This window comes from Vipera berus (assembly GCF_964194415.1).
Source record: "Vipera berus genome assembly, chromosome: Z".
NCBI classification, from domain to species: Eukaryota; Metazoa; Chordata; class Lepidosauria; order Squamata; family Viperidae; genus Vipera; species Vipera berus.
The window spans coordinates 35,573,261-35,717,439 of record NC_138205.1 but is presented as its reverse complement, the minus strand read 5'-3'; the positions used below and the strand labels follow the sequence as shown (position 1 = coordinate 35,717,439).

The 144,179-nt window shown below is 39.3% G+C and overlaps 4 protein-coding genes across 7 annotated transcripts in view; 2 read left to right on the top strand and 2 right to left on the bottom strand.

Annotated features, from left to right (window-relative positions):
- Window positions 1–23,230: 23,230 nt before the first annotated feature.
- TBX21 (T-box transcription factor 21) lies at window positions 23,231–69,785 on the top strand (the record flags this gene model as incomplete). The annotated part of the gene is made up of 6 exons (XM_081343713.1): window positions 23,231–23,844; window positions 61,524–61,678; window positions 65,836–65,957; window positions 66,100–66,258; window positions 68,539–68,600; window positions 69,116–69,785. The coding sequence occupies 6 exons, from the start codon at window positions 23,231–23,233 to the stop codon at window positions 69,783–69,785; spliced, it is 1,782 nt and encodes a 593-aa protein (XP_081199839.1).
- On the bottom strand, window positions 41,157–127,091 carry OSBPL7 (oxysterol binding protein like 7). Of its 3 annotated transcripts, XM_081343711.1 has the most exons (25): window positions 127,024–127,091; window positions 114,112–114,315; window positions 113,387–113,509; window positions 111,655–111,708; window positions 111,370–111,483; window positions 110,075–110,200; window positions 106,252–106,378; window positions 105,448–105,551; window positions 105,110–105,202; window positions 104,645–104,774; window positions 103,543–103,691; window positions 102,822–102,929; window positions 99,663–99,794; window positions 96,442–96,535; window positions 93,043–93,356; window positions 92,375–92,512; window positions 90,107–90,170; window positions 87,093–87,171; window positions 86,830–86,974; window positions 85,509–85,653; window positions 81,018–81,144; window positions 80,247–80,369; window positions 78,587–78,620; window positions 46,739–46,824; window positions 41,157–41,595 (listed from the first exon to the last, which is right to left on the bottom strand). In XM_081343711.1, the coding sequence occupies exons 2-24, from the start codon at window positions 114,226–114,228 to the stop codon at window positions 46,759–46,761; spliced, it is 2,706 nt and encodes a 901-aa protein (XP_081199837.1). In that variant the 5' UTR covers window positions 114,229–114,315; window positions 127,024–127,091; the 3' UTR covers window positions 41,157–41,595; window positions 46,739–46,758. The 3 variants fall into 3 exon arrangements, with proteins under 3 accessions (XP_081199837.1, XP_081199838.1, XP_081199836.1); XM_081343712.1 differs by lacking the exons at window positions 41,157–41,595; window positions 46,739–46,824; window positions 105,110–105,202 and adding an exon at window positions 69,960–70,229; XM_081343710.1 differs by lacking the exons at window positions 41,157–41,595; window positions 46,739–46,824 and having other exon boundaries at window positions 76,196–78,620.
- A 5,273-nt stretch (window positions 127,092–132,364) lies between these two features.
- On the bottom strand, window positions 132,365–140,247 carry MRPL10 (mitochondrial ribosomal protein L10). The gene is made up of 5 exons (XM_081345441.1): window positions 140,197–140,247; window positions 137,896–138,065; window positions 136,170–136,334; window positions 135,287–135,431; window positions 132,365–133,969 (listed from the first exon to the last, which is right to left on the bottom strand). The coding sequence occupies exons 1-5, from the start codon at window positions 140,237–140,239 to the stop codon at window positions 133,740–133,742; spliced, it is 753 nt and encodes a 250-aa protein (XP_081201567.1). The 5' UTR covers window positions 140,240–140,247; the 3' UTR covers window positions 132,365–133,739.
- A 92-nt stretch (window positions 140,248–140,339) lies between these two features.
- The window catches only part of LRRC46 (leucine rich repeat containing 46), a 10,229-nt gene continuing 6,389 nt past the window's right edge, over window positions 140,340–144,179 (top strand). The window contains exons 1-4 of one of the 2 annotated variants that reach the window (XM_081346436.1): window positions 140,340–140,445; window positions 141,031–141,083; window positions 143,874–143,915; window positions 144,048–144,156. In XM_081346436.1, coding sequence (XP_081202562.1) covers window positions 143,878–143,915; window positions 144,048–144,156 — 147 coding nt within the window. In that variant the 5' untranslated portion in view covers window positions 140,340–140,445; window positions 141,031–141,083; window positions 143,874–143,877. Of the gene's footprint in view, window positions 140,446–140,846; window positions 141,084–143,815; window positions 143,916–144,047; window positions 144,157–144,179 lie in introns of those variants that run through there. The other variant, XM_081346435.1, reaches the window with a different exon arrangement.

Sequence of the window (144,179 nt, the reverse complement as noted above, 5' to 3'; positions counted from 1 at the left end):
GGACAGCCTGTGCAGGCATGTCACAAGGGATATCTGCATGCATCTGCCCCATCCCCAAAACCACACTAATAAATTTTATGGTAAGTTGCTACATAGTAGTGGTGCTGATGATTTCCTGCAGATAATTTTCTCCTCTTCTACCCCAGTTCCTCAAATGACGTTTGGAGAAAATGCACAATCGACTCCAAAAATTTGGAAATGCTCTTCTTTCTTTTCTGAGAACAAGCATCAGAATTATCTGCTACAGCCCTCCTCACTTGCAGTCCACACAAAAGTGAAATAAAATAAATTGCTTGCACTGTTGCAGTTCTCTCCCCACCCCCCACCCCACCCCCATCCTTATTTATTACTATATTTGAATGTATAAAAAATATCTCAGTGCTTCTTATGATGAGTCTTGAAGAGGCATCAGATACCCCCTTCCCTTTCCCTTTGAAAGCCCCTGAATGTCCACAACCAAAAGACACAGTGAGACAGGAATTCTTGCAAATGAGGAAATGGACTGACCACAAATTCCACAGAATCACAACTTTAAAAAAAAATGCTACTCTCACTGTGGTTTTAAACGTTTGAACTGCTTAGCCAGAAATTAATGGGTTCAGCTGTCAAAGAGAAGTGAGATCACTGGGTCGTAGACCATTGGAACTATTTTTGAACTTTCTCACCCAAAGAAATAAAATGTATTAAACTTTGTCAGGGTAACTTGGAAATAATAATTGTGTGTGTATGCCTGCATTTTATGCTATAAAAATTTTGTGTATGTCTTTACATGCATTAATTTATAGTTATCCATAGCCCTTTGGATCTCACTCTGGTTTTGAATAAATATTGAGAGCTATGTGAGCCAAACCAAACCAAAATAGGTGTCTCATATGTACCTACAACCTGGAGGGGGTGGACATTAAAGGCTACACTGGAAGTACTGATGCACAACCCCTGGTCTGGAGATTGTGCACCCATGATGTAATGGATTAGTAGTCTGTTTCCTGCTTCTGATGCACGTGTAATCTGGATTGTGTGGTTTGAGGGTGAGTAATCAGTGAGTCGTACATTCTTGGCAAGAGTACAAGTCAAGTGCTGATAGCCCTTTTGCCGATTCCTACTTCCTCTTTTAATGATCTGGGTGAAATTTTACTTGGCAAGAGCTCCTGATTGGCAAACAGCCTCTTCCTCTGTCTCTCTGAGTGGCCCTTTCTGATGAGATGTGACAACTGTATCAAAAGCAGGAACACAGCCAATATCTTGGGGCAAGTGTCTTGCAGGAAATGGTATTCATACACAGACAAACAGGCACTCCACCAAAATTGAATCAAGACATCAGGCCTGGAAAGAAACAGTTTGTCATTCCCTTAACCTTCTAATTAATGGGTGAGACTTCTAAATGGAGCTGTGTGTATGTGTGTATTGCATGTTATGCAGATAAGACAGAGGGAGGCATGTGCAGATAGGAGGTTACGTTGAGTTTGCTTGCAGGAGAACAGCTGCCTCGCTTAGGGATATATTGCACTGCATGTACAATGACTCTTCACAGGCAGAAATGCAAGTCCATGGGGGGATTGCAGTGAAAAAAGGAACATGATGCTACAGCAGATGGGAATGGAAATGGATTGTGGAGGGGAGAAATTAACACTTCCTGTAGATCTGTTCACATGCTATCTCATGTGTAACATGTAACACACAAACCAACTGGAAAGCTATCTGTAGAGAGATGGAAATTAAAAATATTTCAGATTATTAACTTCCATGCTGATAATATACTCACCCAAGAGGGAAATTTTTATCCATCATATCTAGTGATGAGATAGTACAGGCACCACGTTAGTCATAAACCATTGGACAACCACCTTTTTGTACTGAGCAAGCTATAGTCAGAAAGTTATCTTTGGGACTGTAACTGATTGCAAAAAAGCTGAGTGTGTCTAATAGTTTTATGTTTTGAACTCTAATTAATATCTATATGTTTTAATGCCATCTTTTGAGTCATCTGTATATGTATTGAAAAGGCCACTGGCTAAAAGCAAGTAAACTTTATTATCAAAGAACTTGGCTCTTTCACTCAATCCAGATTTAATGTCTCACCAAGAGATACTTCATTTTTCTGCTTTTTGTGACAGTGTTCCTGGAAAGCACTGCTCCCTACATGATTCCAGTCCCTTCAAGACTGTCAGCAAAGCTATAGCCAGCACCACAGAATAGAGAAATCAAGCCTACAGAGAATTGTTCTGAGCAGCAACATGGAAGAAGTTCCTAATAGAGAAAATCTATCTAGGCAGACTTCTTTTTGCCTCTGGCAAGCTTTTTGAGGCAGGCATCCTACAATTGGGCTAGAAGCTGGGCACCCAATTTCATTCAGAATAGAGCTGGAAGGGACCTTGGAGGTCTTCTAGTCCAACCCCCTGCTCAAGTAGGAGACCCTATACCATTTCAGAGAAGTAGTTGTCCAGTCTCTTCTTAAAAATCTCCAGTGATGGAGCACCCACAACTTCTGAAGGCAGTTAAGTTTCTCATTAAGTTAGGTTTCTCATTAATTTAAGGTTGCTTCTCTCCTTGATTAGTTTCCATCCATTGTTTCTTGTCTTGCCTTCTCGTGCTTTGGAAAATAAGTTGACCCTCTCTTCTTAGTAGCAGCCCCTCAAATACTGCAATACTACCATCATGTCACCCTCTAGTCCTTTTTTTCTCTAGACTAGCCATACCCAGTTCCTGCAACTGTTCTTCATATATGTTTTTAGTCTCCAGGCCTTTAAGCACCTTAGTTGCTCTTCTCTGTGCTTTTTCCAAAGTCTCAACATCTTTTTTGTAATGTGGTGACCAAAACTGAAGAAGATATAGATATAGAAAAGATATAGAAAATAAGTTAATGTCTCAATAAACATCTTAAAAGGTAAAGGTTCCCCCGCACATGCGTGCTAGTCGTTTCCAACTCTAGGGGCCAGTGCTCATCCGTTTCAAAGCCGAAGAGCCAGCGTTTGTCCGAGGACGTCTCCGTGGTCATGTGGCCGGCATGACTAGACGCCAAAGGCGCACGGAACGCTGTTACCTTCCCACTGTAGTGGTCCCTATTTTTCTACTTGCATTTTTACGTGCTTTCGAACTGCTAGGTTGCCAGAAGCTGGGACAAGTGACAGGCGCTCACTCTGCTATGTGGCACTCGGGATTCGACCTGCCAAACTGCTGACCTTCTGATCGACAAGCTCAGCGTCCTAACCCACTGAGCCACCACGTCCCTTATACATCTTATTCAACAGTAAATTAGTTGTATATTCCAAGTAGCAGATTAAGAGAGAGGAAGTCAAAATAATTTTATAAAAATATGGATACATAATCCAATAGCTATAAAGTTCTTCAATATTATTTCAAAACAGTCCTCCACAATCTAATAACCTTCAGATGTATTGGATTTCATCTTCCATAATTCTCTTTTTATATATATCCAATACCTATGCACTCTGAATATTATAAGACTGAAGGTGCTGCCTGAGAGATGATAATAAAATAGACAGAAATCCAATAGTTATCTACATATTTGCACACAGTTGCCTTCAGTTTGCAAGTGTTTATATTTGAAATTTTTGCACTTTGCACTTTCAGTTGCCTTATAAGATAACTAATCCAAATTTATATATGTTGGGACAAGGATACTGAAAACTCTTAGTCCTGTTCCCTTGCCTCTGAAAAATCAAAGATTGACAACTAAGTTTATAGATATGGTTTCAAAATAAATGGCAGCTAGAACTCTTGTAGAGCAGTCTAATCTCAAGCTAGTGATGGTGGATGCAAATGCTAATGCACACCTGGGCAATGATTCAACATCTCTTTGAGGTGACCAATGAGTTGGTTATTCCCGAGGGGGTTGCCAGCTTGTTCAGATATAAAGTTTTATCAGTGAACAGTGTCTGGTTTCACTCCCCTCTATGCTTAGAAAAGTTGGGTAAAATTTGATGCAACTGTTCCCATGTGGGTTGATTCTTCCCCCTGTTGACTTTAAGACACAGCTTAGTCATAGTTTGTTTGGTATTTTTAATAATGAAACAACTTAATTAAGAACTTCTTCTAAAAATAAAAAGAGAAACGCCCCACAGTTTCCTTCACTTTCCTTCACTTTAGCTTACATCCCAATCTTTATGCTAATATTAAAATATGATTGAAAGAACTTCTCAAGCCTGTTTCTTTACTTATTTATTTACTTATCTCAACTAATTCCTCAAAGCTGCTTAGATAATTGTAACTGCATCCTGAAGGTATCCCAGAACAGAAGTAAACTATGCTGTATGAATAATCCCTTCCCCATCTTCAAATCATCTCCCCTCATTATTTTCTACAGGGGAAAAAATAGGACAACTATTTTTCTCCAAAACTGACAAGATAATAAAATATTAAAATATGCAAGAGTTATTATATTTTGATTAAAACTTATTTTTAAAAATGGCAAAAATATTTCCTTTAAAATCACACATAGTATTTTCCAATGTTACATTTCTATAGCAGTAAAATTGGTATCGCTGATAGTAGGTAGGTGGGTAATTTAGTAGGTAGGTTTTTTTTACAGATAGGAAGCAACAGATGAGGCTAGGGAAAATTACATTTAATTCCTGGCAATGAGCACAGGTGTCCCTCAGGGCGGTGTGCATTCTCCATTGCTCTCTTCTCTTTATACCAATGACTGCACCTCAAAGAAACCTTCTGTTAAAGTTCTGAAGTTTGCAGACACTGCAATGGTCATGGGGCTCATTCAAGACAGTGATGAGTCTGCATATAGATGGGAGGTTGAACAACTGACCCTTTGCTTCAGCTATAACAATATGGAGCTTAATTCACTCTAGTTTTGAGATGAGAATGGATTTTAGGAGAACCCATCCTATTCTACCACCTCTTATTAAATTGGACAGCACAGCTCAACAGTAGAATTGTTCAAGTTTTGGGAGTTCTTTAATCTCCCAGGGTTTGGAATGGGCATCTAACATTGGAACCATCATTAAAAAGGCACAATAGGGAATATTCTTCCTATGACAACTCAAGAAGTTCAGACAGGAGCTGTTCTAGAGGGGAATTATTGAGTCTCTTATATGTACTTCTGTCACTGTCTGATTTGGTATAGAGTCCAATGGATAGTTAAGACTATAGAAAGAATACCGGTAATTGCAACCAGCCTGCTTTCCACAGAAGACCTGTATACAGTTCAAAAGGAGAGCTATCACCTCCTGGACATAAACTTCTTCAATTCCTCTCTTTAGGGCAGAGCTACAGGGCACTGTGTGCAAAACAACTAAACACAGGGACAATTTTTTTTCCCCTTGTGCCATCACTCTGCTGAGTACTTAATTCTCACAGTGCTTTCTAATGTCTATGTGTATTTACCCAAGTAGTATGGCTTGGGTATTATTTATTATTTATCCTTATTAGCCTTCTTATTCTGCCCTCTTATTAGTACAGTTATTATGATGATTATTTTGTTGCTTTGTATGTACACTGAGAGCATCTACCTCAAAGACAAATTCCTTCTGTATCTAATCACACTTGGCCAAATAAAGTATTCAATTCAGTTCAATTCAATTCACCTAAAAAAAACCACAAGTTGGCTTTTTCCCCCTCATCAAGCCTATTGATGATTATATCTCCTTGTGGCACCCAGACTCCTTTTCGCAAGATGTGATGCTTCTAGAGCAGAGTTCCCCAACTTTTCTGGCTTTGTGGACCATCAAGGAGGGAGAAGGGATGGTTCTGTGTGAGCAGCCAACAAGCATGCACACTTGCCACTCACGCAAATGAGGATGCATGTGCAAATGCATCACTGTCCCACCACTTCTGCAGCCTAGTTCCGAATGGCTCACCACCCAATAGTCCAGCTTTGCTGGAGCTAATCTGGAGAACCCCAATTGGCTTAAAAAACATAACTAAACCTGAATATGGAAATTTCGCCTCTGATTCAGATGCTGCCTTCCCTAAAGAGTCCCTGCTTCAATAACTAGAGGCTTAGTGGGCTGTTAGACATACACGTATTTGTTAGACTAGAGGGCTTGAAGCAGGATGTCTTGTGAGTAAAGGCCTACTTTGTCACGGAACATTTAACAGTCCGACCAGAGGTGGATGGACCGTGGTTCATTTGCATGGTCAATATCAAAGAAAAGAAATCCAAAACATGTTTCTAATAGTAAAAGTTGTTTAATGAGAAAACAAAAAACCTAGACTGACTACATTCTCTCATCAGGCAGAAGGAGAAAGTGAAACTGAAACTGTGAGAACGTTTTCAGGCCTGCGCACAAAACAGTTTAAAACCAAAACATTGGCTGGACATAGCTGGAGTCACTATGGTTACAAGATAAGATAATACACAGTGCAGAGCAGAAAGAGATGTACAATTAGAAATGAGTGAAGCTGGCAAAACTAAAAAAACACGCAGTGACATACTTATGACATGAGATCAGCCTAGACCAGTTAAGTGCTCCCCCACCACCCAACCTAGCTAAGTAGGAATAGTGGAAAACCCTCCCTGTTCTTTCTGTGAAGTTTAATAATAATATTGGGAACTGAATTTAAAGATCATCGGTTCTAGGATAGAGGATGATTACAGTAGAGTTACCAAATCTGGTTTGTAAAATCTGGATTACCACTAGATGGCAGCAAAGAAACAAACCCTATCTCTTTGCTATCTATTGGTCTTTGGCTTTTTGCAACTCAGATGCAGTAGCTTACAATGAGGGAATAACATTTATTTGTCAATCTAACGTCTGTGTCAGATCTTGTATGTTTGGCTGTAGGACATCATTGGATATTTCTGTTCCAGCCTAAATTGATTTTAAGTTAGCTTAAATTCTGCTGCTAACAGTGCTGGCAATTTGTAATACCCAAAGGCTCTGTGGGACTAAGGTTGGTATGCCTTTTTTATTTCAGAAAAAGGCAGATTAATACAAATAGTGGCTGATATTATCAAATTGGGTTAGAGAACAGGGGGAATAGTCCAGTGATACCCCAAAGTGTAGGCCAATGGTGGCGAAACTTTTAGAGACTGAGTGCCCAAACTGCAACCCAAAACCCACTTATGCATCGCCAGGTGCCAGGTGGGTGTGGCTATGGTAGTCATGGCAGCATGGGTGGGCGTGGCCACCTCGATGTTGCTCCTGAGGAGGGATGCCTGTGTGGGCCGGGCAAGGTTGGGGGAGATCCAGGGGGTCTCTGGCGGATGGGACAGTGGGCAGGAGACTCCTCATCTTGTTTTGGCAATAAGCCAATCAGATCACAGTAGGATTCAATTATTGTCATGTATGGAACCTGAGAGGAGGACATTTGTCAGTGTGTTATGTGATCTCTATCAAGTTGGTTGTGTTTTTTGTGTTCTTTCATTGAGTTTGTAAAATGTAATACAATTAAAGTAATGGTGCAAAGAGTTGCCTGGTTGCCCAGAAAACGATGTAAAATAGTATTATTAAGTGAACAAGGCTACAGTTATAAAGAAATTACAAGAAAAATTGGTGGAAACTTAACCAAAGGTGACATTTCTACTGTACACTTTTCCCAAAAGGTTTCCACAATTTTTGCCACTACTGTATGAGGGGGGAATTAAACAACGAAAGCACAGTGTTTTGGATTTTACAGGTTGTTGGAAAAGTACACATTCATTTTACCAGATGCTGAAAATAACAGAAATCTGAAGCATAATGCCTCTACTAGCAGATGCAACTGATATAAAATCTGGACAAAGAATGGTCAATAAAGCATTCTTGGTTGTCTATTTTATCTTTCCTAATAAGTTGTAACCAAGTTCCTCATTTAACTTTGCAAAACCTGTGGGTCCCATGCCATTCCACATACCTGCAAGAAAGCAGCTGCAATCTGAGTACTCTAACTCAGGGCTTTTCCAGTCACCTAGCAAGGTGTCAAAAACTTGATGACCCCCCCAAAAGGAAAAAAAGTGATAAAAGTACAGTAGTCCCTGACTTACAACAGTGACTGTTTGAAGTTACAAAGGCACTGAATAAAGTGGCTTATGACCATTTTTCACTTATGACCATTGCAGCATCCCCAGGGGTCATGTGCCTCTCTCCTTCTCATTCCCATCTCCTTCCTTCCTTCCCCTCCCCTCCTTCCTTGCCTGCCACCCTTTCTCATTCCCATCTCCTTTCTTCCTTCTCATTGTCTCTTCCTTCCTCCCTCCCTCCCATTGTCCCTTCCTTTCTTCCTTCCTCCCTCTCATTCTTTCTTTTTCTTCCTTCCTTCCTTCCTTCCTTCCTTCCTTCCTTCCTTCCTTCCTTCCTTCCTTCCTTCCTTCCTTCCTCCCTCCCTCCCTCCCTCCCTCCCACTCTGTGCCCAGGAAGTGTGAATGAAGGGAGCAGAAAGAGCTTGGAGCAAAGGGGGGTAGGGGCGGAAAGTGTGAATGAATACTTTCTGATGTGTACATCTCCCCCCCCCCATTAGCTCCAAGCTCTTCCGTTCCCTCCAGGCTCTTTCTCCTCCGTACATTCGCACATTCCCCCGTTCACTCCAAGCTCTCTCTTCTGTTCCCTCCAGGCTCTTTCTCCTCCATACATTTGCACATTTCCCCCCCGTTTGCTCCAAGCTCTCTCTTCTGTTCCCTCCAGGCTCTTTCTCCTATTGGGGGGGGGGGATGGTGAGCTCTGGGCCACAGAGCCCAGATGGCCAGCAGCGACGAGGGGAAGCCGGGCCATCTCCTTGCCACCACGGTGGCCGTCCGGGGGTTCCAGGCATGGCCCACAGCACGGTGAGTAGCTGCCTGCCATGGCAGGGGGAGGGAAGATTGTTGCCCCAAGCTGCCTCACAGATCGCCGTGCCGCCGTTGTTCCCCCCACCTGCCACACAGATCTCCTTTCCCCTGCTGCCATTTCCCCACACACACACATGAATCGCCGTGCCACCGCTGCTGTTCTCCCCCACCGCATGGATCTCCTTGCTGCTGCTGCCACCACCATTTCTTTTCCCTGCACAGATTGCTGTGCCACCACTGCCATTTTCTCACCCCCACCCCATGCATGGATCATCCTGCCTTCCTTCCCGAACTTGAATCCATGGCCACAGGGCAATTTTGCAACACCCCAGCAACCTGATCTGAGCTCCAGAGGCTTGTAAAAAGCCTCTGCCACCCAGATTGACCATGCCCCCCCCCCGCAAAATCGCTCTGCAGGCTTACCTGGACTCACGCTGGCAGCTGCTTCCACCATCCAGCCCTGATCCACCCAGTTCTTGCACCTGCTCCGACTCAAGAGTGCAGAGAGAGAGAAAGAGAGCGCAGGCGCACATGGAGAAGCAGAGGGGAGGAGCCTGGCCCCACCTCCTTCCGGGGTGATGGCGTGCATGTGCACAGGGAGGGCTCCACGTGCCACCTGTGGCACACGTGCCGTAGGTTCGCCATGCCTGGCGTAGGCTGTGACTCTCAGAGCTCCTCCCAAAATAGTTATCAAATTGAAAATCTTAATACAGAAGGAACCAAAAATAATGAAATATTTGTTGACTGTACTGTATGTATTGAATACCATTTAATTAAATCCAAATATACTTACATTTAGTTTTCTGTTTAGCCCCCCCCCTTTTTTTTTTTGCAGTTCCCTCCCATCTTTAGAGTGGTCCCTGGCATGCCATTCAAAAATTAAATGCACACTTTGGCCTGAACAAGGTTGCATGTCTTTGCTCTAAAAATTGGGTGTTTACCTTTTTTTTTAAAAAAGAAAAATATAGTGCTGTAAATAAAGAGCATTCCACTTTGAATTTATCAGCATTTGCGAAGGAGGCAGCTGACTTTTAAAAGGTTCTATTAAAGAGTGATGGTATTTTTTTTCTTTTCTTTTTTAAGGCACAAAGCCAGCTGAGGGACCTTGCTCAGCCCTAGGCAGTAGACAGTATCAAACCACTTCTAAAAAAAAAACCTTGCCAAGAAAACTGCAGGGAGTAATCTAGACAGTCCTCAGGGTCAACACTGATTTAAAGGCACCACATCTCTCTTTCCCTCCTTATCAGCTGAGTATTTTCATGAGTACTAGAGCCCTAGTTGGTTAATCTAATTGTTTAAATCATTGCTCAGATAGCACTGACTGACTTGGAATCACAATAAAAAATTCCTTAACACAGGGCAATTTGGTCGGGAGTTACATGGTACCTTTCAAGGCCAGAAGAGAATGAATCTTGCCTTTACAATATGGTTCAAATAAGATCTTGTGAATGATTGAAATAATGTAGTTAAAGGAGAAATAAATCGCTTTTATGAATCCCAATGCATTATCTGATGAAGTAGTCTGCAACCCACAAGAACTTGTGCAATCATAAATTTGCTTTTTATGGGCCTTGAATCTTTGATAGCTTTGCTACAAAGAAAGCTAACATGGAATTGAAGCTGGAGACGGGAGAAAAGAAGTTGTGTGCTTAGCAATCCACAGAATCAGTTGAGAAGAAAAGACACTGGAGTAGAATATCCAAAATTTTCAATGCCCACATGGGCACCTATGTGCAAAATATGAGTAATAAACAAAATGAGGTCAAATTTCAAATAGACAGATATATATATAACTTGATGGAGATACTAGTCATGGTGGCATGAATTTTATGAATGGAACAAAGCTGTTGAAAAAAATGACTTGTTCAGAGTAAAATATGCAATAAAATATTTGTATAGAAATCTGGGACAGTGAACATAGTTGCAAAATAAATGGACAGAAAAACCCCTTGTGGTTGGAGATGATTATAGATTCTTAAACCAAAAAGAGGATGTGGACAATGCTTTCCTCAGACTAATTAAACATTTCAGAGAAGCAAAGATTGTAATCTTTCATGTCTCTCCCTCTCTCTCTCTTTCACACACACACACACACACACACACATTCCAGAAAAATCCTAATGTGCCTAGCTGACAATTTTCTATTTCAGAGAGGAAGGAAGAAAAGAGATAGTTATCCTTGCTTTGATTAATGAGATAAAATAACCATTGCTGGGATCAATGAGCTTGTGAAAATCCATAATTCTGGCATATAATACTTTAAATTTTGATTTTCCAGGAAAAATATGAGAATATCAAATTTAGATTAATATGATATGGAATTTTTGGGAACAGCAAATGATAATATCATGGGGAAAAAATCTATGTGATCGCTAGGAATTGAAAAGAACGTGATGGTGCATAATCAATCAAATGACAATTTGGATCGTATCTATAACAACACTCTATGTACAGGAAAAGATGGAAGTGAAGAATCAAGATAATTTTAAAGTGGCAAAAATTGTAACACTTTGGAATTCTATATTTCCAGTGGTTTAAAATAAGTAATGCATAAGTTTGCAAAACATATGTGCCTAGGTTTACAACAACTGTGCTGTTCACGGGATATTACAGAATACCAAGATGTTACAAAACATCTTGTTCATTTGTTAAGATATAACAAAAGAAAAAAAATTGTGGTGCAAAGTAACAGAAAATTAAAATTCTGCTTTTTTTTGAACTGTGAAATGTTTTCCCCAGCCTGCCTTGCCTAGCTCATAGATCTGGAAATTTGAAAAGTTTGCAAACTTTTTCTTCCAATTAGTTGACAGTATATTATTACCTTAAATTAGATTTTAGCACTTTTCTTATGACCAATATGGGCTTCTCCTCCTCCTTAGTTCATCAGAGAGAATATGATTAGGAGAAATAAACTTTGAAGCAGAGGATAAAGGATAATTAGCATTAGGTGGATCTAGGCAAAGTAAATTACAGATGGTCCTTGCTTATTGACCAATCATTCAGTGACCATTCAAAGTTACAATGGCACGCAAAAAGTGATACTTACAACTGATCCTAGAAGTCTGGCCACTGCACTGTGCTTGTGAACACGTGGCTGCAATCTGGGCCCTTGGCAACTGGCTCATATTTATGCCATTCACAACTTTCCCTGCCAGCTTCTCACAAGCAAAGTCAATGGAGGCAGAGAAGGTCAAAAGTCACTCCAGTAAGCCTCCCCTGCTCAATAGTAGTCATTTCCAGACCCAAAACCACTTGCAAGTGCTGCTGCAGCTGTGCATTCACCAAGCTACACCCAGCAGCAGCCAATCCAGGCCAAAAATCACTACTGCATGACACCTAGCTGCATATGGGCCTGCTTGCAAGTTGTAAGTTGCAACTTCTTGTCCATTTCCCTATTGATTTTAGTTGTTGGAAGGAAGCAGGATGTTGTGATGAGGTTCTCACTTAACAACCCATAATCCTCGCTTAATGATGGCAACAGGGAATACTGGGATTGCCAACATTAAGGGGCATCGCACTTTACAAACACATCATCTAGTGATGGAAATTCTAGTCCCAATTACCATTGTTAAGCACGCCAACTCACTATCTCTTTTCCATAGGAAAGATTGCTCTCGCCCACTGTCATCCTCTTCTTTCAGTAAATATAAAAACGTAGCATTGAGCATCCTTTTGAGTTAGAAGAAGTGAAAATCATGGAAAGTGTACTTCGTTGCTCCTTTTACAGCAGGGGTATCAAACTGCCGGCCCGCGGCCAGATGCCTCATGAGGAAACCGCGCCCACCCCATTGCCGACAATGGGGAAAAAGCTCCGATACATTGCACGACATCACATGACATCGCGAGTTTGACATGTCTGTTTTACAGAGACGTTCAAACAGATTTATCCTGCCTTGAGTAAGTGGCTCTCTGGATCTCTCAGATTTGGACCATGCCCAGATACTATTAATGGATGAATTGCCATTTATTACATGCACGCTGCTAGATTTTTACCCTGTAGCATTTAAGATTAAGATCCACTGGCTTGACAATTGAAACTCCCACTATATATTAGAATTTAGATATGAGTAATCCAGAGTTAATCGTGGTAAATGGGATTGGGAATGCTAGGTAATGCAGTTGTAATGTGTGACTTTGTAAAACATGATGTTGTGGGAAGTCACCCCCCCCCCCCGAGAAAGAAATATTTGTGGAAATATTTAAAAGGCAGAATATATTTACCTAAAGGATTTTAAAAGCAGAAACCAACCTTGGGACACAATAGGATTAACCCATCACCCTCAGAATACCAGAAAGGCACACCCAGACTCAGGTCAAAATACATAACACAGGAAATACAAAGCCTCAAACAGGAACAGGAAACAACCTCAAGAGCCCCAGAGGGTATAAAAACCCACTCCCTACATGTGCTCACTCTTTTTCCCCCAGAGCCATCTTTCTGTCTGGCTCTCCTCTTCAATAAACTGCAACCTTCTTCCTAAAGCAGTCGCCATGTTGTTTATTCCCGGCTTGGACTTAATCATGATGAAGACTTTTCCTTCAACAATGTCATGTGACTGCACCAACTTACAATGCAATTTCTGCAGCTCCAATCACTATTGTTAGGAAAATACCACAAGGTCATTATCTGTGACGTCATGTGATTACCATTTGCAGCCTCCTGAGTCGCCTTTTTGGAAGCCAGCAATGAAGGTTGCAAATGGCAGTCACATGACCACAGGATGCTAAGCAGTGACACAATTGCAAGCCAAGTGCCAAGTGCCTGAATCATGATCATGTGACTACAGGGACACTAGGACAGCCAAAACTACAAGGACTGGTTTTAAACCTCTCCTTGTTCAGCCCAATCATATCTTTGAAGATTCACTGAACAAGTGGTCACTGAATGATGGTTATTGTATTGCCATATTTTATGTAATCTTAGATATGATCACATTTACAGAGACTGAGATTACCCTTGTTTGACTTTACTTATGAGTCTTAAGGCTGCTTCCTAAGTATATTTCAACTGCTGCCGGCGTCAACTTCCCTCCGCCCTGTGCGTTCCCACAGAGAGGGCCTCCTCAGGGTGCCTCCGGTCAGAGAATGTCGGCTGGTGGCCCCCAGGGGGAGGGCCTTCTCTGTGGGCGCTCCGGCTTTATGGAATCAGCTGCCAGTCGAGCTCCGGATGGCACCTGACCTTTGCTCCTTCCGACGTGGTCTGAAGACCCATCTATTTGTACAAGCCGGCCTGGCCTGATGGGGATATGTTGGGGTTTTAATGGGGATTTTTAATGGGGATTTTTATATTGTATATTGTTACCGACTGTTTTAACTGGGCTATTATTTAATTCTTTTTTAATTTTTGTATCTCGTATTTTTTATGTATGCCCTGTTCACCGCCCTGAGTCCTTCGGGAGAAGGGCGGTATACAAATACAATAAAACTATAAACAACTAAACTAAACTCTGGGGATGAATTTTTTATCTACTAGTTTCTTAAGCTAGGTCATTATAGGAGAATATCAACCACTTATGAAAATATTTCTTGTATTGTTCTGAGACCACAATCATGACTAACTGACTAAAATGGTTACCTTTTCTGTATATGAGGCTTTATTTTTAAAATGGATTTTTTAAAATATGAAGATGGAAGACTATAAGAATCTATAGGAAATGCATCTGAAGACACACACACAAACCTTCCCTGAAATTCTGGGATGGAGATGGAGATAAATCCATGTCTGTTTTAAAAGTTGTGCAAACAATAGTAAAGCAATTATTCCTTGTTAGTACCTATAGAATTATGAGTGCTGTTTTGCTTTGCTTATATGAACATGTCCAGACCAGATTACCTTAAACCAGCTGGATCAGGGAGAGGAGAATTCTAACTCTGAGATTTTTTTGTGGTTTACTTTCTTTCCTTCCTGGCTGGAAGGCTTGATTACACGAGGTATTAATTACATTTATTTTTATTTTCCTTTGCCGAGGAGAAAGTAAGACTAGAATGAATTAACACATTCTTACATGAAGGAACTTTGTGCTATCGCACTTTCCCCCTCTTCTTAATGAGTTCTCACGAACAATTTCTTCCCAAATAGGGCAGGAAATTTATGGATCATATGTTATCTCCTAACACTAAACAAAATGAGAGAGAGAGAGAGAGAGAGAGAGAGAGAGAGAGAGAGAGAGAGAGAGAGAGAGAGAGAGAGAGAGAGAGAGAGAGAGAGAGAGAGAGAGAGATCTCCAGTCTTTTTATAGAGTTTGAGGTTCAGACATTTTCTGAAAGACCCAGCGTGGTATCAAGAGGAGAGTTCAAGATGACTCAGTATTCTGCTCTCAGCCACAAAGCTTATAGAGAACAGTAACTGTGTACCCACTACTTAATCTACTTGATAAGAATATTATGACGGATTATAAAGGCAGAAGAGACATGAACAGCATTCTGCATTCTTCCAGCAAGGACACAAAGCAACAACATAGAAAATATAAAAATAACTCATCCTTTCTATATCTTAGGACCATCAGTTTCAACTCTCATTTTCCCCAAAAGGGGGATAGAATTGCCACAAGAGATAGATCAACAATATCATGAATTCAAAGTCAGAAAAAGCTAAATGACCATTTTACTGTAGACTGAGGAGGAACAAGAGTTCTGCTATTCCTAAAGCTAACTCATTATGTATGAAAACACTGACACATTTTGAGATGCAACAGGCACCTACCTAGGGGACTGAGCTTTCCTTTTTGGTTCTTTTTGCTGGTGTGTACCATGGAATAACTTAGTAGAAAAATGCATCAGAAAATCTTATTTTATCAATTCACAAGACTCTCTTAGGATGTTGCAGGAAATTCTTTGGTGTCTTTTTTATTCTTGCAATACGCAGCTTGAGATTTATTATGCAAGTATGACTCAATCTCTGAAATTTGTTATTTTCTCCTGCAGAATAGATTATGGGTCTAGCCAACCATAAAATTTGTATGTGTATGTGTATGTTTAATTCCAGGTACATCGGATTTTCCAGAAATCCTTTAAAAGAGAAAAAAAGTTGATGTTGATTTCAACTGAGTAGCATCACCTTCTTTTGCTTGTAGCTCTCATAAAGGCCACTGTAGTTTCATCTTAACACAGAAAAATACCCACTGATTTTCAATGCAGATTAGAGACTGAAGATTTGTTAGAATTCTGCATTTTTTCTACCAGAAATCAGAAACTTGGAGGGAATAGCAGATTGGGAGAATTTTGTTTTTCATCTTACACTAGAGGAGAACATTAATGAGACAGTGTGGGAATGCATGCAGTCAAGAAGAACATAAGATTCTGCATTTTTTCTACCAGAAATCAGAAACTTGGAGGGAATAGCAGATTGGGAGAATTTTGTTTTTCATCTTACACTAGAGGAGAACATTAATGAGACAGTGTGGGAATGCATGCAGTCAAGAAGAACATAAGATTGCTACTTGAATCACCTTTATTGTCCGGAGAATAGCACAGCACCACAGCTACGCCTTCAGTGACAATTTGTTAGAAAATAGCATTCTAGATTGTCTCTGTGAAGTGAAGTGACATGAGGAAGTAATAATAATAATAATAATAATTTTATTTGTATACCGCCCTTCTCCCGAAGGACTCAGGGCGGTGAACAGGGCAAACATATAAAAATACAAGAATACAAACATTAAAAGAGATTAAACAGGTGCCCAGAAACTAAGAACAATGAATTAAAATACATTAAAACAATATTAAAATCTAAACCCATCACCCATCAGGCCAGGCCGGCTTGTTCAAACAAGTAGGTCTTCAGATCGTGTCGGAAGGAGCGAAGGTCGGGCGCCGTCCAGAGCTCAACCGGCAAACGGTTCCACAATTCTGGCGCGCCCACAGAGAAGGACCTCCCCCTGGGGGCCACCAGGCAACATTCTCTGACCGGTGGCACCCTGAGGAGGACTAGGAGGAGCTATGTTGCTTCTCATTAAAGGGTGTCCCAGCAGTCATTGACCAACAGGAGTTCACAAAAGCTAAAAAGGAAGAGCAACACTCATAGTGATGAAAAGACTGCAGCATCTAATAGAATCCTAATGATTAAGACATTTATTATCAAAAACTTTTAGAGTCCACTCTCTGGGTCATTAAAGTTTAGTTAGCAAGTTCACATGGATCAGAGGTGGGGGAAAATGCAAGTTATGGGATAATCTAGCAAAGAAAGGCAAAAGATAGAGTCTGCAACCATTTGATTAAAGCAGAAGGAATGAGACTGATTATGATAGTTGTGAAAAGAGTTGTGTTTTCTGATAGTGAAATGCAGTTTTATACAGTTTTATACATCTCAATGAAATGAGTGAAAAAAATGTGTAGGGGATTATATCTATTATATCTAAGATTAGGCATCTGAGTTTGTATAATAGTAATAATAATAATATGAAAGTCAGTTTGGTGTAATGATTAAAGGCAATTGGCTACCAATCAGGAGACTGTGTATTCTAGTCATGCCTCAGGCCTGAAGTCCTCTGGTGAACTTCGGCCAGTCCTCCCTCTCTCCCCCTCCCTCTCTCGCTCTCTCCCCCTCCCTCTCTCCCTCCCTCTCTTTTTCTTAATCTAAGAACAAAGACCTGATTAAACAAACTTCCTGTAGTCATCAAAAGTCAAGACTTAAAATCATCATCATCATCATCATCATCTAACCTGGAGATTATGTCAGATTAAAATTAGAGAAACATTATTTCCAGAGAAGGATGTAAAATGCACTTGGTCCCAAACATCTATACCTTAATAGTTTTATTATTATTATTTTTCATGAAATTCTACCATAATAGGGAACTTTGGCAGCCTTAATCTGCAGCAAGGGTAATCAAATGCCCTTTATTTTTGATGTTTCCTGTTGTGACAGATTAAGAGAATAGGCCAAGTATCCAGTGAGATGGGGAAAGGTTTGAGTCTTTTTCCCAGAAGAAATGAAAGGCAACAGTTTCTCTCTGGTTGGAAAGAAGTTATGTCCGTCTTAAATGCTGGCCTTGTGTTGACAACTTTCAGTGCCTTTCTGCATGGGTTTTGAAAAAAAATAAGAGCAAGTTTATAAAAGCTCTATGCCAAAAGCATGGAAATACATGGTCCCACTGATGCCAGTACCCTAGTTACGTTGGACTTGGAGTATGAAACCCTGTGCTTTAAAAAGGATATGGAGAGGTTGGAGCAGGTGTAGAGAAGAACTACAAAGGTGATAAAGAGTGTAGAAATTAAGTCCTAGTGAGGAACAGTTAAACGAGCTGAGCAAACTTAGTCTGCAAAAAAGAAGACTGAGGAAAGATTGATCTATATAAAAGAGGGTCATGAAGAAGAGCAACAAAGATGATTGGGGGACTGGAGGCTAAAACATATAGGGAACGGTTGTTGGAATTGGGTATGTGTAGTTTAATGAAGAGAAGGGTGAGGGGTGACATGATAGCAGTGTTCCAATATCTCAGGGATTGCCACAAAGAAGAGGGAGTCAAGCTATTCTCCAAAGCACCTGAAAGCAGGACAAGAAGCCACGGATGGAAACTAGTCAAGGAGAGAAGCATCCTAGAACTAAGGAGAAACTTCCTGACAGTTAGAACAACTAACCAGTGGAACAACCTGCCTCCAGAAGTGGTGAATGCTCCAACACTGGAAGTTTTTAAGAAGAGACTGGACAGCCATTTGCCTGAAATGGTATAGGGTTTCCTGCCTTAGCAGGGGGTTGGACTAGATGACCTCCAAGGTCCCTTCCAACTTATGATGATGATGATGATGATGATGATGATGTATGGACCCATTCACTGGTAAAACTGAAGATAAAACAGGAACAAAGGATGACAAGAAGGAGAGATAGAGAGTTACTCTTGGGAGGAATCTCCTGATGGTAAGAACTGCTAAGCAGTAGAAAAGTTTGCCTAGATGTGGGGTGTGTGTGTGTGTGTGCGTGTGTGTGTGATCTCCATTGTTGGGAAACAACTGAAAGAGTAGGTTTGGGGATGGCCTAGCTAGCAGATTCCTCTACTGAGCAGGTGGTGGATTAGATGATCTTTAAGCCCAATTCATGCATTTTTTATTCCATGATTTAAAAAGCAACTATTCACTTCTGGCTGGTAATGTGTGGGTAATGTGTGGGTGTGCATGCATGTGTATGTATGTGTATACACAGACACAGACACACACACACACACAAGGCATTCACCTTATTGTATTTAAATAGATTTGGATTTCATTTTAAAATCCTGCAGCATTTGTTTGATAGGAAATGCCAGCCAGATAAAATAAAACATGGTGCCTTGAGATGCATTGGACTACAATATTTTTCTCTCTCTAGCCACCATGGATTTCTATGGAGTGATGGGACTTGTAATCTAGTGCCTTTGGAAGGCAGCAGGTTGGAAGAACCAGTATCTGTAGCTTCCGTATACACTTCTGACACCCTGAAATATCACTTATCTCTCCATTTAATGGTTCAAATTTCATTGCTGCTTTGAAGTTGGTTTGGAAGGAGGGAGGGGGGAGGGTTGGTTGTTTTGTGTTTTGCTGGTTTTCTACTTGACTTCTCCTTAAGGTCTGAGAATGAAACATTTGCTTTAATGTTTCCTATATCGCTTTGGTTTACTTTTCCAGATGCAAGATTCTTATGGAGCACAGCTGAGGTTGCAGGATACCGGAAAGGAAGATTTTGCATTGGGGAGCTAAAGGGAGAAGAAACAACTCCAAACAATTGAAGCTGTGAATGGTCTGAGATGGCTGCTAAACTCTGTCTGATGAGACAATACACAGCTTCCCTGGGGGGACAACTTGGCCCATCAAGTCCGCTCTATTTGCAGTTTTATGGGCGGGGCATCACTCCCTTTACATCGGTCCAGACAGACCTTCCTGCTGGTGATTGGGATGTCTGCAAGGATTTCCTGACCTAACCTCCAAAACAAATTGGTCATGAAAACAAACAGGTGATTCTGAAATCTACTGTAGACCAAATCTGCAGGAATATCTTTGACTGCCAGGGCATTCTCCCAAGCTCTTCTTATATGACAGGTAGTAGGTGCAGCTTTGTTAACTGTGGTACTTAATAACCCTTGAAATAATACATTTAAGCAAAAAAAGAGAATATTTCATTTGGACAATTTCTGCTTGATATGTAGGTCTCTGCATCATCCTCTGGTGTGTGTGTGGGTGTGGGTGGGTGTGAATGCACGTGTACACACACACATTTGTTTCTGTGTGTAGATGCTTCCCAAGTGTGTTTTGATCTCAGAAGGAAACTGGGCATATCAAATTCCAAGAAACATTAATAACCTTTTAAACAGAAAAAAGATTGGGGGGCATTGTTACATATGACTAAGAAATTATTATTCAAAATGTTTAAAAACAAGGATGATCTCTTTACTGGTTTACCAATGTGATTTATAAAAATATGCCTTTTTAATGAACAAGGTACCATACTGTAAAAATGTTTCAAAATCCTTACCAGTTTATCAGAGTCACACAACACATACACACACAACAGAAATGACATTCTTTCCCCATTGCTTTCGGTCAAGCCCACTCAATCCCTCTGAAACCTTGGATGTCCTCCCCCTGAAAATTGTAAAGGAAATGAAATGTAATTTTTATCCTGGCTACATCTATAATATGTCAGAATATAGATCCAGCATACTCCTCAAAGGGCAAGGTCATCCTAGAACAAACAAATAAACATATCAGAGCAGCTCGGTATTCTTTGGAAATGAGGATTTTTCAGAATTAATGCAGGAGTGAAAGGAGAAAAGATATATATTTCTTTTAAGCTACAAAAAGTCACATTACCCTAGATGTAAACATTCCCTTCCTCTGGTTGGTAAATATGTATGTATGTATGCATGTATGCATGTATATATGTATAGGCATGTATGTATGTATGTGTGTATGTATGTATACACACACAAGAAAACAATAGGATACTTTGGTTTTCTGGAGATCAGTAAAAAAATATACCGGTAGTAAAGAGTTATTTAGATAATCTCATTTATTTCTGCTGAAATTGAATGCTATTAATACAGGCTTCAATACCATGCTTCTTTTTTAAATAAAAATGAAATTATTACTGAGAATTATTGAATGGAAGAAAAAATATTTTACTGAACTGACTTTAGCTTGGAAATGAATTTTGCAATGTTATAGACCAATCTAGAAGAAAGAAAAAAGAAAACAGTATATGTACAGAGTAGTTTTATCATATTTCTGATAAAGTCATCAGTCATCTATTTAGATTTGTTTTGTGAGATTTTGAGTGTAAGGCTTCTCACCTAAATATATTCCAAACTTTAAAGAAAGTGTTTTGAAATTCTTTACAGCTACATAAATTGACTTGATCTGAAATAAGTTTTGCAACTTGGGACTGAGGCACATCTAACCAAATCTTTGGCAATATATAATGTATCTGCAATAAGTTGTTTTGCATCTCTCCTTCCCCCAAACACCTGAATCCACCTTCTGTAATTGTGATTTTTGATAAAAAATAAAGTGGCATGGACACTGAAAATGTTCATTTAAAAAGTACTTATCACCACTTATTGCTTCAACTACTTCTAGACTGACTATTTTAAAATGTGCAAAAGCAAGATCCTCAAAAAGAGATGTTTTTTTAAAAAAGATCCATATCCTTCACATTAAAACACTGAATTCTTTTTAAATGGGACCAATCCAGGCATTATCAAATTAATCTTTTTAGTATGTATTTGATCTGACTTCCTTCAGAAGTGATGGAAAATATCAAGTGGATTTCCTGGTTAGTCTTAACCCCCTCCCCCTCCTTTTAAATGGAAAGATAATTGGTAGCAATCTACTTGATTATTACTTGATTTTAGGCAAGGAAAAAACCTGAACAAGCCATTATATGAGTTGAAAGCTGGTCTGTAGCTTCTTGTGTTGGATTTCTTGAGGAAAGGCAATAGACACTAAATGTCAGAACAATCTTGCACCCAGGCCATGCTCTCTCTGTACACATTTGTGCCCAGGCCAGGCTATCATTATTGAGCATATATATGCTTACATACTACAAGTATGCAACAGTTTCAGGATAAGGACCCATTTGGCCTTTAAATGTTATTCTGAAGGCTGCATTTTAACATTTGGAGAGGGTAAACCGAAATTTAAATGTACTTATTAAAGTGATTGATAGCCACATGTTTAATCCTTTTTCCTTCCATCCTTCTAAGAGTACAGTTCAGAAACAGTGTCTGGATAGGTTCTGTGAAAGGGTAGAACATACAGCTGTGGGCTTCCCATAGATAGAATCTCCTTTATGAGCATTGTACTGTGTGTCCCTTTCTTTCCATCCACTTGAGAGCTTTCATTTTAGAATAATATAAGACTGAATGAGAAAACAGTGTGGAAAGTTTGTGGATTCTGACTTTTGAATAGGAGTGTAGTGTGAAGGCCTGTCCAGGTTCTTGAGGACAGGTGGCAACTGTTGTGAAAGAAGGGAATGTGTGGGGATTAGACAGAGCAGGGACAAGGAAAATTCAGGTTCAAATCCTCATTCAGCAAGCAAACCAATCAAGGACAACAAGGTCTTTCCAATCTGCCAAGCTTGATGTTGATGTTGACATGGAGATTGAGGAGAAATCATCTCAGGTGGTGGAAGTCTCATGCTGGTTGGGGAATTCTAGAAGTTGGAAGTCCACAGTCTTAAGGATGCCAAAACTAAGAAATCTCTATTTCCTTACTGCTCTTCTTTAAGGTATTAGAGAAAAACGTGAACTACAAATGTAATAAATAAACACATTCAGTTTGCATTATATTATTTTTTGATTGCAGAGGCAATCCACAGCAGGACTGTGGAAACAAGCAAAGCGGACCCCGCTCCCGGTTGGTCGGAAGGTGCAGATCAATTTTCTGCCGCTCACGGTGGAAACGGAGACCGGCGGGCTGAGGAGACCCGATCACATCCATTCAAGTAATAGCGCCGCTCGTCGTTGGAGGAGGAAGGTAGAGCCGGAGGGGCGGGACTTAAAAACTCTCCCCAGCCAATGGAAGAGAAGCCGTTTGTCTTTCTTTTAATAGGAGGCAGATCGAGAGCGCAGTTTTCGGAGGCAAAGAGGATGGATTGGCGAAGTAGCGAAGAAGTGATTAGTGCAGGAAAAGCTCCGCCGAGTCTTCAGAAAAGTCCTAAGGAAGAAATCCGGCGAGACCAACTGTGATCTTGACTCTGCCGTTGCCATCAACCGGATCTTGACATACACGCAGCAAAGTCGCGAAAGTTTTCTCGCTCTCTCCACACTCCGTTAATGATAACGGAGCAAGTCGGGATTTTAAGAAGACGCAGCCGTGAAATTGACTAACTGGCCTCTTTGACCAGGAAAGTGTTTAGGCGTGCGCTGACGCGTCTTTTCCAGTCTGGATGAAACTCTAAGCGCTCCAGCGCTTCCTCAGGAGTTTCTACTTTCCGTCCTCTCCATCTCAAAACTTTGTTTTGCTCTCCGCTCCCCCTTCTTTCCGCCGCTCTACCTGCCGCCGCTCCGAGCCGCGAATCTGTCCCGTGAGTCTTTTTCTTCAATGGGCGCCTTGGATTCAATCACCGGAGGACCTGCCAATCCGACCGCCGCTGCCCTTACGATGCTGAACGGGGCAGAGAGCCAAAACTTTGCCAAGGAGCCTCCGGACCTCCAGGGAACCACGACCAAAGACTCGGGCGGTGGGGGCGAGCTGAAAATGGGAGCCCCCCAGGACCGCTTCTACTACCCCGATGCCCCCTTGCAGGAAGGCAGCTGTAACTTAGGGCTGACCTACGGAGGCCCAATGGTGCAAAGCGCTTTTGCGGGGAGCGACCCGGCCTCTTCGGGAAGGTTTTTGGGGCCGGCAGCGAACAACTGCTCTTCCTACCGAGGTCAGCCTCCCGCGCCTATCCCAGCGTCAACTGGCCACGCCGGGAATCCTAGCTTCGTCTCAGCTGGCGAGCTCTATCCCAGCGCCGGAGATCTGTATGCTAGCTCACCCGCCGGAGAAGGCTGCTACTCGACGGCGATCCAGCACGTGTTCCCGCGGGCTCCTCTCTATCCCGTGCCGGGCTATCAGGTCTCCGGAAAGATCCAGGTGGTCCTCAACAACTATTCACTCTGGGCCAAGTTCCACAAGCATCAGACGGAAATGATCATTACCAAGCAGGGCAGGTGAGCCATGCGAGGAGACGCCACGACAACACGGCTGGCTGGCTGCGGCTGGGCCGCGGGGAACGGAGGAGAAAGGGGGAGGGGGGTTACCTGGGGCTTCGGGCAAGTGGGGCTCCCTCCGCGAAGGAGGAGAAGGGGGGTGGGGAAGGACCCGTGTTCTTCTTTCCTCGTTTGCTGAGAACTCCAGACCGAAGAGGAGCCGGGATGGGGCAAATCTTGTCTCTTACAGGCACCAGCTGTCTGTGCGTATGCTTGGCTGCAAAAAACAGGTGGTTGGCTTGGCAATTTCTCTGTAGGGCTCACCGGGCAGGGACCCCAAGGACGAGGCTGACGATCCTGATAATCTGTCCAGAGTTTGGTAGCCGAGGGAGGACCAATCAGACAGTCCAGCTGGCTTATTTCAAAGAAGGAGAAAGGAAGATAACATTAAGATAAACATTTAAATATTTCACGGGTGAATTCCCTTCCCATTTGCAGGTTGGGATGCTTATCATTCTGGAAGAATCTGTGCCTCCTGTAGAAACTTTTCCTAAACCTTGGTAATAATAGGAAAGTTATTTTCCAGTAACCTGATGGCTTCCAGGTGGATGATCAGCAACTTCATATATATTCTTCAACCACTACCCCCATGAAACATATATATATATACATATATACATATATACATATACATATATACATACATACATATACATACATACTTACATACATACATACATACATACATACATACATACATACATACAGGATTAATTTGCAATATTTTATTATAAACATTGCTAACAAGTTTTAGGAAGGCAAATCTGATGTGTTCTCATCCACTGTCTAGCACTATGCAGGAAAGGTTAAAAGATGTGACTGCTCTCCTGGGACCCCAAATAGTTTTGTAGCCCCAACTAGTAACTTAAACTGGTTTGTTATTATTTAATAATAGAGTAACTAAGGCAAGAAAGCTTGTAACTTTTATTTATTTATTTTTATTTTAAGAAGCAATAGTACAATGGAAATTGAAAAGGGGGACAGAAAAAACATTTTGGTGCTTAGGAGAATATGGTTTTTTATTTTTATAAGCAGCATGAGATGAATTTCAATATTTTTCCCTCATCAGAACTTCCCAAAGTGAAAAATAGTATAAAAACTATGTTATTTTAAAAAAGCATGTAGGCTATGCCTGAACAATGTATCTCTCTCTCTCTCTCTCTCTCTCTCTCTCTCTCTCTCTCTCTCTCTCTCTCTCTCTCTCTCTCTCTCTCTCTCTCTCTCTCTCTCTCTCTCTCTCTCTCTCTCTCTGTGTGTGTGTGTGTGTGTGTGTGTGTGTGTTTAAACAGTTCTCTTTTGCTTTCTATGGGATATAATTTTTAAAATCAATTTCGACTAGTACTTTAATCGACTGAAGGTTTAATTAAATATTCTTGATAGTTTAATTCCTAGTTACAGATTCCTTTCTCTCCATTTCAGGGTATTTATATGCTAGTTAAAAAAAGAAAGCTTTAGCTGATTAATCAGTGAGACCAATTTTAATGAGTGTCACTAAGAGTTAGAGGCACATCTGTTTATGTTTGTTTTCATGAGGCTATTTTAATTCTGGTATGCTACTGTAAGAGGGAATTAAAATGAGATTTAAAATGAAATGTGGTTTTATAGAGATATTATTAAAGATGCCCTTATCTTACAGATCCACTTATTTTAATTGGTGCTCTTATTTCTTAATTTGAGAATTACCTTATACTTCCTTCAATAACCAAAATGTGCATTAAAAAAGAAATAACATTACTTTTGTATTCCATTATTATAACTAATTGAAATTGTTTCACTGTATCTAATTATCTGGGAAGGAACACAACTTAATTAAATAAGGTAACTTCTGAACAGAAATGTATAGGACCATTTTGTAAATGAACTAACAATGGTCAGATAATAAAAACAAATATTAACTGGATTAGTCACATAGTCTAGAAAAATGTTCCTGATACCAGCAATGAAATTTCATTAAACCAGAAAATTTCGGCGTATTGAGTACTGGATTCTCCACATAAGTATAAGGAAAAAGAAGAAATATCTTAGAAGTTTCTAACATGTAGCAGAAAGGACACCATAATTATGGAATCACTCATATCAGACATAGCATTGCAAACACAGAGAAAAATCAAAGAACAAATGTCACAAAATGCAAAGAATATATGTCACAATACATTTCTTATAGTTGAGAAGCATTCTATTTTACATGTAGAATCTTAATTAAATTTTGACAGTCATTTCTCTATGGACCACCTTTTTTGAAATATTACTCAGTTGTCCACAGTTGGATGCAATTATTTATAAGTTGCTTTAAACTACTTTGACCTTAGTAGCTTACAGTTCTTCTGAAAAGCTCAGAATAAGTGATGCAACTTATACTGTGGCTACTCAAAAAAACAACAACAACACTTCAAAGTGATAGAGAAAGGTAGTCTATGAACTGACCAAAAGTTCTTAAATCATCAAATCCTAATTTACACAATTCTAGTTTCTACATTTTCCCACTTGTCATAAAAAGTGCTACAGTTGCTTTCTTGTGGTGTTTGTGGGCACATATTTGTCAAAACACCTCTATAAATCGTGGTTAAACATGCAACTAACCAATGATCTCCCAGCACAGAACTAGGAAAAATATATACTTTTTTTCTCATGTGAATATGTCAGCTGGCTTTTCAGTTGAGTCAGAAGAGAGATCAATTTTTTATTCTTAAGGTATAGGTTGATTCTACAGAGAGCAAGGGCACATGACAATTTTTAGATTTTATTAGATTTATATACTGCCCTTTCCCGAAGGACTCAGGGCGGTTTACAGGGCATTTTAAAATCACATCAATATAAAATACAAAGTTAAAAGAGAATTAAAAGATTAAATTATCCCTGAAAATAAAACCCCACTTAAAATTCTCAGCCTGGGTCATAGAGCTCAAAGAGCCAAGTCTTCAGGTCCCGGCGGAATGAGCGTAGGTCAGGGGCAGTCCTGAGCTCCATGGGCAGCTGGTTCCAGAGGGCAGGTGCACCCACGGAAAAGGCCCTCTCCCTGAGTGTTATCCGCTGGCAATATAGACAATAAAAAAGCCAAGTATATAGATTTACTTTATTTGAACTTGATTATGGAGAGACAAAGTTAGTTCAGCCTTCTGATCTGTTCTCTAACAGGTCATAATCTTCGGAATGTTTGAAGTAAGTGCCACATGCCTCGGAGAAGTTGTAGAATATATTTCTTTTATCCTGAGGAACTACAGAGGGGAATGAAGGATGTACTGCCAGAAATCTTTCTCTAGAAATGAAGCTCTGAACATATTAACACTTGCACATGAGCCTACCTATCTCACACCAGTCCTCCTAGTTTCTCCAGGCAATTCATGTCAGACTAGGAAATCTTTATAAAGGTCACCATTGCCATTTTCTTTTCTTTTTTGCCTTCTTCTCTCTCCTCTCTGCTCATTTCTGCTCAAATTCCTCTCAACCAAGCTGCAGATCCCAAGGATCTAGCAGAGACAGAGGAAAGGGGGGAAAGGTATCTCAATACACAGCCTAAAGAAGAATATCCTGCCAACGAGATCTCTCCAGTTTCTTCCTCTTCTCTTCTGAGCAGGTATGAAAATAGAGAGTACAGTTATGGATTTCCATGCTTATTTCTATACTTTTTCTTCCCCTACATACCAACTTACGCCAGAGTTTGCCTTAAGTTGCATAGTGATCAATCCTAAAGGGAGAGAGGAAATTAGGAGGAAAAAAAATGACATGGAAAGATACCAAGATTCATAGACCAAGGAGGTCCCCATTGTCAGGCACATTATGCCACAAAGCCACAAAGGCTACAACAGAAGTGGAAGATGATGTTGTCTCTTCCAGCCATGGAAAAGAGAACCAGGTCTTTTAAAAGTATTGTTTTTCTGTATCTGAACAGATTTTTAATTCTTAAATGAAGAGCTAACAAGTTTCAATTATATTTCTAACTGAGGACAAATTCTCACCTCAGATTCACATGCAAAGACGAGTCTGCCTTTAGATCCAGAACCTTTTACCCACTTGCTCTCAAATTGTATACAAACATGTCTTGGCATCATTATTTACAGAATGGCAGGGTTGGAAGTGAGACCCTAAACCATTCCAGACAAATGGATCCCCAATCTTTTCTTAAAAACTTCCAGTGTTGGAGTACCCACAGCTATTGGAGGCAAGCCACCCCACTGATTAATTGTTGTCACTGTCTCTGTTGTACTTTGACTTCATCTCATCCAATCCCATTATTGAGGCAGACTTAAGTCATCCTAAGTAGTCTCTCCCAGCCTGTTGAAGGTTTGTCTGCCAAATGGCTTGGGTCCAGGATATCTGAGGGAACACCTGCTGCCGGCATCAAGTTCCCTTCGTCCTGTGTGCTCCCACAGGGAGGGCCTTCTCAGGGTGCCGCCGGCAAAGGATTGCTGGAGGGCGACACCCAGGGGGAGGGCCTTCTCTGTGGGTGTGCCTGCCCTTTGGAACCAGCTACCTGTAGAGCTCAGGACTGCCCCTGATTTTCGTTCATTCTGCCGGGACCTGAAGACCTGGCTCTTTGAGCTTTCTGGCCAGGACTGAGAATTTTTATTTTTTAACTTATTGTAATTGGGTTTTTTAATCAGAGTTATAGGGGTTTTAGATTTTCAATCAAGGATAATTTAATCTATTTTAATTGTTATTAACTTTTGTATTGTAATATTGTTTTAATTGTCTTGTGAACCACCCTGGGTCCTACGGGAGAAGGGGGGTATATAAGTTCAATTAATAATAATAATAATAATAATAATAATAATAATAATAATAATAATAATAATAATAATAACTTCATTGTATAGAAGTTAGGCGATTGTACTGACTTGAAACAGACACACTATAAACAGGGTAAGATTGGAAATGAAATGAAGTCAGCAAATTTTATGCTCCTTGCTAATTCAAATGTGGCTAAATTCTAACAGGAACAGTGAAAGGTCTATACTGTACTGTACTGTACTGTACTGTACTATACTATACTATACTATACTATACTATACTATACTATACTATACTATACTATACTATAGTGGTTGCCTTAGGCAGTAATTTTGGGGTGCAGCAGCAAACTCATCCTGTCTATTTATTTATATAATTTTAATATTTAAAATATCAATTTGTATGTATTGTTTTTTAACTTTGTTGTATGCCGCCCAGAGTCTTTTGACTGTGAAATGGACAACTATAAAAACATGACAAAGTTGTTTGTTTGTCAAATTTAGGTAGTTGTCTGTATAATCAGGAAAACTCTGGGCTGTGAACAAAAAAACATGGATCTACTGCAAGGAGATTATTTTCAAGATATATATTTTTTCTTCTCAGTTATATAAGGCTACCAGATCAGAGCAGCAAAACTCTGACAGACCATTAGAGGGCAGCAAAGAGTTGCCATATTCTGTACTTTCCTCTGGCCACTGGATGAGGCTTATTCATTTCATTAGTGGAATATTATTTGTCCTTAAAACAGAATTCCAATCAGAAGATAATTTAGGTGAAATTCTCTCAATTAGTGTCTTGCATTTATTTAGTTAAGAGTTGGCAATGGGTATGTCTGAATGGCTTTTCTTGCATTGTCACCCTACTTTTCATAAGACAATAAATTCCAAGGTAAAGTGCGATTGCGGAGGTTCCTCCCATTGGTTTTTAATTCAAATTGGATATATGGGCTCTTGGGGCAGTGGACGTCAGTGAAAAAATATGTGCAATAGCAAATAATTATAGCCAACAGAAGTTTCTTCTGCTGACTCCAAGAAGGGAAATTCAGAACAAACTTTAAGGACCAGAAACAAACAAGTTAAATAAGTAATGCACAGGAAGTGGTGGAAAAAATGGTCAGGCTAAAACATCTGGAATAAGTGCAGATTTTACTGCACTTCTATCTGTCAAAGTGCACAGTACTTAAGGACTATCTAGTAATTCTGGTTTCTGAGAAAGGAGCATCTTTTCATAGACCAAAACTTTCTGATAACTGCCATCACCATCGTACCTACTGGTTACCCTTTCATGACATTGTGTTTAAATTTTAGAAATTGGAGGTGGAAGAGGGAGGCATTTCCTATGCACAAATTCAGTTTCTGCCTGTGTATAAGTCAAAGATTACACAGAAGAAAGGCTCTGTATTCTGAATAAACCAGAAAAAAAGATGTCCCTTTTGAAGCACAGATTTGAGAAGATGTTGGGGAGGAGAAATATAAGGTGGAACATACCAGAATTGTATTATTATAGTTCCATATTCAGTCAGATATTTGGGCCCTTTTATTCACCTTTCCAGTTGTTCTCAAGGACCTGGGAAAGGTAGGTGCCGTTCTTTGATGATGTTTAAAGTACTGTAGCATGATGTAAGCTGTTCCAAGTAAATCTGCCTTTTGCAAATGACTGATGGTGATTTTATCAATGCTGATGGTGTCCAAGCAATATTCCATACATTTTAGAATTGCACCCTATGTGACTATTGCTATTGGTATGATCGGTGCCATATTTGTCATAATTATTCTATTTCTATTTATAACTCTTTGTATTTTGTGATTTTCTGCAATTCTTTTGCTTCCATTCTGCTATCTTCAAATATTGCACTTTCCATTTTTTGTCTTTCTCATCAACAGTTGTTAACTCTTGGATGTTGTGTGGCTGTTGCTTGTCTGTTTGAATTCTGAAGTCCAGAATTCGCTGGACTTTAGGACTTTTGTGCAATCAAAAATAGTCTCTCTGTCCCTTTAGTCAACTTTCCTGCTATTAGCCATCACTAGCTATTTATTTGTCTGTTTGTTTATTAATTACATTTATACGGCACCCATCTCACAGAAAGTGCTCTTATCTGCTTTGCTTGGTGTATTGGCCATATGATAATTTGCCTTGCCATCCTCTTTTCCGTTCTTCATTTGGTTTTTCTTGTAGGCCAGTTGGCCTCTTTGGTATTCATGGTATTCTTTGTACTGTAAATTCAGTGCATCTTGTTCACTGTTAGATATTCTTCCAATGCCCTTTTTCTTCTTCAGCTGTTTGGTGTACTTCCCCACCTTGGCTCCTTGGTAAGTAGAATAATGTCACTGTGGGGATGAAGGGCACAATTCATTGTCCCTATTTTTAGTGTGTATAATTATTATATTATTATGTAATAGTGTATTATTATTTCATTTCATGAATGGCATCAGTAAGTAAAGAAGCAAAAAAAAAATTTCCTGACTTTTCTGTGTTTCAGTTCTACTTTTGTTTTAAGGAAATTTTCTTTGCACATCAACAAAGAACATGCTCTGGATATTCCTAGTGTACTTATTCAGAATGGGCTGTTAGAAATGATCGGGCCAACAGAATGTAGGTTGTTCAGATTTCCTCAATCTGGCACTATCTGAATGGGTTACTACTTTCAGAATTCCTAGAAGCACATTAGTCTGGAAGAGCATCTGACTGGAAGGTTTTGAGATTGGTTATTGATTAGGATAATGTTTTGCTGGGTTTTTTATGTCTTCACTAGACGAAAGGCCATTTCTGAGCATAATTCAATGAATTGCTACCCACTTTAAAAGTACTGCATAGTTTGGACATACTACCTTCTTCCACACGTATTTGCTCATTCAGTAAAATAATTTTCTGAGAGTCTATGATGACTACTTCCTTTAGAAATAGCAACAAGAGAAAGATTTGTTAGTAATAAGCACTCTGCATTCTCTCCTAGATATTATTTTTTCTTTTCACTTACTGCTTGTCCATTATTATTTTATTATTATTATTACTCTGGGTTGATTGTTTTACTTTTCTGAATTTTTGATATACAGTATTACCGTGGGATTTTAGTCATTTATAAATCTACATGTAATTATTCATTATTATTTTTATGATTATTAATTTGGATTTATTATTTTACTTTTCTGAGTTTTTACTAAGCAGTATACCTTGCGTTTCCAGTCACCTATAAATCCACATATAATTATTTCATGATGTTATTTCATGTTTAGAAAGCAAATTGTTACGACTTTTGGGAAATGATGTTACTTTCTCATTTTTAAATCTACCAGTACGAAGAGTTTTCTGGATAGATAAGCTTATAATAAGGCCTGAACTAATCAAGAATGAGAATGTCTAATTGGGGTTTCTTATTTTCTTAGAAAATAGCTAACTACTAAATAAAATTCTTTGAAAAATATTCAGGATTCATTTTTCTCACTCATAAATAACAACTGTTCAGCTTTTCCCATGCATACTGTGCAAGTGTTTGGATGGTATGCTATCACACACAAGGGCTTTCTGGAAGTAATTGGTCCCAACATCATTTTTTTAAAATTGCCACTGATTTGGGGGCAAACGTATCATTCAACAAAGTGTATAAAAGCATTCATTTATATTGCAACATTAACTCAATTAATTGTGCATTCTTTTTTGTAAATAAATGATAAAGAATTCTGGATGTATTGTTTTATGTAGCAAAATTAATTAGACTATTTTTAATAGCAATACTTTAAAAAATCTACAAGCATGGATTTTAAATCACCTCTGAAAAAGTGCTCAAATAGTTTTAACTGTGACCTGTCTGAAAAGTTTGAAACAGCATATAGTATGGTTTTTTCTGCTTTCTATATATGCAAACTAATACTTTTAATTAAACTAATACTTTTTAATTAAATAAATACATAAATTAATAAATCAAATAAATTAATTAATAAATACATAATAAACAATTGAAATTTAATAATAATTAATTGACCGATAATGACTTTTTGAACATGGGATAGTGCTTTAACTGTTAGCATACTATACCTATACATGTTATTTTATTTATTGCCATATTTTTTAAATATATAAATTTGTAAGATTTGAATAGTAAAAAACACTTCTGAAACTTTCTCATATTTTCCTGAAGCTAATATTTTATGCTGGGTAAGGAAATGAAACTCATGATACCACGTTGTGGATTTTATTATTAAGCATTGTAAAATCTACTGATTTTTTTCCGTTCATTAGGATTTTCCATGACATCATGAAATATTCCTTTTCAGATTAAAAAATAAGCTACATTTTGCACACATATAAGAGATAGCAGAAAAAATAAAGATAAGTGATACCGACTGGAGTTAAATAGCTGTAATATTGAGTATTAGCAGATTGTAATTCTAAATACTTCACTGTTTTAAAAAACATATATGCATGTTAAAAGATAGCATTTCAGGGAGAGGGTTCATCTATGTCTCTCTAATGTACTACATGTAGTCCTCGACTTAAAAACATTTATTTAATGATATGAAAAAAGTGACTTATGACTTGTTTTCACACTTACGACTCTTGCAGCTTTCCCACTGTCACGATACAACTTTGGCCACTTGGCAACTGGCATATATTTATGACAGAACCAAATGACCTCCATTTGTAACTTTTCCTGCCATTTTCCATAAAGCAAAGTCAATGCAGGAAGCCAGATTTGCTTAACGACCTCATGATTCACTTAACAACTGCAGCGATTATCTTAATAATTGTGGCAAAAAATGGTGTAAAATAAAGCACGAGTCACTTAACAACTGCCTCGCTTAGCAACAGAAATTTGGGGCTCAGTTGTGGCCATAAGTTGAGGACTACCGGTATGTTTTTAGCATAGGATGAGTTCCTTTGCTTATCCCCATTAAAAATTCAAATCTACCAACTTTTATCCTTGACTGCAAGAATAGCTGCATTTATACATGACTATGAATGGGTAGGCATTAGATTCTGGAAAATTGTCCCTTTGTAGAAAACAAACTAAATAAGTGGCTACCACCTCCCAATTATTTATGTAAAAGTGTTACTCCTTTACGAGAGGAAGTAAAAATGTGTAAATACAGCCATCTCTATATTTTTCCTGTTTGGCATCAATTGAAATAGGTCCACCTACAACTTCTGAAAGAAAATTTATTTATTTATTTATTATATTCACATACTGCTGTTATTTCAATTGGCTCCTGATCCAATCTTGGAACTCATTAAAGGTTACAAAGAAGAAGAGCATAGAAATCTGTAATGATGATGTAAGGTCAAGTGTGGGGACAGGATCTTGGAGAAAGGGAATAAGAAATGATGAAAGCCTGAAAAATCAATGGTCCTATACACTTAATGAAGCCTGTTAGAACGTAATCAAAATATAACAATGCTTAATTGTAAGAATTCCACAAAATATTAATATCCATTTAAGATCCTTTTAAATAACTGTGTAATAGCTTGATGGATAGAAGATTTAATTAGGGTGTGGCATAAAATGTCCCCCAGAATGTCCCTTTGCTGGTAGTTCATGTATCAAGAAAAATCTTGAGAGCCAAGTGGTGTAGTGATTAAAGTACTAGACTATTTTATTTTTTATTTTAATTTTAATCCCATTTATATCCCGCCCTTCTCCGAAGACTCAGGGCGGCTTACACTCTAAGCACAAATCAATGTGCTTAGCAATAGCCTTCATTCTATGTATATGCCTGCTTATTAGGGCTTTTGCCCCCCCCCAAGCGGCATTATTACAAAGTCAGCTTAATTGCCCCCAACAATCTGGGTCCTCATTTTACCTACCTCGGAAGGATGGAAGGCTGAGTCAACCTTGAGCCTGGTGGGATGCGAACCTGCACTAATTGCAGGCAGCTGGTGTTACTTAAGGAGGCATTAGCCCACTGCTCCACCAAGGCTCTGAATTTTCTTTGTTTTTTTCCCTTGAAGACATGTTGTGTTTTCAGTTCTGAAGAAATGAAGCTTCTTGGATGAGAAGCCGAAACATCTTCAAGGGAAAAACAACGAAAGTCCAGTTGTCTTTTGAAAAGCACTTGTAGGGCATACCTTTGTAATCCAATATAGACTCAGTCAACCAGCTCCTCTGTCATCATTGTCATCATCATCATTGGTAGCTAGCATGATGCTGATGTTGGACCTGTTCTGCCCTCCTCACTTGCATCTCTCTGGATGAATATTTGGGCTTTGTGGATCCTACCTACTCCTTCATTTTCACAGGGGGATACCATTCAATTCCTCCTCCAATACCATCCTAGTTTCCAACCTTGCCCTAGGATGGAAGGAAAGTGATTTGCAAATAGGACTGTTCCATTGTCTTTCTCTTCTTATTGTTGGCTGATGGGACTGAGATGGTCAGTTGCATTTTGTGGTTGTTAAAAGGAATACTTCAAAGCCTGATTTCCATGCCTCCATGCTTATGTGAATAAGAAGAAATGCAAGAGAAAAGAAGAAATGCTTAAGGCAGTGGTGAGAAAGAGACAAAGGGAGGAAAATTGGGAAAAGGGTAAGCAATATCAGGCTATTAGTCGAGACAACATTTTTCATCACTGTCAGAGAAGTGCCTTGGCCTGAGAATCATCTATTTAAACAGTGTTTCGTTTGCATTGCAATAGTTTATATACAGTATTTCTTTTAATCTGCAAGGTAATGTAAGACTAATAGGACTCCCTCTTTTCTGCCATATTATAGTTTTGCAAGGAAGTCTATTGTTGTAGGGTACTAATTTTCAGTGATCTCCCAAATGTTTTTTGGGGTTCTGAACCTATAATGCCTATTATACATACTCCTTTATGTTAAATGGGAACTTTTAAGATGTTTGTTATAATATCAGAATTGTTTTCTGATAGACTCAATAGAACAACTATTTTTTTTCAGAATGATGGAAACTGACATAGCAGCTTGATCTCAGAATTTTTGAGGGCTTTTCTACATTATGGTCTTAAGCTGTAGGGCAGGGGTGTCAAACTGTTGGCCTGCGGGCCGGATGCGTCATGACGAAACCACGCCCACCCCATTACCAGCAATGGGAAAAAAGTTCCGATACGTTGTGCGATGTCACATGACATCATGAGTTTGACATGTCTGCTGTAGGGGTTAGATGTATAAACCATCTGGAAATAAAGCCAAGAAAGTCCTTTCTGGATTTCAACCTCCATTTTGGTCACATTATGACCTGATGTTCTATGTTGTTCTATGCCTTTGATAATGAGATACTGATAATGACATACTCTTCATTATTTCTCCTGGACTGATTGGTAGCTTGGAAGGCAGGCAGGCAAGAAGGAGGGAAGGAAAGCCACAGTTTTAACTTGTTTCTTTGACTGGAAGATGAAAGTGGCAGAACTCTTTTTTTCACCTGGTCAAAATGAAAAAAAGGAAGTTCCCATCACAAAATAGGTTTTTATAAAGGGTTGTGGAATGCATGAACCAAAATGTAGAGGGATGGGGCACTCCTGCCATGGTGCACAGGGGCTAATTTGGGTGCAGATGTTTGCCTATAATGAAATGAAGCCCTGTCTGAGCTAGCACAAGTAAGACAAAAAAGATAGGTGGAGGCTGCCTGCCCAATGGATTGGCCATGGTTAAGGGAAGACCTTGTGGGTTCCTGTCTTTAAGAAGAAGAGAATAGCCTGGACTTGCATTAGGATAAGCTGGTCCTGTGGATCAACCCATAATGAATACCATTAAGACCCACCCAGAAAATAAGCCCTAGCCTGATTTTTTTGGCGTCTGTCTAATATACGCCCTACCCCCAAACAAGCCCTGGTTAAGAGCCCACTCACTCCGTTCCACCGTCTGGTTGCTCCCTGCCACAATGGACAGGAGAGCATGCATTGTACCAGTGCCGACACCATGAGGTGAGGAGAGGCAGATGGGGGGGTCGAGATGCCAATGACCTGGCTGCCCACCCGCCTCTTTCCTTTCATTCCCCTCCCAAGCCAGACTGCCATGCTACGGAGGATGGGTGGAGAGGCTCAGTTGCCTTACCTGGTCCCCCTCTGCCATTTCGGAGCCAGGGGGAAGTGATAGCAAAAGGCTCTTCCACCACTGCACAACAGCTTCGTCCTCTGCTGGAGGGACTTTCTTCAATCTGGGCCGCCCCCGCTTCACCCCGCAGATGATCTGCCCAGTGGCAGCCACCGCCTCCTTCTCTGCCAACTCTCTCATAGCTTGCACTGTGCCTGGGCAGCACAAGCCTCCCCAGCCACCTCCCTCCACCTGAAGCCACCTGCCTGCTCCCTCCCATAGTCTGCTTGCCCATGGACACAACTGCTTACAGGGCTTCCCAGGGCAGACTCTTGGGAGGCGAGGGCAGTGCCAGTGGAACACACCTTCAGGAGGTGAGGAGGAGAGTGGTGCGGACAGGCAGGGGAAGCTGAAGCACCAGGTGGCACAAGTCTTACCTGCCGCCTCCCTCCACCTACCATATTCTTTCATTTTGCAAGCAGACAAAGGCTTCCAGTCTCCATCAGTTCCCTATCTGGGTGAAAAGTGTTTGGGTGCCTATGGGGCACTTGGAAACAGAGCAAATTGTTCCTTTTCCCAGTGCCCCATTTAAAGCAGACGAAGCTGCCAGTCTTTCTCTGGACGAAAAGTGATTGGGTACCTATGGGGCACAAAATGCTCTGTTTCCAAGTACCCCATTTGCTAGCAGATGAAGCTTCCATTCTCCATCAATTCTCCCTCTGGGCGAAAAGCGTTTGGGCGCTCCTGACAGGTAGAAATTTTGTCAATGCATAGATTGTCTAAGAGCCACCAGAGATTTTTTGGTACCCACCCAGTGTGCCGATAACCATTGGGACCACCAGTTTATTCCATAATCTTTCAATTTCAATTTTCAGATTTTTGTACTTTGTGGCCTTCTCTGATTCATCATCATTATTATTCAATGCATTGCAGGTTCATATATGACTATTCTACACTGGTCTATAACTAATATTAAATATTATTTAAAAGAAACAGACCAAACAAAAGAGGAGGTGGAGTTGCTCTATATATAAGAAATAACTTTATCTCTACAGAAATAGAGCACAACAATGATGAAAACTGTAAACTTGAATGCATTTGGGTCAATATAAAAGGTGAAAAAAAATGACATTGCCATAGGTGCATACTATAAGCCGCCCAACCAAGCAGAGGAAATAGATGAACTTTTTGCTAGTCAGCTAACTAAGGTATGTAGGAAGCACATCACAATAGTAATGGGGGACTTTAATTACCCTGATATCAACTGGGAGACAAACTCTGCACTAAGTGGAAGATCAAACAGATTCCTGACAAACCTAGCAGACAATTTCCTCTCCCAAAAAGTAGAGAAGGGAACTAGGGGATTAGTCATATTGGATTTAATTCTTACTAACAGAGATGAAATGATAGAAAGTGTTGAAGCCACAGGAACCTTGGGGGGAAGTGATCATGCAATATTGGAATTCAACTTTCTGGAAGCAGAAGCAATAGAACACAGCCAAACTAGAGTCTTGGACTATAAAAGAGCTAATTTCAATAAACTTAGAGAGACCTTGGGAAGAATTCCATGGATGAGAATCCTAAAGGGGAAAACAACTCAAGAAGCTTGGGAAATTTTGAAAAGTGAGATAATAAAGGCCCAGTCTAGCACAATACCAACAAAGAAGAAAAACACCAGCTCTCAAAAGAAACCAGCATGGCTACATAAAGAACTCTCTGACAAATGGAAAGATAAAAAGGACAAGTATAAGAAGTGGAAAGAGGGGCACATAACTAAGGCAGAATATCAGCAAATAGCCCGTGCCTGCAAAGATGAAGTGAGGGAAGCTAAGGCTCAAAATGAACTAAGGCTTGCGACCAAAGTAAAAAATAACAAAAGCTTCTTTCAACATATAAAAAACAAGAAAAAAAGTTAAGGAAATGATAGGTCCATTAGTGGGGGAAAATGGCAAGAAGGTGACAAGCAACAGGGAGAAAGCAGAACTATTTAACTCATTTTTTGCATCTGTCTTTACACAAAGGGAAAAAAACAGTACAACCTACCAAAACCAGTGCCATAAAAAACAGAACAGAAATGCAAGTTAAGATAGGCAAGAAAATGGTAAGTGAGCACCTGTCCAGCCTAGACGGGTTCAAATCACGAGGACCAGATGGATTACACCCCAATGTTCTCAAGGAACTGGCAGACGTGATCTCAGAACCACTGAACTATATTTTTCAAAGATCCTGGAGCACTGGGGAACTACCAGAGGATTGGAAGAGAGCTGATGTAGTTCCCATCTTCAAAAAAGGGAAAAAATACATCCAGGAAACTAGAGACCTATCAGCCTGACCTCAATACCTGGGAAGATTCTGGAAAAGATAATCAAACAACAAATCAGCAAACACCTTGATGCAAACAAAGTCATCACTAAACGTCAACATGGGTTTGTCAAAAACAGATCGTGCCAGACAAATCTTATTACATTCTTTGACCAAGTGACAAAATTAGTGGACCAGAGGAAAGCTGTAGATATAATTTACTTCAGTAAGGCATTTGATAAAAGTAGATCACAACCTACTACTTGATAAGATAGAAAAATGTGGATGGATTCGTAGCTGGCTGACAGGCCGTACTCAGCATGTGGTCCTCAATGGAACTGCATCTACATGGAAGGAAGTGTGTAGTGGGGTGCCCCAGGGCTCTGTTCTGGGCCCAGTGCTCTTCAAAATCTTCATCAACAATTTGGACGAGGGGATAGATGGGGAACTCATCAAATTTGCAGATGACACCAAGCTGGCAGGAATAGCCAATACTCCAGAAGATAGGCTTAAAATACAGGAGGATCTGGACAGACTCGAACACTGGGCACTATCTAACAAAATGAAATTCGATGGTGAAAAAAGTAAGGTTCTACATTTAGGCAGGGAAAATCAAATGCACAGATATAGTATAGGTGGTACGTTGCTCAATAGTAGTAACTGTGAAAGGGATCTCTGAGTCCTAGTAGACAATCACTTCAATATGAGCCAGCAGTGTGCTGCGGCTGCCAAAATAGCCAACACAGTGCTAGGCTGCATTAATAGAGGGATAGAATCAAGATCACATGAAGTACTAATACCACTTTAAAATGCCTTGGTAAGGCCACACCTGGAATATTGTATCCAGTTTTGGTCACCATGATGTAAAAAAGATGTTGAGACTCTAGAAAGGGTACAGAGAAGGGCAACAAAGATGATTGGGGGACTGGAGGCTAAAACATATAGGGAACAGTTGTTGGAATTGGGTATGTGTAGTTTAATGAAGAGAATGGTGAGGGGTGACATGATAGCAGTGTTCCAATATCTTAGGGGCTACCACAAAGAAGAAGAAGTCAAGCTATTCTCCAAAGCACCTGAAAGCAAGACAAGAAGCAACTGATGGAAACTAGTCAAGGAGAGAAGCAACCTAGAACTAAGGAGAAACTTCCTGACAGTTAGAACAATTAACCAGTGGAACAACCTGCCTCCAAAAGTGGTGAATGCTCCAACACTGGAAGTTTTTAAGAAGAGACTGGACAGCCATTTGCCTGAAATAGTATAGGGTTTCCTGCCTGAACAGAGGGTTGGACTAGATGACCTCCAAGGTCCCTTCCAACTTACTTGTTATTATTATTTGATTTGACTGATTTTATGACTATTTAAATATATACATGGAAATTTAGACAGAATCAGTATAATTTAGACTGAAGCTCAAGACTTCTCACCACCATCAATATCCATTTTTATTAAGATAAATATGCAAATAGAATGAATAATAGGAGAGCTGCTAGCTAGACAAAAAGTTTCTCTTTTCTTATATCTTATTCTCTTTAAACCAAGTATTAACAGGGCCACATTTCAAATATAGGATTTTCATGGAAAAGGCAGGCTCATGACTACTTTTCTTCTGCTGGACTATAATTCATTCATTCATTCATTCTTTGATTAGGTCTGTATAAGAGGGAGAGAGACAGGTACCTCAGTCTATATATCAAGCAGATGACCCATTGGGATCCCCACATCAAAACAACTTACCTTATGTGCGGCCAGAATCTGAAAATAACATTTAACACAGCACAGTACTTAACCAAATGGTTCAGTTGAGATCTGCATATGTGGGACTGATTGGGATAGATTGCAGGAGTGATACTGATTTTATCATATTTTATCTATATCTTAAATTATTGTATTCTATTCCAATTTCATTTTAGGCTGTATTTTATCCCAATTGCATTTTATTTTATTCCAATTTCATTTTAAATTGTATTTTATCTAATTCCATTTTAAATTGCTTTTATCAAATTTTAGTAATTGTCTCTGGAACTTTGCACTTTGATATGGTCCAAGGGCTAATCAATCAATCAATAATTAGGTCTATATAAATTTGTCATGAATTTATCTTTTTCACTTTTACTCTATTCACTTTCTCATCACAGCATCTGTAAGGAACATCTTGCAGAGAGTCTTGAGGTTTTTTTCATGTTAGCATATTTCAACTATCAACAAAGAAGCATCTTCTATGTTTGAATGCAATTCTTTGTGTTTATTTGGGAGTAACTTCTTTTGATCTCTGTGACTTAAGTTTTGAAGCAACATATAATGATCAGTGTAATTTTTGCCCTCTTCTCTTTCTTTTTCATCATCTTTTTCCTTTTCTTGCCTCTAAATCACTTACTATTTTTCTGCTTGTTCACTTTGATGTTTTTATTTTGTTTTCTTACTGGATAATTGGTAACTGGCTTTAATGCCAAAAGGATAAATTTCAGTGTATGTTATCCAGTTAGAACCTTCATAATCAGATGAAATATCCTGCTGAATCTTGGCTGTTGTTCCTTCATGGCATGCTTAATAGTAACTGTTCTAGGAAACAGAATGATGGACTAGTTTAGGATTTTTAGTATCATGCAGAAGGCTGTTTTTAACATCAATTGTGTTCTTGATGACATTCTTTTCCTTCTTCAGTTGCAACCCATCCTCTCATCTTTCCTTCCTTACTGAATGCACCTAGAGTCACAAAATTGGAAGGAACCTCAATGTCATCTAAGTTGACATAGAAACAAAGTATGCATATAACACTTCTAATATTGTGAATGAAAACCTATTCTCAATTCAAAACTGATCTGGATATTATTGGCAACTTCTGTTTGCAAAATATACTAGATGTGATAACCCTGATATCTTTCATTCTTAGTTGTTTTTATCCTACTTTCTATAAGATTATTTTTCTCTCATCCTCTCATTATCTTCTTTTCTTAAGCCACAGAAAGAACGTCTCACTTTAATACTGTAACCAACCTGTTCCAAATGTGTCAAAAGTCTAAATGCATTAAAGTCACTGCATTTCCTGTGCACTCTTCAAGATTGTTGCAGTTGGAGAAAAGTCCTTCCCCCACCCTTTGCTTCAAGCTCTGGGTGGTTCACCAACATTAGAAGAAACAAGATGCCATTTTAAGAGAACTGGATCCCAAAACACAACAAAAGGTCCATATTTAAAGCTGAAACATTTTGCAATCTTCTCTAGCTAGGGATCCTATTCCTTTTGTACCACAGTGAATGCATTGACTATTCCAGGGCCAGCTTCAGTTCTAAAATGGTGGAACGAACTGTTCTATGCTATTATTTTTCTGAGCAAGAATTAGACAATCAAAACTCTGAGGGCTATGTGCAGCTCCACCCCTTCTTTTTGCTTCTTCCAGTGCCTCCCCTCACTTTTATAAAATTACAAGAGTTTCTTACCATTTTAGGATGGGAAATTCAGAAAACACTACAGTGTGTGCACTAAATTGATCTGTCTATGGAGATACTCAATCAGCCAGGTCACAGTTGTCCAAAAGGTGCTTTTTCAAAAAGGCAACTGGACTTTGTTTTTTTTTCTCATCCAAGCTTTTTCAGTTCAGTTCTTCAGAAGAAGTTTCTTGGATGAGAAGTGAAACATCATCAAGGGAAAAAAATCCAGTAGCCATTTGAAAAGGTACCTTTGGAACAATAAATTGTCTTGTTCCTCCCTGTATCCCGTGTTTTTAACCATGACAAAGTAAACTCCTTATACTATAGATTTTAAAACAGAATATTCTGGCTCTGTATGTGATGTAGCTTTACGAGCTATCCATCTTAGCCCCATGCATTGCAGCTCTCAGATTCCATCTTCAAGTGCCATAGCTTTTTATGACTGTTGTCCATGTGTCTTTTCAGGGTGGAATGTGGATCCTTTTAAAAAATTAATCCTTTTGCTCATTATGTGATCAAAGATTCTTTGAGTAGTATCTTTCCAATTTCTATCTATTTCTCTCTGTCTGTCTGTCTCTCTGTCTCTCTCTCTCTCTCTCTGTGTGTGTGTGTGTGTGTGTGTGTGTATGTGTGTATATATGATAGAAATATTAGTTAAGCAATGTCTGTTTTTCAATCAGCCTGTTTAAAGAGGCTTTCAGTGGATTCAGCCAAGGTCTTATCTGCTTCTTGTAACTGGGATCTTGAAAATCCCCTCTAGGGAGCCTCTCCTTGTGTGTTTATCTTGGATGCAGAGATAAGGGAAATGAACTTAACAGAATCATATAAGAAGCCTTACCTAGGCAGAGTAATGAGACATTCCAAGTCCAAGGAAGCAAGATAACATTTGAAAGCAAAATCAACATTCAGACAAAATGATTCAATGGGATATGAGGAGGGAAGGTCAAGCACTTGCAAGTTTTTGTTATTATAGCCTATGTCTGTGACCTTTGAACTGTGTATCCTGGCATTAGGTCGCTACACCAGGCTCACAGGATGTAGTGGGATATTTTACACTTTTTAAAATCTGGATGGGGAGGAACTGTATCTGATTCAATCCTTTCAAGACTGAGTGGTGTAAATGTTAGTGCCATTTGAACCATGGATAAAGTAGTACTTTCCCATTTAAGAATGGTGGACAATTTGTGGGTTTTCCTGGACTCATGGCTCTTCACAATGAGCAGGTGGAAGCTGTTGCCAGGAAAGCCTCTGCACAGACTCATCTGGTACATCAGATTTACCCAGATAGGGAAGTCCTCCAGATAGTCACTCATACCCTAGTCACCTCCCAGCTTACTGTAACACAGGATTGCTCTTGAAGATCATTCGAGAGCTTCCACTGATTCAGAATGCCTGGATAGCAATGGGCATGCCGAGATATGCCCATGTAATACCCTTGCTTTGAAAACTGCACTGGTTGCTGTTTGCTTCTGGGTATAATTCAAGTTATTGGGTATGACAGGTATTTGCTTAACTCATCCCATATAACACCATGTCATTTAGCTAGGATTATAACAGTCCCACATATCTGGAAAGTACCTGCTTGGGGAAAGCTACCTAAAGATACAAACTTTCCCCATAACCAAAGTAAAGCAAAACCATCCATCTTGTCTGTAGTTTCTCTTTAAATGAAATTTCTATCCAGAATTTCTACCCAATGTCTTTTTCTTCTCTTTTAATCACCTTTCTGATAAAGTAATTCCTGATATCTGAGAAGGCTGATATCTCTCCACCTGTAGGCATCTTCTACTCCTCCAACAGTTGGAAATTTAATTTGAGTCATTTCTCAATGAAAAAAATAAGCAGGTAATCCTCAATTTATAACTACTCATTCAGCAACCATTCAAAATTATGACTAAAAATTTTGGTTTTACAACTTGTGCCTGAAGTTTTATTTATTTATTCATTAGATTTTTATCCCATCCTTATTACTTTACAAGTAATTCAAGGTGATGAACATACATAACATACTCAGCCTTCCATCCTTCCGAGGTAGGTAAAATGAGGACCCAGACTGTTGGGGGCAATTAAGCTGACTTTGTAATAATGCCGCTTGGGGTGTGTGTGAAAGCCCTAATAAGCAGGCATATACATAGAATGAAGGCTACTGCTAAGCTTGTAAGCCGCCCTGAGTCTTCGGAGAAGGGCGGGATATAAATGGAATTAAAATAAAATAAAAAATAAAATAATATCCCTCTTCCTCCTACTAACCATGTAAGGTGGGTTAGGCCAGGGGAGAGTGATACGCCAAAGTCACCCAGTTGACTTTCATGACTAACATGGAACTAGACTTCATGATCTGCTGTTTTTTCCTAGGCTAACACCTTAACCACTATACCAAACTATCTCTTAGTTATGGCAATTGCAGCATCCTTTCAGTTACATGACCAAAATTTTGCAAATAAAACTATTTGGGTTCTGACCTAATTCAAATGTATTTTTCTGTATACCAATGTTGTACATTTTGAAATGAAACATGTTAGAGGAGCATTCAGATATGTGGACTGCGGCATGAAGTCTGACAGAGAAGATCCCACCAACAAAGAACTCCAGAAGTCCATTAAGGCCTGTTTAGTGTTCTTGCAAGGCTCCAAAATTCCAAGATTTGCAAAGCCCCTTTGTAGTCTGTAGCTAATATAAATTTGTTCTGCCCACTTGTGATACTTCAGAAATGAAATGCTTACAAAAAGAGGAGTGGTCAAAAATCTGCTCCTTTCCTTCTGCTTCAGCCATTAAAAGGCAGTAATACATAGATCTAAGCCTTGTAACTTGAAGTTATGTGGACATCAACCCTAACAATTTCCCAGCCAGAATCAAATAATCAATATGGACACTCCAACCATTGTTTTTTAGCAATTGCTTTGATTTTTTTGTGTTCCCTCCATAGATGTGTTTGCTATTTCTAACCATGCAGCTCACTGCAGTGAGTTATTTATTTATTTATTTATTTATTTATTATTTATTTATTTATTTATTTATTTTTGTCATATTTATGTAGTGTATATAGGAGGTGGTGACCCTTTGAGAGCAGTATGCAATAAAATTTCATTTTAATGTATGCCAATTAGTGTACATTCAAAGTGACATAAAGTTTTTATTCTATTCTATACATTAGCTATTAGATATATCTTGTTCTATTACAGACATGTCAAACACAAGGCCCGGGGGCCGGATCCGGCCCGCAAAGTGGTTTCATGCGGCCCACGAAGCCATCCTGGAAACAGTGAGGGAACGGCCCCCACTGTCTTGGCCCTGGCCCAGAGACCCTCCTTCTGCCAGAGACCCTCAGATCTGTCCCACTCCTGCACAGGCCCCCATAGGCACCCTTGATGCGAACGATGTAGAGCTGGCCACGCCCACCCAGTAGGCCACACCCACCCAGGCCATACCCACCCGGCCCCCTGAGGGCAACTGCAATGCTGATGCGGCGCTCAATGAAATTGAGTTTGACACCCCTGTTCTATTATATAGGAAGATCACAAGTAATTAGAACTAAAATTGTATAAAGATCTGAAAAAACAGATATTAGATATTAGAATATTTGTAACTAGTGAAATAAGGGATGCGGTGGCTCAGTGGGTTAGGACACTGAGCTTGTTGATCAGAAGGTCGGCAGTTTGGTGGATCGAATCCCGAGTGCCACGTAGCAGAGTGAGCGCCTGTTACTCGTCCCAGCTTCTGCCCACCTAGCAGTTCGAAAGCACGTAAAAATGCAAGTAGAAAAATAGGGACCACTACAGTGGGAAGGTAACAGCTTTCCGTGCTAGTCATGCCGGCCACATGACCACGGAGATGTCCTCGGACAAGCGCTGGCTCTTCGGCTTTGAAATGGAGATGAGCACCGGCCCCTAGAGTCGGAAACGACTAGCACGCATGTGCGGGGGAACCTTTACCTTTACCTAACTAGTGAAATGTTGAAAACATCCTCATTTATTTTTTGTTATTGCTTTTTGAAATATTACTGGTAGGATGATGGGGCAGTTGTAGAAACAGTTTCTGGACTTTGGTTTTCTGCTTCACCCCCTCTCCCCATTTTGAAGTCAATGACCAATGATGCAGACCCTCCTTTCCAGGATACATAATTTTGCTCCTTTAAACTCAAAGGTTTAATGAGGTTGGTGAGTGGTAGTGTGCTTATTGTGATAGAATCTGGGTCTGAATTACGAGAGGAAGGAATAAAGAGAAACACCAGCTTTGAAACATTGCTATGCAAGAACCAGTGGAGGAGGGATCCTCCCTAATTGCTTATCAGCATTTATCTAGATAGTTATGCAGAATATGCTTTAGTTTGACAAGATTTGTCTGTGAGCTAATATGCAATAAAGAAACTTCTTTGAGCTTTTACTCATATCATTCTTGGCTTTGCAGACCTGACACTTACAGATTTAATGAAGGATTGTTTTAGGGAAAGTGATTGAGGGATATCCTGAATTCCTTTCCCTCCTTGGCCTCCCAGTACAGTATTACCTGTGAATGGGAAAATAAACCAAAGATTATTCTCTCTAATGCATGGTGGAGGGAAAGTGAAAGACTTTGCTGAAGTTATGATCTTGATATTAGAGAAACTTGAATCAGTAATGTGATTACACATATGCACAAAACATACAGAGGGAGGGAGGGGGGGAGGGAGGGAGAGAGAGATGCATACTTATTCAGGGAGCATCAAAATTCCCATGTTCAAAAATATCCTAGCTGACAAGTTGGGATGCAGGATGGGACCGAAGTTGTAGGCAATCAACAGAATTTCCTCTTCTACTTCACCTGTCCAGACTGTCCACCCTCTGAAATATCCCTCCAGAGATCCGATTGGCACCATCCCATTGGCCTTTTGCAAGACCTTGAAGGTGTGGTTCTTTGCTTCAATCTGGAGCCCAAGATGTGTGAGGGAGCTTATCTTCTGCTTATGTTGTTTGTTGTTTATGATTCCTGCTATGCTATGGTTATGTTATGGTTTCATAGTTGTTTTTATTATCTAAATATTGTAATCCACCCAGAGTAATTTATTTGAGATGATTATATAAATCTAATAATAAACAATATTCATAAAAAGCCCCACAGGAAAACAGAAATTGGCAGAATTATTGACAATTATTTGAGATGATTATGTAAATCTAATAATAAACAATATTCATAAAAAGCCCCAAAGGAAAACAGAAATTGGCAGAATTATTGACAATTTCACATCTTTCTTACTATTTCCTCAAAAGTAAAAACTGCACAAAAATTATAATGCTAGAAGTAAATGATTGTGACTAGCAAGACTGAGAAATAAAATGGTGCTGGAGTAAGTAAACTGGTGCCTCTCCCAAAAGTCTTGAAAACAGTGGAAAGTACAGTCATATGAAATCCCTTCTCAGCAAAAGCAGCTGAAACACCTGTTCTTTGAGAATAAAAGCAGAAGAAACTACTGTACTGTCAGAACCTGTCTCTCTTTTCTAGAAAATATCAACAGGAGTGCCAGACGTTTTTTGTTTTTAAAAAAATAGGTTCCATTTTTTTCACAGAACTGCTAAGCACTTGTTCAACAAAAAGGTTCACTGCTCTTCTAGAAAAATGTGAAAATAAGAAACCCGGATAAAGCATAGCAGGCGTTTTCTGAAATACGGATTTACTGTCTAATTAAGCTCACAACCCAAGCCAAAATGGCCATGGAGGGCAATGCCCTGAGAACATGGCTGCAGGGTCTTTAAGAAGTCTAATAGGTGCTGAGCAATGCCCATTACTATCACTTCATTGGCAACTCTGTCACCAAGTGTTGTAAACTGTCCATATGGCAAAGTTTATGTTCAGAAAAGAGGAAAACAACTTTAACAGTGGGACAACTAAAGATGACTTTAGGACTAATGAGGGCTGGAGGTGAGATGGAATTTATCATGAAGGCATATCCCTTAAAAACATTGAAGTGCCTTTGAAGTTAGTGGGATGGGAGGATGAAGCGCTAGTATTCTTACAGATTAATAAAAGAGAATGTCTCTGCCCTAAGTCTTATAGGATGAATCATCAACAAGAGAAAGGGGTTGGGTGGAGAAATAAAAATCATTAGCCTGCTAATTTCCTTATATACAAACATAGACACAAACCCATGGAAAAGCTAAAATTTGTAACCTGTGTCATTCTGTATATATGCCTATTTGTATGTTGCCGAAAGCTGAAGAACAGAATTTTTTTTAAAATGATTTCATCTCTTTGTTGTAAGACAATGTTTGATTTTCATCATGAGGTTTCTGTTTGAGGTTTGTGACACAAACACAGCAACAAAAGACAACACTGAGAGTTAAAACTCTATAGTATTATATCTCAAACAGAAAAATCTTTTTCAGATTGTAAATGGGAATACCGTCTTTGGCACTGTTTAAGAGCCTGGTTGTCAGGAAAATTTAGATGGAATTCTCATATCTTTGTAATAGGAATGGGTGGGCCTCTTTTTCCTGTCAAAGGCTGCATTCATTTTGTGATCAGAGATTGGAAACCTTGTGGTAGGCAGGGTTGAAACAAACAAACAAAGTTAGGACCATAAAATGTGGAGATGTGACTGTCCCGGTGAGATGCAGATAGAGTGGGCATGTCAAACTGCCAACTCACAGGCCAGATGTGTCATGCCGAAACTGCGTCTACCCCATTGCCGGCAATGGGGGAAAAGTCCCGATATGTTGCGTGACATCACGCAATATCGCGAGTTTGACATGCCTGAGATAGAGGGTGATATTATGCTATTTTCATTTCATCATCCAATTTTCTTTTTGAAAATAGGAGCCAAAACTGATCCTTAAAGAAATATTTGTACATATCATAATAACAGACAGAAGATTAACTTTGCTATCTCTACTCTACTCTACTATCTCTACTCTAAACAACTATTCTAAAAAAATGCAAATTCTTTATTACTAAGATTAAATAAAAACCCATCTCTTTAAGGAAGCGGGCCTAGCCTGATGGGATGGGGTGGGATTGTTATTATGACTTTAATTTTAAATTTGTATTATGGGCACTGTTTAATCATGTTTTTAATAATTTTAATTTTTTTGTATCTGTTTTTATGTATTGCCCTGTTAACCGCCCTGAGTCTCTTGAGAGAAGGGCGGTATATAAATTAAATAAATAAATAAATAAATAAATAAATAAATAAATAAATAAATAAATAAATAAATAAATAAATAAATAAATAAATAAAATCTGCAAAACAGAGCAGTTACAGGGTAATAATAAAGAATAAAATACAGGTAGCCCTTGTTTAGCCAATTAGCAAAAATTCAGAATTATGGCAGTGATGAAAAAGTAATATTATGATCAATCTTTGCACTTACAACCTTCATAGGTCTGTAAATCAAAGAAAAGCTGAAGTAAGATCCTAACTAAGCGCAGGCAAAGTTTCACTTAGTGTCTGCTTTACTTAATGACCAAATTGCCAGTCTCAATTGTGGTTGCTAAATGAGGCCTATCTATAAAACATATCCGATAAAATATCTACAGTCATACTTGCACTATCTTACAATCAGCAAAATATGAACCGCAAGCTATTTTCAATGGAACATGGAAGTTTTTCTGCTAAAAATATTAAGAAGTAGGACAATTAACCAGCAGCCTCCATCAATACAATTAATAACAAATTACAGTAAACCCATTGAAGCAGCTGGGACTGGATGAAAAAGTCCCGAGGAAGGAAGCAATGGGTTTAGTGTAAACACCTGGACAATCAGGAACACTGTAGTGCTTATTAGGATTGACATTTCACCGTCCTTTACTCTTGGTTTCCAGTGGACATCAGAAGAGATTCATTTCTATATTAATCTAAGACCATATCTGGAATGTCCCTAGTTTACACATTCCTAAATTAACTTTCAACTGCAGCCTATAGAGCTATAAGACTTGAGAATTTTTAAATATATACCGGTATATATATTCTTCCCTTCTAAATCTCCTGTCTGTAGTATTTGTACTCAAGGAAGATTTATGGAGAACTTTAAAAAAAGTCTTACACATATTTTTCTGTTATTTCAGTTGATCACAATAAATCTACTATTCAATATAGTTGTTTGTTTAGAAACAGTTGTAAAACATGGAATAGTGGTGAAATGTAGAAGAGAAGATTCACAATTGCTAATAATATATCATAGTCAACTACAGGATGGGAGGCATAAGGTGATTAACCTTAGAACATAAATTACCTAGCCTCTCTAAAGGTAGAAACTGAAACCAAAAAAATTCGTTTTGGTCATTAACCAGCAAAATAGAAAATGATTTCTCTTGTTTGCTGTGACAGTATAAATTTTATCAGATCCATGGTTCTGAAAAGGAAAAATAAAAGGGGGCATTATAGAGGGCTGAATTAACAGAATGAATGCCATCTGTGAAAACAAGTTTCAGTTTAGCAAAGTTTTGGAGTAGACATTGAATGTCTCTCAATCTCAGTTCTCTCACTTTTACGTTAGACATAAGAAAAATCAGTTGTATAAAATTGTGTAAAATTTAAATCCACAGAATGTGTTATCATTTTGAGCAGTGGTTACAACACCTGCAGAGTTTTGCATTTGCAACTGGGAGGAAGATGGGATTGAAGATAAGAGGAATTGTACTCACTGTCTCTTGAGTGGTTAATGTGGGCCATGTAACCTTCTCCCAGCAACGTTAGCTCAGGAAGTAAGCAGCCCACCACACAATCCGCTCAATTGTTTTGGTTGTTTTGTCAAGGTGGAGAGAACGAGTTTCAGCTCCCCTTCTAAAAGTCAATCAGGGCACACTGAATCCCCATCACAGGTATGGGTCCATCAAAGTGTTGTAGATTGTGGCAAGAATCAGAAAAGGCAAATAACTTAAGTGACAAAGAAGACAAAAATTATGATCTATTTACATAGGAAAGGCCTTTCCAAGATCCTCCTTCCCATAATGTTTCTTCATAATTGTTTGCTAGAGGAAAATAACCCTACTTATTATAAACAAAGTGATATCCCCACCAAAGATTTTTTAAAAATCCAGTATCTGTGTTTATTTACATACACACACACACACACACACACACACACACACACACACAATTCCAAGAACTCAGGTTGACTTATATGATTCTTAACCTTCCTAATTCATCTTTACAATTATCCTGTGATAAAAATTAGGTGAAGCCAGCTGGATGAATTTCAAGCAGTTATATTCTCTCAGCTCTAGAAAGGAAACAATGGCAAGTCACTTTTGAAATATTGCAAATAAAATTGTAAAGATTAATCCAGGAAGTCTCCAGGAGTCAACAATGACTTGAAGGTACTAAAAATAGTTGAGTTCAGTCAATACAATTCAACTAGTTATACATATTTTTCATATTTTCTTGGCTCTAGTTGGATTCTATATTGCATAATAGATATATCACAAATGGGATCCATAGCCCAATGTATTCCATTGGGCTATAATCTACTAATTAATCAACAGCCATTCTAACACAGAAACAAAATTAACAAGACTGGGTGTGTTATGTGAAAGCTGCCCCAAAGTCTTTATCTTACCTTATGAAGCATGTTATGTGAATCCAGCTTTTGCCTAACCCAAAGATTCATGACTTGAATCTGTGTCTTCCTACTGTCAATCCAAAATAATATGACTTTGCCGAGATCCCTAATAGTGCAGAAATTCTCCCAAAACTGGCATTTACAGGCTGACAGTTCAAATGCAAATGGAAAAGAGGGTGCTTGGAGTGAAATATTTTATTTCAATAGATCTGCAATAGCCCATTCACACTTCAAATTGAGTACGTCTGCCAAATAATTTCTTAGACTCAAATTGCTCCAATATGTTGTAATTGTAACTCTTTTTGACCATGAGAATTGTACACCCAACACATCTAGGGATCCCAAGTGAAGGAAGCCTACTTTTACCTTGTTACACTTTGTGACAAGGGAGCAGCAATCTTTGAAATAGAAAGATGAGAGAGCGAGAGAGCGCTTCCATATTATTATTGTTTTCTCAAATTCTCACAAAAGGTCATCTACTATGTCACAATCTGCAATCTTTTCACTTCTGCCAACCAGAAATGCTGAGAAAAAGGAATGAAAATCATGGCTGCATCCTGAGCTGCTATACGTTTCACAGCAGCTTTCCACACTATACCACCCTATATCTCCTTTATCATGCTTCACTTGAAAATGAAAGAGAAAACGAGATGAAAACACAACTATAAATAAGTAGCTTGGCCTTTTTGTCATGGTTCGCCAAAGTCAAAAGAATCTGAAATAGAGAAATCTTATCAAGTCTGGCTAGATTGCTGAGGTGGAGTCATTCAGCCAGTATTCAGCCAGAATTTTCCTTGTAGGGACTCTTCTACCTTCCATCAATTTAGCTTTGAACATAATTTACTATATTTATTGATAGCGACATTATCAGCAGTTCAGCATGCAGTAGGTTGGTGGCCCTTTATAGGAATATTTGCAGATTTATGGTTATTTATCAAGTTTGTATGCCCATTGACCTCCATTGACCCAAGTGCAAGGTTGCAGTCTTGACAAGATCTCTTGTGTCCTTTCATGGACTTGCAACATATTTTAAGATAGTTGGATGTGGCTCCCAAATTTAACAGGGGATGAGAAAACTGACTTCTAAATATTTTCTTTCTTTTGAATTGAAGCAAAATTTCCAATTATGTATATCAACTTCAAATTCAATAATACCAAACTATGACTTGCAACTATGGTTAAATATCAGAATGCAATTTTCATATATAGTATTAGAAATGTTATAAGTGGGGCATGTGTTTCTTTCACCTTTACCTTATTTGTATGATATTTAGATACTCTTAATATACTCTTTGCAATAACTTCAAAAATTCTGCACAATCATTCTAGCTATATGACTCCTTTGGATCGATTGTAGGGGGGAATGACTTGACATATTTGTGAGTTCATACCCCAACAACATTTTAAAAAAACAATTGCTAAGAGTTTAGTTGGAGTCAATGGGAATGTAAAACTCTTCCCATGTTTCTTTGGTGTCCTTCCACTACTTTGAAGATTCTACAGGTATAATTGTGCAGGTTGACAGATCTTTCACTTGTAAGTATTGTTGCCCATTTAATGGCTTAAGAGGAAAGAGACAAGTTAGTAAAACACTCCCACTATAGAGTAATGCTTGTGAAGTTGACAGATTTTGCTGAAATAGATAAATTAACTTCTTTGACTAGAGATAAGATATTATCTTTATTTCTTGCTGACTTCTTTCAGATTTGTGATTTATGGTTTTGATTATTAGACAGGAAAAGATATAGAAAGAACAGTAATGTGATGTAACTTTAGAGAGATAAAAACATATTCATATTTACAACTGTCATGGAAAATATCGGAAACCATTTTTTTATGTTTTCCTTTTCCTCCTTTTCTATTTTTCTTTAACTTTTATTCCTTTAATTTTTATTTTTTTTCCTTATGGAATACTAGTTTGTGTTAGATTTTATCTTCTAATTCAGGGGTGTCAAACTCAATTTCGTTAAGGGCTGCATCAACATTGTGGTTGCCCTCAGGGGGGCCAGATGAGTGTGGCTGGGATGGGTGTGGCCTACTGGGTGGGCGTGGCCATCTTGACATCACTCGCTTCAGGGGTGCCTGGGCAGGAGTGGGGCAGATCTGAGGGTCTCTGGTGAAGAAGGGTGGGACCAGGGCGAGCGCCGGGACATGGTCTCTCCCACCCTCCCTCCCTCTGTTCCTTCCTTCCTCCCTCTCACCCTCCATTCCTTCCTCCCTGTTCCTTCCTCTCTCCCTTTCCCTCCCTCCCACGCTCCTTTCCTTCCTCCATTCCTTCCTTCCTTCTTCTCACCCTCCATTCCTTCCTCCCTGTTCCTTTCTTCCTCTCCCTTTTTACCTCCTCCCACCCTCCGTTCCTTCCTCCCACCCTCCGTTCCTCCTACCCTCTGTTCCTCCCTCCCTCCCTCCATTCCTTCCTTCACCTTCTCATCTCTTTCCTTCCCCCATGCTCAGGAAGGGGTGATGGGAGGGGGAGAGATTGCCAGCACTAACGTGCTGCTGCCTATACCATGTGTGTGGGCAGGGGTGGTCCCGTTGAAAGGGATGCCTCGTGGAGGTGCTGGTGGGGAGGGGGGTGGCACTGATCTACAACCTGGTTGCATCCATCAAAGCCAGAACACGTTCAGCCTAAGATCCACTGGAACCAGCAAGGAGCTGCCCTGCTGCCTCTGTCCTGCACCCCGGGTATGCACACAGGAGATGGCCAGCACTGGCATCCTGGGTGAAGTCAGCCTGCAAGGCAAGACAGCCAGCAGGGATGCCGGACTCCACTTGCACGCACACCAGGGGGCAGGGCAGAGCTACCCAGTGGATTTAAGGCTGAGCGTGTTCTGGCTTTGATGGACGCAACCAGGTCTGCCAGCACTGCCACCAGAGGAGGGAGAACAAGGTAGGAAGTTGGCAAAAAGGCTTTTTATTCTCTCTCCAGAGAATAAACTTCCTACCTCGCTCTACCTCCTCTTGGCTTGTCTCTCCAGAAAAGAGAAAATAAAACCTTCTTCCCCTAGTCAATCTCTTCTTCACTTTAAAAATCCCTCCCCAAGAGCCCTCCCCTCCCCAAGAGCCCTGCCCTGCCACCAGAGCTCCTGACCTGTCTGCCGAATCTGCAAAGCTCTGGCAAAGCCTCCCAGCCAGGGCCGATCCCCCTCCCAACTTCCCTCTCTGCTACCCTTCCTTCCTTCCTTCTCTCCTTCTCACTTCTTTCCTTCCTCCACTCTCAGGAGGGGGTGATGGGAGGGGGAGAGATTGTCAGCGCTGCCATGTTGCCACTGGTGTTGATGAACACAACCAGGTTGTTGATCAGCACCCAGTCGGCCTGGGCTGAGCTGAGGTGCAGCAGGCTGGTCCTTCGCTCTTTCCAGAGCAGTTCCCCAGGCCAGACGGGACCACATATCAGGCCAGATTCGCCCCATGGGCCTTGTGTTTGACATGTCTGTTCTTGTTGAAAAGATTTTAATAAAAATGATATATAACAAAGTATATTCTTAAAAAAACATCTGTCTGGCTTTTGGGAAACATTTAGTGAAGAGGAACCAGTACCTCCTATGGCAGGGGTGTCAAATTGGTGGCTCGTGGGCTGGATGCATCACATGCAGACCATGGCCACTACAGCTACACAAAGGCAAAAAACATTGCAATACATCACGATACATCACATGACACGATTGAGTTCGACACCCATGTCCTATAGTAATGTTTTTACCATTAAGTCTCTTTCTCATTAACATTCAATCAAAATCTGTTTTCCTGTAATTTCAGGCTACCATTCCATGACCTTCTGGTTTCCTTAAGAGACTTGATCAGGGTTAATTGTTTTCCCCCTGAGTCTTCTCTTACTGGGTTCACTGAATCACCAGTCATAGGTCTTAGTTTCCAATATCTTGATTATTCCCATTGCCTTTCTTTATACCTGTTCCAGTTTGTCTGATTTGCTCTTCAAGTGTGGTTGCCCAGAACTAGTGTGGGGCTTGATTGGCATTTAGATCAAAATACTAAGCAAGCTCTAATAGCTGGTTTGTTTTCTTTTATTAATTGTAAACTGATTTTTTTTATTTTACAGCTTGGACTTTTGTATTAGGTGTATTGGTTTGAGTTCTTTATGTTATTGCGTTTGTCTTGTTTTTTGGTTTTAATTCTTTGTCATCCAGATGCACTACTGTGAGATGAGCTGCCATATAAATTGTTCAAATAATTAACAAAAAACAAACTTAAGGTAGATTCTGACATATAATATAAATGGCACTACCAGAAAGTAAGAAGGTATGCACTATAAAATTCTTTATCAGCACAACAGTTCTAAATATTAGAGCACCAATTGGTTTAATCAGTTAAAACTGGTTGATTTCTGACAGATATAGAATAAAGAAACTTTGCTTTAAGAGGGCACAAATAGGTATTTTAAGTTATCTGCAATATTTTGATTACCTGCAGATGCAATCCATTTATCTTTCTTTTTAAATGATTATACATTTGCTTTGAGAGTCTATGCCAGGGGTCAGCAACCTGAAACAGTGAAAGAGCCACTCGGAACCGGTTCCCTCACAAAAGGAAAAACTGGGAGCCGCAAAAGATGTGTGCACATGTGCGCATGCGCAGAACAGGGTTTGACTGAAGAGTGGAGCCAAGGTGAGATATGCACCTACCCTGCATATTTGAATTGATTGGTTGAACTTTTTTAGTCCCACTTTTTTCTTTTTTCTTTTGGACTGCACATGGCAAAGGACTGGGAGCCGTAGGAGACAAGTCATGTCCTTCTAACACCAAAAGCATTTTGTTTCTCAGCTGTACCCAATCTTCCATGCAAACCAAACAGCAAGCTGCAAAATACAATTTCAAATCAAGTAGGCTCCACTTTTCTTTTCATCTTGTAACCCCTTATACAGGTAATCCTCAATTTACTACCTTTGTTTAGTGACCATTCAAAGTTGCAACAACACTGAAAAAAGTGACTTATGATTGTTTTTTACACTCACAACCATTGCAGCATGTGATCAAAATTCAGGCACTTGGCAACTGGCATAAATTTATGACAGTTGCAGTATCCTAGGGTCATGTGATCACCTTTTATGACCTTCTGACAAGCAAAGTCAAAGGGGAAGCCAGATTAACTTAACAATCATGTTACTAACTTAAGAACTACAATGATTCAATTCACAATTGTGGGAAGAAAGGTCATAAAACGTGGCAAAACTCAATTAACAACTGTCTTGCTTAGCAATGGAAATGTTGAGCTCAATTGTGGTCATAAATCAATGACTACCAGTATTTAACTAGTGGCTTTTTGTCATACATATTTAGATAAGTCTTTCTGCCATTGTTTAAATGATTAATCAGTTGTTAAAACAGGTATTCTCTGCAACAAAAACATCCTTGTAGGCAATACACTGGTTTTTATTGCCGAAATTCTCCCCAGCAATGACAGTTGTAGTTTCTCCCATCTTAACATTTATCTTTAACTTCATTCTATGTATTAACATAGTTATTTTGAAATAACATGTAATTCATAACATAGAAATAACATATAGTCAGTGATACCAGATAATTTATCTTCTTCTGAATCTTAAAACCCAGCATATTCAATTCTATTTGATTGTCTATCTTCATATTATTTGTTAATTTTGAACCCTGTTAATGTACTAAATTATTTTAATTTGTCCCTTAGTGTCCTTTTAAATGATCTTCCAAAATCAATATCAAGTTACTTACAAAAGCCCTTAACCTATAAGTTTCTTTTTTAATCTTTATTCCCACAATCATCTCATCTTATATCTCTAGTCCAGACATGTCAAACTCATGACGTCACGTGATGTTGCACAACATATCGGGACTGTTTTGCCATTGCCGGCAATGGGGTGGGCACGGCTTCTGCATGATGCGTCTGCCCCATAGGCCGGCAGTTTGACACCCCTGCTCTAGTCAGTATTTCAAGAATAAAATAAAGAGAGGAGACATTGAGTATCCATATTGTTCCTTTTTGTATTTCACTGGGTTTGTTAGATCACCATTAACTTTTAGCGAGGATTCATAGTGAACTAGACATCCCTGAAAAAAAATGGAGGCATTGAGATTGACAGCCAGACAATAACTTCTTTCTGCCATTACTATTGGTGTATCACTGATGCTATGAACCACATTTAAAATTTATCTTTTATACCAGAGGTACGCAACCTTTTGGACACCAGGGACCAGTTCCGTGGAGAGAGGTTTCTCTGTGGACCGGAGGGTGTGTGGTTTTGTGTGTTGCCTGCATCTTGCGTATGGGGCTTTGCTTGTTTGTGCAGACCGGTTGCTGGCATGCCGCGGCCCAGTACAGGTCCACGGACCGGAGGTTAGGGACCCCTGTTTTATACTACAGTTTTAGGTTATTTATCTTACATAGTCATTGGCCATCAATTAAACTAAATTGAACTTGTGCCCTATATAAATTGATATCCAGAGAGGCATTAACTCTGACATATTTAATTCTATCAGGAAGATGAAAAATTCACTTTTAACTTCAATGCTTCTAGAATGGTATTATTTGTGGGAATCTATAAAGGATGTTTATTAATTTTCTAATCATGCCTTTTTCCTTATGTAATGCTTTGTGCTAGTGAGAGATCTATGTTAAATGTACATAGACTTCACAAGATCTTTTGTTTTGATTTGGACTTCTTCAAGATAATGAAGAAGTCCAAATCTGATTAGCTTGAATTGCTGAGTCACATGTGCATCTCTTAGTTTTCAAATATTTGACAACTCAGGAATGTAAGAGTTTGCTGACAATATATACATTAGTCATATATGAGGGGATGTTATTATATTTTAGTATAACGCATGTATCTACATTTTACATCATTTGCCATGTTGAGAAAGAGAAGCTTCCTTCTATCTGTGACAATCATCAAGTCCTTAAAAAATAATGAACAGAAAATAATATTTATGTTCACTTTACTTCTCAGCCTCCTCTTTACCCTATTCAAGATGCTCCTGTAGTTTAATAGATTAAAAGGGAAAAGATAATGAATCATGATGGGTTGGATCAATCCTATATATACACTTACTTAGTATTAAAATCTGTTGAGCCTACTTCTAAAAATATGTATGGACTTGCATTGTAGAGAAATTAATGGAACAAAACTAAGTCCGATTTAAACTTCTATAATCTCAAAAAAAACTATGTGCTATAAATTTAGAATAAATATTTGGTTCTATTTTGCCCAATCCCAACTCTACCAACATTCCTTTTAGAACTGTAACAAGTATGTCTCCTGTAAGGTTGCTGACAGTCCTTTCTGCACAATCAGAGTAAAAGAATCTGATTGTGACACATTTTGAATATAAAGCTGTGAGTTTAGATTCTGATTTTTCTTCTTTAACTTTCTCCTCATCCCTCAGTTATATCAGCATATGTGTGGAGATATGGGAAAAGATTCCTAACAAAATTGTATCTGGCTTGGCACAATCATAATCCATTTTATTAGGACTGATATTGCAGAATGTGTTTTAAAAGGTTGATGGCTAAATTTGATACTTGCTATACCAGAGGTAGGTAACCTTGGCTCTTTTATGACTTGTGGACTTCAACTACCAGAATTCCTGAGTCAGCATGGCTGGTTCAGGAATTCTGGGTATTGAAGTCCACAAGTCATGAAAGAGCCAAGGTTGCTACCCCTGTGCTATACAATGATTGAATGAGAAATTATTTTGCATAGGTCCCATTCAAATTAATGGGAACTGTTCAGACAGGAGTTGTTTATTTCAATTATGCAGAAAAACTCTTTTGTAAGCAAGCCCCAGATTATTCAGTGTGTGTATATTTGTGATTTGGATTCTCCATTCTCAAATATCAAACAATTTGCCCTGGGAATAGACTCATACTATCTGACATTTTGTCCATCTGTTTTGAGGGGTTTTCTCTCTCTCTTTCTTCTCTTCTCACTTTCTCTGAAAATAGCAGTGTCTATTTCTGAACCGGAAATGTGGCAGAAGGGGAACGAAAGAGGGAGGGAGGAAGGGAGGAGCAAGAGGGAAATGGTAAGGTAAAGAATTTGCTTAAGGTCAGAGGGGGTAAAAAAGAAACAGAGCTGTTCTTACATCTGTTGCAGTCAATTCAACAGTTCTTCAGGAAAGAAAATACAGAACTTGTTCTATTCTGTTTGAGCTGCCCTTTTGGAATTAGGTGAAGCAATTGTGAATGGCTGGAAATTGTCCATTGGGAAGTAATTAACCTTCTTAGGGCTAAATGCAGCCATTGAAGAAGCTGAAGGATGTATTGCACATTCAGCTACACCAGCAAGAACAGATGGGAAGCAAAAGATTATTTTGATACACAATGAAAATTCATCTCTTTCCTCTCTTCCTTTCTTTCTTTGGAAGAAATACTCCCACTTTTGATGTGTCAAAAGTGACATGCCACAATGTTTCAGAAGACTCATCAGCATTCAACAATACCTGACAACAACTATTCTTGAAAATACATCCCGTTCTCAAATAATTTTTGGAGGCTGTGCAAGAATGGGTATGTTCCTGCAGGGCGTCCAGAGTCTTCAAAAATCACATGAGAATGGCGCATATTTTGGGGTGGTTTGCAGAGCGTGTAGAGGTTGAAGAAAAGCATTCTCCAAAGCTTCTTCAAGAACGAAGGCCTCGTGCAACTCAGAGCAGCCTTTGATAGACCATAGGGGCCTGTCACACCTTGGACAGTGACACAGAGTAGCATTTTTGAGGGCCAGTAGTAGTGCTAGGGCTGAGGTTTGAGGCCCAAGGCCTCTATTTCAGGCCTACTTTCAACATTGCTGCCACTGCTGTTCAGGAGGGTACATGGGGGTGGGTGACATGCCAGCACAGTCAAGTTAGATATTTTCTTAATTTTTGATATGCCAAGCTCAACAGATTTGCCCTTACTGTCCTAACTAATCAATGAAAGATAATTTTATATTTAAGCACTGAGCCATAAACATTTCTGTTGTTGAATGGTGAGACAAGATATTTTGTTTATCAGCTGGGTTGTGACAGAATCTAATGTTGATTGGGATGAAAGGAAGTGATTATCCAAGATCACCCATTTAGTTTCCATGCTCCAGGGAGGACTAAAAGCTGGGTCTTCCCACTCCTGGTCAGACTCCTTAACTATTGTCATACTGATTTTCTTGTGTTTTTTTCCAGTATATTGGAGTATATCTGAATGAGTATTAATAAATTAATATGTGTTCTGCAATGAGGTCAGCTTTTTCCAACAAAGACACAAACACATAAATCAGGACAAATACAGATACCAAGTAATAAGAAACTTTAAAATGCAAAAATATGCAACATTTTATATATACGTGTGTGTATGTGTAATATGTAGTCAATATGTAGACTACATGTGGGCTATATAGTTGGAAAGTAAGAATTTGGTAGGAATGCATATGACATGAGTTATTTTGCACAATTAAGATTTCAAATGGCAATAGGGACAAGCAAGGATTGTGTCACCTTGCAATTACTTTCCAATAATAAGTAATACATATAGAAAACAGAAGGGTGAACAGTTGCCATAACATTTTCTTAAAAAATGTGCTTTACTTCACTACAGGCATGTCTCAGCCTAAAAGCAGAGAACAAACTGAGTTTCTGGGAAATATGTAATGTGATAGCCTACCTTTCTTTTCTCTCTTCCCCAATCCTTCTTTCTACCTCACCAATTAGGAGGATGTTTCCATTTCTGAGTTTCAACATCTCCGGGCTGGATCCTGTGGCTCATTATAGCATCTATGTGGATGTTGTGTTAGTGGATCAGCACCACTGGCGATACCAAGGCGGGAAATGGGTTCAATGCGGCAAGGCCGAGGGAAATATGCCAGGTATAAATAGAGAAATCCTCTCTTTTTTCATTGTCTCTTCTCTTTTCAAAGGAGTAAAATTCCAATCAGGATTCTACTAGCAAGCATTTAAACCAGGGGTCTTCAAACTTGGCCCTCTTATGACTTTTGGACTTCAACTCCCAGAATTCCTCAGCCAGCGTGCCTGGCTGATGAATTCTGGGAGTTGAAGTCCACAAGTCATAAAAGGGCCAGGTTTGAAGACCCCTGATTTAAACAAATCTTCTTTTAGGTTTGTGTGCATGGACTACTGTTTTGTTTTCTTTTTTTTAAAGAGGCAATTACCACCCTAAATTAAATGTGGATGGTTTCAAATCTAGTTTGGACCCATACTATAAAATGAATTTTAAAAATCAGCAATAAGAAATATGTACTTCAGGTCTCTACCATTATCGGATTCATTCTCAGGCATCTATAGCAAAATGAATGAGGAGAAGGTCCATGATAGTTTAAACTTCTAGATAACGTATTCAATCCAAGATAATAAAATAATAAAAGAGATACATTCTTCATGAATCTGAAGGCTTTCTTACTATGGGCATGCAGCATTTCAAATTTGAGGGGAAGAAGTTGCTTTGTAGCACCTGGAGGTGCTCACGAATTCCCCAATAGCTACTCTTAACGGAGACATCTGTTCCTAGGAATATGCAGTTATTATGAAGATGATTATGCATGCTCCCAAACACCCTTTTCTTTCAACATCACACAGCTCTATTTCTTACATTTCTTATTTCTTGACATACAGTATCAGGATTCATTTCCGGTTCAATTCAGTCATGAATCTTCTATTCGTATGTAGGAATTCATAGATTTAGAATGTTTATCTATTGCTTTTCTACAAAGGCTTCCCAAAACATTTACAGGTAATCCTTAACTTATAACCATAATGGAGCTTGGAATTTCTGTCATATGTCATGACAGTCATAAATTGAGGCACCTAGGCATGACCAACCTGTTTTTATGATATTTTTGTGGCAATCATTAAGTGAAGATTAAGCTGACATGGTGGTTATTAAATGAAGCCCACTGTCTGCAAACTGTCATTGCCAGACTTTGGAAATAAATGTTGGGTTCCAGCAAAAAAAACATTTTAAATCATAGTCACATGACCACAGGATAATGTAAACAGTCATAAGTGTGGGCCAGTTGCTGAGCATCCAAAATGTGATCCTGTGACTATGGTGTGTGTGTATGTGTGTCTGTATGTGTGTGTGTGTGTGTGTGTGTGTGTGTGTGTGGTGGGAGGGGGACACTGGACTTTGAATCCAGGTCATAAGAACCTTTGAGAGTCTGCTGTAACTTTAAACTGGTGCTAAGCAATGGGTCATAAATTGAGGCCTACTGTACCCTACCATTAGGTATGAGTTGAAACTGATGATGATGTCAGAAATGCACAGAGGTATTACACCTGTGGTCCCCAGCCTTTCCTGCTTGGCAGTCCAGCAGGGGGTGGACAGGGGATGGTTCTGTATGAGCGGCAGATGTGTGTGGGGGCACTCGTGGAAATGGAGCTTCACAAACAAGTGCAAGCACCCATCGCTTGCAAAAGAGGAGCTGCGCACACACACATGCTTGCCCACTGCTTGTGCAGCTGGTTCTGAACAGGCCACGACCCATTATATTAATGGACCTCAGCCCAAGGGTTGAGGACCCCTGTATTACAATTCCACAGATACTAAAAAAATGGTACTTATTACATTCTAAAGGAATGATATTTAATTATCCAAAATAGGCAGTCAGGAGTGCTATCCAAGTCGGAAAATAGTATTTTAAATGGAATCTAAGGATCCTCAAACGGATCTAAAGAAATTAAGATCTTAGATGGAAATTGGGATTTTAGAGGAAGCCCTATAAGGTAGCAGTTATTTCCCATCTTCAACCAATGAGAGATTAATAACATCATCCTGATAGGCTAAACAAGTCTCAAAGGCAGGTGCTAAGGATCAGTCACAATCATTTTGGTTGAACTAAAATATTAGGGCTTCTCTTTCTATTAAAAAGAAGAAGAAGAAGAAGAAGAAGAAGAAGAAGAAGAAGAAGAAGAAGAAGAAGAAGAAGAAGAAGAAGAAGAAGAAGAAGAAGAAGAAGAAGAAGAAGAAGAAGAAGGAGGAGGAGGAGGAGGAGGAGGAGGAGGAGGAGGAGGAGGGAGGCAATGCTGAAAACTTTCAGTCTGGAAAAAGATTTTAAATAAAATGTATAGGGCCACCTAACTCACTCTCAGTGACTCCGGGCAGCTTGCAACTTAAAATATTTAAAATGTTTCTTTCATCCCATAATACCTGCCCAATCAGTGGACCCCATTTTCCATCTCTTCAATGACAGAAGCTACAATTTTTCAGGAGATCTCTATGGAAGCATTCCATTTTCCTTCTGCTTAGAACTTATCTGGAATGCTGAGGTGGGGAAAAAAGAGGCTTTATTTCCTAGCTGGGATTCCTATTTGTTCAGTTGATTCTTTTTAAAAACTGTCCTATTAATACTATTCAAAATATCATAAAATTATTAGCAGATAATTTGTAAATAAAATTGTCACACAGAATGAATGTTTAAATATATGATTCAAATCAGAAAGTGGAAAAAAATATCCTTTCATTGTTGCCATTCCACCATCCCAGTTGCGTTTTCAAATATTACCCCAGTTTCAAGAACCATTGCTCCATCTACTGCCAGAGATGAGAAATGGCACTGTAATCATTAAAACCTGTTAGCAAAATATTAATGCAAAAAATTTTTTTTAGGTTTTTTTTAATCCCACCTTTATTATTCTTATAAGCAATTCAAGGTGGCAAACATGCCTAATACTTCTTCCTCTTCCTATTCATGCAGACTATTCCTATTCATACAGACAATACAAAAATTATGATATGAAATAATAAATTAAAGTTGTTTTTGAGCATGTACAAAGTGTGTTTCCATTACTATAAATTACTGTCCATGTTCTAAATATTTAGCTTTTACAGCAAATCAACAAGGCCACATGGTTTAATGGTCCAGTGGATTTAAGATTTAAAGATTAAGAATTTCTGACCCTTAAATGTCTACTATATAAAAATAATTTATTAAATAATTACTTTAAGTAATAATACAGATAGTCCTTGACATACAATCATTCATTTAGTAACTGTTCAAAATTACAACAGCACTGGAAAAAGTGACTTATGACCTGTACTTACATTTACAACCATTGCAACAATCCACATGGTCACATTATCAAAATTTGGATGCTTGCCAACTAGCATGTATTTACAACAGTTGCAGCATCCTGGGGTAATGTGATCACCATTTGCAACTTTCTCAGCCACTTCCAATAAGCAAAGTCAATTTGGGAACCCAGAATCACTTAACCCCTTCAGACTCACTTATTCACTTCAGTGCAATGATTCACTTAACAACCATAGCAAAAAAACATTATAAAATCAGACACAAGTCTCTTGGCAACTGGTTTGCTTAGCATGTTCTGGCCCCAAATGTGATCATAAGTCAAGGACTACCTGTACTACAAATAACAATAAGAGATAATAACAATAATAATAATTTCATTAAAAGCAGGTAATTTTTAAAATATGAAAAGCATTTTAATATTGATATCATTAATGGGAAATTTGCATTGGGACACCCTGGACATAGATTTGCATATTTAGGAACCATTCTAATCCTAATTGTTTGTACAGTAGGTATTAGAGCTTTAATATATCTTGTTTTCAAAACATAATGCTTTACTTTAAAAATTATAATCTATGGCTATGTTGCAAGCTGAGATGAGTTTAGGGGAATCTGCTGTTTATTAGAATCCCCTTGGGGGATGTCTAAAAATGTAAAGAAAATCGCATATTTATGGGATTTCACACTCCGGGTTCTCCTGTTTATAGGCAGGGTCATAGTCCTAGATAACATCCCATAATCTATATGTGCCTCTTCTTCTCACCCTACCCGTCAAAGCAAGCAGCCACTTTACGTATTTGTCATACTTCCTGCTAAGAAATTGGGAACTGTCATTTCAGGAACAGACCGAGCAAAACATAGCAAGAATAGTTGGTCTGAAGTGGCTTCAAGTGAGTTTGTTTACTTAATAGTTTAGTATGTACTTTCTCCATGCTTAAACTGCAAGATACTTACTGGAAATGCCATCGTTCTGGCAGGGAATCGGACATACATGCATCCAGATTCTCCCAACACTGGAGCACATTGGATGCGACAGGAAATTTCCTTTGGGAAACTGAAACTCACCAACAATAAAGGAGCATCAAACAATATCACCCAGGTAACGGGGTTCTTGAATCTGGATTTTATCCATCTCGTCAGCATTGATATTAAAAAAATCCAGGACTGTTATTGGGGTGGAATATGTTCAGCTGCCACTCACAGATCTTGTATGAATGAATCGTGTCCCGTGTATTTGGCAGATGATTGTACTGCAGTCCTTACACAAGTATCAGCCTCGCCTGCATGTTACTGAGGCCAAGCAGGGCGAAGTGGACGAAGTGCATCCCTCAATCTGCACCCAGACCTTTACTTTTCCAGAGACTCAGTTCATCGCAGTTACTGCATACCAAAATGCTGATGTAAGTTTATATGAGAAGGAGAATCGCACCCTTTCACTCTTTGTATGGCAGAAGGGTAAGAAGGTGGTGGCAAATTTAGAAAATATTTATTTGCCTGTTTGTAGTATTTCTATCCCACCATTCCTCTAAAACTTCATACACTCCTGGCTTCCCACCCCCATTTTATCCTCATGCTATTCCTGTGAGGGACTTTAGGGCTCTATGTGGTAATGGGCTCAAATTATCTATAGCTAGCCCTCATTTAGCAACCAGAATTGGGACCAGCAAACTGGTTGTTAAGCAAAGCGATTGCTAAGTGAAATTGTGATTGGGCTTATAATCTTACTAAAGCTTTCCTTTGCTTTACAGACTTTCAAAAGCCGTAAAAGGGAGGATGTGTTGCAAGCTTACTTTTTTTCACCACTATCATAACTGCAAACAATTGCTAAATGAGCCGGTCATTAAATGAGGATTATTGTATTGAGTGCCATGACTTAGCTAGGATTTGAACCTGGATCTCCCTAGTCTTAGTCTTAGTCTAACCTAACCACCACATCACTGATTGGCTGGGGGAACTTAATAATTAAAGTAGTTCAGTTAGGGAAAGTTATTCTTTAACAATCACCAAGTTAATAAATATCCTCTTGGCAAGAACACATCAGCTAATTTAGAAATGAAAAAGACAACAGTGTTTGCAGGCAAAGAATGAGTACACTTGAAGTTCTGTGAAGTAACACAAGGATCAAAAATCCATTTTGCCATAGCATACAATAGTTATTTATTCTTACCACCATTGTCCCCATCATTATATAGTGGATTTTGGTATAATACATACAACTTGGTAAAAAGGAATCCCTGTGGATTTTACCCCGATGGATGTTGCCACTTATAGGGGACAGTGCTCATCTCTGTTTTTAGGCCATTGAGCAAGCCCTGTTGAAAGACATTTCCATAATCAGGTGGCCAGCATGAAGTCACAGAGTGATGTTATCATCCCACCTAAATGGTACCTGTTTATCTACTCAAATTTGCATGCTTTCGAACTGCTAGGTTGGCAGGAGCTGGGGCAGTGTCGGGAGTTCACCCCGTCACATGGTTCTCACATCTTGAACCTGAGCTGTCAGCTTTCCAAGCACACTTCCTTAATCACAGAGCCATTGCACCACCCCACATACAACATGAAATCCAAAATAATAGTAATTGTAGTATAGTAGCACTAGTTGTAGAAGTAGTAAACCCAGGATTTGATAAGTGAATACAAATGCCAAATCCAGTCTAAACATCTGGTTAACTATGGGATGAACAACAACAATAACAACAACAATACTCAACAACTAGAAAAAAATAATGAGATACCGTGATCTGCAAATTGAAGTTGAGCGATTGTGGAGGAAGAAATCAATGGTTGTGCCAATAGTAATAGGAGCCCTTGGAGCAATACCCAAAGGCTGCCTAGACACATGGAAATTTTGAACTTATCAGACGTGAATATTCTGACTTTGCAAAAAACCACCTTACTCAGAACTGACTATTTACTCAGACATTACCTTAACAACTCCTAGGTCCTTGGTTAGGACTTGAATTGTTAAGTTTTACCGGCCTCATACTGAGAATCAAATTGAAGATTAACTCTATTATTATTATTATTATTATTATTATTATTATTATTATTATTATTATTATTATTATTATTATTATTATTATTATTATTATTATTATTATTATTATTATTATTATTAATATTGAATTGGATGAGATGAGATAGCTAAACTCATTCCTTTTTGGTATTATGGTATAAATACTATATATGCTATAAATACTATAAAGGTAAAGGTAAAGGTTCCCCCGCACATGCATGCTAGTCGTTTCCAACTCTAGGGGCCGGTGCTCATCTCTGTTTCAAAGCCGAAGAGCCAGCATTTGTCCGAGGACATCTCCGTGGTCATGTGGCCGGCATGACTAGACGCCAAAGGTGCACGGAACGCTGTTACCTTCCCACCATAGTGGCCCCTATTTTTCTACTTGCATTTTTACGTGCTTTCGAAGTGCTAGGTTGGCAGAAGCTGGGATGAGTAACAGGTGCTCACTCTGTTACGCAGCACTCAGGATTCGACCCGCCAAACTGCCGACCTTCTGATCGACAAGCTCAGTGTCCTAACCCACTGAGCCACTGCGTCCCTTTTATAAATACTATACTATACTATAAATACTATGCTATGCTATACAATACAATACTATACTATACTATAGTATAAATAAATTTTATAGCTACTATTTTCAGTTTCCTTGATTTTTTTCTAGATCACTCAGCTGAAAATAGATCATAACCCTTTTGCTAAAGGCTTCCGCGACAATTTTGATACGTAAGTCTATTGCATTTTCTTCCTAATTTCTTAATGTATTCATTAGCATTTCATGACCCCTTGTATTCTATTTGAATGTAATGCCCTTTGCCTCCTCTAGGTGTTTTACCAATTTAATCATTGCATAGAAATGGTTAAAAAACTATGGCAAACTGTAGTTTGATATGATTTCTTAATTGCACAGTAATTAGTATATTACATGGGTTGCAGTGGGGAGTTAACAAGCAAAAATTGCAGTGGATAATCTGGTATTCTGCAGAGATCCAAAGATATAGCATCCATAATCCTTGATTATTAGTTATGCTATCTGGAATATGTGTGAACTGTATGTGGAGGATAGCCAACTGTCTATCCTAGAGCAGGACAATCAGGTACTATGGCTTGAAATAGGCTTGCAATCCAATCTAGTGCCCAAGAATGAACTCCTTTGATTGTCTTTCCTAACTATCTGGTGCAGATTCCTTGTCTCACACCCACTTGTTGTTTTTCTCTCTCCACTCTCCACCCTTTGCCAGGATGTATACCACAACCGAGGGAGAGCGCACAACCCCATCTCCACCCAGTGTGGCCAGCTGCCAACAGCTCCTGTCAGGCAGCCGGTTCCAGCCCTTCTTGCATGACCAGTTTCCACTGCCCCAGAGCCGCTTCTTCAATCGAGAATGTGTCCCACTCCCTCTGCCACCCAAGGATCCTCCCCACTGGTATTTTGCTTCACAACAGCCTCCCCCTGCTCCCTTGGAATATGGTGCCTATGAGGGAGACTTCCGAGGGAACAAATTTATGCCCTATGGGGTAAAGCCATTTGCTCTCCAGCCGGCCTCCCACTCCTCCTTGCCCTATTATCAGGACCACCCATTTGGTCCACCTCCTGCATGGAGTTCACCACCTCAGTACCACCATCCCAAGCCCAATCCTGGGCCCCTGAGCTGGTTCCGGCCCATGCGGGATTTGCAGGCCTTGCCTGCTGGAGAGGAGAAAGGGAAGGACAATGAGGGCTGGGCTGAACCAGGCTCAGTGAAGTCTGCAGATTCGTCAGACTCTGGCTTATACGAAGCTGAGTGTAAGCGTCGCAGAGTGTCTCCTTATGTCTCAAGTGCCGAAAGCTCCCCACCTCTCCGCAATGGGGAGCTCTATGACAAAGAAAGTGGTGGGGACAGTGGTTATTATGGGTTCTATGGCAACTAAGAGAAGTCAGAGAGGTGCAATAGCAAAGGATGGGGGGGGGGAAATTTCTGCAGAGGTAACTTGGTATCAGAAGTTCCCTGTAAGATGCATCTCTTTGTGGGGAATAGTCCACTCCTCCATGGGCACTGCCAAAAGTATCGCTAAGTCATAGATTGAGGTTCTTTGTAATCACACTTCTTTATTCTACAGTTTCCAGGTGGTAGTCTTCTGATGTTAAACATGCATTCATTGCGACATTTGTGGATCTAAGTGATGCAAGCTTTCATGGTGAGCCCAGATCTTGGCTCTTGGATTCCCTTATATTCATGTATAAGAGCTTTTGCTTGTGTGTGGCAAATGACAAGGACAGACACACTCCAGTAGAAATGCATCAACGCAACACATCTGCAGGTTCTCTTCACATACTGTAGCTATTTTCAGTTTTGCTTCCAAGCTCTGCCATTCCTGCATATTGTTGAGCAATGAGAAACAATTTTATCTTCTTAAATGCATTGAAATGTTTAGCAAATATTAAGATGTGAAATTTGACATGGAGAGATCTGATAAACTCACACATGTGCACAAATACTTCTTAATTCTAAAGTGCATGCCATAATGCTACATATCAGCTTTCTGGTTTCAGTTGTTCTGATCTATTAAGAGATTGGCGCAGCAAAGTAGGCCTCAATGTAAGTATCACCTGCTGAATTGGAAACCATGAATACAACTCAGCTATGCATCTCTCTGAGGATGCAATCTCTCTGCAGCACTTTGCTTTAAAGGGGATATGCATTTTGTGCCTTTGAATGAGTACAAACGGACCTCTTCTCTTATTGCACAGCTAGTAACATCTCAATGTCTTTATCGTAACTAAATTTAGGACAATGTAATTACGCTCCAATCTCTACCTATCTATCCTTCTTAAAATCCCCACAATCCATTAACATATCATTGGGATTATTGTGGATAGTAAGACTGAATTAAAATTATGGCAAGCAATTTGGAAAAATGTTTTTGGTACAAAACAAAAATGTACTATTCCTACATTTTATTTCAATTCTGCATGCTTGGTTTCAAAATCAAGGTTCTGTTGGTCCAACCCACCCAGGGATTGATAACCTCAAGTGTCTTTTTAATAGAGCTCAGCGTATACATCTGATCACATACAGATGTGCTGTGTTCTCATTGCTTTGCGTTTACTTGGATGAGTGCTTGAATTAAAGAAGTCAGCCACTTATGCATTATAAGAAAAGAGGAAATGTATCCCCCCCCAAAAAAACAAAGGATGGTAGAGATACACAAACTCATATAGACACATACATATGCAAATTTGGGAATCGATACAAATAGAATGCAATATATCTTAAAACAGTGGGAAAAGCTTTCACCAGTACAGCTGTTGGTCAATCTGCTATATACAAAAATTGTTGTTGTTTGCCAATTTATATGCCCTTGCTATCCCTTTTGATATTTTTTTTTAAATAAAAATCTTTTAACTAGATCACAGGTCTGCAACCCACGGCTCTGGAGCCACATGCGGCTCTTTCAGCCATCTCCTGCGGCTCCCAGTCCTCTGCCATGTGCAGTCCCCCCCCCCAAAAAAAAAAGTGGGACTAAAAAATTTCAACCAATCAATTCAAATATGCAGGGTAGGTGCATATCTCGCCTTGGCTCCACTCTTCAGTCAAACCCTGTTCTGCGCATGCGTGCATGTACGTGCATGTGCACACATATTTTTGCGGCTCCCAGTTTTTCCTTTTGTGAGGGAACCAGTTCTGAGTGGCTCTTTCACTGTTTCAGGTTGCTGACCCCTGAACTAGATTTTAGCTGTACCTCCTTTCAAACAGAAAAGACTTTCAAAAGATCTGATTCCCTCTGAGAACTCTTAAGATAAATAATTTCATCTCTAAAGTTAAGTTCAATAATGACCTAGCCAGGAAAAGATTGCAGTTAGTCTACATATGCAAAAACCATAGGTTACAGTAATAATTTCATTATCATAGAACACTATCTCTCTAATTATGAACTAGAAATAACAAAACTTGTTTTTGTGGCAAAACAAACCAACCAATCCTGAATCATCAAGAGTAGCTGAACCTGAGAGATGGGTCTTTGTGGACAAGCTTATTCCACTTAGTAATCGGATTTAGTAATCCGGTGTATTGCCTCATGTAAAGAAATGTAAAAAAAAAGCAGAAATTTAGCCAGTTCTGGGGATTCATAACTCAGCTCTAGGACAAAACCTATACAGGTGTGCAAATATGTATTCTCTGCTATGCATACTTGGGCCATATGGACAATGCTGAAGTTCTTTGGGACTCTGGGATGGTTTAAAACTTAGTCAAACAAGAAGATTCTGTACTATGACTCCATTCTAAATTTCCTAGCACAGGGGTCCCCAACACCTGGATGGTGGCCCACTACTAGACTGTGGTCCATTCTGAACCAGGCTGCTCAAGAGGCAGGCAAGTGTGCAGGTATGCAGCTCCACTCACACAAGCAGCAGGCTCTTGCACTCCCTTTCGAAGCTCCATTTGCGCAAGCAGTGAGTGTATGCACCTGCTGCTCACACAAATGGACCTGTGCATGCACGGGCGTCTGCCACTCACATGGAAACATTCCCTCTCCCCCCCCCCACCTGTGCCAGGCCACCAAGCAGAAAGGTTGGGGACTGCTGTCCTAGGAAGTAAATGTCATGCACCATGAATTCCTTTCTAACACCTGAATTCTAAAAGATTGAACAGGCTGCTTGTAGGTCTTCTACACTGCAAATGTTTGTTGCCATTTTTGCTTGCTATCTTATGTCTGAGTCCACAGATTTCAACCACAGAGAAGAGCAAAGGCCAGATGTAATCAGCATTCAGGAATAGATTTCCCAAGGAGTCTCCCTACTCCTCTCCTCTGAAAATTGGTGGTGCAGGCAAAGGGAGAAAACAAATTACCTCTTGTTGTATGCAAAATCAGAAGAACTTCTGTATCAAACTTTTTTGGTGGATTCTGTAGCATTTGCCATAATTTTCAGGCAAATGCAACAAGCATATCCTCCAATTTAGAGTATTTTCCAAAGGCAAAAAATGTTGTCAACCCTCAGGCCATTATCCTACGCATGGTGTCCCCCCTCCATTGAATCCTTTTAAATACTGAAAAATATCCCAGTGGGTTGGCCCACCTGATAATTTATAAAACCCTATCAAAATAATTAGCTTTATGGACAATGGGCAGAGGCAGACATAGGTTGTATTTTTATATTTCAACCTGTTCCCTTAGAAAGATTTTCCCTCCCAAACGAATCTTGTTAGTAATTTATAAGCCCTGATCCTGGAAACACTTGATGGTCATTTGGTAATTTAATTATGCTAGACAATCAAAAGGGACACTCCCCTCTTAAAGTCTCTTGTTGGCCCAGTAACTTCTGCTGAATCACCTTGGGATGGTGGTGGTGGTGGTCAGATTCAGCTGTTTACACTCTTAAAAGATAACAAAAAAGATGTAGATGTAAAAGAGAAAATGATCTTTGTGGTGTTTTGTAGTTCTCTTTTCTAATTTTATTTTTCAGGATAACAAAAATCTTTATGGTTGCAAATATTTATTGAAAGTAGTGTACAGGCTCTGTGAGATTTGTTTTTGGGCTTAAGAATTTCTTTAAATAAACTGTCGCACATTGGAATGTGTATCATGTGAACATGTATGTTTTTCATTCCTTGGGGACGCCATCATTATAGTAATTCTATACATGTACAGTATTGGTCATATCCTCACTGAGACAGAAGTGATCACAGCACCCCACCTTGCAGGGAAGTGGGGATCAACAACTACTAATGGAAGAATTTGAGCCACATAGCTTATGCTACCTTCCCCGAGGAATATTGCTCTTCTGAGATGTCTTGGACCACTAATTGGTTTGGAAGAAAATTCACTGACCTACCTGATCTGCTTCTGAACATGTGCTCATCTGTCTGCACATGCATGAACCATACTGTCCTTCAGACAGCAAAATATCCGAGAACGGTTGTGCTTCAGGGATGGCATTTAAATTATCACATACACGGTATTCTGCTGGGATGCTCTGAGCTTTTTCCAGACATATGATTTCAAAAATGAGCCTCTAGCTCTTTCATAAGCCATAAGGAGCTTTTAAGAGGTAAAGTTTCCTTCAAGCTGATTTCAATTCTTGGTGATCTCACAGATTCAGCCAGTGTCTTCATAATAAGAAGTGTCTTGGTATGATTTCACATTTCTTCTATTTGAATCAGGAAATAATTGTTGTACCATGAGGCACCACAAATTCCTTTACACTATGTGTAGCTCTCTTTCTCAGCAGTCTGAGGATGGGGGTGAGGGTAAAACTTTGGCCTGGACATGTGAGCCTATAAATTTGGCTAACACGACCAAGAATACCCATCCCCACAATTTTTATTCATACTTTACACAATATGCTTGTTTACAGTAAATGGATATCATACTAGATAATGAACTCATAAACAAATCATACAGTAGACTAAAGTGTGGGTGCTTAAGTCTGTGCTGCATATCATACAGATGGCTCTCAATAAATTTAGGCCATTGGGAGAAATCCTAGATCAAAACTCTCCCTCAATAGGTCATGATTCAAACATGGCACCCTATCACCATCCTGTGCTCTTTGTAGGCCAAAATCATAATGGATTATTAAATAGTCCATGAAATCAACAAAAGTGCTGGTCTTGGAGTTAAAATGTTGGATTAAATTTAATAATACTGGACAGGATGAGATAGGAGGGCAGACTCTCCATCAAAAGTATTTTTTCTTGTAGGTCCAAACATGGGTTCTGGTGTTAAATTTGTTTTTGCAGTGGGGGTTTGCACATTACTACATTAGACTAAAATCAGTTGAGTGGCTTAATATGTTTGAAGAATCCAGCCATAGTCTTACCAGATTATGTGAACTAGGACACCATATTAAGCCATACTAGTTTGTTGAGCAGAAGAAAGCACTTTCCAGCACACCCAACCATTTGATTTTTTTAATCTTGAGAAATGTTAGTAAATGAAAATAGTCTCAGCAACTAAGAGACTGGGCCACTGATAAGCAAATGCTGGGGTTCACTATAATCACATTAGGCATTCATCAATTTCCTCATGCAAACTATTTCCCCGGGCCCAGTACATTTCTTACTTCCTGCAATATGAAGATAAAAATATTATTTTCTTACATTACAATACTGAAGCAAAGTACAATTATTTCCTGATCTGTCCAAGTATATCTAAAGCATACCAGTTCTAATGCTCTGTGTAGGACTATTCCAGCAAAATCTATATCAGAGGATTTGCCTCCAAAGTAGGATTCATAATTAGGAGGTAGAGACTAAATAATTTCAAGAGCTGCATCAAATTCATGCCTAGATATGGCAGCTCTGCTCAGAAAAAAATGGTATTCCGAGCCTATAAGGAATACTAAAATAACATGTTAAGCACAATAATGGTTTTTACTACCCTTCTAATAGTTGCTGAATTCTAACATCCATCTTTTGTAATTAAGCAGAGTGATCGGAGATGAATAATGGAAACTGGAACCCAACAATTTCTGGAGAGAAGTTTCACTGCTCCTGTTGTTATAAATACTAGCACTGTCCAAAATATTTAAAAGAGGTAATCATGTCTTTTACAAGGCTGCCGTAGCTGCAGCAGAAACTGCTCCTAACTATCTCTATATACTGTACATGTGCAGGTTCAGTCAATTCACTGATTGTCCTAGTGCACACCCACAAAACCAGGAAGTTTCAAAGCAGCCATGAAAATCTTGTAAAAATCACAGCCACTTTAACAATCCTAAAAAAATATATTATTTTTCCAGTGTGTTCTGAATCACCTTCTGCCTTCAGAAATTGTGGGCGCTCCATCACTGGAGATTTAAGAGACCTTCTTCAAATGATTTATATAGAGAGTAATCATAGTTACGATTGATCACTTAATAACTATTTGAAATTATGATGGACCTCCTAAGACCCATTTTCTAAGTCATGATGACTGCATATAACCCATCCACACCCATCCCTCCACAGTCACGCAACTGCATTTTGGCCACTTGGCAACCAGCTCACCTTTATGGCTATTTGCAGGATCCCGTGGTCATGTGACCACGATATGCAATGTTTTTTGCCCGCTTCTGTTTTCTGGCAAAAAGTGTCAGTGGATTCACTTAATGACCATGGTGCTTGTTTAACAATCATTATAAAAAAATGGCTGTAACTTTGAATCCAGTCATGTGTTGCCTCAATTTATGACAATTTAATTCTGGGCTCAATTATGGTTTTAAGTCAAGTTCTACCTGTAAACTGAAAGATTGTTAAGCACTTATTGTTTTAAATTAATATTCATGAGAGACACATATCCGAAAGACTAGAAAATAAGCATCCATATGTCAGATTTTAAAAATGACTCCCCCACACTAGAACTTTCCAAACTCTTTTTAATTAGACATGCCATTGATTGTTCAAGCTACAGTACAAGGACATAGGCCAATTAATATGGAGTAGAAACGTAGGACCGGACCTGCCGGAAGAGGCAAATGAAAGCAGGTTGACCTGCACTTGGGAAAGACAAAATATTAAAGACACTCAAGCACACAGAGAGGGACAGACTCACACAGAGGACATCTACTCGACCGTGTATGATTGAATTTTTTAAGTGCAGGTCACAGGGAAAACAACATTCTTCCCTGCATGCAGCAGTCATCACATTATTGTATCAAATAGCAAAATAAAAGGATCCAAATTGAACCTTACTAGCTAAAAGAGCTTCTTGCCCCCCAACGTAATATGGGAATCACATGGAAATAAATTCTTCCAGATTTTTTCCTACAAGCTTAGTGTAAGACTCAACACAATTTTACCCAAACACACCAATCCACAATATCTCACAGCAAATTTGGAAGTCAAAGTACTTTCCAGGAATTCAGTGAGTGATGCCATCCCTTTCAGAAACACGTAAAAGTTGCACCAGGAGACACTGATCAGCACAGTGTTTGATATTCTACAACCCAAAGTGCTAGCAACAAAACTTTCCTTCATAATGATCTCTGATGAAAGAGTCAGTTGAACACTGAAAAAGCAACATAAAGCTATGTAAACTTTTGGCTGTCCTGCCCTGCCCTGCAATTTTCCATTAATGCTGTAGAGAGCAGTACGACATTGGATGTACAATTGTTTAATGCTGAGAAAGCTCTGATAATTGTATACAAAATGTAAGGTCACAGGAGATGGTCTGGAGACGACAGCCTAGCACAGGTCAAATATATTAGCATTATATACGTGTGATATAATTTCCAGTCACCTCCTGTCCCCATGTATGGAGTGCTCTGGGATAGGGAATGGAGAATAAAACAAAGAAAGCATAAACTAGAGAAATAGTTGTGAGAGCCTGAGTAAACTGAGCTAAATCCTAATCTAAATAGTGGCCCATCCAGTGCTCAATGAACTATAGAACTGTCAAGTACGCAGCAGTCTCATAAGTATGGCTGCTCAGCTATTATTGTATGATGACTTGAAAACTACATGGGTGCAGGCAGAGATCTTTTCCTTCCTCCTTTGATCTGCCTATTAGAAATAAAAGTCAGGTGCCCAGAATTCACACCATCCTATACCCTTGCTAGGTTTGCTTTGTTTCCCACAAAACACAAGTTTCCTCTCTGTCTACCAGCCTATACTTGCTTTCACTTTTCATAATGCCCTATGTCTGTCATACATGGTTTTCCACCCTTCTTCACTCAGTACAATCACACCTCTGAAAGATTCTGCCCAGAGCTACAAAGAGCTATTAGAGGAATCCACACTCCTTCACTTGAGAATATTAAAATGTCTTCTCCACAGGCCTCCATTTTAATTATTGCTTCAAACGCTAAGGAAATATAGCAAAGCAGAAGGGAAACATATTTGTGCAAAGGAGGAAGCAGGAAAGATAAACCACAAAAACAGTGGGATAAGGAAGGGGTTTAGGGGAAACCCAAGAGGTGCTTTCTTAAGACATTCTGCCTGAAAAGATCCTGGTTTTGCCCAAACAGATGTACCACATAGTTAGCAAAAATCTGGCATTTTATGGTTGAGGAAACATTACTCTGGCTGATGTCAAATTTCCACCAATACTTTAAGAAGAGCTCTCTTCAGATGGTGTACATTTAAAAAAAAAAAGCAGATGTGAAAAGAGTCACCCCAGGAGATCACTGTTAGTAGCCAGAAGACCCAAATCTTCAAGCCCCTAACTCCTTTGTGCGAACAAACAATTCCTTCTGTGCCTCCTACCCCAGCATACATTGCTAGTATCCTCCAGCATACATTGCTGTTGGATGTTGCTGTTACTTGAACAAAAGGTAAGCTTTGAAAGCAAAACCTCTTATTTATACACGTTTTGGAGCAATCTAGTTGACTAGTCTTATCACTTCTGCTTTGCTCACCAACATCCAAGTGAAATTAAAGTGCTTCCTATTGCCGATTTCATTTGTGACAATGCAAGGATCAACCAATGTCTGCCTAACCAGCAGGCAGCAGTGCAAGTATGGCAGATGGACGTGGGTTGTCTTTCTTAAGAGTGCTGCTTTGGAAGCGAATAGCACAACACCTAAGAGACAATGTCCCCTTCCTTCATAAGTTGCTGGTATTCCAGGGTTACATGCCTTGATCACTTTGTGCTTATCCAGCAAGAGATCCTTGCTGTCTACTACCCCACTTTGGGAGATGGTGGGAAGGCACTGCAGCTCTTGCAAATGCTAGCAGCTACCATAAGACTGCACTGTCCATATTGCTGAAGCCTGGCTCTGTCCTCAGCTTCCAGTAGGTATTGTTGCTCACCCAAGATTCCTTGCCATTGGCATCCACTTGCCTCCTGTGAGAAAAAAAGGAAGGAAACCCATCAGCCATTAGACTAGGCAAAAGGAGAATCTTTAAAACAGGAATGGGAAATTTTATAACACCACATCTGTTGCAGAAACATAACTTGGTCCTCTCCAGCCAAAAGGCCCAGAGTTAGGAATGCTGTGAATTACAAATCCAGCCACTTCTAATGGCGACATGGTCTTCATTCCTATTTTTAAACTTTTTATATCCTCTCAGAATTAGAGAACTAGAATGTTAACAAATTTTAACCCACCGTATATGTAGCTGATGCAAAAAAAAATATCAAAACAAGATTATAACAGGAAATTCTGCTTAACCACAACTTATGCTTTTTTAAGCACTGATCACATGTTTTAGAAATCAATCTTTGCAGTTTTAAGGATAGGTTTATTTGCTGCTTTTTCACAATGAAAATTACAGTTTTTTGGATACTGAACTTTCTCCAGTATTAGACTGTGCAAGTACATAGTAAGTATGCAAAAGACTTGTGGATTTCTTGGAATCAGAGGTAGCTCAGGTTTGTTATACATATTTAATATTTGGGGTTTTTTTGGCTTCAAATCATACCAAGGTTTGATTTCATAACAACCTTGATTTAAGGCTGTCTTTGCTTTGTTTAGGTAAGAATTTGATTCTATCTCTAATGCAATCTATTGTGTTTGTTGCCTTTATTTCTAGACAATAATTCCAGCCACACTTCTCTCCCCTACAAATATAATACTGTTTTTTGCATGCATCTGATGAAATGATCCACATGTCCATGTTCTCATGCAATTGTAAATGTATTGGTTTTTTTAGGCATCACATATTCCTTATGTTTGCAGACAAAACTTTTTAAAGCACTACGTCAGAAAAACCCTTTCAGGGATGAAAAATATGTGGCTCACCCCCACCTCTTTGGAGGTGGGAGGGAGGAGTTTAGGTGGTTAAAACATATGTCTTAAAACGTATCTATTTAGATAGACAGTCTATCTCCCCATTCACCCCATTTCAAATTTTTCCAGAAAATCAGTCTGGCCAAACTCTCTTTGGAGTGCAACTTTTGATGCAAATATATAAAGTGGCCCTTGAGCTGATGGAATAAGGAACTGAACTTATTCCAGCACTACTACATGTAGTCCTCAACTTACAACTGGACACTTAATGGCCATTTGAAGTTCCGATGGATCTACCTGTGGGTTACTTATGATCCAGATTCAAATTTCCAACAGTTGCCCCCAACCCCCCACTGTCACATAACTGCACTTTGGGCACTTGGCAACTTACGTTTATGGCCATTTACAACATCCCATGGTCATATGACTGCGTTTTCTGAGTTTTGCCAAAAAAAGGGCATTTACTTTCAGCAAAGTTGAGCTCATAGCAAACCACTAGTTTGCTTAATGGCAGTGTATTTGCTTAATGACCATGATTCGCTTAACAACCACTGCAATAAAAGTGGTTGCCTGGCCCACTTTATAACTGTCACTAGTTATTGTCTTGATAGACAGGCTTCATTATGGTTGAACTTTAAGACTGGTTCTCCTCATGTTTGGTTCTTGGAAGAAGAATAACAAAAAGTAGGTGCTACACTTGTGGCCAAGAAACCCAAAATAAAGCAAAGAAGGAAAAGCACCTGAAAAAGCGTGCTTGGTGGAAAATATTGTTATCCTCCATCACACGACGCCGATCTCGCTGCAACTGCTCAATCCGTCGTTTTTGAGCTTCTGCAGCCTGCACATTTCCCTCTTCCAGATACCTGGAGGAAGCCACCGAATTCAGAGACATTGCTTTTAATTCACACAATATGCAGGAGGTTGGGATTATAACACACATTTACAGTCACTCAAGTGCAGTTTTAATGCTCATTCTTACTTTGTTGCTGTATCCATCTTATAACTGATACTGGCAATTTTGTAACTGCCAGAAAGTAAATTATCTTGAATACCTTATTAGTGGAAAGATAGGATAATAGTAAGGGACGTGGTGGCTCAGTGGGTTAGGGTGCTGAGCTTGTCAACCAGATGGTCGGCAGTTTGGCAGGTTGAATCCCGAGTGCCGCTTAACAGAGTGAGTGCCTGTTACTCGTCCCAGCTTCTGCCAACCTAGCAGTTCGAAAGCACGTAAAAATGCAAGTAGAAAAATAGGGACCACTACGGTGGGAAGGTAACAGCGTTCTGTGCGCCTTTGGCGTCTAGTCATGCCGGCCACATGACCACAGAGACGTCCTCGGACAAGCGCTGGCTCTTCGGCTTTGAAACAGAGATGAGCACCGGCCCCTAGAATCGGAAACGACTAGCACCCATGTGCGGGGGAACCTTTACCTTTTAGGATAATATTAATGTATCTTTCGCAAAAGAACTGAAAAATAAAGGAAAATTTTTATCAATCTCTTCCTGGCCCTTACCGTTGGTCAGGCCTCAATCTTGTGTCCGTAGATGGAAGCAGGCGTTTCAGCTCTGGAGTAAGTTCATTCAGCTCCAGTGCAAACTGAGTGAAACCATAGTTCTTCTCTTGGTCTCGAGGCATGAGATCTAGATGGGAGGTAGGGAGGGAGAGGGAGAGGGAGAGGGAGGGAGAGAGAGAGAGAGAGAGAGAGAGAGAGAGAGATATTTCTAAAGTCTATATAGTCCATTATCACACTTATATTTATTTCAATATTTTATTTATTTATATTTCACATTTCTAAACTTCCCATCTCCCTCAAAGAGGAATAAATATTTGAATAGCTATTAATTATATAATACAATACAATTGATAAATTAAAATATTCGTTTGAGGCTTTTCTCCAAAATTAGGTAAGGCCTTCCTGAAATTATAAGAAAAGGAGAATGATATACAATAACCACAAAAGGCGGAGAAGAAAAAATGGAAATTATTGGAAAGCCAAATAATACAACCAGGCACAAACAGTGTAGAAGATCAATAAGGTACAACTTCTGGATTTAAAAGAATAAGAAAAATGGTATCTCTTAAAGCTGAACATCCAATAAATCTGAATGACATATTTCATACTCACAGATGAGATTGCTTTATAAAATAATATTTTCTTGACTTAGCAACGTAGCACTTAATCCTGGGTTACATACTTAAAAGTATATGTGGGAGTGGTAAGGCTGGACTTCAGGATGAGATGATGAGTCAATAAAAGTTGTCTTATAATCAAGACATGATCTGAATACCAAAACTTTATTTGGCTGTTCCTTCTCTTACTACTTCACTGTCTTGCTTCTTGTCAACCGTAGAATGTTCAAAATCTTATGCTTTGTCATTACTTGGTATCTAGGATCTCTTTCATCTTCCTCTAGACTCAAGATACAGTTATGCTTCATTTTCACCAACTTTCTTCAATGCTAGCCACTGACTTCAAATTATAACTCTGCATCCATCTTGCAAAGCAATTTCTTCCAGCCATTTACCAATGCTTGATTTTTCACTGATTTCCAAGCTGCAGCAAAGTGTTTCATTATAAGTATAAACTTTTGCATCTACTTCTTCATCAAATTTCTCCTCGCATACAAATATCACTTTATCCCAAAAAAATTCCTATGAAGTCTTATTTGCCAGAATGATCCCCTCTCTGAAATGGATGTCCAGTTGTTTCCAATATTTTGTGCATAAATTCTCTAAGGATGGATGAGTGGGAACATGGTCTAGAACAGGGGTCAGCAACCTGAAACAGTGAAAGAGCCACTCGGAACTGGTTCCCTCAAAAAGGAAAAACTGGGAGCCGCTACATGCGCGCATGTGCAGAACAGGGTTTGACTGAAGAGTGGAGACAAGGCGAGATATGCACCTACCCTGCATATTTGAATTGATTGGTTGAACTTTTTTAGTCCCACTTTTTTTTCGGTGGGGACTGCACATGGCAGAGGACTGGGAGCCGCAGGAGATGGCTGAAAGAGCCGCATGCGGCTCTGGAGCCGCGGGTTGCAGACTTGTGGTCTAGAATAAGGAGAACATATTGATGGTTGCCTTGCCAAGGCCCACCAATAATCCTTTCTGAAGGATTACACCTTTTCTATAGGAAACCAAGAACTTGATCTGAAGAAATAAGATATTCTACTGCTATAAGCAACTTTAATTACAATAAAAATTTGCACAAAGGCTAAAAATCTAATTCTCTACATAGATATGCTCCAAAGTTTAAAACCATGGAGATTTTTCTCCCATGCTTTGGTTGCTTATACTGTAGGCCATTTTTATGTTGGCTTGATAATTGCACTGGATTTGTTATTTACAAATCAGTCTTGTCTCATTCCAGGCACTTTCTTCCTCTTCTTGCTACCTCTAGCCCTCACACTGCTATTTTGTTTTCAGGTAATATTTCTACTCCTTGAATTGGAAATCATCTGGTACAAAGTGATTGAAGTACCAGTCATAAAAAAGTGCTGATATAACATTGGACAACTTTTTTCCCCCAAGTGTTTTGCTTCCTGAAAAACATTTGGTGGCTATGCCCCACCCCTTCAAACTGAACATATTCATTTCAGAATGATTATATCACCTAGGAAGCTTGAGAAATATGGAATTATTTTTAATGACCATAATGTATTTATTTGGATAATGTTTTTGATACTCTGTCAATTCAACAGGGATAAAAAGGAATTGATGCTGATTTTTTAATAAATATTTAGTAGTTCAAATACCAACAATTATGAAAAGGGCTAAGATACCCACTTAAATTTGGTTTATTTCATTTCTTAATTAATGTATATATTTCTCCTCTCTTGAAGCAAGAAGAGACCAGTTAACTAGAGAGTGGAAAATTCCCATGTATTCTGCAACAGATTTAGAGTGCCAGGCTCTTTGCTCTCATCTGTTTATGGGAGATTTCAATGCAGGAGTTCGTTCTCACAACAGTGTCTCTTTTTATTCCCCAGTTATGGCATTTAAAGAAACCAAAGATTTACTTTCTCCAATATCCTAGAAACTCAGAAGATCCTAAACTAAACATTGTTTTATTTATACTATCTAGTGCATCATTTTATCTCAATCATGGCTGACTGGGGCTCCACATTTTGAAAAGTTTGGAAAATACCAAGCTATCCACGGGGAGGGAAGAAAGAAATGACAGTGTTGCATCACAAGCTTCACCCCTTTTTTCATGCATTGTGATGTTGCACAAATGTACAGAGGAGGCAGCACTTTCTTCATAATATGCTTTTGTTGTTTTGATGACAGTACTAGATGCGAAGATCATTCTGCGGTGTTTGTGTACATACAGTGTATTAACTTAGCCTTATTTATTTAATAAATGCATAGGCTGCCCGCTTTATATATATATGTCTCTGGGCAGCACAATTAAAATAGAATAAAAACAGTGAAAAAACAACTACGTATCTTTTCTGTGCTTTCCCACGGCACTGTTCAAAAGCAATGATCTGAAAGCTGCAATCTGGGAAGGCCTCAGGTTCTAATTCTGTAATGCCAGAACTTCTGAAAACCTATAGCACTTGATTGCCCACCTTAGCTGTTTTATTCTGTCAAATTAATAATCAGACATGCTAACATATTGGTCCCTAGCAACTATCATATCAACTTCTAAAAAGTAATTTCAATTATTTTTAATTAATTACTTCCAATTACCTACCCGTAAAATCTATTCTCAGTTGCTGGCACACGATATACTAGTTATCTTAATGGAAAACCAGTTTCCTGGAAAAACCCGAAGTTGAAGATATGCTCTGCCCAGAGCAAGCTAGTTTAGTAGGGGGCGCGTCAAAATTTGACTATTTTTTTTGTCTCAAACTACCAAGTAATTTAAAACATTAATATCTCCTGGCAAATGTTTATATCAGTCCTTATGGATTTAAAGACTGCCTTTAATATCTTCCCAAAGGGAATTTCATGGCCTAAATTTAGTAGTGTTTCCGGTGATACAGAGATTAAGAGAGATTTAATCTCTCTTCATCTAGAGTCAACTTTAGAATGTGATGTCAAAAAGAATATAATTTGACTAATCTCATGCTTGTCATGTTTGTCATAGAAGAGTTTGCTCCAAATCTTTCTTGCTCCAAATCTGTTTAAATCTGTTTGTATTTAAATGATTTGCTGGAGATTTCTTCTTCTAATTTTCAATTATCCCTAACTGATGACATTGACATCTCAATGACAGCTATATGTAGCTGATGCCACCTTTTATTATTATTATTATTATTACACTGAGGGATGCAGTAAAACCCGCACACAGGATATATTGTATGCTGTGCAAAAGGGGGAAAGGATGAAAAACTCATAACATGAGAACATCAAATGACACAACATCTGTATTTATCTAAGACATTAAATATGTAGAAAGGTGGACAGTAAATAACATTTTAAAATTGCCTTTATTTCCCTAACTGATATTTTTAAAACAGGCTCCCTCAAGCTAGTGCACAGAATATGAACTAGAAAGAAGGGGGAGGGGTTTCTTACCCTAAGAATATGCTAAGCAGTACATTAAGGAAAACAGCTCTGACAGATGCCCATCCCCCTTTAGCATTTCCCCACAAAGGAATTCCACACACTTCCAAACAATTGCAAAGATCAGCACATACAAATGCACAAATGTGTATACTAGGTTTTGAGGTTACTTAAAAGATATATATTATGCATCTGATTGCGTTAGATTTAATTCATATTTAACTTTGTCATTTTTTTGCCATTTTGTTAATTTGGTTTACAAGACCACTAACACATTAAAGATCAGCTTCCTGGATCTTATATTGTACAGATGAGCTGAAATTGCACATATCTCCCAAACTGTCACCTACGGGGATTCTGGGAACCGTTGATGAAACTGATCTGGAGCTTGCTAAGATGGGTGAAAACTGGTCTGTAAATAAAGAAACAGTCCCATATAAGCAGCTGATACTTCCCCACTGCTCAGCAATCCTTAGAATTGATTTCTTACTCGACTTCCAGAGGCACTTTCCAATAGGAGGCACACCACGATACAACCCTTCGTGCCACTTCCCGAAAAGTCGATGGATAACCTTGCCGTTATGGCTGTGAATGGCACCCTGCACTTCATTGACCCCGGAGCCCCAGTAGCGTGCCTGCCAAAAAGAGAAGAGGTTAAGGTAGGTAGGCTTCCTATTCAGTTTTCTGTTCACCTGGTAGGAAGCCAAGGAGATGTCTGAGAAGAGATAATGAAGATGAAAGGAAAGGGACAAACCTTGCGAGACCACCTGCTGCCAATGTCAACCTCCCATCGCCCAGTTTGCTCCCACAGTCGGCCTCCTCAGGGTTCCGTTGGCCAGGCAATGCCGGCTGGCGACCCCCAGGGGGAGAGCCTTCTCTGTGGGCGCGCCGACCCTCTGAAATGAACTGCCTCCAGAGCTGCGGACGGCCCCTGACCTTCGATCCTTCCGCCGCGACCTGAAGACATGGTTGTTCCAACAAGCGGGCCTGGACTGACCATGGTTTTTAATTTGGTTTTCATTGTGTAAATTGTCCCGTATTTCTTATATTCATTGTTTAATTCTTTTTTTAATTTTTGTATTTTATGTCTCTTAATTTTTATTGTTGTGAGCCGCCCTGAGTCCTTAGGGAGAAGGGCGGCATATAAATTTAATAAATCCTAAATCCTAAACCTGAGGCTCAAAAGGAGAAATCAAATACAAAAAGGAAAAGGATGAAGCCTGATGACTCCAAAAAAGAAATGGGAGATGAGATGAGTATGGAATGAAAGAGTTACCATATTGATTAGGAATACCAGCCAAGAAATTAAAGGAGAAGGAAACAAGTGCCGCAAATCAGGACAATGAAGCACAGTAAGATATATCAAGACAGAAGCGGTATTTAAAATTTTACATCAGAGAGAACGGACCAAAGCTCAGTGGGAGTGCACAGCATTTCCAGAGGGAAATTCTTTCTCAGATCAATCTGAGGTTCCAGGGAACTACTTCTAGTAAGACTGAAGACAACACTCAGCCAGATGGAACAACAATCTACTATAGCAGGGGTCCTCAAACTTGGCCCTTTTATGACTTGTGGACTTCAACTCCCAGAATTCCTCAGTCAGCGTGCCTGGCTGAGAAATTCTGGGAGTTGAAGTCCACAAGTCATAAAAGGGCCAAGTTTGAAGACTCCTGTACTATAGCTTGATATTCAATAGCCTCAGAGTTGACATTAAAAACCAGATGAAGTACCAGAAAGAGGAGTTAAACAGAGACCAAAGAAAAACAGGACATGGCAGGAGTCAGGAAGATCAGATCCATATTAGAACTCACTTTGCAGAAAGCAAGCTTGCAGTGGTATCTGCTGTCTCGCGCGTTTCGAATCAACACTTCACCGTAATGCTCAATCCAACGCTGGCCACTCAGAATATTGTGAATGCAAGAAGTCACCTTATTCCATTCATAGTGATCCCCAAACCTTTTGAAGGGAGAATAAAAAGGATAAAAGAGTGCCAGAAGTGAGGGTATGGGGGTGTGTGGAATCGATGAGAGAAGGATCATCAAGAAGGGTGGAACAAACAGGCTTTGTGACTCACCTGGGAAGCTGGACGTTCACTGTACCAACTGGAATTATCTCCAGGGATTTGCCCCAGAACTTATTTTTCCACTTCATGTCTAAACAAAACAAAATTCAAGGAAAAAGAAATGAAGTGTGAAGTCACAATATTACTTTAGGATTTGAATCAAGTTAAATTGGGGTATGTAGATTATTGCAATTGGGACTACAAGTGAGGTTCATTAAATATGTTGGGACTAACAAAAATTCCCAATCAATTGTGGTTCCAACAAACCAGTTCTATATTGCAGTGTGACTAATGTGACACTATTCTGATTTTTAGGCTACAAATCCCATCATATCTAATTAATTCTGCTTGGGCTATTCTAGGTGGATGTTATTTCTTTAAAAACATAAAATTAATCTCTTGGACTTCCAGGCCACTAGAAGGTGGCCCATTCTAATCCAAAATCTGTACCATCCTGAGGCCAGAGACAAGAGGGTTGGTTTTTTTTGACAATTACTGGGTAAGACAATGCACTTTGCATGAAGCAGAAAACACTTAATTTTTTAACTCTTTCAAATTCAATGCAGGCTTCTAAATGTGCAAAATCTATCATGAAAGGAACAGAAGATTCTAGAGAACTTCAGAATTCCCCATTTCTCATCCAAATCTTGTTGATTGAGAGCTATTTCAGGGAACGTTCCCTTTTTCAAAAGAAAATCCACTGAACCAAAAGCAGTGGCTTTGAGTGACTGCCCTCAAAGAATACAAGTAGTCCTTGAGTTACGAATGTAATGGGGCCTGCCCATTTCATTCGTAACTCGAGAATTTGTGGGAGTGAATCTCGTTCCTAGAACAAGATCACTCCCTGTTCGTTAACACACGTGCCACTCGTTAAGTGCACATAAGGTATCTCAGGGTGGGGAAGGCCATGGGGGGGCCTAGTGACGGAACAGACCCCCAAGGCCTCTACAACCCACTAAGATATCGCATGCTTCCCCCTCCCTTCCTGCTGTGTACGACTCACTTACCTCAAAAACACCCGTCTCCTCTCTATCACGGTTTCTGCTTTTGAGGGAAAGGAGATTCAATGGAAGCTCCTGGGTGCCCGTAATATCACTGGGTTCAGGCACCCATCCTCTTTTGCACAGAATGTGAGCCTGAAGTCTTCCAGTGTTTGTGGCATCTATCTTCTACTTTTCCCCCCAACTCCTTTCCGTTTCTCAAGCGTCACTGGCAGCCATGCAAAACCTCCAGTGTCTGTCAGGTCTCCATCCAGGTAAAAAGAGTTTGAGTGCATTTGCTTCGTTTTCAAATGCCCCATAGGCGCTGAAATACTTTTTATCCAAATGGAGACCTGACAGATGACTGCAAGCTCCGCATGGCTGCCAATGCGCGCTTAGAAACGGAGCAGAAGACTCTGTTTCTCAAGCGCCCCGTTCCACGCATACGGAGCTTGGAGTCTCTGTCAGGTTTCTGTTTGGATAAAAAGTGTTTCAGTGCCTATGGGGAGCTTCAAAACCCAAGCCACTGGCAGCGGCAGCCACCTGAGCGGCCATGGTTCCCCCATGGTCCCCCATCCCTAGCCAGCGAGCCAGCCACTCCGCCTGACCTACTCCTTGCCTGACCACCTGGCTGGCACAAATCCTGACCGCTCTTCTCCTTGTCAACCTCCCCACTCAAGCGGAAGCAACAACTTGAGTTTCTTGGCTCCGAGTGGAAGCAAGCAGAGAGGCAGCAAAAGGATTACTCTCAAGAAGACCCAGATGCACTGCTTGCTTGCAAGCACTGGACTTATTGACAACAATCCCACTGCTGAGCCTCCACTTTTTTCCACTCAGATGGAGCCAAGAAACCCAAGTTGCTGGCAGCCATGATCCCTTCTCCCCAGTCAACCAGCCACCCCGCACAACCTATTCATTGCCTGGCAGGCCAGCTGGCACGAATCTCGACCGCTCTTCTCCTTGACATCCTCCCCACTGAAACGGGGGCAGAGGCTTGAGTTTCTTGGCTCCTTCCAAAATGAACAAAGTGGAGACACATCAGCAGGATTGCTCTCAATAAGGCCGGCGCACGTGAGCGGGGTCTTCTTGAGAGCAATCCTGCTGATGCGTCTTCGCTTTGTTCATTTTGGACAGAGCCGAGAAACTCAAGCTGCTGCCACCACTTGAGTAGGGAGGATGACAAGGAGAAGAGCAGTCAGGATTTGTGCCAGCCAGCCAGTCAGGCAAGGAGTAGGTCAGGCAGGGTGAGTAGCTGGCTGAGGAGGGGGAATCATGGCTGCTGCCACTGACGGTGGCGGCTTGGACACAGGTGCAAGGGGCCTGGCTCTGTGATGCCTCCCCACTCAGTTGAAGGCTTCATTTCTGCCCTCAAACTAAGACTGGTGCACGCATGTGAGCAGCACACCCAGGCAATGGATGGCATTGGTTCCTGGGCCTTGCCAACTTTGATTCCACGCCTTGCCCCATAGCCAGGCAATAAAGCAAACAATTCCTCCCCCCTCCGAGAATGGAAGCTTCTGGGGGCCATGATCACTTTTGCAGAGAATTTGTGTTTGAACTCATGCAATATTATTGCACCCAGGAGTTTCCACTGTCAGTACGAAAAGCATTTCCAAGCCAACTCTCCTTTCCCTCAAAGGGAAAGAAACCGTGGCAGAGAGGAGACAGATGAGTGTAGGGTGAGTGTATCCAGCACGGCAGGAAGTGAGGGGGGAAGCAGTTTTGGGGAGGGGAATAGGTGATGCCGCAGAGCCTCTGCAGTCACTCGTAAGGGCGAACAAGTGCCGTGGTGCTACAATATTTGTGATTTTGGGACTTGCTTGTAAACACTAGGGGCCACTTGTTGTGTAAATTTGAATGAGCGTCAAGTGAACACTCATAACTCGGGAATTACCTGTAGTAAATTTTGTACAGATCTAGTTCTAGGAAAGAACCTGACAAGTAATATTGGTTGTTTTGATTAAAAGAGCAGTCAATACTATTTTCAATAAAATAAATTCCATCTGTTTCCCCCATTTTCCAACCAAGAATAGATTTTTGCCTCACCTTGCCAGAAAATGAAATTTTCAGACTCTGCATGGCAGGCAGAGATAGGAGGATGATGGCTCACCTGCAGTTGGGGTGGGATAGACAAAAGAGCACAAAAAAAATCTAAATCACTGCAGCCATCTGAATCATCTTGACTGTTCATAAGATCCTTCAAAATTATGGTTTTTATTTATAATTCTAAAATATTGAAATTCACACAGCATCATAAAATAGGTTGCGTGGAAGTAATACTCTTGCTTATTCTCAAAACCACTTCCATTTTGCCCATGGATAGATATGAAAGACTAATTTGTTAGAAAGCAAATTCTTCCCTACTTCCTAATTAATATTTTTTTTCTTTCAAAGATTCTAAAAATAGGAACAAAAGTCTCATGGGAAAGAGGCATGAGTCTGTTGGCATACTGGCATACATGCTTATACTGATTCTAACCTACATTCCAAGTTGGCAAAAAAAACCACACGGCCAAATAGATTTCGTGCAATTTTTTCCACTGCAGTAGCCTTCAAAAGTAATGGAATATAACTGCCATCATTCCCAGACAACATGAGGATTTGCCGTTAATGGAAAGATTTGTTACAAATGTTTTCTTTTTATTGCATTTGTTCCCCATTTTTACTTGAGGATTTAAGATAGCATACATATCCCTCCCTCCCTCCTTCCATTCATTCATTCATTCATTCATTCATTCATTCATTTATTCATTCATTCTATAATATCTTCATCAAAGATAACTAGAAAATGCAGAGCTCCACATCTATGCATATGGATCTATTTAAAGATTAGTTAAACTTAGGTGAAGGCTGCACCAATACTTAGGAAAACTGCCTAGAAAAAAAATTCAATATTTTATTCTATATTCAGAATTAAGGTTAAAGGTTAAAGGGAGGAAAAGAAGTAAAACAAAGTAGCCAGAAGACTTCTAGCTCTTTAGAAGTAAAATAACAGATCTGACAATGTTAATGCTCTTTCAAAGATAGTAAATAAGATTTCAAAAATACCACCGCAAATGCAATCTGGAACAGAGGGCCATAAAGGTGAGACCCTTAAATATTCCAAAAATATCAATCCATTTGAAAACTACATCACCAAAGATAAAATATTAAGCATGGTATGTTAAATACCTTCTACATAGTTCGAAATTTTAAAAAAGATGATCAGAGAAAGGCAGCAGTTTTATTACCACTGAGATTAAACTCTTCAGGATCACTGTTAGGAAAGATGGCATGATCCAAATTATTATCTCTCATCTAAGGATTGCTCATAATGAACAAGCTATGGCATCTGTTATCTGAGGCAGCACACAGGATAGAAATGATTAATGGCTTGTTAATTTTTGTTCTGGCTCACTTCAGGCTCTCAAAGACGCAGTAGGAGAAGAACTCAACGGGTGCACAATGTTCTCCACAGCCACTTTGCCCTCAGAAAGATACCACAACTTGCAAACTGGTGACTCTTAGGTAAATGTTTCTCTTTGGAAAAGGGACCTTTCTTTCTCCAATGAAGCAGTTGCTGAGCCATTCCTCCAGATGATGCCACATTCCCTGCTATACTGACTCAGAGATTGGAAATAAAATGTCCTTCTGGTTCACCCACACTCAAGCATATTTCTCTCCCTATTAGTCTTGATTTTAAAAGCTATAATTTTCCCTCCTCCACTGTCATTCTACTTGTCACGTTAGAGAGGAAAACAATTATCTTATTATCTGGGATGGATGAGGAAAACAAAATCTTCGTGTCCATTTTATACAATACTGCATCTCCCATATGCTCCCATATGCTTGGGCTGATATGTCTAATATCTAAAATGGGGCCATAAAGTAATGTCTCTGACCAATGCTGAAAGATGGCATAAAATAGCAGATCTTCCACTTCATAAGATTAGGAAGTTTCTTCTCATGCACTGTGAAATTTCCAAGTCTGGATGCCAAAAGTACCCCCACCCACCACAAAATTATCCATGACCGCCAAAATCTCATCCTGAGAATTCAGCACAGAGAAGAATGCTATATTATCAGATAATCATGCATTTCAACCATCTTTAATTTCAACAAATTATTTTACATTCATAAAAGGACTCACAAGACCATATTGCCAGTCTTTTTGTAATGTTTAGCCAAATCTGCTTTCCTGAAATTTCTGTCTGTTGGCTCTAATCCTTTCCCACAGATCATCGAAGGAAAACCCTGATCCATCTTCTATATGCAGCCTAAAAGTCACTGGAAAATTTGAGATCCTGCCTGCAACCGCTGCTTACGGCCAATTACCTGTTCACTTAGGAAACGAAACCCCTTGTCAGGGCGGACACACTCATATGTTTCTCCCAACACAGGGTTGAATGGCTTGCTGCCAGCACGGTAGTAGGTAGAGGCATAGGCAGATACAGCAAAGGCAGCTATGCAGAGCTGTTAGAAAGAAGCAGAAAACTTTAGGGATGCCCGCAAGGGGAAAAAAACTCCCAGAATCAGCTATGAATGTATTAGGGGCCGGTGCTCATCTCCGTTTCAAAGCCGAAGAGCCAGCGCTTGTCCGAGGACGTCTCCGTGGTCATGTGGCCAGCATGACTAGATGCCAAAGGCACACGGAACGCTGTTACCTTCCCACCGTAGTGGTCCCTATTTTTCTACTTGCATTTTTATGTGCTTTCGAACTGCTAGGTTGGCAGAAGCTGGGATGAGTAACAGGCGCTCACTCTGCTACGCGGCACTCGGGATTCGACCCGCCAAACTGCCGACCTTCCGATCGACAAGTTCAGCGTCCTAACCCACTGAGCCACCGCGTCCCTATATATATAGATATGTCCATGTACAGAAGAGTATATATTTAAACCTGTTCTTCCAAAGCCGAGACCTGCCCCCCCACTATGTGACAAAGTTAGATGCAACCTTGGCCACCCATAGATGGTCCATCTCTGACATATGGAGAGGCATATTACCAATCTTTCACAGGGGTCCAAACTGCAGCTGGCTGCATCCAGCAGGGCACTGTACTCCAATTCTTCACAAAGGCGTTGCAGCATGTTGAGTGGCTCATTCAACTGCACCGGCATGGAGACCTTGGAGAGATCTTTGCCAATGTTGTTACGAAGAATGTTCCAGAGGCTGATGTCATTGGCATGGTTGTGGGAAGCTGGCAGGCAGTTCCTCCGGGTTATCCCAGGTCCCGGCCCAGGAAGATAAAGAGGAAGAGGCACTGGCATACCTAAACTCATCTCGGAAGAGTTCCCAATACATTGCATAGAGCCTGAACCTAGTGGATGGTAGAAAACAGTCAATGATGTGCTGAGGCCCCTAGATATCACCTTGGGTGCCCTTAAGGTGCCATAGCCTACCTGATTTAAAGAAAAAGTTCCTTTAAATTAAAAAAAGCAATAATAAATGCATATTCAGTACTAGACCCCAGTATCCTGTGGTGGAACAAATTGCCTCAACTTTACAAGTATTCCAGTGAGCCTTTTGATCATGTGAATGGCATCTCTGATAATTATTTTTCCTTTAACTTTGATTTTTACTGCATAGTTTTGTTTAAAGAGGGAGGGATTGTTGTATTGTTAGGACTGAGGTTGGCTATCAATTGTGTCTAAAGAAATAAATAATAAAAGAAGTAAGTAATATTCATTTTGCAAGCAAAGCGTGAGTTTTGAGAAACATGTATTTATAGCAAGGCTTGTTGATCCCAAAAAGATTATTCTGGTATGGTAGTGAGCATCCTCAATTCACTTTCTGGTAAATGGATATTTCAAATCTGACATGACCACCATGACAAACATTTTTTTCAGTTGGTTTACCTAACTTGGCAGATAGGCACGTTCCCCAAATTCCATATTATATATTCCATACTACATATTCTTAATACAATGATAACAACTTGATCATCATATAATCATAAACCATAAACTTCTTTTATTAACCTAATGGTTGTTTTCCCACATCACACTAACTTAAAGGCAATTAAATCACCTAATAGATGACTACAACCACTAAAGTTTTAAAAGATTTGAAGTTTTAAATCTGGCTTTAAAACTAGAGCCCAAAATTTAGTTTTCTTGATCCAGAAACATCTGCCAAAAATCGTGACCACAAAAGCACATTCTGCCAGTTTATATGTTAATGTTCCTATCAAAAAGCTCCTGAATTAAATCAAAGGATCATCCTCCTAACCTTATTCCCAACCGTGATTTCATAGATATTTCATGAAAGCAAAGGAAGCAAAGAAAAAACCACTTTTGTTCCACTGTTTATTAGAGCAAGTGGTATTCTGCCATTATGGAAGTACCATTACTAACAATGGGGTACCTCAAAGTTTGTTTTGGGCCCAGTGCTCTTCAATATCTTCATAAATGATCTAGATGAGGGGATAAAAATGTAATTGATCAAATTTGCAGACAACTCCAAACTGGGAGCAACTGCCAACATTTTAGAAGACAGACTCAAGATTCAGAAGGATCTCGACGGACCTGGACATTGGGCCCTAATTAACAAGATGCAATTCAGTGGTGAGAAAAGCAAGATCCTATAGTTAGGCTGGAAAAACAAAAAACTATAGAAATAGAATAGGCAGCCCTGGCTTAACAGTGATAAATGTAAGAGAATCTTGGTGGACCATTTCTTAAATATGAGCCAGCAGTGTACTGCAGCTGCCAAAAAAGCCAATGCAGTCCTAGGCTGCATCAACAGAGGGAGAGCATCAAGATCACAAGAAGTGATAGCATCATTCTATACTGCACTTAAGTAAGGCCCCTACTTACAACCAATTCTGGGCGCCACAATACCAAAAGTACACTGAAACTCTAGAAAAAGTGCAGAGAACAGATACAAACATGATAAGGAACCGTAACTGTTTAGGGAACAGTTTAGGAATTAGTTATTTCTAGCCTAACAAAGAGAAGGATTAGAGGTGACATGATTGCTGTCTTCAGGTATTTGAGGGGCTGCTACAGGAAGGAGAGTGTCCACTTATTCTCCAAAGCACCTGAGGACAGGAAAAGAAGGAATCAGTGGAAGCTTTTAAAAAAAGATCCAATCTGGAATGAAGGAGAAATTTCCAGACAATAATATCAATTAATCAATGGAACAGCTTGCCTCTTGGAATTGTGGATGCGCCGTTGTTGGAGGTCTTCATGAAAAAATTGGACAGCCATTTGTCTAGGATGCAATGAGTCCCCTGCCTTGGGGACTAGAAGACCTGCAAGGTCCCTTGCAGCCCTATGATTCTATGAACTTGTAGTTAGATAAATAATAATAATAATAATAATAATAATAATAATAATAATAATAATAATAATAATAATAATAATAATAATAAACCTTTATTGTTAAAGTACAACATGTGTACATTGAGATTAGCTGAGCCTCCCCCCGTGCTCTCTCCCCCCAACACACAGTGACAACAAACCCTCCATCCCACCACACTATGTGAACCAACTACACCACACACCGGCCTCCCAAGTCAATTCTGCATAAGATTATGTCCCATTTAAAAGCCTAACAGCCCACGGATAAAAGCTATTTTTCAGCCTGTTGGTACGGCTGGCTATATTCCTATATCTCCTACCGGATGGTAGGAGAGTAAAGAGATACCGTCCAGGGTATAGTGGATAAATGCATAGACTAAAAACTAGTAGACTATGAATTCTACTCCTGCCTAGGCATGAATTCACCTGGGTGGATCAGTCACTCTCTCTGAGAGCTAGGAACAAGACAGTGGTAACTATTTCTGAAAACGTTGTCAAGAAAACTATACAGACTCATTCAGGCAATGTCCAGAAGTCAAAACTTATTCAAAGGTGTGTGTACATATGCGCACAAACGCATGGGGCCGTATATACACACACGCACACAAATTACCAGCCTGTATATAGAAATCAATTCTGTCATCTAAGAATCTGCTCAGTCAAGCCAAAATCATAACATAGCTTCACCACTATATCTAACAACAGTAAATTCTACACATCACTTCTTATGGAAGGAAGACCACGCAGAAGATATATGAAGACCCTTTCCAATCTACATTTCTAATTTACCTTCCAATGTTTGTTTTTAACCAATCTGTCCTTATTTTTGGAATCACAATTTCAACACTTCATGAGGGTGTCAGGTTACAGAAAGATCATTTTTACTCAACCTTCCATAATCTGACACTCATCTGACATGTTGGAATGACAACTCGAAAAACTTCCAGCCAGCATGGCTAATGTACTGTTATTTCTGAAAGCTGAAATCCCATTATTACTGGAAAGCGTGATAATTCCCCTTGCCCTATCTTTCAACCCCAGCTCCCTACTGAGTTTTCTCCCCCTATGGGCACACATCTGCCCATTCCTTGGATCAAGTACCTTTGTGATAACGGTCAGAGCATCCTGGCATATCCACCATGTCCTCTGAGATACTGTTGGTGACTTCACTGACACAGGATTCGTCATCCGTGGCCTGGAGGAGCAACAGGAGGTTACACAGACCACAGCAAATAAGGAGCTACCAGGGAAGAGCAAAAATGGGCAAGAAGAAAGAAAGGAAAGAACGGGACTGCTATGTAGGGAAACGTAGGCAGGATCAGAAGGTGAGAGGACACTGAAGGATGGATCTCCTATGGATCCATTCTTTAATAAGTTTATGCTGAAGAAAATATTGCCTAGGTGAGGCAGATACTATCCTACCTGTAGCCTCTAATCACAGTAGGAATCTCATAAACACAAGCTTTAAGCTCTAAAGAATGATTAATAGAAAGCAAGTTATTTCTTTTCTCTATATAAAAAAAGTGAAAGAGCAGGAGAACTCTTTAATTCATAACCATAAAATACTCAATGTAAGTAAGATTGCTTCTGGTTGATACAAATTTAAATAGAGACTATATCTAATTTTCCCCAGGCATTTGGGTCAGGTAGTTAGATGAGCACTGCTGTTGATTTTTACCAAGTTTATATGGCTTCCTATCCCACAGAAAGTGACTCTGGGCAGCCTACAACAATACAGTAAAAACAGTAAATGAGACAATTACTAGTTAAAACAATTATAATAATTATCAAAAAGAATTAAAAATTATAAAAGCAAAGCTAAAACAGGAAAGAATAATGGATGAAGAGATATTAATAATAAGGGAAACACATAGTAAGTTATTGTTTATCCTTAGAACTGAGGATATTTTTTATCAATATTTATGTCTTTTAATCCTTGAAAATCATTTAGACTAACTTGCAAGAGATGGGTGACTATAAGAAAAATCATACAAATAAATAAATGGGCAACCTTATACGTGAAGAGCTGTGAAAAGCAAGTCAGTGCTTAAAGATAAGGAACTAAAAGGGAGAATAGGGGCCTTAAAAGTGCCAAAATAAAAAATTTAGATGACAGATGGATGATAGATTCAGTTCTCCTCTCCCTGCTCAATCCAAAATGGGAATGTACAGTATTTCTATTTAAATTTTGATAATGGGTATCAAATTTGGAGCTATAAACATGTATTAAAACAGTTACAAGTTATACAACCTTATGCTATTTATATTCAATTTTGGTGAAAGCTGGCTGTTTTGAGGACCTGGAGATTGAAAGGAAGGAAGAGAGCAATAACAAGAAGAAGAAGAGAGTGCCCAGAACACAGGGACAGTAAAACAACCTTAGCAATTTTAAGATGTTTGGACCAATTCCTAGAATTCCTCAGCAGCATGGCTAGCTGGAGAATCCTGAGAGTTGATCCACACATCTTAAGAGTAGCCAAGGTTGAGAAACACTACAGTAAAGGTTGTGAAATGGAGCTGCCTGAGAGGAGGGAGAATACAGTCAAACTGAGAGGCCTTGAAAGGGCAGAAAAGTGTCTTTAGGAGCAGCATGTCCCAGGGACATAGGAATAGGTCCTAACTTTAATCCCAAGAATTTAGACCAGACATGTCAAACACAAGGCCCGGGGGCCAGATCCGGCCCGCGAAGTGGTTTCATGCGGCCCGCGAAGCCATCCTGGAAACAGTGAGGGAACGGCCCCCACTGCCTTGGCCTTGGCCCAGAGACCCTCCTTCTGCCAGAGACCCTCAGATCTGTCCCACTCCTGCCCAGGCCCCCATAGGCACCCTTGATGCGAACGATGTAGAGTTGGCCATGCCCACCCAGTAGGCCATACACACTCTAGCCACGCCCACCCAGTAGGCCACGCCTAACCAGGCCACACCCACCCGGCCCCTTGAGGGCAAACACAATGCTGATGCGGCCCTCAATGAAATTGAGTTTGACACCCCTGATCTAGACTTATTTCCAAGTGGGAAAAGATGGTAATGGCAGGAAAGATCTAAGCTAAAAAAGCAAAAAAAAGGTCTGGATTCTGCTAAGCTGGCATTTTCCAATCAAAAAAGTAAGCCAGGAGAGGCAGGGGCTGAAAACAACAGGTAGGGTTTGGGGTATGTGGTGCTAACTGATTGGAAAGTGGAGCAGGAAGGTCAGCTGCTAGGAGAAGGGTGAGGTGGCTTGGCTCTTGACTAATTGGCAAAAGGAAGAAAGAGAAATGGGGAAAAATAGAGAGAAGTGATGATCACATTAATCTAAAAAAACAGAATACATTATTATGTTATATGGCTTTAGATTAAAGCTAACCTGACCAATTGATCATTTCTAACGAATAATAAAGCAACCAGATAAACTATAGCTGAGATGCACTGCATATGCAATAAACTGTATATAAAAGGTAAAGGTTCCCCCGCACATGCGTGCTAGTCGTTTCCGACTCTAGGGGCCGGTGCTCATCTCCGTTTCAAAGCCGAAGAGCCAGCGCTTGTCCGAGGACGTCTCCGTCGTCATGTGGCCGGGATGACTAGATGCCAAAGGCGCACGGAACGCTGTTACCTTCCCACCGTAGTGGTCCCTATTTTTCTACTTGCATTTTTACGTGCTTTCGAACTGCTAGGTTGGCAGAAGCTGGGACGAGTAACAGGCGCTCACTCTGTTACGCGGCACTCGGGTTTCAACCCGCCAAACTGCCGACCTTCTGATCGACAAGCTCAGTGTCCTAACCCACTGAGCCACCGCGTCCCTGACAAAACTGTACATACTCAACGGCTAAATGTAATTGCACATTTAGGCATATCTAATAGCTATTTCTAAGCTGCCAGCAGATGGGGCAAATGATTCACTGAAAACCTGTCTATGCTATTGCCCTGAGCTGACCCTAAGCTCTTGCAGCTGGCTATATTATAACAAATTCAGCAAGAATTGTGCAAATAATTGCACCTCAATTTTCAACTTTCAAAAATAGATGCGTGCTTAAGATGACAACTCCCTTGAGATGACAACTCCCTCTGAAAACACAGCTATTCCTTTCCAGCTGCAGGGTTCCTTCTACCAGCCAGATTTCCACCTGTTGCTGAGACCTCCCATAAAGATTGGGCATCATCTGCTCACTATGAATAACCTCATGGTTGATTTATATGCTGAATTTCCACAGATCTGTTCAGAAAAGCCCCAAACAGATGTGCCCCTCCCAACAAGGGAGAAAAGCAGGCAAACTCTTGGCAAGATATCTCCTCCCCAAAAAGACTTCCTGAAATGCAAAATTCTCATAGCTATTGTCACTAACCTCATTCTCAGATGAGCTGGCTGACAGGAATACCTCACAGGCATCAAAGAACTCGGTGTGTGAATCCGAGAGAGAGACAATGCTGCAATTTGAGAGCTGTTGCTTCTGTCCCTTAACCAAGAGAGCATCCGGCTGAAAAAGGGAATACAAAAATTCTTCATTTTTTTTTGTTTTTATTACTGAATTTTCAATCTTAATAATAAAGAGGTCAGTCCAAATGTTACTTTCAAACAGGGTTAGGGTAAGGTGGCAAGTGTAAACTGAGATATAATCTAAATCAGTGTTTGCCAACCTTGGCAGCTTTAAGATGTGTGGACCTCCACTCCAAGAATTCCCCAGCCAGCATATATAAAATGTGGAGACTCCAATTTCTACAATTCTCCAACCAGCTTGACTGACTACAGAATTCTGGGAGTTGAAATCCACATATGTTAAAAGTTGCTGATGTTGAGCAGCACTAATCTAATTCACCCTTCTTTGCTCTAGAGCAGGGGTAGGCAACCTCGGTTCTTTTATGACTCATGGACTTCAACTCCCAGAATTCCTGACTCAGGAATTCTGGGAGTTGAAGTCCATGAGTCGTCATCATCATCATCATCATCATCATCATCATAAGTTGGAAGGGACCTTGGAGGTCATCTAGTCCAACCCCCTGCTCAGGCAGGAAACCCTATACCATTTCAGACAAATGGCTGGCCAGTCTCTTCTTAAAAACTTCCAGTGTTGGAGCATTCACTAACCAGGTTGTTCCACTGGTTAGTTGTTCTAACTGTCAGGAAGTTTCTCCTTAGTTCTAGGTTGCTTCTCTCCTTGACTAGTTTCCATCCATTGCTTCTTGTCCTGCTTTCAGGTGCTTTGGAGAATAGCTTGGCTCCCTCTTCTTTGTGGCAGCCCCTGAGATATTGGAACACTGCTATCATGTCACCCCTCACCCTTCTCTTCGTTAAACTACACATACCCAATTCCAGCAACCGTTCCTTGTATGTTTTAGCCTCCAGTCCCCCAATCATCTTTGTTGCTCTTCTCTGTACTCATAAAAGAGCCGAGGTTGCCTACCCCTGCTCTAGTCTAGACTTTTTCAGATGGATTGGAACTGAAACACCATGCTTTGGTGTACATTTTGTTCTTCACTTATTTTTAAAACTGATACATTTTCTCCTCTATTTCTAGGAAAACAAAGTAAAGCTGCAAAAACATTTGCAGGATCCATTTGATTTGGTGGCATTCAACTGATAGAAACTGCCCCATCAGGAGAGAAGAGGGGGAAGGAAGGCAGTGGAATTGAATGAAACCCTAAACCCTTTTGGGGGCTTTCCCCCTCCACACACACACCCCTGGCATTCCAGGGATGGCAACATCTCTGCCAAGTGGCCAAGTCTCAGAGGACAGAACCTGGGAGAGGAAGGGAGGTAGAAACTGCTGTCAGATTATGATGATGCCCGAAGAAGCAACTATAATGAAAGTGTTGCAGCATTTCTCAAAATATAAATGGTTAAAAACTATTTCAAAGAAACATTGCCCCACAAAGCACCAGGTTTTTTTATGCTACTGAATTTGTATCTATAATGACTCCACATGCTCTTTCCTGTTCAGCAGCCTCTTTGGAAAGAAATGTGCCCTACTCTTCTATAATTATTTTCACTAGCTTCTTTTTTATCAAACTTCTCACCTTCTGAAAGATTTGTCACATAATTTAGGCCACATCGTAAGAAAAGCTGATATTTCAAGAACTGTTTAAAAAAATCCCATCTGTTCCTGCTTCCCTAATATTACACATATTTTTACATATAGTATTTTTAACCAGATTGGGTATGTATATCATTCAGAGTCAATTTTAAAACTGAAGTAGCACAAAATCTGAATAAATAAATAAAACAAAGAATTTATTCAGCCTTTGTATGCTGAAAAGTCTGGAATTTTGACTCCCAATTTGTATCAATACTTGGAGGATAGAGGATCATAACATTAACAAAGCAAAACTCTTTCATATGATTGCATTTGACAAAATTAAGACAGAGGATTTCACTGCATCTCAGACAAAAAAATACCCAGTTCTACAATAACAGGGAACTAATAATAATGATGATGATGTTGGAAGGGACCTTGGAGGTCATCTAGTCCAACTCAGGCAGGAAACCCTATACCATTTCAGACAAATAGCTGGCCAGTCTCTTCTTAAAAACTTCCAGTGTTGGAGCATTCACCGTTTCCATAGGCAGGTTGTTCCACTGGTTAATTGTTCTAACTGTCAGGAAGTTTCTCCTTAGTTCTAGGTTGCTTCTCTCCTTGATTAGTTTCCAGCCGTTGCTTCTTGTCTTGCCTTCAGGCGCTTTGGAGAATAGCTTGACTCCCTCTTTTTTGTGGCAGCCCCTGAGATATTGGAACACTGCTATCATGTCCCCCCCTTGTCCTTCTCTTCATTAAACCACACATACCCAATTCCAGCTATGGTTCCTTTTATGTTTTAGCCTCCAGTCCTCCCTTAATCATCTTTGTTGTTCTTCTCTGTACTCTTTCTAGAGTCTCAACATCTTTTTTACATCGTGGTGACCAAAACTGGATGCAGTATTCCAAGTGTGGCCTTACCAAGGCATTGTAAAGTGATATTAACACTTCACATGATCTTGATTCTATCCCTCTGTTAATGCAGCCTAGCACTGTGTTGGCTTTTTTGGCAGCTGCAGCACACTGCTGGCTCATATTGAAGTGATTGTCTACTAGGACTCCGAGATCCCTCTCACAGTTACTACTATTGAGCAAGGTACCACCTATACTATACCTGTACATTTGGTTTTTCTTGCCTAAATGTAGAACCTTACTTTTTTCACCACTGAATTTCATTTTGTTAGATAGGACCCAGTGTTCAAGTCTGTGCCCAGTGTTTATTTATTTTTATTTTTAAAATTTAATTAAGATTATATAACCACTTATCTCACTGCTGCAACTCTGGACAGATATAACTGTCAGATTCCACAAAGCAGGAGAGAAGCTGTTTTCCCTTGTGATAATTTTTTTAGCTGCTCACCATCCTTTCCTCATGCAGCTTAAGGAAGCATTTGTGCGTTAATACACAGTGATCATGCTAGAGATACATTAACAGTTCTGTGACTTCTGATCATAGAGCAATTCCAGTTAGTTTTCACTTAGGGAAAGGTTTACCTCATAAGCACCGAATGAGGCAAAAGAATCCAGAGTAGTATCTGAGGAAACGGAGAGAGAATGAAAGCGGCGCATACATTCAGGATTGTCAAGAGTCTGAAGAGAAGCCTGAAAGGAGTAAAAAGGGTTGTTATTTTGGCACAGGGGAAATGAGGAAGTGAATGTTAAGGGTTGTATATTAAAACTGGGCACTGAATATTTCCTAAATTGTAAAGAAATTAGGCTCTGTCTTATTTTCTGACTTAAAGCATTCAGACAACCACATGCAGGGGACTGAATACATTTGCCATGAATGAATGGTAGAGCTTTTTACCAATTTGGTGGTAGTTATCCTCACCTATCCCGTTAAATGGGTAGACTAAAGCCAAGCACTGAGTTCTAGTCCCACAGTAAGCATGAAGGCCAGGGGGTGACTATGGGACAGATGCTTTCTCTCAGCCCAACCCACCTCATAGAGTTGTTTTGTGGGGGGGGGGAAGGAAGCAGGAGCATACTGTATGCCACACTGAGTATTATGAAATAAAGCTGGAATGGCATCATCATCGTTCCAAACACTACTTGTTACAAATACAGGAAATATGATGGGAATGGGGTGATGGGGAGATCCTTTCAGTTCATGTAAAATGACCTGTGCTTGATTTGGGCTACTGGATGTATGAATTTCTTAGCTAAGCTTTAAACCAACACTTGATAATTCTTTCAAAGGATCATGATCCCTTACAACAGCTGTAGTAGAGTTGATGCCATCTCCAAGGTCATCCTGTGCAGAAGATAGAGTGTCACGTTGCAGATCTAACATCTGCTGCAATTCTTGGAGACGGTCACGCTCAGAGTTCAGCACAGCCAGGACACTGCTGAGAGAACCGTGAACTGGCAACGAAAAAATGGTTACAGGCAGCATTATATTTCATTAGTGCAGAGGATTCTGTATCAGGAAAAGATTCCGGAATCCTCTGAATTTTAACTTTCTTGAAGAACCTCAAATTTCTAGTTTTATAGACTGCAGTTATCAAAGTGGGATTGATATGTACTCAAATAGACAAGATGGTGCCTCCAGACATTATGAGCTTCAGTCGTCATTAATAAGCAATAGCCAGAAAGGTAGTCCAAAACTTCTGGAATGTAAGATTACCTATTCTTGATGTATCAAGGTCCAGTGAAATCTCACAAGACAGAGTTAATTTGATGTTTTGTGTGCAAGCAAGAAAGACAGTGTACCTTCAGGAGCCGGGGAGAATTTTTTAAAGACACAACATTGTTTACCCTACTGATGGGGGATAAAGCTATCCCTTAGATAGCTTTATTGGCGGAGCATGGTGGAAGTTGTAATCCAATAAATCTGGAGAGCAATAGATAGGCAAGGCTCTTTTTATGTATGCTTCCCCTATTTTCCAAAAGTAAAGTTATATAATATATCAACAAAGTCTGTATGTTTTATATAGGTGACAAAAGGAATCAGAACTCTTTAGATCTCATGGCTGTGACTGACTGTGATGAAACATATTTCTCTGGAGAATTTAAGAAGAGAAAAAAGAAAATAGTCAAGAGTCCATAAAACAATGGCTTCATTCCTCTCCACAGTCCAAGATGGAAATCAATGTCTCCCACTACACCAGGGGTAGGCAACCTTGGCTCTTTTATGACTCGTGGACTTCAACTCCCAGAATTCCTGAGCCAACATGGCTGGCTCAGGAATTCTGGGAGTTGAAGTCCACGAGTCATAAAAGAGCCAAGGTTGCCTACCCCTGCACTACACCATAGTAAAAATAAGACAGTCATCCCTGAACTTTTGATCCAACTATTAATATCTGCACTGAGCTCACCTTTCTGAGCTAAGATCCAGAAACTTCTTTGGAGTTGGCTATACTCTGGAGGTACGCTAAACATGGCCTGGTTCTGACAGGACTCAAAATACCTTGAGAGATTGGGAACGGAGCCATGCAGGCGTCCCACCTGCTAGAAGAAAAACCAATTGGTTTTAAGGCACCCACAAAAACTTCCCTAACACAAATTCTTTCCTCTTTAATTCCTTAAGATGGTTCCTTTCTCTATCCCAGAAAGGTACTTCATCTCCTTCTTAACCTAGGGATGTGGTCAATAGTTCTCTATTAATCACACCAATTGGTAGTAACTTTGGGCCCTTCATCCAGCCCTCTCTAGAAATCTAACATTGGGATCTTCCACAGAGCAAAGAATATCTCCACTGGTGACTGAATGCTTCTCTCACTCTGTATTTCCTACCCTTGTGCCAAAAGCTGTCTACCCCATCCATCCACAAACCATCTCACCCTGCCTATGGTGTCATCCTTTGCAAAGCTCTGAGTGCACCAGATCCGCGTCGATCTCTTTGCCTTTCTGGGTCTTTCTGTTCCTGTTGAAGTCTGTAAAATCAAGATGCAATCTCAAACTGTACAACCATCAAAGATCAATTCCAAATCAAAATAACTAACCATAATCTAATCGCAGGAATGCTCTGATTGTGTAGTGGTTACTACAGCAGTGATTCATAACTACCCTAAGTCGTGTGAAAGTAACTTTGTAGCCTTTGACCAAATATGTTGCTTAGGGTTTTTTTAAATGTAAAACTTTGTAAAAAAGAAATGCTACTAGCACACCTGTACCTTACCTGACTACTTGAGATTAAAGGGGCAGAGGGAATGCGGTGGAGAGATTCCAAACTTTGTAGCATACGGCTGAGTTCTTGAAGCTTTCCATGACATTCTGAGAGTTCTGGAAAAACCCAAAATCATTTAGAAAAGTACAGATATGTTATACTTGAAAAGAATTTGTACTGCCAACGTGCAGTGCAAAAGTGGCAAAAGTAGACTAGGAAATAGGAAGGCAGCACTTTCTGTTCTCTCAGAATATCAAAACACCAATCAGTCATTGTAAAAGAACACACACTGGAGGAAATTTGCAAAGGGAAGGATGAATGGATGACCTACACTGAAAATGTATTTCACTGGCTAAATTCCCACAAGAATTTACAGTATTTAGTAACCAAAACCTGAAAAAAATTTATTGGGAAGAACTTGCCCTCCTGTCCCATTGTTGTTGTTAGCTGCGAAGTCGTGTCCAACTCATCGCGACCCTATGGACAACATTCCTCCAGGCCTTCCTGTCCTCTACCATCTTCTGGAGTCCATTTAAGCTCACGCCTACTGCTTCAGTAACTCCATCCAGCCACCTCATTCTCTGATTTAATTCATACCTGAGGGGCCATAAGCCTACCCATAACAGTAGATACTATATTAACGTAGGTAACTGGTCAATCCCTTCATTGGGTATCTACTTACTCTGGAAAATTCTATTCTAATCTCTTTGTCTCTGAAGATGAAAGCTGGCTTGGAAATAGCCAAAGCTCATGCCATAAGCATTGTAGCTACCATATAAGAAAGACCTTCTGATGATAAGAAGGTCTCATTCTTACCTGCTGAGCACCTGTCTAGTCCTTTACTGTCACTGAGCCAAGAATTCACTTTTTCCTGGGGACTGGCCAGTGAAGATAAGGCAGGGACACTTTCTGACATCAGTATGTGGCGCCGTGAGCTGCAGGCCTGCAAGAATGAAGCAAGACAATACAGGAAGAAATGAAACTAGAAGCAAAGAAGTTGGGTAATTCAGTCCACTTCAGAATCTAGGATGGATCTTCAGCCTGTAGAATTCTTGGGTATCCTGGCAATTCTGTAAAAGATGCTATCACAAAATGGAAACCATAGAGAACATTCCCAACTACATAAGAAACTTGTCTGAGAAACTGATTACAAAGGAGAGTTTGGACAGAACCACAATGCTGATATTGGCTTCCATAAAGTACAATGGTAGAAACATGTTTCTTAAATCCAGCTTGTCTTCTGAGGTCTACATGGAATTTTCTATGTCATTTTCTTAACAATAGTTTAGAAGTGGTTAGCCATGACTTCTTCTGGGATTTTTTTTAACTTGTTGCTTTGATGTCGCATTTTAGTAAACAGACGTAGGATATCCTGATGGATGAATAGAGTAGAGCTGGAAGGGACCATGGAGGTCTTCTAGTCCAGCCCCCTGCTCAAGCAAGAGAACCTATACCATTTCAGACAAGTGGCTGTCTAGTCTCTTCTTAAAAATCTCCAGTGATGGAGCGCCCACGATTTCTGAAGGCAAGCTTTTCCACTGGTTAATTGTCCTCACTGTTAGGAAATTTCTCCTTAATTCCAGGTTGCTTTTCTCTTTGATCAATTTCCAACCATTGTTTCTTGTCCTGCCCTTTGGTGCTTTAGAGAATAATTTGACCCTCTCTTCTTTGTGGCAGCCCCTCAAATACTGGAACACTGTTGTCATGCAACCCATTTCTTCTTTTCTTTAGATTAGCCAAACCCAAGTTCTGCAGCCATTCTCCATATGTTTTAGTCTCCAAGCCTTGGATCATCTTAGTTGCTCTTCTCTGAACTTTTTCCAAAGTCTCAACATCTTTTTTGTAGTATGGTGACCAAAATTGGTTGCAGTATGACAGGTGTGGTCTTACTAGGGTTTTATAAAGCGGTACTAATACTTTGCGTGATCTTGATTCTATGCCTCTGTTTATACAACCAAGGATTGTATTAGCTTTTTTGGCTGTGATCATCCACTAGGATTCCAAGGTCGCTCTCACAGTTACTGTTTTTGAGCCAGATCTCGCCTAACTGTACTTATACCTTTGATTTTTCCTGTTTAAATGTAAAACTTTGCTTTTCTCCACATTAAAGTTCATTTTGTTGGATAGGGCCCATTGTTCAAGTTTGTCAAGATCTTTCTGGATCCTGAGTTTGTTTTCTGGGGTGTTGGCTATTCCTGCCAAATGATTGTCATCTGCAAATTTGATGAGTTCCCCTTCTATTTCCTCATTTATGAAGATATTAAAGAGTACTGGGCCTAAGATGTGGCCTTGTGGTACCCCTCTGCTTACTTCTCTCCATGTGGATGTAGTACTATTGAGGACTACTCATTGAGTACGGTTTGTCAGCCATCTACAAATCCATCTGGTGGTGATGTTGTCTATTCTACCTTTTTCCAGCTTACCAAGAAGTAGGTTGTTGTCTACTTTGTCAAATGCCTTACTGAAATCTAAGTATACTATGTCAATGGCACTTTGCTGGTCTACCAATTTAGTCACTTTATCAAAGAATGAAATAAGACTGGTTTGGCATGATGTTTTTAACAAACCCGTGCTGGCTGCTAGTTATAACTTTGTTTGCTTTTAGTTGTTCACAGATCTGTTTTTTTATTATCTTTTCCAGAATCTTCCCAGGTATTGATGTTAGACAGATTGGTCTATAGTTTCCTGGGTCTGATTTTTTTTCCCCTTTCTTGAAGAAGGGAACCACATCAGCCCTTTTCCAACCCTCACGTACTGCCCCAGTGCTCCAGGACTTTTGAAAGATATGGTGCAATGGTTCTGAGATAACATCTGCCAGCTCCTTCAGAACTCTGGGATATAATGTCAGGTCCCGGTGATTTATATTAGTCAAGTTCAGATAGGTGTTCTGTTACTATTTTCTTGCTTATTTTAATTTTTGTTTCTAGTCTGTCTTTTGCAGTAGTGTTTTTGGTATGCTGGGCTATAATTTCTTTTTGTGTGAAGACTGATGCAAAGAATGAGTTAAGCAGCTGTTTTCTCCCTATTGTCTGTTATTTCCTTGCCATCTTCTCTCTTTAGCAGACCTACAGTTCCCTTGACTTTTTTCTTGTTATTACTATGTTGAAATAAACTTATTTTATTGTCCTTGATTTCTTTGCAAATTTTTGTTCATTCTGAGCCTTTGCTTTCCTGACTTCATCTTTGCATGCTATCTGCTGATAGTCAACCTTAATTACTTGTCCATCTTTCCATTTTTTTGTACTTGTCCTTTTTGTCATTCAGCTTGTCAGAGAGAGCTTTGTGCAGCCCTGCTGGTTTCTTGAATTTCTTATTGGTTTTTTCCCCCAGTGGTATTGTGCTGGACTGGACTTTCATGATCGCATTTTTCAGAGTTTCCCACATTTCTTGAGTTGCTCAGTGGGTTAGGATGCTGAGCTTGTCGATCAGAAGGTCAGCAGTTTGGTGGGTCGAATCCCGAGTGCCGCGTAACAGAGTGAGCGCCTGTTACTCGTCCCAGCTTCTGCCAACCTAGCAGTTCGAAAGCACGTAAAAATGCAAGTAGAAAAATAGGGACCACTACGGTGGGAAGGTAACAGCGTTCCGTGCGCCTTTGGCGTCTAGTCATGCCGGCCACATGACCACGGAGACGTCCTCGGACAAGCGCTGGCTCTTCGGCTTTGAAACGGAGATGAGCACCGGCCCCTAGAGTCGGAAACGACTAGCACGCATGTGCGGGGGAACCTTTACCTTTACCTTTACCCCTTTAGGATTTTCATCCCTGAATCTTTCCTAGGTTCTCTCTGATTTGTTAAAATCAGCTCTTTTGATGTTTAAGATACTGGCTGAATTATTTTCTATTGCCTGTGTTTGCATTATACTGAATTCCAGTATGATGTGGTCACTTTCACCCAAGGTTCCGGCAAATTCAAATTGCTCTATCACTTCTTCTATATTAGTAAGAACTAGAACCAGTATAGCTTTACTTCTAGTTCCCTCCTCCATCTTTTGTATGACAAAGTTGTTGGCTAGGTTGATTAGGAATCTGTTTGGTCTCCCACTCACCATAGAGTTGATTTCCCACTTGGTATCTGCATAGTTGAAATCTCTGATTACTACTGTGGTAAATAGATATCTAAACCTGCTTAGTTTTCATTGTCAGCCAAGTTCAGCTACTGTAGGCACTGCCGCCCAGCTGACAGAAAAATTAAAAAAATATTCATTTCCAAGATGAATCTTGCTGATGCTCAGAAAAACTGTTAGATCAAAGCACACATACACATATACTTCTGGTGTTTCATATCCTCTTCCAATTTACTAGGCAGCAAGAGAATTTTTTTCAAATATAGTTTTATTTGCTGACTTTCTCAGAAAAATAGAAGCAGCACCTTTCACCCAATTTACTTCTTCCTTGTCTTTTACATGCCTCTAAGTCCGAGAAGAGCTCAAAGAGAGGGGAGAAGAGAATTATTCACTGGAATAATCTACACAACTTTGACTCATGTTGCAAAAAGAAATTCTTTGGATAGATGCTATACAATTTTCCTCTCTTTGCATACAACCTACAAAAAACAGTAAGGGACATTTAAGATGCTCCCTTCCCACATTTCAGAAGAGATGCTTGCCACCAAGCAAGAAGGCTCCATTTTATTGTACTCACTTGTGAGGGATGAGAGGCTCTGTCACCACCTGTCATGAACTGTCTTTGGGATGAATGCAATTTCTCTGCTTGCCGATGCAAGCACAACTTTGCAACCCAATTATTGAATAGCTCTTGGGATTTTATCTAGAGGCCAAGAGAAGACAGCAAAATGTTAAGAAAATAAAAACATTTGTCCCAATCATTCTGATTCTGAGCTGCAGTACCATACTGCATCTTCTGCTGGATCCCAAGTTTATAAGATAGTTAAAAAATATCACAAATGTTTCATTTCTCCTCCCTGACAGCAACAGTTTAACAATCTGTTCCTTCTTTTGACACCCCAAATTAGTAACTGAAAGTAGCTTCTTCATTCATCTAAAGGTAGGGTCAACTCTGCTAGTGGAAATTGCACCTCCAATCAGATGGGGATACAAGATGAAGTCTGAAATCTGAGACACAAAACTGATTTCTAGACCTTCAAAAATTAGCATGATTTTATAATCCTCATCTTAACATGATTCCATGGCAAGAATTTGTTTTTTCTGATTTTATGACTGACAAAAGATAGTAACCTGTGAGGGTTAGGATGGAGATAGCAGTTATTATTAAGAATTTATTGGACTTAGAAGATTTAAAAACTGCCTCTTTTCGGAAACTCTGCAAAGGCCACGGGAAGCCTCAGATACCGTTATAGTAAATAAAAATGTGCAGCCACCAATTCATATAGGATCAACCTGCTACATTATTTGAAAAGTGCAAGAAAACATAATTTAGATCCTGAGTTCTGCTTTTAGCAATGGATGAATACAATCAAACTTCAAGATGCCATATACTCAGCTGTGCCCTACATGCATAAATAATCCTACCATGAAGGGGCCTTAAATATTCACCTGGAATTTGAAATTCTATCTTCATAAAACAACAGAACAAGGGGACTCATCCTTTACCAGAGATCTAGAGAACGATAAGCAGTTGCAAAAAAAAATATACTCTGTGCAGATACTATTATGTCTGCTGTATTCCACAGGCATATATTAGATATTAGGGTATTACTATTCTGCAAAACATTTTCCTGCTTTACCACATGGAGAAATGTTTTGTGCAGCCAACACGATAACCTTGCAAAAACAAATTTTTAGATATAATTGGTCAGCTCAAGCCTTTCTCCATCATATACCAGTTCTCAAATTTGGAAACAATGGAGAAACAACACCTTAGCATTTGTAAGCCAAAGCTTATGGATGAATTGGCATATGATTGCAGAATTCCAATGATCTTTTCTATTCTTTCATCCTGGGTCATTCTACATGTACCTTAAGATGATAAATATTCTCTTCTGTGTCCAAATCCACACGTTGAGCCTTCTTATTAACTGACATGACTGACAAACAAACATCTATGGAGCCATGTAACTTCCCCTTCAAGACCTAGGGGAAATGTCACAGATGTAGTAGTTACACAGAGAAATAATATAAGCCTTTTTCTTAAATATGTTTCTCAGTAAATTAATTGCCCCTCCCCTTTGTCCCCCATCAGGATTCCTGTAAAAATTGGTACATGACATTCAGTTTTCCCCAATTCCACCATTCTATACTCACATCTTGGCGTGTAGTGGCATATTTCAAAATGCCATCTTCCAAAATGAAATAACGCTTAGAGGGAGAAAGAGAGAAAAGCTATATGTTATGATACTCCTTAAAAAGTTAAAAGAGTTGGACAATATAGTCTCAAAATTGCTTTTATCACACTCACTGGTTTCTAGACTAGTCTTTTTCAACTAATTACTATGCTGGCTGAGAACTTTAGAAGTTGTAGTCCACCAAATGGGAAAATTGTTTTAGACCGTTTATTAAAAATGGAGATCATAAACATGACCCATAGTATAAATAGTATAAATAATATTCTACTACTTATTTATTGTTCAGTATTCCCAATCAAAGTTCTAACCACCAGTCACGCCATTGTTCAGAATGCATAGTAGTCCATTCCTCCAGCAGTCAATATTTGATCTAGTAGTTAAGGCATCAGGCTAGAAGCCAGGAGATTTGTGAACACTAGTACTGCCTTAGGGATGAAAATTGGCTGGGTGACTTTGGGCCAGTCACTCTCTCTCAACCCAATCCAAGTCACAGGATTGTTGTGGGGAAAGTAGGACGAAGGAGTATTGTGTGGGCTCCTTGAATTATTTATAAAAATATTAAAAGGTGGGATGTAAATAAAGTAAAATAAATATCCTTTGGCCCCTGACAATTAATTTCACTAGAGTTTAGCCAACAGCATCCATAGATTCTTGCTGCTTACATTGTTCACTTTTTAGATGATTATTCTGAGAAGCTAAAATTGAGGTACTGATCAACATTATTTTCATATTTCATTAAAAAAGTTCTCCTCACTTTGAAGTTTTTTTCACTGTACTCATTAAACTTCATAAAATAGGCTAGATTTATTGTAATTCATTTTCACAGATATGCATTCCTGCACCAAACAAAGGTTTGGACACATGCTCTAAATGGTATCTTCCAACTCTAGAGGTGATCTTCATTTAACAACCACTTGTTTAGTGATCGTTTGAACTTACAGTGGTGATAAATTAGTATTTACTACTGGTCTAGTATTTATTATTGTGACTGTGATTTATTCCTGTTGGTTTTTGATGTGCAAAGTCAATAGGGAAGCTGGCAAGCAGTCACAAGGTGTAGTCACATGAAGTCCTCACTTAATGACTTGTGTAATCCTTGTTTAATAACAGCAACCTGGCTTGCTGGACATGCCATTGCTAGGTGGTGTAGTCATGTGGGGTTTGTTTGTTTTTACTTACAACTATAACATATAAGGATGGAAGTCTTGGTGTTTCATAAGTATGATCTCAATCAATTGCTGCAGAGTTTAATGCTTGGTATGAGTCCTTGGAAATACTTGGAATTTCCAATATTTGGAAATGAGACCCATTCCATTAAGAATTACTCCCAGCTAAGTATGCCTAAGACTGTAGCCCCAAAACACCCAAAATAATTCACATATATTATGGCAACAATTCTTGTAAGAACTCTTGAAAGCAACCATTTGCCATTTATCCATCTCCTGTAATTCACAGCAGCAGCCAGTAGATTTTTGGGAGACCAACATTTTGCTTATCTTCCCAGTTCAGGAGAACAGAAATGACTTGGGAATGGAGTTGTTAATTTAATGCTACAGTTATTTAATTCTGACCACTGGGAATAGTAAGGCTAGCAGGGACAACTTAGGATAACAAGGAGCAAAGCTGCAATTCATCCCCACTCTTGAATCATGGAAAGGAAATAGGAATCCTGTCACTTTATTGACACATACCTTGTGCCAGCCTTTCAGGGGCCATTTTCGCTTCTTTAGCAGGTAGCCCTCCTGCCTTTCTGGGTGCTGGATGACCCCACTGTGGATGTGCAAATCATCTATCACTTCCCAGCTCTCAGAACTCTATGTAAAAAAAAAAGAAGTCAGAAATATGGGAGCTTTCATCCAAAATGAAATCTTTGATGACTTGAGTTATAACTATCCAGGCATCATTCACTATACTGCAGTCCCTCATCACTGTCCAGCTAGAGTTCAAGACCATGTACTTGCCATGTACAATGCAGCCAATATGTACTCTGGAGTGGACAGGCCCTTGAACAGAGCTGAACTGCCACTTCCAACAGTCTCACAAAACACAAGGCAATATTGGAAGTTACTATTTAGTAGGACTTAGAATAGGGATGGGTAATTAATTTTCTCAAGGAATCATATGAGAAACTTGGACTGTGGTGGAGGGTCAACAATGCTGCCTTGCATCCCCACCGCTGTACCATCAATGCCCTGCCCCTGCCAAGGCCCCGTTCAGCTAATAGGGACAGCCAAAAGGCCAGATGTGGCCCAAGGGCCATAAAATACCTAGCACAAATTCCCCACCTCAACACACACATTAACCTAAGCAAAGTAGACAGGTGTACCTGGTCACACATTTGATCTGGAGTTCCTCCCCCAATCCCAGGGACATGTAGGAATCAGTTTTGTAGACACTCAGTCAAAAGGAACTATACCTGCCAAGCAATGCTGTGTTTGGAAGATACAGTGCTATTGGACCGGGAAGGGGGTAGTGCCCTTTTAGGAGATGACGACTCTTTTTCATGGTTACCCATCGCTGGGAAGGCTATCATCTCTTGCCATGAACCAAGGAAGCATCAGTGATGCACTTTTGGGGACTGTGTCTTCATCTCCAGATCATCACCTTCAAAGGGCTATGGCTATGAGAAAGGAAAAAAACAACAGATAGATAGATAGATAGATAGATAGATAGATAGATAGATAGATAGATAGATAGATAGATAGATAACCTTTATTGTCATTTTTTACCATGGGCACAATGGCACACATTAAAAATGAAATTTAGTTGCTTGCTCTCAAAGTGTACACATGCATAACACACATTTAAACACATTATATACAACATACATATAGACCTACACCCTTACATATAAATAAGATATAAATATTAATAACTGTCCATCTTGAAAACATAACGGAAGGAAGAAGCTTTAGAGTTCACAAGGTTAATACTGTATGGAACAAAATCTGGATGTTCTGCTTCAGATACCACGAAGCCTCCTCACAGAAGATAACAAGGAAAACAGGTCGTGAAGAGGATGTGTAGTGTCCCAGATAATCTTACGGACCCTGTTCAAGCAATACCTATATGCTACCGGTATGTCCTGGATGGGAGGGAGGCAACTGCCAATGTTCTTTTCGGCCATCCTCACCACTCTCTGCACCGCCTTCCTGTCTGAAGCAGTGATGCTTCCAAACCAGACTGTGATGCTGTATGACAGGATGCTCTCGATTGTCCCTCTGTAGAAAGTGGTAAGTACTCAGATATCCTGATTAAAATAACTCCCAGGGAAATTAAATCACCCATATGGTTTGTGGTCAAAGCATTTCAATTATATGGAGGGGCAGAATTCTATTTTCTTGTCAGATGGTTTCTGTACTTCTTAATCACAATTTTATTTTTGCTTTGCTTCTTTATTCCACAAATTATAGCCCTTTTCACAAATAATTCCTTACCCATAACTCAGATTTTTTAAAGTATCTCTTCAATAATTTATATAGATGTGACTCTAAAATCCTACACAAAAATTGGAATACATTTTTTTAAAAAAAATAATAATCCTCTTTTGCAAATCATGGTGCAAGATCTGAAGCACAACCTGATGGAGGTTTACTAAGAAATTAATCCATGTCCATTTTGACTTTCTCATACAATATGATACAGAGTTGTCTTCCTTTCTAGGATCTGCTATGAAAGCAACAAATAATTAACAAAAGGATCCAGAATCAAGGAAAAAATATTTTCCAGATTTTGACCTTTGTTTTGCTGGAGGATTTATGCAGAGTATTAGCCACTATCAAGCTCTCCTGCTTGGCCAACAACCCATGACTGAAAAGGATACCACTAAGCCTTACCCCTATCTTGCTGAGTTAGTCTTAGCTTTGTCTCGCATTGCGGTCCCCTCTAAAATATCTCAGCCTCCTAATTTCTGATGTCCTAGGAACAAGGCTGTGATTTCATGATCCAAATCCTTAGAGATTGGATAATCTTGCCTTCAACTTCTGCATAGCAATATGTAGAAACTAAATGAATCTTGCTCTCACTCTCATACACAAAAATTGATAGATCCCCCCCCCCTTGAGCCTTGTTTCTACTTTCATTCTTTTCTTCCATCCCTATCCAAAGCACAAACGGTTGTAAACAGCAACACCACATAAGGTTCTTTCCTCTTGCAGTGCTTGTTGTGACTGCAAAATGTAGATTCCTCTGTTTTTTCCCCTTCCTACTGCAAAATTTAGCATATAAGTATAAGCATAAGGTGTTTTTTTTCCTTCTAGTGTAGGGAGAACCATTAGCATTTAACTATCCTGGTATTGCTATGATTGATTCACCAAATCCTCCTGCAGATAGAGGTCTAGGTGGCTCTGAATCCCATTTCTACATCTTGCCCTCTGACCAGTGTCACCTATACAATTGTCAACACTGTTCTGGTTCCATTGGAGCACTTATTCAGTTACACCCTTTATGCATCAATCTTCCCTTAGCAAACAGGTTCTCAGCTTGTCACCTGATCTTATGTGTATTCAATTGGAACAGCCATGCAGAACTCTGCAACTTTAATATCTTGGTCCGTCTGTCACCTGCTGAAGCCAAAAAAAGAAAGGGGAAAACAGAATACATCTTGCCTATGTTCTTGGTTGTTGTTTTTTTGAAGGTCAGCTGAGTTCCCTCAAATAGAAAAGAGAATCTTACAAAGGGAGGCACATAACAGTAAATTATGGTTCCCATTACGAAATGAGCCTTAGATGAATCTTATGGATGACCTTGTCATAAATCCTGAAGCATGATTCAAGATAGGAGACTTTTCATTGTTTAACCAGTTAAGCAGTGTATTTGGATGCATTGATCTGCCACTGATGGCAGATCTGCCATCTATTCCCTTCATCTTTGCTTTGCGTTGATGGCACCCTGCCATAAAAGGGGAGGGGAAAATGGGGATGAAAGTCCGAGAAGAGGATGGTAGGAACCAGAGGTCCAATCTAAAACAACAGATGTGAGATCCAAGGAGATAAGTGGGAGAACAGAATGCAAACAGCCGCCAAAGAGGCCAAAGAGGCAACAATCTTTGGGACTGTTACCAAAACATCTAATTTGAATACTATTGATCAAACGACTAAGGGAGGGAGGACCTGGGAGAATCTGAGAAAGGGGGAAATTAAGGGATTTATTCCGGAATATTCAGATCTGGCTTTGCTTATGCTGTAACCGCTTGTCTTTAGTAAAAGTATATCTTTTTTCTACAAATGAAGTCAAGGGTTTTTCTTTCCTAAATGCCCAACCTGGGACAGGCCTCACAAATTAGTCTGTCAAGGTTTTGAGTAAAACCATTGCCAGCATTGGTTTATACAGCTAGTTTGCCTTAATGAACCACTTTGGACTCAAATGAAATAATGCTGGCCCATAGTTGGATGAAACCAAAACTGAAAACTTTTAATCTTTCTATGGGGATACAATGGATGGGGAATATTGAACCCTAAAGTTGGCTTGAGTACATTCCTTCAAATGATCTCTTCTATATAAGCTGCCAAGTGTTTTTTTATTGCGGCAGCATAGATTTAATTTTAAATAAAGAAATCTGTTTTTTTAATAGCCAGACAGATCCCCCTATGACTTTTTCTCTGCTTAATCATGTTTCTTTAAAAAAAATGTTTGAATACATGCAGACTGCAAGTTGCACAAAGGCCCTGCTCATAAAATAAACAAATTCACAAGCATTAACTCATGTTTCATTACTCTATCATAATTTTGAAACATTTAGTCATAACGTTTCTGCAATGTCCAAAAAAAATGGCACAAGATTGCTTTCTGTCAAGTCCAAAAGTTAGAATCCTGAGTTCCTAAAACACCTCAGATTAGAAACAAACTATGTCAATGGACTCCTCTCATGCTTTTAAAACTCTCTTGCTCAGGATTAAATTTTTCAAATTAGTTTGAACAAGAAGTATGAAAGAAGTCCATCCCTAGTTGTGGCCTAGGTACAATCTTGGAGTCTGGATTGACTAGTGGGGATTTCTAAGGAGCAATTTATGAGATTAAGTAGTCTTTGCTTATTGACCAGTTTGCAAGTGACCATTTGAGGTTATGATAGACTTCCCCAAAGCTACTTATGATCTGACTTTGAAGAACAGATGGCTGCACCTGTGCCCAAGGTCATTATGATCGCATTTTGGGCATTTGGCAACTGGCTTGCATCTATGGCTGTTCACAGTATCCTGTGATCACATGACCATGCTTTTTGTGGGGTTTTGCTGTTTATTTCTGATTTCCAGCAAAAACGCCATTGGGGAAAACAGGTTCTCTTAACAACTACTACATTTGCTTAATGACTGCCCCCCCCCAAAAGGTAAAATGGAGCATGGTTACCTGGTGACCAGCTTAACAACCACTGTGGTTTACAACTGTATTTCCAGGCTCAGTTATGGTTATAGGTCAAGGATTGCCTATGTATATTTCTGAGTGATTAACTACAGGTAGTTTTCATCTTACAACCATTTATTTAATGATGTTTGAGGTTACAATGGAACTGAAAAAAGTTTTCACACTTCACACTTATAAACATTGCAGCATTGCAGAGTCTGAACATTTTAATCCTTTTTCTAATGATCCTTTTTGTGCATATCAACCAATGACATGGAAAGGTATTTAACCAAATGTTTTGCATGTGGGAGTTCAATCACTGTCGATTGTAAACCACAGTTTATGGCTTTATGTGACCATTTTTCTTGTTCAGTGAACTACAGCAAAGTAAGACGTATATACTATACTGTTATTTGCACAGCAGGTTCACATTAAAACATTCTGAACATACAAATTATGTTTCCTGAACTGAATAAGTTAAAATGGATGGAATATTAGGAAATGTGTGTTTTTCTGCTTTTATTGACTAATGAAGTTAACTATAATTATCCACTTTTGTCGCTTACTGTTTATTTTTCTTCCTGTTAGAATAACATACGTACTTCATGTTATTCTACATAGTAATAAAATATACACATAGTAAGATACAAGCAATAATCTGAATCTGAACAAACAAATCAAGATTAATTGATGTAAATGAACCTAGTTTGTAACTATATTGCAGTGATTGGCATAATTATATTTACATGAAGGAAAAAAAGAGTGTCTTGTTTGCACAGAATTTGCAGGTTTTTCCCATGCAAAAGAACAATTCCAGACTTCGAGTGAGTGTTTTGCTGAGAAGTTGTCTTTGTGTAAGTAGGAAAACGAATAGCACTTAGTTAGATTAATATACTATTCCATAGTTCTTTCTAACACTCTCTGAGTGGTTTACAAATGTCAGCATATTGCCCCCAACAATCTGGGTCCTAATTTTACCAACTTTAGAAGGATGGAGGGCTGAGTCAACCTTGAGCTGGCCAGGGTCAAACTCCTGGTTGTGGGCAGAATTAGTCTGTAATGTTGCATTCCAACAACTGTGCCATGAGAGCTCCTGAGTACAATTTGTTCCGTGTTGTCCTTAACTTATGCTTCTTTTGCCATCTCTAACTCAGTAAACCAGCTGCTGAGAAGAGACAATGGAAGAGGATTTTCATTCTGCTTTCCATACTTCTGAATTTCCCGAAGACGTCTGGCTGACCATAAAAATGCAGAATCCGGGATTAGATGAACTCCACTGTATGATTTAGCAGACTGTTCTTATGTTCTTACAGTTTACTGAATCCTTTGGTTTACAACAACAATACCTATGTTTATACAATGCTAATCAGTATTAATCCTGACTGCTTTGATCAACTCATCTGTTGGAAGACTACCTAGAAAGAGTGAATAGTTCTAGAAAGTCATTTAAAACTCCTCCCAGTTTCAAGAACACTTGAGATAGCTTTACTCTGGGGCACTGAGGGAATTTTGGAATGATGGATGGCTTTTCAGACCCATCAATAAATAAGCTCTTAAGCCTATCCATTAGTTCCCAACTACAGCATCACTGATGGTTTTCCAGGAATGTGGCACTTGAATTTTGAATTCAAAAACAGTTTTGATCCATATTAATTTGAAACAAAAATTCTAGTCATACTCTTAACTGAAAGTAAATGAATGAAAAGTGGTTTTTAAGCACTGATTCTAGAGGATCTAAACTTATTTTAGAAATCTGACCAGCCATCCAACTCTGAGAGGAATAGAGATAGTTCTTGACTTACAACTATCCATTTAGTTGTAAGTGGCCATTCAAAGGTATAACAGCACTGAAAAAAGTGATTTATGACCAGTTTTTATACTAACAACCATTGCAACATCCCTGTGATCACACGGTAATGGTTTTTTAAATATCTTCTTCTAGAACAGACATGTCAAACACAAGGCCCGGGGGCCAGATGCGGCCCACGAAGTGGTTTCATGCGGCCCGCGAAGCCATCCTGGAAACAGTGAGGGAACGGCCCCCACTGCCTTGGCCCTGGCCCAGAGACCCTCCTTCTGCCAGAGACCCCCAGATCTGTCCCACTCCCACCCAGGCCCCCATAGGCACCCTTGATGCGAACAATGTAGAGCTGGCCACGCCCACCCAGTAGGCCATACACACTCTAGCCACGCCCACCTAGTAGGCCATGCCCACCCTGGCCACACCCACCCGGCCCCTTGAGGGCAACCACAATGCTGATGTGACCCTCAATGAAATTGAGTTTGACACCCCTGTTCTAGAAGGATTTAATATGCAACCTGTTTGAGCAGAGTTAATCCAAGGCATTTTACTAAGAAGACAAAACCATATGTCCTTCAATTTTTGTGTGTGTTAAGGCCTGTTTATTTTATGCATGGGTTCTTTGTAAGCTTTAAGTACTCATGACATGAATCAGAAAAAAATCCATAATGCATCCTTAACATCTTATTTATGATTGTTCTACACCATAAATCATCTTATTTATGGTTGTTCTGTGTGCCTTTTTTACAATCCTGTGCAACATCATTTGGTACCAAATGAAATCATGCAATATGATCTGCCATAGTGATGACATGGCAATAGTTATTTTACATTTTCCATCTTTTCCCTGAAATCAATAGGACAAAAGCTTTTGCACTGTAGTGACTTGTATACAACTGCCACAAATGTTAATGAGGATTACACAATAATGTTCCTTTTGTGAAAGATATAATTAATGAGCCATGGATCAAAAGGCTGATACATTAAGTACTATACATCAGGATATTCCATTCCATTCCTTCTTCTGAAGATTTTTTCTGCTAATAAAATTTTGTGCCAGTGTTCCTTAATCTTGGCAACTTTAAGATATGTAGACCACCTCCTCAAATTCCCCAATCAGTCATGCTGGCTTTGTAATTATGGGAACTGAAGTTCACATTTCTTAGAGTCGCTATGGTTGAGAAATACTGTCCTATGCATTTCTGCCAACGCCACAGTTTCCCCAATTTTTCTGATACTGCCTCCTTATGCTTCACCCAGTCTATATTCATGTATTTATGGAATTTAAGGACATCCCAATGCCATGACTTTGGGCAACTTATGGAATACAACAACAACAAAATTCAACTATTACAAAGAATTGCATTGCCAAAAAAAATGAATGACCCTTCAAAAGACCAAAACATCACACAGGTTTTAAGGGCTTGATATGACTACTTATGATTCTGATCACCTAAGCAGCAAGTCACTGAATGTGAGTATCTACCTAAAACAGATTTGGAGCTTATCTATAATTTATAAATGTCAAGGAACCAAGCATCTGTGCAAGAACAACCCTATGCAGAAGACTGACACTTTAAACACTTCCAAGCTGCTGACAATCTGTTAATTCAAAGTACACTGAGACACCTGCCTGGGGAGTCAACAATACATTTTGGCTTTTCATATACTAGACTTGTATTGTTTAAAAAATGTGTATGGATACAACAATGCACAGCATACAAATTGTTGTACCAAACCAGTCTCATTCGTTGCTATCTTAATGCATTTCATATTTTTTTCAATGAGCTTAGGACAAAGTCTCACTTCCTGGCTTCCTTCTCTGTAGTTTAGTCTACAGCAACTCTGTAATGTAGGTTAGACTGAAAAGTAACTGTTGGCTTTGTTGCTAAATAGGAAACTAATGCTAGATCTTTTCAATAGATTGGAACTCTAAACACAACACTGTTTTGCAAATGCAAGGTCTGACAGGCAAAAATCCTCAAAAGTTATAGTTTAGATTTGGAACCCAGTGTGCAGATAAAACAAGATTTATATATTTCCAGAAAAAGAGTCAGAGTTTGCTAAGGAAGGATGAAACAAAAAATCTTATAGACCCCTTGCTAGCTTTACAATGCCTGCTGTTGCCGAATACAATACATCCTCCATTTCCTATCCCTATTGGCATAGCCACCCAGTTTTTCAGGCAGGATGGCCTGGAAAAGCATTATTTAGCTATGTTCTGCCTTTAGTGAAGCTTAACAATATTGTTCTTTGGATTTAATTATATAAGGTAAAAGGAAGTTGCTTATGACAACCATCCTACCTGGCAGAAATGGTCTTTGCTCAGAGAGGGCAGAAAGTGCATTGATAATGGTTTAAAGATAAGATTGTTGGAGCTGGCAGGTGTTCAAGGGAAAGGCAACTGCTCAGGTACATTTCAGATAAATGAAGTACTATCAAGTGTCATAAAACAAGCAAATTATAGCTATCTGATTATATTCCCAAGCTGAAGACATTAACTTACCCAAACTATGCAATTTCCCTTGAGATATAAAGGCTTTCTGGTTGCCACCTTTTTCCCCCAACTTGAGCACTTCCCTGCTTTTGCTTCTTAAAATTCTCAGCAATAGCCTGGCTAGTTAGAAAATTCTAGGAGTTAAAAACCATACATTCCCAGGATGTTTATCTGGCTTGGGAATTCTAGATATCGTAGTCACAATATATCTGTAAGCATGGAATAACAGAATCAGCCATTCAGTCCCCTCTGTTAATATAAACAGATATATTCAACTGTTTACAAGTAGTAGTATAGCAAATACTCTCCATTCAAATTGACTTCCAATGTGTAGTGGGTCAGTTGTTACAAATGATAACTTGCTGTATCAGTTGAAACACCCTTAGCCAGCAGAAGATAACCTGGAGTGCAATGAGATCAATAAGCCCACTTGGCTTCCTTCATAATTACTGCCCCACCAACATTTTAAAATTTAATGTTGTTATGCTACAAAATAAAGCACCAGCCTCTGGCATTATATTCATATCCAGAAATGCTGTCAGATATAAAGTCCTACCATTCATGCATAAGCATCCTGAATGGTTGAGAACTAACTACTTTGCCTTCTATTTTATGAAAGTTTTGTGATTTGCTCTCTCCATTAGAGGTAGTCCTTAACTTATAACCATTCATTTAGCAACTATATGAAGTTACAGTGGAACAGAAAAAGTGACTTATGGTTGTCGTACATATGACTATCACAACATGCCCATAATCAACTTATCAAAATTTAGACATTTGGCAACTAGCAAGTATTTACAATCCCAGGGTCATGTGATCATGATTTGTGATCTTCCCAGCTGGCTTCCAAGTCAATGGGGGAAAGGTGGATTCATTTAACAACCATGATTTACTGAACAACTGCAATGATTTGCTTAATTATGGCAAAAAAGGCTCGAAAATTGGGTGTGATTCACTTAGCAACCGCCTTGCATATCCACAGAAATTCTGGTTCCACTTGTGGTTATAAATCAAGGACTACCCAATAGTCAAACAAAGTATATCCCTTATATATGCTCTCAAAATTCCAAGTGTGCTCTTAACCCAAAAATGCTGCTGATCCCTGCACAGAAGGCAATATTCAAAGTTTCAACAAGTAGGTGAGACTAAAGAAAGGGGGGAAAATGTTGTGATTGTTGTTGTTTTTTTGCAACATCCTTGGCCCTTAAATTAAGGACAGTTGCTATTTAGAAATTTGAATAGCTGTTGGTATTTTTTTGTTGCAGTGCTATGCTATTTAATTGAAATCCAGATATACTATCACCATAATTGTCAATACAGATAAAATATACAGACCATGGATTCTGGAATTCTTTCCAACCTCCTTGCCAGCAGTGATTATATAGTATACTTATCTATACATATGCTTTGCTCTTGGTAGAGAGGCTGGAAGGACAAAAGAATGGGAATTTGGAAAGCAGTAGTTATCAACATTCCAATATGCTATCCAGCTCTCTCTCTCATAAGGGTATATTCTGGGTTTTTTATCCACATCCCCATATCTGATCCACCCCATTTTCAAGCACAGCAAATTTGACCTCATTCCATTCAGTTTTCAAAGAGTTACTTCTGCAGATAGACAGAGTTCTCAGGCCCCTATAGACAATTTCTTCACAATATTCCATTTGATTGGAATTAAAAAATTACCTTTCCAAAATAATTTGGAAAATTTCCAAATCTCCACGGTGACAGTGATCATAACAATAAAATCAGATGTACTTTTGATAACCTGTGAAAATAAAATGTTCTTATTTCTTTAAATTACTATCATGTAGTACTATCATGTAAATTACTATCATGTAATTAAATTACTATCATGTAATCCGGCCCACAGGCCAGATGCGTCATCCAGAAGCCACCCCCACCCCATTGCCGGCAATGGCAAAATAGTCCCGATACGTCTCGCGACATCACATAAGAGCCTTGGTGGAGCAGTGGGCTAATGCCTCCTTAAGTAACACCAGCTGCCTGCAATTAGTGCAGGTTCGCATCCCACCAGGCTCAAGGTTGACTCAGCCTTCCATCCTTCCGAGGTAGGTAAAATGAGGACCCAGATTGTTGGGGGCAATTAAGCTGACTTTGTAATAATGCTGCTTGGGGTGTGTGAAAGCCCTAATAAGCAGGCATATACATAGAATGAAGGCTACTGCTAAGCTTGTAAGCCACCCTGAGTCTTCGGAGAAGGGCGGGATATAAATGGAATTAAAATAAAAAATAAAAAAATAAAAATCACATGATGTCACGAGTTTGACATGTCTGATGTAACAGATGCAGAGACACAATATCCCATAAAGCTCAGGTGAGGTTTCAGTTCTAGTTTCTGGTTCTGTGATGAAATTGGACAGGGTATTTTGGGTTCTACAAATTTAAAGTATAACATCCACACTCTGGGACTGAAATACAATTATGGTACTTAGTAACTGGCAACTTTCCACTGAGAATAATACACAGTCCATTCTAAATGTCACTGTTCTGAAAAGACGAGAAAATATTGGACAGAATTCAGAAAGCAGGCACAGGCAATCAAAGGGATTGAAATAGCAAACTATAGAAGAACAACTGAAGCATGAACTACTAGGCCTACTTAAATTATGTACAATTCAGTATGAAAATATGATTTATGCTTGTAAATGAATAAATCTGCAATAGCTTGATAATGTACCAGTTCTTTTCTTATATCTACTTAATGAATTACACAGGTAAAAAACACTTCAGTCCAAATGCAACAATAAACTTTGAAGTTGGATTCTGCCTTCCAATAAGGGAGTTGGACCAAAAGAAAAAGTGAGTGAAGTCACCCAAAATCAAGCTGATTATATTAAATGTCCATTTTAATTACATTTAAATACAATCATGCTTAAACCTTCTGTCATATTAAGAACTAAAATTCAGTGGCAACATTTGGATATGATCTAGAATTGCTCAAAGCTTGGAAGTGGAAGTGAACTGACAAATATTTAAACAAGTATTCAGTTTGTGGTTGTGAATGGATTCCACACAGTAAAAACTGAACTTTTTACCTTTGACCACCATGGAAGTTCTATCTGTGGAACTGCATTTGGAACAGCCCATATACATGTACCTAAATCACTGCTGCAGATGCAATTTTTAAACATATGGGCGAACAATTCCAAATATAGGCAATGTTCTGCCATGCATGTAAATTTCAAAATATCACTTCTTTGGGGAAAGATGCCCAGATAAAAGCCCTATCTTCCTCTTATCCTAGTCATAGGAACTGCTATACCAATTCTTCCTAAGAGAAATTAGCGTTACATATCCAAGCTGCAAACTTACAATCAGCAGAGAACTGCTAAAAGAAAGACTTGGCTGCTGTCTAGTGGCTATCCTGATTTTTTGCAGCTCAGATATGGCAGCCCAAGATAAACTAGGGTCTTTAATCAGGGACTTTACACAAAAGCATAGCTGTATCTCAGCTAGTTGTTTTCTATTTCCTTTCCAATCACTGTATGTCACATAGCCATATGCTTTCCATATACTGTATGTCACATATAGCAGAACTCAGATGACCATCCCGCCTTTCTTCTTCAACATCTCTCACCACAAATCCACATCCTCTTTTATGCAAAAGGGTAAAAGTCCACCACTCATCTATCTCTGACTCAGAAGTCTCAGTACATTCTCATCTTCTTAATAGGGCAAAATCCTTCAGATAACATTTCACTTATCTTAAAGAGACATCCGACTCAGCCAGCCTTTCTTATTGCCTATTAAGTGTCAAAATCCACATTTCCCATAATTCATCTCATTTATCCCCCTGGAAAGCAGTATTAATTTTTTCTTTCACAGGTCTTCTTTTTAATAGGGGCAAAATCCTTTCCATACACTTAAATTTCATCAGCACTTTTTTTGCTAAAAAAAGAAATACCTCCTGAGTAATTGAACTTATGCTCCCCCTACAATGCTATTTCACAATCCTCAGACTTACGCCGTATTTTTTAAATATTTTTTAACAGAGCCTTGGTGGAGCAGTGGGCTAATGCCTCCTTAAGTAACACCAGCTGCCTGCAATTAGTGCAGGTTCCCATCCCACCAGGCTCAAGGTTGACTCAGCCTTCCATCCTTCCGAGGTAGGTAAAATGAGGACCCAGATTGTTGGGGGCAATTAAGCTGACTTTGTAATAATGCCGCTTGGGGTGTGTGTGAAAGCCCTAATAAGCAGGCATATACATAGAATGAAGGCTACTGCTAAGCTTGTAAGCCGCCCTGAATCTTCGGAGAAGGGCGGGATATAAATGGAATTAAAATAAATAATAAAATAAAAATAAATTCTGTATCTATTCGTCAAAGAAAAAAGAACTATTGTAACTGCTATGGAGTTTTCCTTAGAACCATCAACTTTTTGTCCTGGTGACAACGTTCTCTAAATTTTCTTTGCTATAATGATCCAGGACAGACTTGATAAAGTCGACTACAATTCGATTTCCACAATCTCACCCCAATGTTCCGATTCGTTTGTTTCTTCCAGGTTAACACAACCACCCAAATAAAAAACGGAAGGCAGACCCTTTTGTTCCCGGGGTCGAGCAAGCCCGGCACAAAATCACTATTCTTGCCTCCCCGTTTCCGAAACGAGGTCCCAACCCCAACTGAAAGGAGGAAGAGGAAAAGGCTGACTTTTTTTTTTTTACCTGCACGCGTCTGCGAGGCTTGCCTCATACGGTCTTCCTTTTGCGCTTCTTACAGCCACGGACAGTTATTGCCGCTGCAAACCGGAACCAGGAAGCAGCTGCCGAGCAAAGCCGAAAGAAATCCACTTCTGCCGCTTCCTTTCGCTGATCAACTCTTGTTAATTTATCTTTTTTTTTTTTTGCTCTTCGCTCGCATCTGCCACCTTGCCTCTTGGAGGACTGGCTCATTAAACATCCTGGGCAAAATTATTGCTAGGAGAGAGAGAGAGAAAACGCCAAGAGACCCTTTGGCTTCGTAGAAATAAATATATATGGTCCAAAATGGGATGATTTGCGATCGCTCAGAATTTCGTAATTAGAATACTTCATCAAGCGAATTGGTGCTGGAAAGGTTGCAAGCCGCTTAGTGACAATGATATATTGATATTTGAAGATGTACAATATTTTGGTATTTTCTTAAACCCAAAGGTTTTCATCCTTTCATCCCCGGTGTTTTCATTTACCATATTTACCAGAAAATTTCTAAATAATTAAGTGCTTCTGAAAAGAACAAAGAAAAAAAGCAAACTCGTTCAATAAATTTAATAATTAGCCTTGGAGATCATTTATTTATACACGAAGAAATCAAATGTGTATGTTGAAGAATTAACAATTAGTTTATTATTTTTCCCTTTAACCTTACAAAGCATGAGAAATACTTTAGCCTTCTGACAAAATAGATTCAGGTTTATAAATCATTACGTAAGGATTTCTTCATCTTTAAGAGTTCATGCCAATTCAACAAAAAATAGATCTGTTCAGAAATTATTACAAAGAACTGTTACAATATTGGCATTATCCAGCTATATTTTCTAGACATTCTGGACCTGGGCAACAAAAAATTAGCTACTGGTTCTGCTGAAGTGGTGCAAACTGGCTGAATCCCACCACTGCTCTTGTCTCTCCTGGCTGGTGAAAGCCTCCAGGAGGGTGACCACCAGGTGGGTTCATTCAATGACAAATTCTTCACTGCAAAAGGGGACATTTCTGAGACCTTTCAAGAAGGCCCTGATTTGTCCTTTGTTTAAAAAAGTCATTCAACCCCTCTTGCCTGGACAACTGTCATGCAATCTCCCATCTTCCCTTTTTGGGGGGAAGGTGGTTGTTGAGCAGCTTCAGGAAATCCTGGATGAAACATTTCCTGGGCCCTTTTCTGTCAGGATTCAGACTGGCTATAGGACAGCCCTGGTCACTTGTAGCATCCCACAGGGCTCTGTATTCTCTGTTTTAATATCTATATGAAGCTATTAGGTGAGATCATCTGTCACTGGTTGAGATTTCATCAATGTGTTGGTGATACTCAGTTCTACATCTCTACAGATGGTGATCCAAGTGATGATGTCTCTGCTGTCTCTCTGGAGACTGTAGAGAGCTGGATAGAGAAGAACAAACTTTGGACAGACTGATTGGCTTTAACTGCATGGAGCTTCAGGATCCAATTTTTTGTTATTCTTATTTCTGGACACGGTTGCACAACCCCATTCAGACCCAGTTTGCAACCTAGAGGTTTTCATGTCTCCTGCCTGAAGAGCAGGTGGCAGGTGTGACTAGGAGAGCTTTTGCACAACTCTAGTTTGTGTACCAATTGTGAGCTTTCCTTGATCATGACTCCCTGCGCTCATTACTCAAGACTTAATCATCTCTCATCTGGACTACTGCAATAGCTCAAGGTGAGACTATCCTTGAAATCTATTTGGAAGCTTCAGCTGGTATAAAGTGTGGCACTGAGAGCAGTCTTTGGGGCCCCTAAGAATGGTGTGTGGAGAGCAGAAGGCAAAGGGGAAAAATCAATATTATATCTTTGTTTAACAAACTTCTCTGGCTCCTGGTTTTCCTCCAAGTACAGTTCAAGGTGTTGGTTATGACCTTTGAAACCCTTAATGGCATTGGTCCAGGCTACCGGATGAACTGTCTCATCCCTGCTAAGACAAGCCCATCCTACTTGTGCTAGCAGAGGGCCTGTTGCTGACCTTGTTGGTCAAAGAACTCCCTACTATTCGGATCCAGAAGAGCCTTCTTGGCTGCAGTGCCTGCCCTTTGAAACATTCTACCCTCTAAGGCAAGATCTGCTCCCACCATTTTATCCTTCTGCAGGCGCATGAAGACTTGGCTCTGCCAGTTGGCCTGGGAACCAAATGGGGGAGTTCTACATTGGAGGTGGCTGCTGGATTGATGGCACACTCCACCCACCCCCCTTGCCCTCTGTTCTCCACCCACCCATTTTCTTGTTGATGTTTCTTTATTGGTGCAAAGAGAAAATATCTGCTGCAAACTCCACGTAGGGTCAGGAAGGGCATCTGGCCAGCAAACATTCAACTCCTCTGAGTCACCCCGACTCCACCTTGAAACAAGGGATTAAAGAGTTGTAAAAAGAAATTCCCATTGTTCTTTTTCATTGTTCTTTTGTTTTCTCTACACTCTTCATTTCTTCCTTTTTATTGTTGAAAGCTACACAGAGTAGCCCCTTGGCAAGATAGGAGGCAAATAAATTTAACAATAAATAAAAATTAAGCCAGATTTTCACAGCTGAGACAAAAGAGAGGGCTTTAATGTCATTATTTAATTACATATAAATTAAATAAATTTATTTTTACTGAAAAAAAGAAAGAATAGAGCCAAATTTTCCACTGAGAGAGAAACCAGCAAAACAAAGATCAAGTTCAAAAAGGACTGAATCCAGCTACAAGCTGTAGAGAAAAGTGCTTCACTCTAAGCCAAAAATATTGGTTCAGAAAGTGGGGGCTCCAATATGAGCCACCCTCCCAGTTAACCCTCCCATGTAACCCATGGCAGTTATTTTAAGGGGGGGGGGAATATTCCAAATGTCATGCTTCCTTTCCCTCATCTTATTATGCAACTGATATATTTTTTTAAAAAAAAGTCATTCTAAGCTGCAGAAGTGGTTTCAGCAGGTTTGTGCACATTTTTTTGTTTGTTAAATTTATTTGCCACCTATCTCATCATGGGGCTATTCTAGGCTGCTTACAAAAATGAAAAGGTGTGTAAACAGAAGTAAAATAATAGACAATGACCAAGAAACAAGATATAAATACAAGTGTGATAATGATGATTTTAATATCCCTGATAACTATGATAATGTGATCCCTGACCTTGAGCCAGACATGCTGGAATGCGAAGTAAAGTGGACCTAAGGAAGCATTACCAACAACAAAGCTATAGGTGACGGCATTCCAGCTCAGCTATTTAAAATCTTAACCGATAATACTGTTAAAAGTGCTGCACTCAATATGCCAGCAAATTTGGAAAACTCAACAATGGCCACAGTTAGAAAAGGTCAGTTTACATTCCAATCCCTAAGGGCAACGCCAAGGAATGTTTAAACTATTGTAAAGTTGCGCTCATTTCACATGCTAGTAAGTTCAGGCTCAAAATTTACCAAAAACTTTTTAGAACTACTATCTGGATTTCAAAGAGGCAGATGAGCTAAAGATCAAATTGTCAACGTTCGCTGGATTATGGAGAAAGCAAGGGAATTTCAGAAAAACATTCACTTGCCTTTGTGGACTATGCTAAAGGCTTAGATTGTGTAGATCACAACTAATTGTGGCAGGTTCTTAAAGAGATGGGAGTACCAGAACACTTTACCTATCTCGAGAAACGTCTATGTGGCTCAAGAAGCAAGTTAGAACTGGACATGGAACAACTGATTGGTTCAAAATAGGGAAAGTAGTTTGACAAGGCTATATTGTCACCCTGCTTATTTAATTTATATGCAGAGTATATCATGCAAAATGTTGGCTGGATGAATCACAAGCCATAATTAAGATTGCTGGGAGAAATATCAACAACCTCAGATATGCAGACATCACTCTAATGGCGGAAAGTGAAGAGGAAATAAAGAGCCTCTTGATGAGGGTGAAAGAAGTGTCAAAAGTTGGCTTGAAACTCAAGATTTAAAAAAAAACTAAGATCATGGCATCCAGCCCTACCACTTCCTGGCAAATTGAAGGGGAAAGAAATGGAAGCAGTGACAGATTTTATTTTCTTGTGCTCCAAGATCACTGCAGATGGTGACTGCAGCCATGAAATTAAGACACTTGCTCCTTGGGAAAGCTATGGCAAACAGCATATCAAAAACCAGACATCAACTTGCCAACAAACGTCCATATAATCAAAGCTATGGTTTTCCCAGGACTAATGTATGGCTGTGAAAGTTGGAACATAAGGAAGGCTGAGAGCTGAAGAATGGATGCTTTCAAATTGTGGTTTTGGAGAAGACTTTTGAGAGTCCCTTGGACTACAAGGAGATTCAATTAATCAATCCTAAAGAAAATCAACCCTGATTATTCTTTGGAAGGACAGATACTGAAGCTGAAGCTCAAATACTTGGGCTATCAAATGAGAAAAAAGGACTCATTGGAAATGACCCTAATGTTGGGAAATATATGAAGGCAAAAGAAGGGGATGGCAGAGAATGACTATCACTGACGCAGTAAGCATGGGTTTGGGTGGACTCTAGGAGAGAGTAGAAGATAGAAGGGCCTGACATGCTGTGGTCTATGGGGTCACAAGGAGTCAGACATGACATAGTCAGTGAAGAACAAGAAGAAACCAAGCTAGTTGTCATTTATTCAGAAAACAGGCTAAGCATGGTGGGTGATCCAACTCAATAATTAATGTTATAGGAAGACACAAACTTTATACCATATCTTGAATTTTCATATTTCCTGAGAAAATGTTATTAAAACAGAATATTTTATTCAAGCTGCATTGTCTGCTAAATTTACCGTATTTTTCGGATCATAAGACGCACCAGACCATAAGACGCACCCAGTTTTTAGAGCAGGAAAACAAGAAAAAAAAATTCTTTCTCCTTCTCTCTCTCTCCCTCTCTCTTTGTCTCCCTCCCTCTCCCATTGTCCCTCCCTTCCCTCCCTCTTTGTCCTTCCCTCTCTGCATTAGAGCAGTACCCGCGGAGGCGGCCCTGCAGCCCGGCTTTCTCTTGCAGAAAGCAAGCTGAAACGGAGTGAGGGAGATTGCCAGAAATGCGAATCGGCCGATCTCGCGCTCCTGCAAACTCCCTCGCTCAGTTTCAGCTTCCCTTGCTACAAGAAAAAGCAAGCTGAAACGGAGTGAGGGAGATTGCCAGAAATGCGAATCGGCCGATCTCGCACTCCTGCAAACTCCCTCGCTCGGTTTCAGCTTCCCTTGCTACAAGAGAAAGCAAGCTGAAACAAGGCAGATTGCAGCAGCGCGAGATCAGCCGATTCGCATTCCTGGCAATCTCCTCACTCCGTTTCAGCCTGCTTTCTCTTGTGGGAAGCTGAAACCGAGCGAGGGAGAGTGCAGGAGCATGAAATCAGCGTTTCTCAGCACGTGCCGATTCGTGCTCCACTTGCAGAGGTTGGGGCTGGCCATACAGATCACCTTCGGACCATAAGACGCACCCTCGTTTTCCCCCCCACTTTTGGGGGAAAAAAGTGCGTCTTATGGTCCAAAAAATACGGTAGTTAAATTACTAAATTTAAAAATCTTAGCAGACAATGCAGTTTGATCTCAGGATTATTTCGCTTAGATAATTGAAGACATTTTTATTTATCTTGTAAACAAGCATATTTATTTCCCTACCTGAATAATTATACATGCTTAATTTAAGCTAAAATCCACTACATATAACTACCATGAATCTGCATTTCTGTAGCATTTTAATAGTTATTTAACCAAATAAGAACATTTATCCTACCCAAGCATTTAAAAGATGGAAAGCAATGAATGGCTATCTGCTGATCACACATACTTTATTTATCCTGAATTATTTCTATTCAAACACATTTTGTACTATAACAAAAAATTATGTATCTTTTTCCTATGTTCTTTCTTATATATTCAAGATGCTCATGTCAAAAAAGGTTTTCTCATTCAGAAAACTATTTCAACCTTTAATTTTTTCTCACATTATTTTCTATTCCTACACTGTATAATTTAATTGAACCTGTTGGAATCCCCGTCCAAATAACTGAACTCTGAAAGTGATACAAAACAACCTATTTCTCACTAAAACTATTGTAATTTCTATCCATTTATCATACTAATAATGGACCATAAGTGGGAAAAACATCTGTCCTTTCAAGAACAGCTGGTTGGCATTACAGTATAAAGTTATTATTCATCCTAGGTTCTTAAAAAGATTGATAAAAATTATATGCAGTTTGGTGCAAGAGTAAATAGTTTGGTGTTATCTTACATGTTTTCAATATTATTTCATTTTGGATTGCCTGGAAGATTGTTTTTATTTTGTTCTTCAGTTCTTAAAACTTACTTTGTCAAACTAAACTATTTGGATATGATATATAAACAGCCTAAAATAAATACATAAGTTCCTATTAAAGACTGTTTCTTGCCCAACCTAAAAAAGAAAATTATGCAAATTAATAAAATGTTCATATTAAAAATGTATTGCACCTGCACATTTGATTTAAATGATAATATCTATGGATCTTCCACATACAGCAAAATTCTACAAATATATACTATTATATAAACAGTCAGTAAAATTCCTTGTTCATTGTCTAGCTCTGCAGCTTTTTTTCTCTGTGTGGTCTAACTGATAGTCAGAATTTTATCAATCATACTAATTAACCCCTCCCACAAACCCATGGGCATGCAATAAAGTAAACATGGCCATTTTTACACTGAAGAATTAAATTGCTTCCAGTTTAGCTGATGTTCCCATCTGCTTTTTCTTCAACTTTTTCATTTTCCTGTTGAACATATTGGTCCAGCAACGAACTGAGATGAACAGAGCCACGCTGCAGAACTCTGCTTGTGTTGGACATCATGAGTGAGAATACACCTGCAGTTTCTCCCTGGGCAGTTACTATAGATGGCAGCTTAGCATAATTTACAAAGCCTTGTTTGCTTAGGATGACGTTGTCGATGCAAGCTCCTGAAAAAAAACAATAAAAACATTCAAGTTAGGATAGAAATCTATGTATTACTAAAACTCTTTTTCCTGTAACCATTAAATGGGCAAAACAGTACATTATAAGGCAAAATGTTTTGAACCAAAACATTAGAAGCTTTGTCAATCAATCAATCAATCAATCAATCAATCAATCAGACTAGAGCTGGAAGGGACCTTGGAGTTCTTCTAGTCCGGCCCCCTACTCAAACAGAAGACCCTATCCCATTTCAGACATGTGACTGTCCAGTCTCTTCTTAAAAACCTCCAGTGATGAAGCACCCACAACTTCTCATGGCAAGCAGTCATGGTTGAAGAAACTGAGAAATCTGGTAAGGAAATATCTCTGAAAGGATGACACAAGAGAGCACAGGAGAAGTCTGATTTGTTTTTAAAAAACGAACTAGAAAATTGTAAAAAATAAATTTTACATTTTATTTCCAAACAGAGATGCAGAATTATAAAAGATGGTGACTGAATGTAACCAGAAGAAAACAGAATGCACAAATGTTTTATCTAAAAAGTTTAAAAACACATTAAATAAATAAAATTGGTCACATAATCACATTTGCTCAAAATAGGCAACTAGGTTTTTTTTACTGTGCAGCACTATGCACATCCACAAATTCAATAGTAGAAAGGCATTCTATTTTCAGTTTTCAAACTGAAATACTTGAAAGGTTCTATAGGAACCTTAGTTCCAAAGGACTAAGAGAACAACAAAACTCCTCTTCACAAGAGACCAAGGAAAAAAGCAACTGTAAGGAATGAATATTTTTTCGCCCTAATTGTTTGTGGGAAGGTTATCCTACAGAGAACTAAGGAGAGTTTTTCACCCTTCGTCTCTTGAATTCAACTTTATCTTAAAGACTAAGTAGGAAAAAAAGGCTTAGTCCCTTGGGGACAGCTTATTTCCCCATTAGTCATTAAGCTGACAAGAAAAGGTAGTGTTTCTCAACAACAACCACCCTTCTAGAACTAGTTCTGAGGATTATTATTTTTTTTAATAAGCAGCTTGTGAGCAATGCCTCTTCCAAGTATTTCAACTGTACTTAACTAATCTGCCTCTTCCATAGCTTGTTTTCTGGTTATCTAACTCCATCATTGGAATTTTGTCTACCTTGGATACTTCCAGATACATGCACTGCAACTTCCAGAATTTTCAACCATTGGTGAGAACTCTGGGAGTTAACATCCACAAACATGAGCAATGTCTAGATTGGAAAGTGCTTATCCCACCTACCCCACTACTGATTGTTAATGTTTTTGTCATCAAAAAAGTTTTAAGAACTCATCCCTTACCTAACATATTAATCTGTGGCACACGCTTCAGGACTTGTAGTGTTTCCCGAGCCCTTGTTTCCATACTGACAAGTAGAAGGTTGCGTTCCACAAATAGAGGGAGGAGATTCTTGTATTTAGATTCCAAAAGAAAGGGAATCATAATCTGGAAAAGTGGAGGAAAGGATTATACCAGAATTGTCCTTACACTGAAAAAATATCATAATTACAGAGATTACAGCAGAACAGACAAGGGGTCATTTTTCCTGGAGACTCCCAAATAGATTTTCCTATTGTATTAAAGTGTCCTACTTTGTGGAGATTGAAGGGTTGAAGGAACAAGAAGAAACAATATAGCAAATCAGTGCTGGATCAAACAAGTACACCACATAGAATTTCATATGGGTATGACTGAGCTATAACAAAATTCTACTTTTCATTCACAGAAATAGGATATACTGAAACTATAACCCTTCTCCATGTGCACGTGAACTTTTAAATGGCAAATAGGATCTCTTACAACTCTACCAATAAAATCATACTAACTTCACAGAAAGAAAAAAGAGAAAGGCATCAAGAACAACAAAGCAACAAGAGTTGAAAGTTAAAATTGTACAACCATACAATCTGACTGTGCTAGCTATTGATCAGTTAAATTATCTTAATAAGTCATTGACAATGTATTAAACAAAAAGGAGCATACGTTCCTTTAGCACATTGTTTCTATACAAACTTCTTAAAAAATTAGAATTCATTGACTGATCCTTCTGGGAAAGCAAAATATTTAAGTCTAAGCACATATTTTATTTTTACAAATCAAAGAGAGCAAAAGAAAAAAAAGCTTTACTATACACACTATTACAATGCTATATTTTTGAAAGACTATTAATACAGAAAACTATACCTTATTGGGGAAAAATTTGACATGGATATTATATTTTCGCAGCCGATGCCTGAATAATACCATATCATTTCCAGGAATATAATTGTATTGGCACACAATAATCATTTTATTTTCAAGAAATATTTGTTTCACTTGACGCAACAATAGTCTTTCATAGCCAGTCTCCTGCATGGGAGAAAAATGGATTTGAAATCTTGAAAATACAGACAATAAAAACTCTAAAAGATTATATTCCATAGTTCCAAAATACCAGTAGATTTCAGAAACATAAATTCTGATTCATTCACCAACGTAAAATGGTCACTCTCTCTCAGCTCAACTCATCTCAAAGGGTGGTGGCTGTGGAGAAAATTAGAGGCGAAATTTGTGTTGAATGGGTTTGCTGCCTTGAGTTTATATAAAAATAATAAAGGTGGGATACCAATAAAAATAAAATGTTCCTCTAATTATAATGACCATTCACAATTATACTTAATTAGCTTTTTCTCTCTGTGATATCAGTTAAGTTAAAGCTATCAGTCTAGTTAGGTGTATGTTACTTCAAACTCTGTCCAAACTTAGTAAGGCTCAGAAACTTGATTTAAACAAGCTTCATTAGAATTATTGCTATTTGAAAATTAAATAAACAACATATTTAAGAACATTCTACCATGATTTTGGAGGTGGAAAAATTCAGACTTTAGGTACTTATCACACAGAATTAAGCCAAACAAATACAAATCAAATTGCTCAATTCAGCAGGGATTCATCTGTCATTCCATCACAAAGGAAAGCAGAATTTCTATCTGGATGGGAATATGATAGATGCTCTTGCTGTTGAACAAAAACAAATTCAGTCTTACTTCCATAGTCAAAATACAAGTAAATTTGAGATATTCAGTATAATGAATTCTGCTTTACAATACTAGTATAATATAGCTGTTAGCCAAGGCAGTTGTATAACCTTATAATTGTTAAAAAATGGATATCTCTGATGCGTTATCAGTGCAAGTTAGCTCCAGCAATATTATTTGAATGTCAGTTGTGCTATTGGCTTTATAGGGTTATTTCTACCATTCATCTCTGATTCACAATTCTGCTTATACCTTAAACAATAAAGCCATGTATGACAAGGTCCAATTTATATAAATGAAAAATTCCATAAAACAAATTAAATAAACACTGAGAAAGCAATCTATTCAACTAATTCTCATCTGAATCAAGCAAATGCTTTCCTGAACATAAGAAAATAACCAAAATGTAGATGATCTAGGACAGGTATGTCAAACTGCCGGCCTAAGGGCCAGATGTGTCACGCCAAAACTGCACCGACCCTATTGCCAGCAACGGGGGGAAAAGTCCCGATATGTAACGTGATATCACGACTTTGACATGCCTGATCTAGCATGAGGAAAGTATTTAAATTCAGACAACTGAGTAGAATAGCCACAGCTGATTACTGATTTTAGTGGACCATAAGCAAGGATGTGAAGTGAAATTCCTTATGGCTTTACAGTTGAATAGCAGAACAAATTAACTATTTCCCAAAGGTCAGCAGGAATCATAGCATTAGATATCTAAGTCATTATTAGAATAATGTGGCTATCTATTATAGACAGATATAATATGAACCTTCTACAACTGACAGAACTACGAAGGGCAAAGTATAAAAAGTCTTTCAAGAATTTTAATTACAAATGAGTATTTATATCATTCCAACCATCCCAAAATAGAAGAATGCTATTACTTCTTTAGCAAGAATGACATGGGGCTTCATACAGGTCTCTGAAGTCGGAGGTTTTGGTGGGATATATTCAGTCACTGCCATCAACTTTTCCCTCATAATGTGCATTGGTTTCCAATGACGTGTGACAGATTTGGAGCCATGACGGATAAGTTGCAGGGCAGGCAACCAGCCTAGACCAATAGAATAACAGAAGAATTAGACTACAGTACAAATTCCAAATGTAGGCAAGTGGGCTCTTATATGACCACGATTTCCAAGACAACAACTCCACAAGGAAAAATCAAAGGATGCTAGTATTACAAAGAATTAAGAGTCCAGTAATATAAAGATTAATTTATATAAATAATTCAGATTGATGTGATGTGAGCAGACAATAAAAGATTAAGCAATAGTTACAGAAGACATAATTCCATGTGGAACAAAGAAAACATATTTCCACCCCAATACAAAAAAATAAACTAAAACAAAAATATAAAAACCCTTACAGGGCCTAATGTAATAATATGATGCATTTGTATATTTATGCTATCATAGTACTCGGCATCAGAATTGTCTGGAAAGTGAAAAAACAGAAATGTCTGGTTTTGAGATTTGATTTTGTTTTGTATTCACGCAGAGAGTATAAAACATTTAAGCAGGAAGACTGTGATTAATAAAGTTGTCAGAGACATCCTGAGCTCACATGCAAGATTAGAAGCAACAGGAATTACCAACCATACGAAGAACATTTTTTTAATCATAAAGGTATCAAGAATACTCTTGAAATTCGTAACTCCTCACACTCAAGCTTTCTGTAAGATATTTATTTTTATTTTTTTATTATTTTAATTCCATTTATATCCCGCCCTTCTCCGAAGACTCAGGGCGGCTTACAAGCTTAGCAGTAGCCTTCATTCTATGTATATGCCTGCTTATTAGGGCTTTCACACACACCCCAAGGGGCATTATTACAAAGTCAGCTTAATTGCCCCCAACAATCTGGGTCCTCATTTTACCTACCTCGGAAGGATAGAAGGTTGAGTCAACCTGAGTCAATTTAGGCTTAGTAATGAGTAAGTATCATGGGTATAAAATTTTGGACTGATTAATAGTTTCTGTCATGACTTTAGATTTAATATACTACTTGTACTTGTAATTGTCTTGGAAAACAAATATGGGTAATCCTCAATTTCTGTTGTTAAACAAGATATATGTTAATTGAATTTTGCCCCAATTTACAACCTTTCTCGCCAGTTTTTAAATGAAACATATAGTTGTTATATTAGTAACAGTTAAGTGGATCTGGCTTCCTCATTGACTTTGCTTGTCCGAAGGTAGCAAAAAGTGGTCATGTGACCCTGGAACACTGCAACAGTCATAAATATGAGTTAGTTGACAAGTTTCTGAATTTTGATCATGTGACCATGGGGATGCTGCAAAGGTCATATTTATATAATTTAGACTGTTTAGCTTAAAAGATAAACAGGAAAATAGGATATAAGAAATAATTATAAATTTCTGTGTCAAAACAAAACTTTAAAACCAACTAATACCAAAGAAATTGCTCTGAATATCTCCATCCATCGAGATTCCCACAAATTTCATTTACAAAAGGACAGTAACATAAAAATTAGCCTCATTTTTTTTACAATGATTAAGAAATCATTGAAGAAACAGTAGTTGCTTTATGTTTGGGAGCAGAGAATATTAATTATTGTATGTTAAACTATTAAGAGTCTGAAATCTATAAATCAATGGACAATTTATTCAAAGGAGCAAAACTTGTAACAATTGCTTATGTTATATGTTAGCTATTATAAAAGGAAGTTCAAAGTACCTTTTACAATTTAAAAACTTTTTATTTTGGATACCTTGTCTATGTACCATACAGCATTATGCACAATATTATCTGTGTAATTATTTAAGTATTTCCTAATATTAAAATCTACTTGGAAAAAACACCGAGTTCTTCCCCCCAAAGACTCAACGTAATACTATCAATTACAATTTTGACCAATGTCAAAAGCTCCTCGTTACCCCATTCCCTCTGCTTTATCGAGATATGAATAGTTGAATAATCTAACAGTCTAAACTGTGTCAGTCCAAAATTTACAAAGTTAGGATGCTTGCAATGCGGGCGAAAGATTGGCAAAGAAAGAATGATTCAGTCTGAATTTCAACAGAGAGAGCTGTAGTGCTAGCCTCGCCGACACAGAAGATGATGAGCATTCACTGCATACAAGATATAGTGATTTACAAGTCACAATAACGGATAATAATTTCCGGAGGCGTAAAAGCTCTCCGACTTTTCATTTCTCTTACCGGTTTTACAGACCCTTTTACCCCAACCGCCAACAGCAGCCATTTCCGAAAAACGTGGACGTCAGTACAGAGCATCACGGGAGTGGAGGTTTAAAGGGGAAGGAACCCTTTTCTCTCAGTCCTACGTACCCAAAAGAAAAAGAAAAAAAGGCTCTTGGTCTCCTAGCAATGAAGGCTCGAGAAGTTGTCTCGTGATCAACTCTTTCTCAAGCTTCTTTCTCTCTCCGAGTACTTAATGACTGGAAAGAGGTACAGAAAGACTCCAACCCTTTGCTTTCTTCAGCTATGGTAACCCTAAGGATTGCTAGTGGCACCCATAGAAAAAGGCAGAGGTACCACACTTCAGTTTTACAACAGTTCATTTGTAAAAAAAGATGAGAGAAGCCAGTTTCGCCCTAGATCAATATTTTTTAGCCTCAGCCACTCTGTGGACTTCAACTCCCAGAGTACCTCAGCCAGCATGGGTGGGCTGAGGAATTCTGGGGGCTGAAGTCCACACGTTTTAAAGTGACTGTGGTTGAGAAACACTGCCATAAATGTTGCCAAGGAGACACCGCCACTCCTTGCGTGGATATCCGCACCCATAAGGAATTCTTACAAATTCTCCTTCCAACCTGCTGCTATAAGCAACTGAATCTCCCTTTGCAAAGTTTTTTTTGGGGGGTGAACACAAAGACTTTTGAACGCTGCTATGGCTGCATTCTTTGGTTGCCAAGTAAATGCAAGGAGTTGTTATAGTAATTCTTGCCTCCTCCCCCTACTATCTGTGGACCGTTTCCATTGAGATTCTGAACCTATAGCGGTTGCAGATAACCTCCCCAGTCTCTTTTCTAGGAGACAGATATTCATTTTTGGGCATCAGGAGGATTCATCAGTCATGCCAGGAGGTAAGTCCTCCACTTTGAAGGTATCTTAAGAGTTCAAGGCGTTGAAAAGTAATTATTAAAGAACTGAACTACTGTATCGCCGTTTTAGAAAGTTTATCAATCAGACTTACACAGCCACTCATCTCGCAGAAAGTGACTCTGAGCAGCAACAACAATCCAATGAAACACTAAAATAAATACAAATTAATGTTTCACCCTTATGGAGGAGCAAAAGTGTCACTCTAGGTAAGAAAAGAATGAGAAGCAATTGAGATAAGATGTGTCAATTAGAAAGTAAGAGATCAGTTTATGTCTTATTAAGAAAATAGAAACTGAGATTTTTAAAATTAGGCATGTGCAAACTAGTTGTTTATACCTATAGTGATCATATTTTCTTGGGGAAAAATAAACCTCAAAAGGGAACAAATTCTTTTCTAAATCCCAAGGATAAAAAAATTAACTGTGTATAACTTTGCTTTACAAAGGAAAATTCAAGAGCAAAACCAAGAAAATAATTAAATCTAAAGGCCAGTTTTCTGAAATGAAGTACTATCCTTTATAATAAATAACTTATAGTCATTATATTTATATCTGATTATAAAGAGTGTTGCATGGGACAGAAGCCTCAAAAGAGCCTTGGTGGAGCAGTGGGCTGATGCCTCCTTAAGTAACACCAGCTGCCTGCAATTAGTGCAGGTTCACATCCCACCAGGCTCAAGGTTGACTCAGCCTTCCATCCTTCCGAGGTAGGTAAAATGAGGACCCAGATTGTTGGGGGCAATTAAGCTGACTTTGTAATAATGCCGCTTGGGGTGTGTGTGAAAGCCCTAATAAGCAGGCGTATACATAGAATGAAGGCTACTGCTAAGTTTGTAAAGCCGCCCTGAGTCTTCGGAGAAGGGCGGGATATAAATGTAATAAAAATAAAAATAAAAATAAAATAAACAGGAACAGAAAAGAACCTCAAGAGCCCTAGAGGGTATAAAAACCTACTCCCTACATGTTCTCTTTCTTTTCTTCCACAGCCATATTTCTGTCTGGCTCTCCTCTTCAATAAACTGCAACCTACTTTCTAAAGCAGGGGTGTCAAACTGCCGGCCCATGAGCCGGACGTGTCATCCGGAAGCCACACCCACCCCATTGCCGGCAATGGCAAAATAATCTCAATATATCTCGCGATGTCACGTTTTGACATGTCTGTTCTAAAGCAATTGCCATATTGTTTATTCCCGGCTTGGACTGAACCACGATGAAGACTTTTCCTTCAAAAAGTTCTCAGGTTTTAGACAACACAGCGTACATCTCCTCCAAATCTAAGGTGACAAAGCCTCATGGGTTAGTTGCCAATACTAATACTAAATTTCAATAGGGATTGAGGGAGTTAGTCCAATGTAGAACTGAAACAATAAGCAATTAGTATCAACCTTCTCAGTGATCAAAAAATTGTTCCTAACTAAATGAGGGATAGTTCTTGTATATTTTTATTTCCCTCATGGCATGGATAAGATTAATCAAATTCGACACTACTTGCGAATAAAGGCAAATATACACGTCCCAGGATCCAATCTGAGTTGGTCACCGGGACTAGAGGTTTGTTCTTTCAGGCTTTTGACTCACGCTGGAGCCCATCCTCAGGGACTTCTCAATCTCCAGGATGTGTGCACTGGGCTGTTCTGTGCATAGTATTTATATGGTTCCTGGTTGTGTGTGGCTTTTAGTTGTTGATTGGGATGTTGATGACGGGCCATTAATTCATTGATTGTTGTTCCCTTGTATTGCTATACCCCCAGCTCTTAGCTGGAAATAAATCAGCCCATTACTGCCTATTTTTTACTTTTTTATATTTTATATTTTTCACCTTTCTGTATTATTATTTTTTTGGAATTACATTTACAGGTAGTCCTTGACAGCTGGACCCAAACTTTCTTGCTAACTGACCTTTGCCCCATTTTACAACCATTCTTGCCAGTTGTTAAGTGAATCCCTGTAGTTATTAGTAACACGATTGTTAAGTTAATCTGGTTCCTCCTTGATTTTGCTTATCAGTTACCAAAGGGGATAACATGACCCCAGGACACAACTGCCATAAATATCAGTCAGTTGCCAATCTTGATTATGTGACCATGGTGACACTGCTTCAACAATTGTTAAGTGTCAAAAACGGTTATGAGTCACTTTTATTAGTGCTATGAGTCACTTTTATTAGTGCAGTTGTAACGTCAGTCACTAAATGAACTGTTGTAGGTTGAGGACTACATACTGACGTTTATAAATCATTTTGTTGTTGTTTGGTAGGTAAATCAATTTTATCCATTATACTTTCTGTAAGATTTATTAATAAGGACTAGTGGGATTTACAGTAATCATAGTTAATTTGTGCCATTCATTTCAATGGGTTTATTTTAGGTATGATTAAATCTGACTGTTATTAAAATTAATCTTGTCTCAGGTAGATTTTTTCTGGCAATGACTAAGAACAACAAAACTTTGGCAAATAAAGCCATACAATACAAAGTAGAGATATAGCCATGGGACAGTATTCTATATAAAATTAAGGATCTTCCTCTTCCTTTCTGATATATTCTGGAAATATATTATCTTTTATTTTCTTTCAGAGTTCTTTTTCCTAGAATCTTTCTTATGAACTTTCACTGTTAGAAACAATAACAAGGAGGTTTGCTTTTATGACACAGTAGCGTAGCTGATATGCCGATTTAAACCTAGATAAACCAGAATCCTTTACTTGTTTTCAGCAAATTTACAACCCTCCACTGAAGGAGTATACTTGACAAAATCTCTTATTGTCCAAAGGAATATGCCAGTACCAGTGGAGAAAGAGGACCCAGAGAAGATGTGAGTATTCCTGCTATTGTTTAAATATAACACTTTTTTTCAGGTGCTGATAATACTTTGGCAGGGAGGAGGATGGGGGAAAGGTAAAGAAGTATAATGTTAGTGGCTGAAAAAACATCTTTGGAATTCCAGATCTGAAGCTCTGGCTTCTCTACAGATCCTACGGCTAGATAGGGAGAGAATTAGCTGCATTACCAACCTGCCAGACTTAAAACATGTCCACAGCATCTATTTACAACAGGTAACATACTCTGCTACATTCTT

Coding starts and splice junctions, on each gene's coding strand:
- OSBPL7 (XM_081343710.1), bottom strand. CDS start 114,228: ATGATAGCCTTCCCAGCGATGGGTAACCATGAAAAAGAGTCGTCATCT. Junction 87,172..90,106: donor AAATTTCATTTTCTGGCAAG/GTGAGGCAAAAA, acceptor TGTTTTGTTTAG/ACATGAAGTGGAAAAATAAG. Junction 81,145..85,508: donor AAAGTGCCTCTGGAAGTCGA/GTAAGAAATCAA, acceptor CCTCCCATCTAG/ATCTCATGCCTCGAGACCAA.
- MRPL10 (XM_081345441.1), bottom strand. CDS start 140,239: ATGGCTGCTGTTGGCGGTTGGGGTAAAAGGGTCTGTAAAACCG. Junction 138,066..140,196: donor TAAAAGGGTCTGTAAAACCG/GTAAGAGAAATG, acceptor CTATTGGTCTAG/GCTGGTTGCCTGCCCTGCAA. Junction 136,335..137,895: donor ATGTCATTCTTGCTAAAGAA/GTAATAGCATTC, acceptor TCTCCCATGCAG/GAGACTGGCTATGAAAGACT.